Below are 113214 nucleotides of genomic sequence, written 5' to 3'. Positions count from 1 at the left end.
TTGAGAAGTTTGCGTGTCCCCACCATACATTTTCAAGGTCCGAGGTCACATATCGACACAACAGTATATGTCATGCTCTTCTAGCCCATACATTCTTGGTCTCTATACCCTGCAAATTTTTAAAGTAATTCATTGAGATTGTGCCTCTTGATCTCGAATCGGAACAAAGTTCGCTTCGGTTATTCGAAATGATAATATTCTGAGATTCATTTTCCACATCTGTATTAATATTTTGCAATGGGTATGTTTCAATATTAATAATGGGTCCCATAGCAGTTGATCCAATGAAAAAAATTGGATCAACTCTTGAATGTGGATTAAATATTGGAAATTCTCCAATATCAATGGATCCAATCGCAATATCTTCAATATTTTCAATTGGAACAACCTCATCTACTGTAATTTCGACAATTTTATGTTTTGGGAAAAGCTACAGAATTTTGTTACCATTTTCTGAACGAAAGTTCATGCAAAGGCATTTGACCTACATATATTTAAAAAATTAAAAAGAAAATACAATTACTAAATTATATTTGGATAATATTTTGGGGTCAAAGACCCTAATCTACATTACCCGACACGATTTTCCCTCAAGGGAATTCTAGCCACCCATCCCCCCTGTTCAGAACAAATTCGAATGGGCACAATATCATTCAGCGAAACTGCGTTAAAAATCTTTAAGTTTCATTTAATTCTTAGTTTTCACTTAATCACCCATTGGTCAACAGAAGGTTAATCGATCTCGGTCAATGACATATTTACTTGGTTTTAATATTCTGTTTAATATTGCCATCCAACTTAGACTCTCAGCCGTGGAATTACAATTTTCTACGATTTAACAATACATTCGCAACAAGATCGGCCTACTCTTCATTACTCCTTTTATTGGGTTGTTTACAAAAATAACGATTTAGCTGAGAGTTAGTAAATTGACATTAGGTTATTTGGCAATTTGTTGCTGGCCACCCAGTAGTTTGTTCCTTTGTGTACCCTGTTTCCATTATATAATATGGACATTTCGTTTTTAAAGCTGCTCTTAAACATAATAATGGCTTGTTTCTATATTATGCACAATTTGTTAAGATATCTCTCCAAAGCAGATTTACTTGTTTTTTATTGATTAGAGCCAAGGATTTCCATAATATTCTCAATTCGAGGACATCCATCCCTCCAAGGGGATGGAAATGTTGCTTATTCCCCGAAAAATGTTGGGAAACAATGCTGCTTAGTATTCGCAGCATGCTGCTCACTTTTCGCAGCATGTTTTTGGTCCATAAAAATTATGTTGCAAACGGCAAAATACGTAAGTGAGGAAATGGAATTCAACGTAAGTGGGGATGGAATAAATATTCATTGCTGCGATGAAAACTCCCATGTTGTAGAGAGAAATATCCCTTAAAAAGAAAGAGACCATTTTCTACTGAGAAGAGAGAACGTCCTCGAGGGATATTTGAATAACATACGTATGGGAGTTTGGATACCCTATATTATTGAATATACTTTAAAAATTGAATATAATAGGCCGATGAAACTCATTAAATATACCATTATATACCGATTATTTATTTAATCGCTACAGCGATATTAGTTGTTATGTATGTTATGTTGAATATTAGAAAACAAGTATTACTGAAAATTTGTATATATCAAAATATACCGCAAAGTATAAAGTAGGCACAATGAGCCCTACTACAAACACTTCTTAATTGGTGCGCCCTACAGCACATAACAGCAAGCTTTGCGCTGAAAATGTAAAAGGACCCCCTAAAATAGTGTTATGCTGCTGTAAACGTTAACAGTCAAAAACAGTGCACATAACAGTCCCTGCTTTAAAGCACTTTACAGCACCATCCAAGCAATTTCAATGTTGCGCGCGCAATTCCAATGCCCAATTCAAACGGTGCTGCCCTTAACGCTTTTTATTGAGTTTATTTTGCTGCTGCAATTGTCACAAATATACATTTACTTAAACATTTACAAAGTTTTGTCAAGTTTTCTGGTTTTATCTGATTTTTCTGTTTTTTTTTTGTTGCTTTTTGTTTTTCTGTATAGTTTATTATAATTTCTGTTGTAGTTTTTAAACATTTTTTTTTTTTTAATTTATGAATTTGAATCCACTGATAATATGTACTGTATGCATAGTTTACTTTTTACTTGTCTTCTCTTTAACTTTACTTAACTTTGGGTTTCTGCTTATTGCAATTACAAAAAAAAAACTGCATTTACCCATTTGGGCATAATTGGTACATTTAAATGTTTACATATACAGATATAGTTTTTTGTTTGTTTTTTATATGTTGTATGCATATTTATATCGTAATTAGTACATTTATTTATGTCATTTTACTAAGATTGAGTTACGTATGAAATATGTGTGTAATGGTGTGTGTGTTTTGACATTTACCGTTCGATTTTGGGTTTGGGAGATTATGCAATTGTTGTCTCTGTCTTTTCCTGCCTTACGATTACATACATACATACATATAAAAGACGAATTGCTCTATTATTCATACATACATATACATATGTATATTTGTTTTTATATTTATGCTTAATTACTGTAAGTTAGAGTTGAAATATGTTCGGCAAAAGCTTTTAGAATGAGAATAAAGCAGTGCCATCGAGTGGAGAGAGACAGGCAGACAGCTAGCGGCTCTTGGTGCTGCTTGCTCTCTCTCTCTCTCTCTCTCTCTCTCTCACCTGCTTGCTGGCTCTCTTGTTTCTGTTCTCTTGCGGTTGTTTACAGACTGCAGCTTTTGCTTGGCGGCAGGAAGCTTGCCATTTTCAATGTACTCTCAATCACGGTCAAACTTCTCGAATAATAATTCATTTGAAGCAGTTACCATGGTAAATGGCCTCTGCCATTATGTTGGATAACTAACCCCTGTACCCCTCCTCGCATGTACATATAGTATACGTTTTCCATGAAAATTATATTCTGTAATGTTCTAATGTATAATAATATTGATATTTTTGAATACCCACGGTTAAGTTTAGAATCTGAAGCACCTTCCCGCTGTCTGGCCAAATCCCACTTGTATTTACTTGTAGTATAACATTTATCTTAATTCTTGTTGTTTTTTGTATTTGGTTACTGTTTTTTTGTTTTTTTACTTTTTTTGCCTGGGTTCCCCTCTAACATTGACTAGTTATACATTTATAGTTGATCGACCAATCTGCTTAGGAGCTATGGAAATGTATCTTTCTTAATCCTAGGTACATATGTACTACATGCCTATGTACATACATTGTACATACATATGTACATACATTGATAGCTCTGCTTAGGGTCTATGATCTGCGCTGTACCAGCGTACCAGATGCCAACTACAGGGAATAATCCTTGTATCCTTGTATCCTTATATCCTAAACATACAAACATAAAAAAAAAAAAAAATTACACGCATATTACCATTAGTTTCTAGATATTTGACATACTTGAATCCCCCCGGGGACTATGTCTAAGACTATGTCTAGGGACCTGTGTGTCTCTCTCTCTCTGTCTCTCTGTGTCTCTGTGTCTGTCTGTCTGTCTCTATCTCTAAAATACTGCACTTTCTTCTAATACTTTTCATTCTAGATTGGATACGATACGTACATAGATCTAGATCTAGATCTATATCCTATCCGCCTGCGTCTCCTGCAGCTCTATTTCCGTCTCCTCGGTGAGGGTGTAGACGCCTGAGGCGGCTGCCTGCGATGTTGTGGGAGTGTTGAGGACATCCAGCAGGGGACTGTTCAGCGAGGAGTAGCCCAGGGCCGAGTCGCTGCCATGGGCGATGCAGCTGTTGCTGGGCGTTGTCACCTCGCAGGATGTCACTGTGGGCGTGTAGGCGGGTGCTGGCACAGGCCCGGCTGCCAATCGTGGTGCTCCGTTGGGATCCATGGTCAGAATGGGCACCAGCTCGTGATTCACATAGTCCTTCAGCACCAGCGATGTGGGTGTGTCTGCAAAAACAATCAAATTTTATTCAACGATAAGCAATCAAAGTCTCAAGTCGGATCTCACCTGTTACCAGGGTCTCTTCGGTGGGATTGCGCTGATAGAGATGCGCACGCCGCTCATAATGTCAGGAATTGGCCGGCACATAGTACTGTCCGGAGTCATCGGGTCCCAGGTCCATCATGGAGCCACCGCTGCCAGTGCCAGCGACAATGACAGGTCCACCCGTGGGCAGCCCGTTGTTTGAGTTGGCCAAATCGGTTTTCTTGAAGTCAACAACAATGCGTATGCGATGGACAATCTCCTCGTGGATGACATTGAAGCACATGGCCGTCAGCGTCATGCCGGACATAATATACACCGAACAGAACCAGGTGGTGGTGTTCGATTCGCGCCTCAGGCCCGGCAGCATGTCCCCGAAGCCAATGGTCGACAGGCTCATGAAGCAAAAGTAGATGCCATCGACAATGGGCCAGTTCTCCAGGCGGTACAGCACCGCAGCGCCGAACACAATGTAGATGATCATCATCGAGAAGCAGAGGAGGATGGGTGCCATGATGCTCAGGCCGTGCATCGAGCCGCGCGACTCGCTGGCACTCAACGAGTCAATGTCATTCGGCAGAGTTGAGGGTGGAGCCCCAGCGCCAGCGCCAGTGCCAGCGCCAGCGCCAGCGCCACTGATGCCCGACAGTCCGCCCGAGGAGTTGGAGACGGAGGCCACCGTTGCCGCTGGTGGAGCCACACCAGCGGCCTCTGCCTCCGCCTGCTTCTCCGGCGTGGTGTGGTACACATCCCGCACATAGTATGGCTCCTGCATGGCCGCCTGCTGCTTGCGCAGCTCCTCCTGCTGTCGCTTCCGTCGCATGCGTCGCTCCTTCTCGGCCATTCGCTTCTCGTCGTAGCAGCAGTAGCCACAGTTCGAGCACAGGCAGCAGCACAGCGCCTTCGAGAACACTTCGCGGGCGATCTTGGCCAGAATGCTGCCAGTGCTGCTCAAGTAAACCAGGGTCAAGGGAATGCCGAAGAGTGCGTAAACCAAAGTCACGATCCTGCCCAGAGTGGTGCGTGGCGCAATGTTTCCATATCCTGCAATGAAACACAGATGGCAAGTCATTACAAAAATGGCAAAAGCTCATCAAAATTCTCTCGTTCCTCCTCCCTTGAATGTGATTTCGGGGAGGCTCCTGTTTGGTGTTGTCCAAAAGCACTTTTAGGACTTTTTGCAGATCTTTCCTCATATTCGATTAAAGGATTCTTATCGCTCTTTTGAACCACATTCATTTGCCAGAAATGCCAATTTGGATGGCGCCCGTGGGAGCTCTGACTTATTGGCATTACTCTCACCCAAATGAGCCGTAACTCCCGCTCATGTCATTGACTCTTCAGCTACAGCTACAGCTACAGCTACAGCTTCACCCCCCACTGGGATTTCAGATAACAGCAAAGAAAAAAAAATAAAAGAAAAATAATTAAGCTGGCAATGGCAATAAAAATGCTTAACAAGCTTAAGGCAGGAAATTCGGGAAATCGGGAAGGCGCACGGTCTTGGGTTTGTTTTTTTGGGCAGGTGGGCGTGGAGTAGACACACACACGCGCTCACACACGCACACACACATCGTTGGCAGATGCATAAATTTTGAAAAATTTCTCAATTTCATTGTCTTGTATCCACTTTTGGGAGTATTCCCTTCTTTTCGAGGCATAACAACGATGTACTTTGCAGTCAGTTAAAGGACCAACAGATAGGCAAAACGTTTCAGCGGTTTCAGCTTGGAGATTGAGCAAAACTTTCCTCGAAGAAAGTATGCAAATCGTATGACAGTTTTGCACTGGAATTTCTTTTCATTTTTGCACAATTTTTGGGTCGGACTTTTGTCGTTTTTTATGGAGAAAATGCCTGCCAATCGCTAATGCGAAATATGCACTAGCAGGGGCATCAAAGGTCTCGACCCACGCGACCTCCCTGTGCCTATTATTTTGTGAATATTTGTGTGTATTTATTTATTGGTTTCATTGGCTGTGCGTTTCACTTTTTTTTATGGCACAAATGATGCCCCCTGGTGGGTGGGTGCGTGTCCCCCGTGCCACCTCAATGAATCGAATCAATCGAAGGCGGTGTAGGAGGCTCACATGTGGATAAGACACACACACACACGCCTGGAGCTCCTGTCACTCTCACATCCGGCAAATGGAGAGAGAAGATTTGCGGATGATTTGGGGAACACTTTGAGGCGGGGTGGAGCTGGAATGGGAGCTGTAACAGGAAGCGGATTTGGCGAGAGACCCTGGTTACCATGTAATTGCGTTGACAGCAAATTTAAATGAAATCCCAGACCCGTGCGCCCCATTCACACACATAGTCACCCCCCCCGTCAAGTCCACACTCTCCAAAAAGAGAGCCAAAATGTCAATGTGTCACAAAGCAGACAGCAGACAGCAGACAGAAGACAGCTCCAGCCAGCCCCTCAGTTCACCCAGTTGCCCAGCAGGGAGGAGGGGGAATAAATCAAAAGTGGCAAAGATTTTTGGCAACATTTTGCTGATTTATTTGAACCACAGCGCAGGGTTGAGGAGAGCTCCTTCCGTTGCCTTTCCGAGAGGAAGTGTGGCAACAAAAGAGCTTCCCCACAGCCAGCCAACCGAGCATCCATCCGATGCCACCCATGGGTGTGTGTGAGGCTAATAATATTGCCATTGACCCGACTCCCGATGCTCTGAAATTCAGCTGTGGCGCACTGTCAATTTGCCTGCCTCTTAGGGAGCAGACTGCCAGACTGCCAGACTGCCAGAGTGGCAGAGGCAGGGGGTCGTTTGTGTGTGTGGCACAGCATCTACATATTTTATTGAAAGATATTGAAAGATTTCAATATATTGACAGACAGACAGCAGAGGGACAGAGAGCACAGCACACAGCATGGCTGCATGGCTGCATGGCTGTATGGCTGTATGGGTGTGGTTCTGCTTTTTGGGTTGAATGATTTTCGGGTCCGCAGAACCCGCTAATAGCCAAACGCTTTTGCTGCCCCACAAAACCCGGAATGTAGGCCAGCCAGCCAGGATGAGGCATGACCGCTTAGGCTTTGGGCCAAATGCAGTCCGAACGAGTGATTTGTGCTTCGATTGGCAGTGCCCCCCACCATTAGGGGCATTCAGCAAGTGAATTATGTGAATACATATTGAATATATTGCAGCACCAGAGCGGAGAGAGCAGCCCAATTCGAGCTGCAAATTAATGACTTAAATCGTTAAGTAGGTGCAGAATATTTACAAACATTATGCCAAGTTTTGCTTTTAAAGAGGAAGTTTCTTGGTAACTCAGCTGGTTCCCAATGCTCCTTAATGCTCATATAAATACACGTAAATCCACTAATTGATACATTTTTCCATCTTTTATGTTAATTTTCCACATTTTGCATTCATTTTCTTTATGCCCATTGAATTATCTTGCCACTTTTTAGCATCTAAAGAGTCTAATGTGAATGCAGGGCCCATTGCCTCGCTACCACTCCGAGTATTGCAAATCGAATTCCATTTGTTCCCATTATGAATTGAGATGATGCTCCCAGGCACACACACACACACACACACACACACACACACACACAAAGATCAATTTGGGTTACACGGCGATAAGCACCTATCGGATGTGTGTAATGGAAGCCATCGATCGATTAAGTGGAAAATGTGTGTATAAATCGCGGTACGCTCTCCCAACCCACAATAACCATGCGAAGCTAAGCCGATAGGCAAGTGAATTATTTATCGAATATGCGTGCAGGCAGCCCCCAATCCCCTTCTGCCTACATTCCCCCCCCCCAGCCCTCAGCCGCATTAACAACTAGACTTAATCTGCGGCACAGTAGGGTCAGGGTCCTACTGCTACTGCTGCTGCTGCTGCTGTTTCTCCTTGAAGATGGGTAGGAGACTCCCTCCATTTATGCACACACTCGTATCGATATGCCAACCACACACACACACACACCCACACACAGAGAAATGGCAAATGGAGGAGTGGCATAAAACTGAATCGCCTCGGAGATGCTCAATTGATGATAGTGGAAATGTGGGATAGAAATGGAAATGCCTTGGTCTGTCTGTGCCTCTGTGTGTGTGTGTGTGTGTGTGTGTGTGGGAAAATGGAAAATGAAATTTAAAATTATTTTGCAACTAAATTACTTGTCTTATTGCTGTCCAGGGGATTGGCCAACGCCCCGGGTGGGCCTATTTATTGCAGCAGCAGAAGGAGCAGCAACGTCAGCATCAGCATCAGCATCAGCATCAGTGGCTGCCCATAAATTCGCATTTGTGCCCAAGACAATCATAGCAACTCCACGGCTCTAGAAAGTAGTCTGAGCCTAACGCATACACATTTCTGTGGCATTCATTGGATACCCTGGCACAAGAGTTGGTCACTTTTTGCATTGAAAATTGTGCAGCGGGAAGAGAGTTTCTATGCTGGAAAGATGTTTAAAAGATGTTCCTGAAAACCTCATTGAGTGTACCCCACTGATGGTGATTGAAATGTCTGCAAGAGATCAGCTTGAACACTCGATGGCTCTCTCCCTTAATGGGAGACTCTCATCAGGCACTGCCTGTGCAGGGTATTTGCTTATTGGGTATTGGGTGCACTGCAGTGAAGTGGCTTAGTGGTCCTTTGGCCAGAAGCTGGACCAATAATCATAATCATATTGTGTCAGGGAGAAGAACAATGGAGCTCCTCGTGGGCGAAAATATACAAGCCACAGAAAAACAATAATAATAATCATAAGCAAGGACAAGGACAAGGACAAGGACAAGGACGATGAAAAGAAAAAGGAAAAGGAAAAGGCAAACGACTAGGACAAGAGGCAGGCAGGATGTCATGTTAATACAAATGTCCACCCCAACAGTCTGCTGACTAACGCAATTGCAAACTGCCAACCGTCCATAGGACACCCACGACCCATGCATCCCCAAGCACCCACCATTTTCCCCACATTTGCCTACATTGAAGCTTTTTTTTATGCATTCACAGGAGAACAAAAGGAAGTCTACACTAACGGAAACTCGTGCTTGGGATGCCCTTTCAAATGTTTATAAATTGCTCCTAAAATCTAGAAATGTTTCCCACAAAGCAGGAATAAATATTTCCCTTTGTAAGTCCTTTGTAAGACGTTGAGGGACTTGTGAATGGTAAGCTGGAATCTATTGTCTTTCCCAAATACTTCCACAAATCGTAATACCCTTCAGCATTAGAGTAAGTAGAAAACGCAGCAGAAAAGTACATAAATGTGGGAGCAGAGGCTGGGACGGGAGCTGTGGCTGGGGGCTGAAGGCGGACGGCTGACGGCGGGATGGGCCATGGGTAATGATGGTCGCTGGCAATGGACAAGAGGGGGAGCAGTGTGTTGGTGTGCTGGTGGTGGGTGGTGGGTGGTGAAAAGGGAAGGTCCTGGTGAGGTCCTGGAACCTGGAGGACCCTAGTCCTATATTTGCTTTCCGGCCTTTTTCTAGGCCGAGGGGCGGGACGGGGCGGCAGCCATCAACTTTTTTGGCCAAGATCAGCAGAAAATTGTTGCAAATTTTATTTTATATGATTTTCACAAGTGGAAAGTCGTGTCGCTTTATTGTCTCTCTCTCTCTCTCTCTTTCGCTCGTGTGTGTGTGTGTGTGTGTGTGTGTGTGTAGGGGTGGGGCAGGCGCTTGGGGTTTGTGGGCGGGTGGGGGGTCTAAGCAAATAGCTTCGTTTGTTGTTTTTCTCTATCAATATTTGACTTTCGGCTTGGGTTTTCGTTTCTATTTTTATTTTTATTTTTTTTGCATTTCGGGCCTACAGCATTACCGTCCATAACATGAGAGAGGGACAAAAAAAGGCGCACACGACAGCATTCGGAAATGTAAGATGAATATTCCCTGGGAAAATGACAACTGGTTTCCATGGACTGGAGGAGCAGACTGCTAGCAGGAACAAGCTTAAAAGTTTCCTCCTCCACCCGAAATATTTAAAATCAGAATCAGGCAAACGCCCCCAAAGATACAGTGGCGGCGGGGTAGCTGCAGGTGTTCGGGTTCGGGTTTTGGGTTGTGTTTCCAATTGAAAAAAAATTGCGAAAAATTGATACAACAACAATGAAAGAATCTTCCCTCTCGATTGAAGTCTTATCGAATTAGTTTTTGCTCGGGAGCGGGGCCCAACGGGAAAGCAAACGCAGGCAGGCAGCTCGTTTGGTAGCTCGAAAATTGAGTGAGTATCGATTGCAATTTAGGATGCGAAGCTGAACAACGATGCAACAAATTGTGGCAGACAGTAAGTTGTACAGCAGATGGTGAAGGAAGCTGCAGCAGGACGTGGGGCAGCTGGGATGCAGAAACGAGCCCGAAAATGTCCGAATTGAAACCATTAGTTGGGTAATCGATTGGCTGGTGCCTGCAGCTCGATAAATAATCGTTAGGCAGCGAGCGATAACGATAATGCTTGAGGCCGCACCATCAAACCATTAACAAGTGGAGTTCTTTAGGGCCTGAACTACTCCCCAACCGCGCTGAAGGGATGACCAGCCAGCCAGCATCCAGCATCCAGCATCCAGAAGCTCCTACAGCCACACGGACACACACAGAGTGCGGAGTGCATCCCGCAAATGCACTCATGCGATGGTGTCAAAAGGTGTACGTGGGTCATGCCCCCCCCAGCTATGGCCATGAACCCCCCGTGCGTCCCTGCAGTTCACTTTTTTTGGGGCATCCACCCGGTATGGGCTCGTTTTGGGTTCGTTTCGTGCAGCAGGCCACAGGGCAGTTGGGCCATTCGCCATTCGCCATTCAAGGAAAACAAATTTCCGTTGGGATGGAACATCAAATTTATGGCCCAGAGCCAGCGAGCGACAGAGAGAGAGAGAGAGAGGGCCAGAGAAAGGGGGAGAGAGAGAGCATCCCCATTGGCCACCCCTTTGTTTTCAACTCTCTTTCTTAGGTTCGGGCAGCGCTCTCCCCTCTCATCCTTTCCTTCTAGCTAGCGCTGTGTGCATGTGTCTCTGTGTGTGTCTGTGTAGAAGGGCATCATGCAGTGGCCATGCTGGCCATGGTGGCACTTACCAATTGTGGTCAAAACGGTCAGCGAATACAAAAACGCTTTGGCAAAATTCCACTCGTGCGGAGGGCCACCCGTGGCACCGGGCACAACGCCGCCGCCTGCGGCACGATGATGATAAAAGTGGGTGTGAAGTAGAACGGCTTCCGTGGCTGGATTGTTGCCGCTGCCACCGCCACCGCCAACGCCACCGCCAGCGTTGGCCACATCCTCGTGTGATAATTGCAGCATAACATCCTCGTTCAGTCTCTTGATTAATTGGTCCTGAAACTTGGCTATTTCCAGTGCTGCCAATCTGTTGGGAAACACAAGAGAGAAGGAGCAGGCGTGAGAATGTGTGTGCCAAAAAGGATACTCGACTCCTGCTGCTGCCACTTACTTTGTCCAATTCTCCTTGTAGAGTATATTGAGCGATACGGTTATGTCCCAGATATTCTCAATGGTCCGCTGCCGCACGTCATAAGTATCCGGCGAGATGCCCAGTCCAGCGAGTCCCAGTCCAAAGTGCGGCACCTCCTGCATCTCAGCCTCGTCCGGCTCTGCCACATCCAGGCCGCCATAAACAAAGTCATTCGACGATGCACCCTGCGGTGGCATGCCATAGGAGGAGGTGCCACCGTTGCCTGGTCCTGCTCCGAGCATTCCCTGGGCGGCAGCCACTGCTGCCGCCACCGTGTCATTGTCCACAGTGTGTTGTCCTCCTGCACGCTGATGATGTCGTTGTCCTGCCTGCTGCTGCTGCTGCTGCTGCTGCTGCTGCTGCTGTTTCTGCTTCTGTTTGTGGTGCTGCGACTGGGACTGCGACTGCTGCTGGTGCATTTGCGGCGACCTTTGCGACTGATGTGGCGACTGCTGCTGCTGCTGATAAATGCCATTCCCTATGGCACTTCCAATCCCAATCCCCGCCAGATTACGCTTGGTGCTTGCCAGTGTGTGCTGCTGATGCAGCAGTGCCGAGTCCTCGTTCTCGATGGTTAGAAATATGAAGGAGCCTGCAAGCGAAACGAAACCAAACACACAAAAAACATTAGACCCATCATTTTTATCACACATCCCAGTCCCCAGTCCCCGCTCTGGCCTTCAACTGGCAAACAAAAACTATGCGAAATGGCAGCTCATTAATTTCTGTTATGGATTCCACAGCCATGTCCCTCTCTGAGGTGCTCTCTTCTTTTCTTTGGCAAAATCAGGCAAATAAATTGGCAGATAAAGAATTTATTTGAAAAGATTTCATGCAAAATGCACAGAGAATGAATCGAACAGAGACCTCCCCGAGATCCGGGGAAGTGCAAAAAGGATCGTAAAAGCTGGCATGGAAGAGGACTAAAATTGTGCAATTCAAGAAAAGAATCTCAGAATAGTTCTCAGAGCAGTTAAAGAAAAATGAAAAAACTGAAGACTCAGGCACTTCACTCCAAATGTTTCGAGTATTTGCTGGCGTGTGTCCCAGCCGGCAGGACAGGGATCATGGCTGACATGGGTTCTCGTAGTGGCAATCGATGTTCGATTTGTCTGTGCCCCTTCGTGTTGATGCCTGTCACTCATTTAATGTTAATGCATCGCCAACTAATACACACGCATTCATACATCATTCACACTGCTATTCACACACTCACACACTGTGTGGCACACATTTTGTCAAGCTTTGCCTTCTTTTTTTGTGTGTGTTGTACACAAGTTTTTACCCTCCATCCACACACACCATTGAGAAAAGTTTGCGCCTGAAAATGATGTCGTCGGACTGATGACTCCTGACAATGTCCTCGCTGGGCGGCTCTAACACATGTCAAAGTTAAAAACAATACAAGCGAAAAGGACGACTGCAAAAGTGGCTGGGCAATGGACACAGACTCTGCTCTAGCCATATTCTTTGATTTGATTGCTCGACCTACCTAAGGTATTATTCATCGCAAATCTATTATCTGATGTTCTTCTAGCCTCTTCCTTTATCCATCGATAGGTGGGCGGCTCTTGTGTCCCTCTCTACTACTTGTCTACTCCCAGAGGCATTTACTTAAGCATTTCTCCAGCAATGTCCCATCTCTCCTCTAACTTCGGGGTGTTTTGTTCATATTCGCTGAAGCTGGCAAATGGTTTGATGTCAAATTTCTAGTTGGAGCTGAAGATATTGTCTAAAGGCAGAGCATAGAGGCGATGTGTAGAGGGCTGTGGTGTGGGGTGTTGGGAGCAGCTGTCGTATGACGACACCGGGTGGACGCATCTCTCACGCACGGCCTAGCCGAAAGTTGAATAATTGTTTGTGTCATTTTTGATGATTTCCTCTGAACAAGGGACAACTTTTCCCGACCAGCTGTCGCACGCACACACACAACACACACACACAAGACACACACACAAGACACACGCATGAGTGCAAATTTTTCGATTTGTTTAAAGTATTTCCCACACACGGAGTCTGCATATGTTGCCATTTTCCTTGTGTTCTATGCCGCCATTGTCAAGCTCTTGTCAAAGCAGCCGTCACCGTCAGAGAGCATTAGAGAACGGAGAACAGAGAGCGAGAGAGAGAGAGAGAGAGAGAGGAACAGGGCAGAGCAAGCAAAAGTAAAGTCAAAGCCCAAGAAAGGAGCTGCAGATGGAGCAGAACGGCGCGTCGCGTCGCGTCTCGTCTCGTCTCGTCGCCTTTTGGCTTTCTAATAAACATGACAGCGCTCAAAAGTATTCACACACACAGACACACACCGTGCCACACACTGTGCACACACACAACTTGCCACACTCTGGTGACGGGAGACATAAGTTTTTGGCTCTGCGGCCGCCATTTTGACATTTGTTTGTCGTCATCCGGGGAACCGTGGTATTGGGGGCTGTAACAAAATGATTAATTAAATTTATCACGTTGTCGTGTGGCGGTGGCGATGGCAGCTCCGCTCCGCTCCGCTCCTTCTGCTGCTGTTTTTTGGTTAATTTAAACGTCGAACTCTGTGACAAGATACATTAAGCATCCACCATGCGCCGCGGCAGGCTCTACGCCGCTCCTGTAGCTGTAGCTGGTGGCTCAGAGCACTCGTATCTGTAGCAGAAAACACACAAGACGGAGCGAAGCCACCGCTGTGCTGGGGGAGAGAACCGTTAATTACGAAAACAAGGAAATGGCAGGAGGCAACAGACAAACAGACAAACAGACAAACGGACAAGCCCCGAAACGAATGATATTTAATGTGCAGGCTGTGTACGAGAATATATGTATACTAGAAGCTCCAAATATCGAACAGCTTTTGCAGCGGATTCAACACTATGTTCTTAGCCATAGAATCTCCCTTCATCGACTGCTAGCCAGCCTGGAACTTACCCAACAATGTGTAGGCCAGCAGCAGCATGCAAATGCCCAGATTTGTGAGCAACGCGGACCAGACTGTCTGCGATTTGGGTTTGCGCTTCTTCGACTTGGTGGCATAGCCCGGCGGCACTGGCGGCGTTGTTTTCTCCACGGGTCTGGTATTGAGGCCCGACCCAAAGCAGCCGCACCAACCGTGTCGCCTCCGCTGGCGCTGCTGCTGCTGTTGTTGCGCCTGCGCCTGGGCTTGGGCTTGAGCCTGCGCCTGCGCCTGGATCGAGGCTGCTGCTGAGGCTGGGGGCAACGACATTGTGGGTGGATGGTTGGGTGGTGGTCCGGCCGTGGCCATCAGCTGGAGTGGCAGCAGCTTGGCGGTGCTCTTGAGTGTGCCACAGTTGCTGCTGCTCATCTGTGCTGTGCCGGAGGTGGGAGTGCTGGTGGGTGGAAGTGTGTGTGGGTGTGGGTGTGGGTGTGGGTGTGCGTGTGGGAGTGGCATTAGCTCTCCGATATAGTTGACGCTGGGTGGTGGCAGGGGATTTGGATATTTAAGGATTCCCGCGGGTGCCTGCTGCTGCTGCTGCTGCTGCTGCACTAGTGCTTGGCCCTGGCTCTGCGTCTGTGTCTGCATCTGAGTCTGAATCTGGTTGGCCACCTCGATGTCTTCCAGCGACGGCATCGGCAGCAAGGGGGTCGTTTTGAAGGTCGTGGTCGAAGGACTCGTTGTAGGCAGAAGCAATGGCAGCGTCCCGCTCGTGCCTGTCGGTATACTGCCCAACCCTGGCAAGATTCCAATAGAAACGTAGCTGGTGCCGGACGAAGTCGGGATGCCGCCGTACGAGTGAGTGGACGGAGCAGTTGCAAAACTGTCCGCAGTCTGTCCGGCTATAGTATTTTTTTGCGAAGGTAACGGCGGCCCAGACTGCATTTTTACTGGTTGGTCCGGAACCATCTTGCATTTGGTGGCCGCGATTTTAAAACACTTTTGCCGCTCTGGCGATGGCTCTCTCCTGCTCTATCTGTTGAAGAAAAACCAAAAAGAACACACTGAGGCATCAAATACACTGAGCGAAAAGTGAATTTAGCATTTGCGCCTTGGGTACAAAAATTAAATGAAATTAAATGAAATTCACTTTGATTCAAGCATGAATTGTATTCAAAATACTTTTTAATGCACTACGCATTTAATTGTATATTTTTAAAAGATTTCAAAAATAAATATACTTGAAATAAATTGAATTTAAATATGAAATATATTTTTATATTAATCATTTGCACTCTCCGTGCAAATATGAATGGCACAAATGTTTAACCAACAATGAAATTGGTCAGTTCATGGAGTTTTTTAGGCTACAGAAAAGTTGCTGAACCATTCGGAAGTGCTTTGGTTTTTGTTTTTTGTTGCCGTCACAAACATTTTGTGATCGTACCCCAAAAAACCGCTGCACTAACTCTACATTTTGGTTGCATCCATCTAAATGGATTGTATCTACATACAGCATACAAAATTCGATCTTAATTTCTAATTACAATGCTGCAGATGAAAGCTAGTTGAATATGAAACGGAGTTTGAATTTGAATTTGAATTTGAATCTGAAGGCTCAACCATCTGTTTGGCCTTTGAAGTGCCTGAAATTGTGTGGGGGCTGCAAGAGGCACGCTGGGGCTCGGCTCTCTGTGAGCTCTCTGGGTGCTCCATTAGTTTGGCTCATCAAAAGCATTAATTAACAGGCACTAAAACACCGAATGGGGCCTATACATACATAGATACATAATCCTAGCTGGGGTAGCCATGGCTGCCAACTGGCGCTGAGTGCGGAGTGGGTGGGATTCCTCTGTGCACTGCGTGCTTGCTGCTGAAATCAGAATCCTGCCGACATTCGCATTAATTTGCACAATTGAATGCTTTTCATTAAGTTGCAATTACTCGAAATTAATGCCACAAAATTGTAGGACAGCTACAGGAACAGGAACAGAGGTAGGATTAGTTGGGGCAACTGCTAAGGCAGGGGCCATGGCCTCTCCCATGCTTCTTAGACAGAATCTTGCTCGCTTTTGATTGATTGAAGTGCAGGCGAGCATGGAATTTGTTTAGTTTTCATTTGAAATTGGGTCCAGCTGGCTTCTCCAACAATTACGAGAAACTCAAACTGATTATTAGCCCGTTGGGCATGAAAGCATGGCCGAGGCATACACACACAGACAGAAGGAAGGCAGCAATAGAGGCGCAAAGTGGCAGAAAGCTGCTGCAAGAGGCAGGGGGAGAATGTAAGTGAAGCAAGCAGTTGCCAGGAGGCTGGCAAATAGACGAAGGTGTGGCAATTAAGGACGCTCTATGCGAGTGCTGCATATTTTAAAGCGCTCGACTTGTTATTCCTCTGTCTGCCTTTGTATTTCCACCACCATGCCTCCATTCCTCTCTTCCATCCACTTGCACCCGCGTTCACCTGCTGCTTTCTCCACTGTTTGCTTCTGTTGTTTGTTGTGCGTCGAGTCGACAGCGAAGGCGGCCAAAAGGCCGTCACAAGAGCCTTAGAAGCGAAAAATAAAACAAAAGCGAAACAGGCCAGCGAGAAATTCAGTTCAAGTGCAGCGACACACACACACACACACACACACACACAAACATTACGTATGCAGGAGAAGGGCGTGCCTCCCGAAGGTCTCACCTTCAAAATTCCCCTCTGTCATGCCCCGCAGCATCAGCAGCAGTTTAACGCAATGGAATTCCAACAGCCAATTGGCCAACAACAGACTGAAGATGCGTTAGAAAGTGATTTGTATTTGACATCGGTTCCGAAATCGGTTGTGAGGAGAACCTTTTTGCACCAAAGACAAGTGAAGCTATTCGTGTGCTTTGATTCTTTTTTTCATTGTAGATCCATTGAATTTTGAGCAGATCCCATTTCCAACTGATCGAAACTAATCGCGGAACTTTGGAAATTGAGGAGAACATATTTCCAGCTGGAATTCAAATTAATGCCGTGTCAGAGTTGCCGGAGACCAAGCTAAAATGAGTCCTGGCCGAGGGTAAGCAGAGGTTGAGCAGGCTTTCACTTCAGTCTCCCGAAAGACCGAGAGTAAGAAGTCTCACCATAGGCGCAACAGTTCTGAGAATGAGCAAAATGGACAGGAGAAATTCAGCAAAGATTCGAAAATAGATTCGAAACTTGTGAAGGTTTCACAGGTAACCGAAAGCATTATTGAGATTTAATTCTATTTACTTTTATGTTGTTTTCCCTTGAGTAACTTTGTGCTTTTCTTTATAGACCATATGTTGCACTCGAAAAGCCGCTGATGATGTGTCAGAGGAGAAAACGATCCGCTCGAGGCGAGTGAAAAATGCGATCGTCCATAAATGCAAGCTCGCATATCCAGTACGCTTTTTGCTCTCTATTTATCATCCATTAATCGAATTGAATTTACATTTTCGCCCGTAAACGACTTTTTGTCGTTGTTTTGTGACTTTAATTCCATTTTGCACATGATTTTACATGCAACTGAAACAACATGGGGCACAGGAGCTCTATGCCACAAAATCCATGCGGAAAAACCCACTAGCCACGCCGCGCCATGCCATGCCACTCCGTGCCACTCCATGCGACACCATGCCACTCAACGGAATACAGTCCGATCAGAGAGAGAGAGAGGGAAAGGTATGAAAACATCGCGGGGATTAAGAATCATTTCCTGGTGCATGCCCCAGAAGGATAAAAGCTGAACATTAAATGCTCGCTCAAATGAGATGAAAACAGATGAAAGCAACGCGGAGTGTGGCGGAGGCAGTAACAGGACTTGCAGCAGCAACAACCACGCAGCCACAGCAGCAGCAGCAGGAACACAGGGCACAGGGTATCATAGTGGCACGGTGGCATCGATGAGTGGCAGAGAAAGAAAGTCGTTCGGCTTGGATGGGGTCCAATATTTCAAACACGCGTCGAACGCATTTCCCGTCCCCGGAAAACGGTTACAGCGGAAATGCAACTTTGCCCCGTTGTTCGAGCGTAACTGTAGTTTATGTTTGCCCCATGCCACACACACACACACACACACATACACAAACACGCACACAAACACACTCACTGCCACTCCCTCTCGGGACCATCATACGCACATGGATTGTTGCCCCTTGCTTGCTGTCCCTGCGGCCATCACACACATGCCATTCTTTGTAGCAAGAACTATCAACAGAGAGAGAGAGAGAGAGAGAGAGAGTGATAGTGCGAGTGGTGCAACATGAGGTAGCGAGAGAGAGAGAGTGCCACAGTGGCAGAATGGCAGAATGGCAGAGTGGAGACCCGCATAAATTGCTTTTTGTTTGGGATTTTCATTCTTTTTGTTTTGGTTTTTCGGGATGCCCATTCGTTTCTTTTTTTCCACCGCTTTTCCACAGCTTTGTTACGGGCAGTCACAGATACAGTTACAGCTACAGCTACAGCCACGTCCGGCTACGTCCGGGGCCACAGAGTGTCCGCCTAATGTCTGCTGCCTGTTCGTTGTCACCTCTGGCTGCTCTGGCAGGAGTTCTCCTGCCTGCTCCTTGCCCCTTGGCCTTTGCATTCTTTAATTCATTCTATTGCTTTCTTTCTCTCCTGGTGGCGGGTCTCCTGATTTTTACAATTATTCCGCAACGCTAAGGCAAAGCTTTAGCTTCGGTTTCCCGTCATGACTGCGTGCCTTCCAAGGGCATCCGCCAAAGTCCCTTTTGGATGTACCTAGAAAAAGGATGTGCAAGTGTATCCAAAGCTTCGGTTCCTTCACATTTTTGTACGTCCTTCCCTTCTTTCTCATTTGGTGTGTTGTTGTTGTGCCGTTTTTTGCCTGGCTGGCTGGCTGGCTGGCAGACATTCATTTTCTTGTGCTTTGTGTCTCACGCAGTAAATTGAGATGGATGGATGGCCGAAGGAATGAATGAAGTGACGGCAGTGCCAAAGGACTTCCTCCTTTCGGTTGAGCCAATAAGCTGGGCGTGGCAGCATCTTGGATTTAACAGGGAGATAGCAAGAGAGAGACGAGAGAGAGATTCCTTAATTGGTTTGTCGTCGTAAGTGCGTCGCCGACTCTGGCTGGACCTGGCTGGACCCGCAAATTCTTGCTCATTTTTGGTGCCTGATGTGCGGACGGACGAGCCCAAAGAGGTGACCCAAAAAGCCCATACATTTCATTTCGGATTAAGCTGATTTATAGCTGAAAAAAGTAGAAATGGGGCACTTTTCAAATGGCTTTCAAGTGTAGCCTGAAAAGTGTTTTAATTAATGCAAAATGTAGGTCCATCAACAATCAACTGATGGCCAATCCGAAGCTACTGTCAATTGTCATATTGTTCATATTTAATGATTTAGCTTCGGCGAATCCTGGCGCATCCTGGCGAATGCCAGGAGATACATAAATATTTAGAATATAATTGTGTACATCAGTTAACCGCTTCTCCTTGCAATCTTTGGTCCGTTCTTGGTGAAATATTTGTTGGCAATTATTTACCTTTACTTTTGCACTCCCTTTCTGTTTCCCTGATCCTCTTCGCAGATATTTCAAATTATTTTATTTGTCTGCAATTTTGGCCCACTTTAATGCTGATAATTTGAGGCTTAAATGTAATTTATTGCCCCTTTCCTTGCCTTGCCTTTTGGCTCATTTTGTGCCCTTTCGGAGGGCCAAAGTCCCATGATTTTTCACAGATTTTGAACACATTCTTACCGTAAGTAAATATCAAAAGACGAATGACTATATTCAGTAAACTATTTACATATAACTTCAAAGTTATTCTAAAGGTTTCCTGTACTTTTTCGGTGTTTTTCGCCTTTTTTGTTTATTTTCTCATTTGTTTTTTTAGAGTTATTTTTCGCGTAAATCTCGCTCCTATTTGAAGCTTCTATTTCCCACTCTTTTAGCCTAATGGTCTCTATTTTTTACCTCGTCTTGTTTAATGCATTAATTGTGCTGCTGCTGCTGTTGTTTCTGCGGGGTTTGGCAATGCTGCCCAGCAGTGGGCGTGGCAGTGACTATCATTTGTTATATGCGCTCAGTCGCCCTTAGCGATGCGACGACTTTTTATGAGCGGCTCATTTGAGTGGCAGGGTGGCAGGGTCTCGGAATGGGAGCTGACTCTAGCCAGTGGAAGGTGCAGGCATTCAGTTTCCTTTGGCGGGACTATTGCTGGGGGCATTAAATCCGTATAGATGCTGCTCATCGTTAACTCGCGCCTCATAAACGCAAAAAAAAACACACACACAAAAATAAGCAACAAAAGAAACCAAAAGCAAAAGGGAACATTTATCGACCGATTCGATATCCTAGAAATGGAAATATGAGTGAGTATAGAGTTATCCTGAACCAGAGCCACAAAAATGCTCCATCTGTGTGGCTGATTAGACTCGTATTAGACCTGTCGGAATGCTTTCTGCAGACCTCTAGACTGTATCTGGAATATGGCAAGAATCTAAAAGTTAGGAAGCCTTCGGCAGATGTTTTTCCCATCTTGGGAGTTTATTGAAAGTTTCCAGGCTACACCTTCGTGGGGAGAATAACTCTTGAAGGGGAGATAAATAGCTTTGATCGACTAGTTGGTGTCGTGTAATATTATGCCGTAAACGTTGTATATTTTTTGTATTATCTCAAGTCCAAGTTCAAGTACTACACGAATATGTTTGATCCTTTCGATGGTAACTCGTTGTAAAATGTTCCCCTTAATGATTCGTAGCAAAGGAGCACATTTTCGTGAGTATTTCGATGCTCCTTTGTCGAATATACCCCCGAAACTGTGTGCAAAGTTTGGGCTTTGGCTTTGGCTTTTGTTCGTATGTTCGTATGTTGTTTGTTGCCTGTGTGTGTGTGTGTGGGTGGCAGCTTGCAATGGTAAGGGTTGAGTGGGTGGGCGAGAGAGGATACTGTGGCAACGTAACCGTCAAAAGCATCAGACGCTTCCGGGCAACGCAAAATATTTGCTTAATGAAATTGTATGAGCGCGAGAATTTTCGTGTGAATAAAATTAATTTCAAATATGCAGCATGGAGGCCGAGCGAGCGTTTAGGGTGTTGCGGGGTGGGTGTCAACGAGTTTATTCCCGGAGATTAAGATGCCTTCTGGCTTATCAAATAAAATGTGGGGGGTTGTCTCTCTCTCTCTCTCTCTCTCTCTCTCTCTCTGTCTCTGTTTATGGGGAATCATCTTCGGTTTTACGACTACGAGTATATGCTTTTTATTTGAGCCATTTCCAACACGTTTGTTTTTGTTTTTGTTTTTGTTTTTGTTGGGGGGAATGAGATCTGTTATTAGCCCCGACCCTCCACCCCACTTGCAGAGACGATTATGGGAAATCTTTATGGTTAATATGTCTTATATTTCATTATGATTTCCGATGATTTGTGCAACCCGCTTTAGTGCACTAATCTGAACGGCCGAATGGTAATTTGGCTATCTTTTTTTCGCTTGTTTTCGGGCTACATATTTGCATTGAATTTGAATAACAAAACTGTTTACCCGCACGCAATGCAAATGGATTTTAGCTAAATGAATTGCCATTCAATTTCGGGTGTGGCTGCCCCCAGGTGATATTCCCAAGTAAGCATTTGTTTTTTGATGTTGCAAGAGTGCAGCTGTCACTGTGTCGCTCTGTCGCTGTTGCGGTTAGTGCCGTGGTCGTAGGGGCAGGTGTGCGATTTGGCTTTTGTTGTGCGAAAGTAAACCTTTGGGCGGACCATTTTGTTTGCTCTCAACGGCAAAAGTACAAAGAAGGGACCGAGGCTGGGGTAACTTATTATGCCAACCTAATGTGAACTTAAATCAAATACAAAACGAACGGCAAACAAATCAAACAATAGTTTCCATCACTCTTCATGGGAGATTAAATGAGAGCCATTCAATAAATTCGCAATTAAAAAGTTCCATTGAGCAACCGAAAATAATTTACTCGCTGCTGAAAGAACTTCCCAAACTTCCCAGGCACATGATTAAATTCAGCTGAGAGTGTAAAGCACAGAGGTGAGAGAATTTCCCTCCCTAATTGCTGCACTGCTTACCCTGATGAACCTGGGCAATTGTCTGTGCACTCGCACTCGCCCTGCCACTGCCACTGCCACTGTCACTGTCACTGTGTGTGCATTCCATAAGGAAAGTTTTACTTAAATGTGAATAATGTGTGCACATTCCTTCAATCTCAATCTCAATCTGCAACTCAAACTCAAACTCATCCGCAGCCCTTGGCTCAACCTCAACGGCTGCACAGTGTGTGGGGTGGGGCTCTGCCTGCTGCATTTCTATAAAGAAATCTCCTTGGGCAGCAGCAGCAGACTCCGGCTGCCATGGCATGGCTGCTGGTGCACGCCTGAATGCAGCTGTGTAAATGCCGGAAGTAAGAATTACTTTTTAAATTAGTTACAGAGGTAGAGCTACAGCTACAGCTACAGAGTGGCAGTGGCTGGGAGGAGGGAGGAGTGGCACGAGAGGGTTAAAGCTTACGGCCGTTTCATTTAGCCAGAATGCCAGCACAGAATCGCACTGCTTACTCGACACTCCTCTCCCTGGCACTCTCAAGTGTTGCAAAGCGGCAAACTTTTGCCACTAACTGAGTCTGGCTGCTGTTCCACTTGTGCTTGCCACCCCACCCCACCCCGCCTCTAGCCCACGTGCCTTTATTTTTACTTACAAGATGAACGCTCTTCCCCTCCCCGCGCTACCCCCTCTCTGGCCATGTAATTTTTCTATTGTTGCAACCAAGCTCACGTGTGTTGCACTTACACGAAAGCCAAATTGAAACTGAGCATGCCACTGAAGTTTGTGGCAGACGGGGAGCGCAGCCAAGAGGTTGCAGTCTGTTTAAGGGGAGGAGCAGGGGATAGTGGGCAAACAGAATGGGCAGACAAATGTGTTTATACTTTGTTCTCTTGTTTGTTTTTTAGCCAAAAAGGGTATGGGTGATGATGTCATCGAAGATGGAAAAATTAATCCGAATCTAAGCTGCAAGCAGCTGCATTGCTTGAACTGCTTGATGGCACGGTACTGCAAGCTGCTTACAATTGAGGGGAGGGCAAAATCCCTGCTTAAAGCAGTCGACAATTCCCCAACATTACCCCTCCAGCACTGCTTGCGAGTGCTTGCGATCCACATTAATTGCACTGCTTAAGCTGCCAAGTAAATGTGAGCTGCTTGAAGCAGTAAAGCAGTTACCCGTAAACTACTTGTCAAACCCCCCCCCAAACACATACACAGTTTTAAAGCCACAGCTTAAAGCGGGGCTAAGCAGTGCCGTTCATTTCGCTCTCTCTCCCTCTCCCTCTGCCCTGTAAGCCTGGCTTATTTCTGTCAATTTGTTGTCGTTCTCTGCTTTGATTTCAATTGTTAAGCATCGCTCGGAGGGGAGTTACAATAATACTGCCATCAGCATTTCTTTAACTATGATTAGCTTTGTCCACTCCTCGCCGTCACCCAGACGCAGCCTTGCCCCCTGCCCAGTGGCCACCCTTCTGCCTGTCTGTCTGCCATTTGGCTACTTAATTATCAAACCAAAAGTGTGGCAAATGTCGTTGTCTCTGCCCCCAGACTGCGTCAGACTCTTCCACAGAGACTCTTCCCCCCACAGACTCCTACCGCATATTGTTCTCCCTATCCCTGAGACCCTCGCCACTTGCAGACCCTTTTGCGTTTCTCCCGGGACTCTCCTGGAGTGCCGTGTCTGGTCTGCTGTCCGGTCTGCAGACCACAATTATTTCCGTTTTAATGTTGCCTCCGTTCTCGTCTCCTTCTCCGCCGCCTCTCTTCGCGGCATCCTTCGTGGCCATTTGCTCCTTTTTATTTCCCTCTCTCTCTCGCTCTCTTTTTTTGTGCGCTTGTGGGCGTGTCGGATGCTTTTAGCGTTTTAATTAAATTTGATGTTGATTGAACTTATGACTGCCGCGAAAGAGTTTTTCTGAAGTTTACAGAATCTGTTGGTGATGTTGCCTTTGCCGTTGCCGTTGCCGTTGCCGTTGCCACCCCACCATCAGTATTCACTCTTTTGTCTGGCAGGGCTCTGCCCCATGCTGCGGCAGCTTCATTACACCGAAAAGCATACTTTGTGGCTGCATGGAGCTGCTATTAGTGGTTGGTGCAGGGGAGGGGCTTGGCGTTGTCTTAAGCTTAATGCGCGCCACAAAGTATGCAACGAATTTGAATTTCATTTGCAATGCACCGGAAAAGTTATCTCCGCTTTGTGTGCCACCAACAAACCAACCGCAGATACACAAGTGACAGCTGCACACCGCTTGAAAGTGCAAGAAAACATACACACACACACACACACACACACACCACCAAAGGCAGGGAGCCGCCAGATGGGGGGGGGAGCATCTTATGTGTACGTGTCAGTGGAGGCGCCATTGATGTATGCGCGCTCCTTGCCTGCGACTGTTCTTTTCTTTACTTTTCTTTTCTTTTTTAATTTCAAAATGCTGCCACAGAACCAGAAGAAAGTATGGCAAACCCCTGACGTTGCACTTTCACCGGACCGGACACGCCGCTGACACGTTAAGATTGAGGATTCAGGCTCGTGCTTGTGCTCGAGCTCGAGCTCTCTCCCTGGCTGCTGTTGCTTTTTTACACTTCCCTCCCTTTTTTTGGTGTCAAGCCATTGGAATTAGTAGAGCAGTTCTCTTTCGGCAGAGAGCTTTCAGTTGTGCAGTTTTCCCAGCTCTCAACTCAACACTCACCGCACTCGAAGGCGGTCGGTTGTAGCCCAGGCCCAGGCTGCTCTAATGAATTTGCATTTTTTATAAATCCCCATTGATGTGCTCCAGTTGTGGATTCTGGCCAGGCCAGGCCAAGCCCGGCGATTGCACTCTTCCTTCCTGCTGCCTATTGGCACTGCCACCTCGGAGGTAGTTCCATTTAGCTGACAAGTGTGCCGCCAAAAGGGTGTGGCCTGCCCGATCTAAAGGCAACGAACGATCCTTCAGGGCAGATAATTCCAAGCGGAAGAATGTGCTAAAATACTCGAGAATAGATCTGCAATCTATCAGTCGGCAGGGAAGAGTATTTGAAGACTTCATCAAACGTTCAACGTTCGACATTTCACATTTGCATCATGTAGTTTTTCGTTTCGGCGGCTGGCTTGTTGCATTCAATGTGTGTCATGTGGCATGGTGCATGGGGCGTGGCACGTGAACACGCCTAGTCGGGGTATTAGGGCCAACTCAACCATCTCAGCCCTTGACTGATGGACACTGAGTGCTGCCAGCCTTTTGGCTCTGCCTCTGCCTCTGCCTCTGCCTCTTTCTCTCTGAATTTGTTCTCGCTTTTCTGTTGCTGCCCGACATGTTTTGACATGCTTGCAAATGGGGGAAATGTGGAAATTTCGTGCTCAATCAAATCAAAGTCAGTGGCACCTTTGAAACCTTTTGAGAACGAGCAGTTCTGAAGGCTGCTCTGTGCAGCCATGGATGAGTAAGAGGAGTTGCTTCAGCTGCTTTCCAGATGACTCATGAATAAGTTCGTATTGATTATTGAAACTGCAAAACGAGTGGATGAGTGGATGAGTGGATGAGTGTGGGAGTTGTCCAGAGTTAATTGGATGCAATGCCAGTGTCCATTGGCATTGAGAATGGCATTTCCCCAACGGCATCATTAGCCTCTTGCCCCCAAAAGTCTTAAACTCGAATTAAAAAGGGTTCTCCTGCTTCCACTCGCTTTCTTTTTTCTCTGTCTCTATTTCAGTGGGAATTCCCCCAGTGGCACGTTACGCCTGGCTCCTTAGCTTAGCGGCTGTGGCATTAACTACAAGTCGTTATTATTGTCTAGGGCATTCATCGGCGACTCCGACTGCGACTAACCCAAATAGCAATGGCTGCTACCTCTCTCTGTCTCTCTGTCTGTCTGCTACCATTCCCACTCTCTCTCTCTCTCTCTCGCACTCTCTCTGGCTCTTGTTAACCCATCATTCCATCTCTGTCTTGTGTGGCAGAGTCAGAATTCCAATTTGTATTTGGATTTTGGATGGGCGTTAATACGCACTGATGACGACGACCGTCGACCGTCGACCGACGATGACGATGACGATGTTGATGCTGTAGGATAAGGACGAGAATCGTCCACTCATGTGTGATTGCTTCTCCCTATATGCTGGTGTGTGTGTGTGTGTGTGTGTGGACCATCCTTCAGCTTGCTACTATGCTGTTCAGCTGCTTAGCAGCGTTTGATATTGAGCAATTCTACTCGTTTTTCCACTGCCACAGCAGATAATATTCTTCCACTTGTCAGCTTTATTCAGATTCGAATTATATTTCATTTTCAGGCAGCAGCTTTTAGTCACAGAAATTAACTTTTAATCCAAAGAAATGTAAGTTTTTGTATTGAAACTTTTACTGCAGAAATTCCGCTCTGTTGCAGGTTGCTCTTGGATCTAGAATTGTGGCAACACACATATATCTCCGTGTGTGTGTGTGTGTGTGTGTGTAGGTGCATGCCTCCTTCATTTGATTGTGTGCGACATGAACCACTGGGGAAATTAAAGATACATTAAATGCCCGCCAGCCGAAGGCAGCAACGCCCTGGAGCGCCCTGCTCCAGAGCTCATTCTCAGCAATTGCCACGCCCCACCACTTCTAGCGCTGCCCCTAAAGCTACTTTCAAGTCTTTTGGCCAATTTGTTGTGCTTCTTTCTGTGTCCCTCTCTCTCCGCCTCTGGGCATTTATTGTTCGGGCATTTACTCGTGTCCAGCGAGTTCTGGAGGCGGCCCGAATATTCCTCTAATTAAATTATCGACAAGTTTTGTCGCATAAAAGCAAACTGTTGCCCCCGAGTAAACGAGTAGCAGCAGCAGCAGCGGAGAGGGAGAGGGAGAGAAAAAAAGAATTAGATGGAATAAAAGTGGCTGTGGAACAAGTTTAATCAAAGTTTTTGGCCGCTCGATTTTAATGAGCAACTTTTGCACATAAATAGAACTTAATTTTCTATTACTGGACTACCCACCTCTAACCACTGGCACTGGCACTGGCACTGGCACTGCCCCAGGCCCAGCTACAACTCCACTCCAGTCCACACCCCATCCCCCGCTCGATTTCATCATGAAACAAAAGCTCAATGTCATGGCTGGAGGTGGGTGGCTGGGAGGCGCCTGGGGGCCCCACCCCAATGGTCTCCCAAAAATAATGTCGCCAGAACCCGAGACCAAATATATTGCCTGGCAAACTTTTATGTTTTAATATTTAATTAAAATTTTGTGTAACGTTTTGTTAATGAATTCCTATTTGACGCGCCGACGCTCGTTGCACGTGTCGCGTCCCCGGCCGCAGGCTCAACGGCCATCCGGCACGCCCTCTGCGCCTACTAGACCCACATTAATTCACACTTTTTTTCTTGCTCCTGCACGATTTCACTCCACTGTTTATTAGAGATGTGCGCCACAGCAGCCCGCACTTTGAGAGTGTCAAACGGGGAACGAAAAAGTGAATTAACAAAGCAAAAAGCAACAAATTTTTGAAATTTGCTTTCAAATCTGTGGTTGAACTTACGTGGGTTTAAGGACGATTCAAATATCTGAAAATAGAAGTAAAAGTTACTGTTAAATGGCTCTGAATCATAATATAAAGTTACTTGTTTGAAATGAACGTTAAGGCATAAATACTCGTCTGTCACTGCGCTCCCTCCCGAAATGAATTGGATGAGTTTTTGGGCCTCACGTTTCCATCTCTATCCTCCCATTGCGTGTTTGCTTCCGGTCATTTCGGTGTTTTCTTGTTTTTTGTGTGTATTCGTTTATTTTGGCGCACCCAACGGAATGGCAAATTTATGAAATGATTTTAATTAGCTCAACGCTTTTCGTTGTTGATGGCTGCAGGGTCAGTTTGGTCTGCGGTGCTTGGAACCATTTGTATGCCGTTTTCATTTGAGGAATAGGAAAACATACAAGAAAGGGAAAGTTTTCGCCCGTGCGACAGGAAATGTGCCATTGGAAAGCATCAAACATGCAGCGGAAAAAATAAAAACAAAACAAAAAGAGTCTACAAAAAATACTTATAAAAAAAAAACTACTAAAAAGTTTCATTGTGGCAAGCTGTAAAGCGGCAAAATGGTGGCAGCGACACGGGGCAGTGGGTGGACTGCCAGCATAATGAGCAATTAAAGAAACAGCAAACAAGAGCGATAAAAGTTATGACTGCGACAGCGACGACGCTTGTCAAAAGGCTTACCTAAGCCCAAACCCAACGTCAATCCCAGCCGCCCAACTCTATCCATAAAAGTTTTTTTTTTTTTTTTTTTTTTTTTGCATTATTAACTGGTTTTGTGTGCTGAGAGGGGGCGTGGGGGGGTGTAAGATCATTAACCATGGGTATGTTCTGCGGGATGTTCGCACAAACTGAGTTGAAAACTTTGTGCGGGAATGCCAAGCGTTGTCTGGTTTATTTATTTATTAAAATATATTGCCTCAGTGAACTTTAGTTTGTTAGCTCGATGGGACGAGCAGTTGCTGTTATTCAAAGTCAAATATGCAGCAGAAATAATAATAGCAACTCCATTAAGTGCCACCAATAACCCTCATAACTAAATCCTTTTGCCATACACTGGACAGTTCAATATCTAAGATTAACAATGGAAAGTTACTTAAGCAGCAAAGCTCCATCCAAATGCAAGCAGCATTGTCAGGCGTGGAAAATCGCAGCAGCAGTCAAAAATTGCACAGATTTATGTGGCGATAGGGATTAGTTTATGGTAAAATAGTTTTTCCTGCAAACATCAACTGAAACTGACACTAAAACAGCTGTCAGCTGGGGGATCTGCAACAGTTTCACAGCTGTCATGCCGCATCATAGCTGCTAACTGGTAACTGGTGGTAGCTGGTAGCTGCCACTCTGCCTGCCAACCCTGCCACAGCTGTAGGCTCTACGGTACGGTACGGTACGGTCCGGTACGGTCCGGACAGCATTTGAGCGCATTAAAAAGTTAGCAGATTTTTTGTGTGCAAACCCCAAAAACACTGGCCATCGCCATGCGCCCGCCCCCCCCCCATGGAGCAGCTGGACGAAAGGCTTTATGCGAATGATGAAAGTGAAATGTGTAAAACCGCACAAGCCCTCGTTTCGGACTCGACTCGAGGAGAGGGAGCGAGGGAGGGATGCCTGTTTTTGCTGCTGCCAGCTAATTGCATCTAAAAAGCTGCTCATTAAGCCCACAGGACTCTCTCTCTCTCTCTCCGGAATGCTGCTACCCGGAATGGTGCTAAATACAATCAAATTAGTTCTTTCCGCTTCTGAAATTATGCGACTTCCGGTCCGACAAAATGCTTTCACGTGTTAGTGTGAGTATATGTGTCTGTGTGTGTGTGTGAGTGTGTGAGTGTGTGAGTGGTCCTACCTTTTATTATTTTGTTGGTTCTTTTTTTGCGCCTGCTTTTATTTGTATTTTGTTCGTTTCGGTGCCTTCCTCTGCGGCATTGGGCATTGGGAGGGGAAACGTCAGCGGATTGTCAATGGTTTCAAGCTGGGGAACACTTGCCAGCAGAAAGAGAGAGAGAGAGAGAGAGAGAGGAGATGTAGGGGGGAGAGAGCAGTTCGGAGGCACTTTAAGTTAATCCGGTGTGTCGCCGTTGGAGTCTCTCAGGGCAGATAAAAACCGGTCGTTCGGGGGTAGAGGCAAAGCGATTTCGATTAAAGTGCCGCCACACCCACTCAATCCGCTCCCAACAACAAAAAAAGGTGTGCAGGAGCTAGAGAGCCTTGAATGAAACACAGTACATAAATGTATATTCGGGAAATCACAGCTGGAAATTAACTGTGAGCGAGAGAGGCAGAGTAATCGGAGGAGGCAGCTTATGGTGTGCGTTCACCCAGTACTCCAGAGGGAATACTATTGAGAGCTTGAACCAATTATTCAAGTAGATTTAAACCTAGTTTTTTAGAGCATATTTGATGGTTGTTTTCCACCATGGCTGCCAATACCATTTCGGAACAACAACGAATGCCACACTGGACTCTAGTTTGTGTGTGTTTTATTTTCGCTTTGAAATGATTTTCAAATCTCAATCTTGAAATTGCAAGAATATTGCACAATATTTTTGCTACAGATTTTGCAGATGTTTTTTGAGTTTTATTTTCCATTTTTTTTTTTTTTTTGCCTTGCTTTGCTGTGCTCTGCGTGTCCACCTGGTGGGCATATTTTGCATACATACGAGCATGCGATGTGAGTGTGGGAGTGGGAGTGGGAGCCATTTTTCGGTTATCTTTCAGCTGGGAAACGAGCCATGAGGCAGGGCCATGAGGCATGGCATGCGGCAGGAGTACGGGCAGTGGCAAGAGGTGAAAATGAACGTGCCACACAACTTCCTGCCTGCCTGCCAGCCTGCCGCCTGCCTGCCGTTCTTGTTGTTTAGTGTGGCACAAATTTGCTGGGAAGAGCAAGTCACTGGAACAGGAAGAGGAACAGGCATTTGGGGATTTATTTGCATTTTGTTCTTTTGCACTGCTGTTGCAAATAGTTTTGCCGCAATCTGTGTCGTCTCCTCCTCCTCCTCCGCTCTCTCTCTCTCGCCAACTGTTTTGTTTTTCTCACTCTCTGCCTTTATTTCTCTTTCGCTGTGCCTGTGCCTCTCTTGCTTTAGCTCAGCATTTAAACATTTATGAACTTTTCCATACATATATTTTAATTTTTTAGTTTCCTTGCCTTTTATTACACAACGAGTCAACGCACGGGGCACTAAGCGCTTAAAGCGTCCTTCCGTCATCTCTTTCTCGCTTGCTCCCGCTCTCTTTCTGCTGTCCATGATGCATGACTATGTAAATAGACATTTTTACACTATGAACACAGTTTTTGGCATATTACAGAGTCGGAGATTTTATTTTCTACCCTCGCATCGTCCGCTTCTCGTCGTCCAAAATTTGTTTGTGCACTCGTTCGCTTTTTCTTTTATTTTTTGCTCCGATTTGCACTTGTTTTTGTTGTTGCTCCTTTTGCATAATTTTATTTGTTAACTTTTTGAATTGCTCCTACCGCCGAGAGGCCACTCTTCTACCCTCTATCTCTCTTTGCTCTTCTCTCAATTATCATCTGTCTCTATCTCTTTGCATACTTGATGAGCTGTGAAAATATGCCATGTGGGTGCTTTATGGCGGATGGGGGATGGTGGATGGTGGATGGTCCAAAATCATGTATAATTTAGGCTGAAAATTCGTTTTGATGGGGACTCTATTTCGTGTCTGTTGGCGCATGTTCTATCCATTAGCTGGCCTTCAGCCTTTGAGGCTATGTTTGAGATCCTAAATATGAAATCCGCATAGAGAAATGATCGAGCCATGATGACTGGGGTTGGCAGAACGAAATCAGAAAGCCAACGATTTGATTCGTTGACTCATATTTAGCCTGTCTTTATTCGGCCATCAATTAAACCAACCAGATACAATGTCTTGGGTAAGTGGAAGCCACGCTTCGACCGATGAAATTTTCGCTGGATCCGAATAATTCGAAATGCACACGGAATCGGGCAAATCAAATGGAAATTTGTTTCACAGTCGCATGCAAAAGTCCTAAAGCGATGTGACAACTTTATGCTGTGTGCTATGCTTTTTTTTTGTGTACTATTTTATTTGAATGCATTTAGACTTCCCGTCATCCACCTCGTACCCGTGTGAAGTTGTGCGCCAGTTGCCTGTTGATATATTCATGAGAGTGCTCTATGGTGGCTGTACATATGTACAACTGTATATGGTACGTACATATGTACATACTCTAATGGATGGGTGAGTGGCGTGAGTGACAGATGGGGCACTCCGGGAGGGGGGATTTGCGGTCTGGCAAAGCCGACGCTTTGGGGTAGGATAATGACAACAGGCGTGGCCAGTGGCCAGTGGCCAGCCGCATGATTATGCTATGCACCGTATCCACTCCACGCTAAAATTAAATGAAATATCCGCCTAAACATATTTAATCTCTGGCCAAAACTCAAGCCAATTGATTAATCAAATTTAAATGCCTAATTATGAATTAATGCATGAGAATGCCAGCCAGGCTGGCGATAAGCTCAATCCCAATCCCAATCCCAAGCAGTTAACCGGTTAACCGATTGATGGTATACATAATTTATGCACTGTTATCCAACACTGAAATCTGTCGTGATGCAGTGCTTGAAAATATTTATTTTAATAAATTAAATGCAGTTTTTTCTGCATACAAACGAGCGCATCAGGATGCATTTTTCACGTAGAAGAAGGTGGGTGAACCACTCTGCTCCGCCACAACTCTCCTAGTGCCGCCCGCCAACTGCAGCCTGCCTACCACCTCATGCATATAGAAATTATATTGAAAGACGCAAACATAAATTACTTTTATATTTTGTCGCTATATTTATATTGCCAACACTTGTGCGGAAATTGCGCGATGAAACGACGACGCTGGACCCCAAGAGCGGAATGAAACGAAACGGAATGGAATGGAATGGAATGAAATGGCATGGATGGAGCTGGGGTGCTCGTTGCCAGCAGCCTGGAGCATGGTAATATACATACATACCCGGGCAGTTGCACAAGAAAATTGCTCATCCCACCACAGCGGTACGCTGCATTTTGGAGCCAACGGTAATGGTATACCAGGGGTACGAGCACGAGCACCGCACTCAAAAAGGAGAGAGCGGGGTAGAGCGAGGGGCCTTACTCTGTGTGGATAAATTCGCGAGAGAGAGAGAGAGAGAGAGAGATATGCCAGCCACGAATACGCCATATTTCAGCTTGAAACTGCACAGAAAAATGCATGCAAATGCGAGGATACATTTAAAGCACAACAACTACAAAGAATATTTGTCGACTTTGCGACTACAAGGATACCCACTGCTATTAGGGAAAATATATTGCTGAATAATCATTTGACAATCTTCAAATCGAAGAAATTTGCATTGCAAAACGAAGATGCTTATATTGTATATCTTTGAAATGCCCTGGAATGCAATGCTTTCTGCTGTGAGTAGTGCAGCATACCCTCGAGGTTGCCCGGTGCTGCCCTGTGCAAAAAAAACTGCCAGGAAGATGGCAAAAGAGAAAGAAATAGTCGAGAATTAACAAAATTACGAGTGTGTTTCCTTGTGCTTTAAACTGCCGTTGGCCCATTGGGAATTATTATTTTGTAGCTGCGTTGAGTTTTTTACCGTCCTCTCTCTCTTTTTCTGCCTCTCCCTCTCCCACTTCCTCTTCTTCTCTTTCTCGTTCACGCTTTGTCTGGCAGACATTCAATTTATGTTATGCTGATTCCACTTTTGACAAATAAGCTAAAGCCAAAGAAGAAAGTAGCAGAGAAAAGCAAATGGTGAAGATATAACGTAGAACGGAGAGTAGGGGAATGGAAATGGTCTAGGAAATGGTCGATGTGAAATGATTTAGACGGTTAATTTTGGCAAAGGCATAAGCAAGAGCAAAAGCAAAAGCAACTAACACAACTCATACCGGGCATTCCAAAAACAGGAAGTCATTCAGCACAAACAAAGGAGCAGAATAGAAATGGCAAGAAAACAACGAGAACTCAAACAAGAGCTTAGCCAGAGATAAAAGAAGAATCATTCCCTCAATGGATTACATGATTATTCATGAATATTTATGATTACGTAAAGAAAATGGCAAATAATTTCAAATAATCTTTTCCCTTTTCTTTTACGCTTCAAACCTGCTTGAGTTTGAAGCAACATGATCATGGACGATCATGGTTCGAAGCGAACACGCAAGCTAGAATCACACTCGAAACGTTCGAAGCGTTCGAAGCGTTCGAGCCGGTCGAGCCGTTCGAAAAAAACGGAAGGGTTGGGGGCTGGGGCTATGATTGTGGGAGTTCCAAGCAGATTCCTTTGCAGAGCAGAGTTGCAACATTTCGAGCATTCCCTGGCAGGCAAATGAACTCTTCGCTTCCTCCACTTGAATAATCGTCGCTCGCTGGCGAGTTATCTCGCACTTTAAATACGTTGGTGAATTTTAATGAAAACGTCCTTTCAACGCAAGATAAATTATTCAAAAGTTTGCCAATGCCACAGAATGGTCGGAAGGTAGGTAGGTCGGTCGCAGGCAGTGCCAGTGGAAGAAGATTTTCTCTTCTCTCTGCTGTTGTTTGCTTGCCATTCTTATTTTTCACCTTTTGCCGTTTGTGGAGAGCTCTCTGTGTCTCTGTACCCTACCTGCCCTTGCTCGTCGACGCTGTCCGATTTTTGCATTGTTCGCTCCGGCATTTCAGTTGCAGGCATCTACGGACAGCTACCGCTACGTTGGCCAGGGCATGAGAGGTGGGAGGGTTTGAGGATTTGGGGATTGGGGCTTGGCCTGCGTTTGGGGCAAACATCAGTGAAGCAAGTCCACTGCCTGCCACCTGCCACCGGGTGCCACCTACTTTGGCTGGCACCTTCCTCGCTTTAGCTTCCTGTTCATCCTGTGCTTGTTTGCTGGACGTACGTTGGTTCGTTTTTGAGTGCGAAACTCTTGAACAAGATTCAAGTGAATGAATCTTCTTACTTAGCCTCTTCTTACACACTCTCTATCCCTCTTGTCCTCTTTGGTCGGTTGGAGCTTCAGTTTGACAGAAACAGCCTGCAGTTCGGTGTGACTGTACCTTTTTTTTTCTGTTTGTTCCTCGTACCGAGAATTGTTTATCGACAAAGGACGAGATGAAAGCATAACAAAAGTAGCTGAAAACATTTATCACGCTCGAGAGGCTTATCCGCATGTCAATCGATCATCATGGTACGCTTCCGAGCCATGACTTTGAATCCCTCACGAAGGGAAGAACATGTCTAACATGTGTGCCATCAAATATTATTCTGCATAGCGGGAGACACAATTAACACTATGCTGAAATAATTCAAGAACTGTGTTTGGTTTTGATGATAGATGCTAGAACACAAGGAAAACGCCGCGTTCTGCGTTCCAATTGCAGCGTTCCTTCCTGCTTGAGTCTCAGTCGCTGGCCCAGTTGCAGCCTGCGTTCCACTCGGTCCAGTGGCTGCCGTCGTTCCATGATCCCCATGATTGGGGGGCTGCATTAGCAACTCGATTTGGCAGTCACGCAGCATCATGTAGTCGGCTTCATTGACGAGGAAGTCGCTGGGTCGCTGAGTGTGCGCACAGCCTTCAGCTCCAGCTGCCGCTGCCGATGCGACGGTGGCTGTTTGCTGGGCCGTTTGTGCTTTGAAAGCATTTTTGTTCGAAAGTTATGGAATAAATATTGAGTATGAAATATATTCAATGTTCGGTACGAGTGTATTGGAGATGTTTCAACTTCAACAAGCAATTTCGTTGTGCCCCGAAAAGCAGTTCTAGAGAGAGAGAGAGAAAGAGAGGATAACTGACAGGCACAGACAGCATTCATATTGCAGGGCTAACCAACGTGGGAAATTACGAGCATGATCCCAATCGATATACAACTATTCTCCAAAGGGTTTCACCATGAGCAATGGAGGAGTGGAGCACACACACACAGACGTTCCTTCCCCACAGAAATTTTTCATTTCTTCCCTCACATTTCGGCTTTTTTTTGTTTTGTTATTTTGACTCATTCAGAGGAGGAAGGGTACTAGGTCCGCTGTGTGCTGTGTTCGTTATGGCTTCTGGCATTTTGGTATCTCCTTTCGGATCTGGTCGTAGTCGTATTTTTGATTAAGCATTCCCCAGATACGAATTAAATCAATAACGTTTGGCCTGCCAAGCAAATTGAATTCAAAAGTTTTGGCTTCTGGCCGACCAATGGCGGCCATAAAACAAAGCCACAAAATGCCCACTTATGTATGTACGTTGTTCAACACCAATCGACAGTCGAATACCCTTCACAAAGTAGATCCAAGCCAATTGTGCTACGCGAATAAATTGAAATTGATGTTCCCTTGAAGCTGTTCCTTCTGGTTATTCCAGGGTAACCACCACACCCCATTGCAGGGAATGGAAAACGTATTAAAAAGGTTACCTCCTACCCTCCTCAATAAGCGTAATGAAACGTAATTTGAATGGCTCTTAAGTGGCTTTCGGGTCAGGTGTGTGTGTGTGTGTGTGTGTGTGTCCTTGGATCGTTGGCTTCCTGTGTTCATGAATATGGGCAGTTTTCGGGGCAAATCGAGTGAAAATCGAACTGAATGCTGACCAAAATTAACTGCTCCACCGCATTCGGTAGCCAGCGAACAAAAAAAGAGAAGAAAAAAAGGAAGGCAGGCAAGGAAAAGGGGCAAGGGGCAAGCAGGGAGAGAGATAGAGCGGGAGTGCCCATGCCCTTGCCCATGCCCATGCCTGTGTCCGTGTCCGGACCGGTTCGATTTATGGCCCGGATAATGTAGGCGACTTACGGGCGTAAAAATTATGCAGCCACTGCATTAAAAAGCGCTGAAAGTGTTGCACGATGCAAGCCAAAATCCCAAGGCATTAAACGTCGAACAGATGGCATCAATTTGTACCCAAATAAAAAACAAACCAAAGAAATACAAATAAAAGCCCAACGAAAATAATGCGGGAATGGCAAGAAACACGAAAAGAAACGAAAAAAGGAAAGGAAAAAACGTGAAAAATGATGGGGGAAAAACTTGCAAAATCCCGAATGGAATTCTACCATTAAAAAATGTTAAAGATGGCGATATGTGGGTGCATTTGTATATATGTATATTTAGTCGATCTGCTGAATGTTTCTAATGTTTGAAATGATAGCTGAAGGAGGATAATGATGCTGATCAGCGAACTCGTACTCGTCTACCACTCAGCGTGGCATATCCATTACATTTGTTACGAGTACTCGAGTGCACAATGAATAGCCCAAACACACTCACTTGACACTCACACTTGCACTTGCGAATAGAATGGAATGTCGGTGGGAGGGCAAAACAACAATTGACCGAAATGCGAGTAAAATGTGTTGTAGGAAAACGATGCTGGTCTCCCACTTAGTGCCCGAAGGCACTAGAACAGGACCTAGGACCCAGAACCCAGACCCGGACACGGAGACGGACATGGACACGGACATGGGCACGGACCCATTCCTGGTCATGTTGTAATGTAATGTAATGCGCGTGCTGCCAGAAAAAATAAAGAAAATAAGGCGTCAGTCGGTGAAACGGGGTCAGGAGAGTGCAGGAGAGTGCTGGCAGAACGTTGCCAGCACAAAAGCCAAAAAGTGGCATAAAAAAGGAGCAGGGAAACCCTTTCTTCTGCTGGTGCTCCTTTTATTCGGTTCTACTTGGCATGAGGAGCTTCCAAGGAATCGAGTCCCCATCGATGGGTACAAGAGTGTTGGGGAGGTCAGCGGAGTGCACCCCCCATCCCATACCCATCCCATATGAGTGCACTCTGTACATGTACATATGTACACGTATTCTCTACTCGTATCTGCTTGTCTGTCTGTCTGTCTCCCTGTAGGAAAGGGTGTGCCGCCCCTCCCCCCACATGTTCAATATTTTATGGTGTCGCTTACAGGCATCGAAGGAGCCAAACGAAAAACGAGCACAAATGCCAGCAGACGATGGAAAAGCGGCTGTGACTACTGGGCTTTGGGGAAAACGCTTCAAATTACGCAGACTTCGAAATTAATATGGAAAGCGGCTGCTGGCTCGAGTAGAACGACCATTTGGCAGACATATCAGGGGGACACCAGGAGCGGGCACACGCGTTGCACGGGTTATGCAGAGGGGGGCTATTTTAGTAATAACTTTAATCAATTTATTTAATAGTCTGGAAGTGAGTGTCTGCTGTAATTAGACAATTTAAATTGAGTTCTCAATGCCATGCCTTCGGGGCACGCGGCCCTTGCCATTTCATCTCCAACACTGAAACTTTTGGCCACAAATGCTCTCAGACATTTAATGATCAGGTGGTGGAGGAGCAGTCGCTACTGGAGTGTAGGCGGATAGCTAGCCCGTGTCGTGCCTTTGGTCAGTTGAAACGGTTCAAAGACGGTTCTATGCCCTCTCTCTCCTCTTTGCCGTACCGTTTGTTTCGCATACTTCGTGCGGCCCTTGTTCGCATTTCCATCGTTTCGTTTCGTTTCGTTTTGTTCTCTCTTCTTTGCTCCTCTTGTTATATACATATGTACAAATGTATTTTACTCGAAGAGTAAATAGGGTATATTGCATTTGTGCCCTAAAGTTGATGTCTGTAACGCACAGAAGGAAACGTTCCCGACCCCATAAAGTATATATTGTAGCAGGTTATTTGTTTTAAGCATTATATCTTTTGAATCATCGCCGATACATCGAGTGGAGATACCAATATGTTAAGTAGATCACTAAGAACTACCGATAAGCTGGTAATCGGGATTGCGGGAAGAAGGAGACACTTCGATTATACTCATCTGACCGGTCGCAGGCAGAAAGAATTAATAAAAGAACGAAAAATTGAGAGAGAATCCGAGTTTGTGCCTATTTCTTGATTCCCCGAGGACCTCCTACAATATATTCTTGATCATTATTATTAATCGAGTCTATATCTGTCTGTCCGTCTGTCCGTCTTTCAACAACAGCTGTGAAGCTGTTGATGGCTAGAATTAGTTGAAATGGTCTCTGTGGCATAATAAACCGAGTTACACCATGAGTGTTACAGTGCCAGTACTCAAAGTTTGATAAAACGAGAAGGGACGTGTGAGACGCTTCTTACGCGTCACAACTTTATACCCGGCACTCAGTAGTACATCTGCACCCTAGCGGTGTTTTGTCAAATTTAAAATTTTTTCTTCATCTGTCATCTACATCAACAACACTTCTCACACCAACACGCTCCTTTAGCTCGCCGCCCTTCCCTAGATCCACACACTGCAGACTCGCGGCAGAGGCAGCGCCCGCACACAAAAAAAAATAAAAACATGAGCGGGACGGGGTGGGTTAAAAGTCTTTACATGCAACCGTTATTCCCCACAAATACAGTACCCTATTTACTTTACGAGTCCCGGATATAAAAAGCACTGGGGTAGTTGTGACGCGTAAGAAGCGTCTCATACGGCTCTTCTCGTTTTGTTTGGTTTCCCCGTATATATTTTTGGTTTTGTTTTTTATCGACACGGTCATATAAATTTCACTCTGGCAAATGGTTTTTATTGGCAGCAGGACCCCACTGAACTCACTGACCCCCACCAACCAATCGGACACCCTGCCCACACCACTGGTGGGCACCCGGGGCCGAGGCTCAAAAAGGTTAAATTTGGAAAATTGGTACGTGATTGGATTCAAAGCGCAAAATAAGTGCGTCAGATGGTTTGGTTCCCTGGTACCCGGTATCGTACTTCTTTTTCTCCTCTCCTCCATTCCACCTCTTTTTCTACTTATTTCACTTATGGGAATGAAAATAAAACAGACACTGGCCATGGGCATGTGCCATGGGCTGTGGTGGGTATGGACTTTTCTTTTGGCACGCTGCTTTGCTTGCCTCTACTTGTTAAACGAAATGTGTTTTTTCATTTAACGGGAAACTCGTTTAAATCTTTGGGGGATATAGTAGTCAACGACCCAAGCATCAGAGATCTGCAAGTGGAGGAAAGATTATAATTGTCACACTCAAAATATATCTTAGATATCTGCCTGTAAGCGAATCAGCCACGTAGTGGTTGAGTACTCCGGAGTACTCCGTGTTACTCCTAGAAAAGGGTATCCTCTAGTCGTTTGTTGTTTATTTTGTGGTTCAACCCTTTTTGAAAAATTGGAACTATTGGCAGAGCCAGAGCCAGGGCCAGAAGCAGAACCAGAACCAGAAATGAGTGCCCAAGTCCGACCTCAGCGACGACAACACGTTCGAGCACTTGGCATGGACCCAATATAGAATATCCTGTGAGTATGCATATTTGCTGGCTTGCATACATCGGTGTACCAGACAGAGACAGAGCGACAGAGCGACAGAGAGACAGAGTCCATATATCCCTTTTTCCCTTTCATAAGTTTAAGTATTTGTGGCCTTGTGTTTGATTGTTGGCCATAAAAGCGGTCATTTGTCTGTTGGCCAGAAAGCAAGCAGAGAACTCAACTCAATTGCTGGGGGAGTCAGTAGCTAATAAGTGGATATTGGTTTTGGACATCCAACGGGGCAGAAGCAATATTTCGAAGCACAGATCCACGAGCATGTACCTCTCTCAGTCTCTGTTTACTCCCAGTAAATCAATCGAAAACTTGACCGTAAATAGCGAGTGTAATCGCCTTTACTCTGAATATACCTACCTACGTGTCTGTGGCATTAAGTTGTAGCTCAACCAATAAACGGTCTTATACGGGCTATTTGTTCGAAATCAATAAACCAAAAATAACAATAATAACAAAAACAATAATAATAATACCTATATGTACGAGTCCTTTGATTATTCATTTTCGTCTGCCAATCACTGTTTTATTAATTTTAATTAAAAAGTCATCACAAATATTTCTCCACTGGAATTTGCACGGATATGTATGTATGACTGTATGTATGTACGTACATGCATGTACATATGACAATTTACAGATTAATCTGTCAAAATGTCGTGCGATGTTTTCCATTCTGTAACTGTTTGTTGTCATCATAATTAATTGGCATTTATAAAATGGTGGCGCCAGAAAATTATACAAATGGGTGCAACGCCAAATGAATCTCTCACTTCTGTGTCTGTATCTGGATCTGTGTGTTCTTGTGCCCTCTCGTCCGCATCGTTCATAGAATCTGATTGCTTTTAATCACATAATTGCAGCTAATTAAAACCGCAAATGCACACGTTGAATCGCTGACAACATCGATGAGTTGAATGCTGAATGCTGAATGCCGAATGCTCGCAAAATATAAAATAGAAGTGCAGTGGAAGCATATCCTACGCAGCGCTTGGCTGCCTCTCTCTCAATGCAAATGCATTGAACCAAGTATATTAGTATGTGCCTATGTATGTATGATTGGAGTGTGTTCTCAAGGACCTGTGCCCGAGGCCCGGGCACATCATTAAATCACCGCAAAAGTTCACTGCAAAATCGAATAACGTGACTCCCGTTCCCTGCCACACAGCGAGTGCCCTGCCACTCACAACATTACAAATCAACAGAAACGCCATCGGCTGCTGTCAGAAGAGAATCTACCAAACAGACTGACTTCGAGGGGGGCTGGGTTAACATTGTACAAGAGGAACTTTAGCGGAAAAACAAGCGCAATTCGAGTTGAAGCCAAAGATCGAACTATTGGCTACTCAGCAGGGTCGCAATTATCTAAGAATGAACCAAGTAATGAACACACTTCAATGGAGTTGCATAGTTATAACTCTGCCTTGGGCTACTCTCCCAATTAGTCAGAGACAGAATAAAGTACATCAGGTACTCACCTTGGGTTGAATGTTGTCTCGATTCTGGATTTAGTTGTGCCGTTGAGAGCTGCAAGGAAAATGGTAAAACTTCCATGAATAACGTATCAACAGGTGGCACGTCAAACGAAAGTATTTCATTTTAAACTAAATGCATTGTGCTGCACTTAATGTATCCACAATTTAAATTACAAAATGTATTTTGTAATCTGTGGTGCACTTGCTTTGTCTTTTGGTTGAGTAGAATCCCTTTTGTGCCTTCACTCTTTGTTTGACACCGGCCCGGCCCGGCCCCGGCCCCGGCCCCGGCCCCGCTTATGGAAAAGCTTTTTGTGGCAAATTAAATTTTTGGTTTGGTTTTGGTTGGGTTTTCCTTTTGCAAACTCTCTGATTAATTTAAGCTCTCACTCTCTCGCTCTCTAGTAATGCATAAATTAATTTTAAATAATGGTGGGAGCAGCAGCTGGCAGTGTTCACACAGCACAGAGCACACACTGAGGAGTGGCTAACATGGTGCAGCGGTAAGCGAATCTGAGCCGCATCAATATGCCTGTAAAATTATCGGTCACACAGCCTCCCCCCACAGGGAGTGCCCAGAGTCACTGAGCAAAACGAATAAAGTGAACACAGGGAGACGTGGGAGAAGTGCGCCATCTATTTCTCTCAGTGCAGCAGCAGCATCAATTATAATTTCAGGACGACGTGCGAAAAAGGGTTATTTTTCCGCTTCATAGGTCTGATGCAGTCAGCCATTCACTCATTTACTCATTTGCTCATTACGGCACCGCTTCGACATGCACTCCAAACAGACAGGAAGACGGACAGACCGACATACCGACAGACCGACAGAGAGAGAGAGAGAGAGAGAGAGAGAGAAGGGCAGACAGACCGAAGGACAGGCTTGCCCTTTGCCATTTCCCATCATCCATCATGGTGCTACATGGTCTACAATGTCATCTACTGACAATTTGACATTGTTTAGAGACTGACATGGAGACACCACTCGGATGCTGTTCACTCACTCACATCATTCCGAATCAATTCACTTACGGCTTGACACGAAAATGTCGAAAATGTTGCCGCTGTTCTTTCGTTCTTTCGTTCGTTCAATTTACACTGCATAATGAAAATGAAAATAGAAAACGAAATCGAAATCGAAGCATGGTCAAGTGCTTAGAAAATCATTCGATCAAAACTTACAACAACAACTGCCACTTGCACGATAACATCAAGATTTTAAGTGTCCATTTGGTCGGACAATTGACTCCTAATTGGTTTACATTTTTATGTGGATCCAAATACAAATGTTTGGCAAGTCTTTTATTTGAATGGCTTTACATCGGATATCCTTATCGTTTCATCTGCCCCTGTTAATGGCCTAACCCATGACACAATTTCAAATTAAAATCAAATTTTGTGGTATACAAAAAACCTATTTCATATCCTATTTGTGGTCAAATGCAGATCGAATTTGTTCGCCACACTCCACACACAAAAAATACCCGATAGCTGTACCCAAACCCAAGACCAACCTAAAATATTTTCTGTATTCTTTAGCCTGGGTTGCCTGTTGCCTGTTGCTGTTGCTGGTGCGGTTGTTGGTTAGGCCCAATCAATTAAATCTAATGATATGTGATTGCCTGCTGGTACGCGCACTCTTATTGTTGTTTGTTGCATGTTGCTTTCAGTTTTAATTGTTTCTCGTGACACAACTTCCGCCGAGGCTAGCACTGCTGCTCAATTGTTGTGTGTCTGTCGGTTGGCGTTGCCAATATTGTTCTTTGTGGTGGTTTTTTTCGTCTGCTTTTCGTTCTGCTATTTATTTGTCTGTTAGTGTTGGAGCACATTAAGCTTATTAAATTTTGAGTATCATTGTATATGGTACAACTGTTGTTGGTGAAACCAATAGAACGACGTTGGAGTTGGTTGGTGTTGTTGGTGTAACTTATTTGTGTGCTCAACCGTTTTCAATGTTTATTGGAATATTGTTGGTGTAAATCAATCAACTGAATGAAGCTATTGTTAATATCAAATGTGGCTTGGTAAGTCTTCAGGTACATATATCCAGTTGACGTTGTTGAATTGTGTCCACTAATATATATATATATTTTTTTGTGTGTTTAATTGGATTTCCCCAGGCTAAGACTTAAAAAATGTAGCCCCCATGTTGTTGTTTGAATTTTCACTGTCACTGCTGTTGGGTGTCTTTTGGGTTTTTTTCGCCTACTTTTGGCACAATTCGTGGGTGGTGGGTTGGGTGCTGCTGCTAATGATTTGGAAACGGGTCCGGGGACTTGCTGGCTTTTCCAGTTAATGCCACTTAATTAATAACAGCAATGAGAATTGTACTCTTTGTTCCATTTGTTTCTCTCACTGTTTGCTGCCTACAGTTTTTTTGTTGCTGTGGGTACCGCTTGCCGCAACGCTTTCATTTGCCTAATGATTTCTGTTTTAAATTGTAATTTCATTTGTTGTGCCATTAAAGTCTTAAGTGCCAGAGCAAATAAATAACTAAGCATTTACCTCACTACCGCCCAAGCCTGTTTTGCATTCAAGTTTGGCCAGGCGGACAAAGACTGACAGCAGAGTGGGAAATTAAAAGCCAAAGGATATGCGAGGGGTATTCAAAAGGTAATGGCATGCCTCTGCATACTCGTACCATTTATTGTGGAGGCCCGAATTCTTCAATCCAAAAAATTTGCATTGAAAAGGGAACTAAGGGAACTGCCAACATCTCTTTGCTCTCTTCTCTACTCAATTGGTGGGGAAGCCATATCCCATATCCCAAATCCCATATCCCCTTTTTTCTATACTTATGACAATTGCAGCTGTATGGAGACGCAGAACCCATGACCAGGAATACTATTAAATACACGAGGGAAGCTACTTTTAACCCAAATCTGCGGGCACAAAAGTCAGCCAGAGCAGAGCGGGGCACTGGGAGTGGAGTGCCATTGGAGCCACAGGAGCAGGCCACACATGAGCACAAATACATAATGCAGCGATGAAGCTTCACTCCACGGAGCCATGTGGAGCCATGCCAAAGGGGCACGGGACCGGGACTGGGAGCTAGCCTCCCGGTTAGCTGTGGCAGCGACACTTGTCTGCGGCACAGAGGCAGTCTGGCAGGCGTCGTCTAAGCTTCATATCGATATATAAATGCCCCCATCTGGAGCACAGTGGTGCTAAGCCTCAGAGTGGACAAAACAAATCATTTCCAGAGGCACCAAATCCCATTCGAAAATGAGACACCTTGCCCCACTGTTCCCTTGCGGCGGATCTCTGACTGCATTTTGAGGCACTTTGGCGGCAATGCCTGGAGGCAATCGGCAGTCGCATTCACATTCAGCCACCAACTGGAGGATTGCTCGCAGCGTCGTGTTGCAGCGCCGTGATTAAGCCGCAATTTTTATACAATATTTGCATACGTCTGTGGCTACACGTTTGTGTCTTTCTCTGTCTCTATGTCTGTGTCTGCGTCTGCGTCTGTGGCGACCACATAATGACATTCGCCTCTTGCCACACTGTGTTGTAAGCTGGAAGCTGGTTCGAGTGGAGGTTTAGTTGCTGCTGAGCTGCTGGCGACGACTGCTGCTGGTGGTCATATAATACAGACACTACAATATGCGGATTATTAGGCATTATGCATATGTCTCTTTCTCTCTTCATGAGTTTTCCTCTCGTTTTTTGCAAGCCCGTACTCATTCCACTCCCTTCGTGGGGCCACTGTCTGTGGGTCTGAGGGGGTCTGTGCTAACAATTTCTATTCAGAAAAGTGCACGGGGCGTCGGTATGTGCATGTGGCTCCGTGTGTGGCATGCAAATTTATTGTGTACTTTTGCCGCCAAGTTTTGCGGCCCCACCTCCACCACTACAGTCTCCATTTGGGGGCAGCTAAAGTGAGCTTTTGATTTTGGATTTGCATTTGCATAGGGGATGCCAAGAGGGCGGCGGTGTCGGTATTGGTGGGCGCCCAAGGTCTGTGACTGTGTCATTAGCATTGCATTATGTTGCAGCTATTTGCCACAAAACGGCAGTGTGGGTAGTGGCTACTTCATGCGGTTTGTTGCAGGAGGGGTGCTTGAGCAATCCTTCTTCCTCCCTTAACTACTTACCAAAAGTTTTCAAAACAATTTCAGATATTTCTTTGACATTCGTAAACATTTTGAAGAGTTTAGGAGAAACTATAGAAGCCAAATATTTTTGTGCCTAACTTTTCGTACAACATTTTATCTCTCCGCTTAAAATAATTCTGTATTCATTTTGGCAAACTTTGGGACTAAATGTCCAACACTCTTGTGTGCAATTTTCTGAATATTTAAAATCTTATTTATTGGGAATCTCGAGCCACTCGTTTGCCTGCACATTTTTCACTCAATCCCCGATGAATCCTCGAGCCTTAAGCTAATGATTGGCTGCCCCCATTCCCCACTTAGCCATACGTTTTCTTTTCCTCTTTATTTTCATTTTTTTTGTGGGGGCCACGCTGCGTATACGCAATGCGAGTATACACTTTGTTTCAATATGCATGGGTACGGCGCTTCCCCCTCACCACACGCACACAAACACACACGCACACACACACAGCTGCTTGTGCGGGGTGGGGCTCAAAGTCACTTAACCAAATAAATTTTTTTGCCAAAGCAAAAGAAGAGCGAGAGCGAAGAGAGATGGAGCGACAGGCTGTATCTCACACAGCCTGGTGGGGGGATCTCGCTCTACAGTTCGTCCACTGATTGATACCCTTTTGAGAGCAGAGTATGATGATTTGTTGCCATAGAAGATCGAAGATATATCCCCATTATGCCTCAGAAAATAGCAAACTTTGCTGAATATTTTGGAATATTTTTTTGACGAAATAAATATTGATTCGCATAGATTTGAATGTAATAAATTAAAGCACATTTTATGAAGTTTAGAATTTACAACCTCAGCCATGCTCTGCGCTCTATTTCCCTAGAAGTCAGTCATAAAGTCGTGTCTTGCAGCTGTATTTTAAATCCAATTGAATTCAGACTTCAGGGGGTATCTAGCTGATCGACTACCGCTGAGCCTACCACCCTTTCCATTACCATTTCCATTTCTCTTTATTTTGTTTTTTGTTTTTTTTCTTCACTGCTGCTGCTGCTCAAGTATTTATTTTGCTTGAGTGCGCTACAGTTTTTAAGTTTGTTTGCACTGAAAACTCAAGGCACAACTTGCAAATATTCATTACAAACAAACACACACCCACACACACACGGAAAATACACAGGACGTAGCCAGAACGTGGGGTAAGCCTCTGTCCCGCTGTCTCTCTTGCTCCTTTGCTGCTTTCTGCACATCTCTTTGCCGTTCTCTCTCGACAGCGCGAACTTAATGTGATTAAAATTGTATGGCTGTCGCTGTCGCTGTCGCTGGCTATGGCTCCTGGTTTTTCCTTCGCTAAAGGAAAACGAAACAGTTTCAGAAGCTCCGACAGAGGAGCCTGTTCCCCTCCGTCCCTCCGTGCTCTGGCATATCTGGATCCCAGCAAAGAATGTTTGAAAGATCCGCAAAAAAAAAGAGTTCGACGTAAAGATACCCCCCAGTCCGCAATCTCAATTTAAATTGAATATTTAATAATGCTTTTGCCTTAAGCCTTAAGAATAAATATTTCCCTACATTTCTAGGCAGATATCTGTTTGTGATGAATTCTTCTTAAGTTCTTCTTTTGTATTGTCAGCTGATCAAATCTGTCACTCGGCAGATCTGTTAGCTCGGCGCTCTCTCTAACATTTTTGTGTGTAGCGAATAGTGTCTGCTGTCGCATACTTTCCCTGGACATAGTGAGAAACATATGGCTGGTCTGTGCGCTGCACTATAAGGGTACAAAACAAAAGCAAATCGTTAAAAGCAAGCACGTGCAATAAAAACAAAGTGTGGCAACTCTGCCACACCGTCAAAATAGTGACTCCTCAGCACAGGGCACACACAAACGCAGTGAAAGCGCGGGCCTCGGTCAGGAACACGGGATCGGGAACGGGCACGGACACAGGCAGCACGGTGTTGTGGCACATCTTAAAGCATTCAATTTATTTGGCCTTACTTTATTTTGCACAGAGAAAGAGCGACAGAGAGAGAGAGAGAGAGAGAGAGAGTGGAAGAGAGAGAAAGACCTCCAACCTTAATGGATGCTTAAATAAAATTTTAAAGCATTTCAAATTTAGTGTTGAGTTTTAGTGTTTGTCATTAGTGTTTTGGCAGGCGTTAAATATTTAATGGCCGAGACAGCGACACCAACAGCAACAGCAACACCAACAAGCTCGATTGTTGCAACAAAAGTGTGGATAATTAATATGGCAGCGCCATCAACCGGGAGCACCGTCAACCAGCAGCACACTGAGGTTTGCTTCAGCCGATGGAACTTTACAGGCTGAAAGCCAATTATTTGCTGGCATTTTTGGGGGCAGCAGCCACAAGTGGGAGCGCGACTAGCTTTAAAGGCGATAACAGAGTAAGAGTTTAGGATGGCAGCAGCTCAGCTCAGCTCGGGGCAACAGACTGTTAGCACTCCCTGCTATAACAGAATGTTAGCGTTACAAGTACGCAGACTGTTAGCTTGCTGCTATAACAGAATGTTACCGTTACAGCTATGCCGACTGTTAGCGTTACAGCAATGCAATGCGCTCTCTCACTCGCGCTCTGCAGCTAGTACGATCCACACGGCACTCACGCAGCTTTGGCTTGTTCTTCGTTTTCCACCCCCGTGTCTGGCGGGCGGCTCAATGCTGTTTGTATATCGAAGGCTCACCTTTGGGAACCGCAATTCAATGATCCCTACTACGAACAGTTGGATAAGCGTGATGAATATTAGCAATGAATATTAGCAGCCTCAGACGGTTTTCTCACTAGCTACTAACTATTTATTTTATAGTTCCGCTCTCTGTATACCCACATCATGGCATTGATTCATTAATCCAGCTTCCAGTTACTCGTTAAACAGTTTTGGTGTGTTATTCAATCATTTACAGGCATCCAAAGCAAGTACAAGCCCAAGAATCCTAATCCCATACAAAAGTTGACTCTGATTTGCACTTAGCCTCCCCCGCACAATGGATGGGATGGCTCTGCCCCTGTTGTGTCTTTGCTTCATTCTACTCCTCTCTCTTCCTATCTCTTTCGTCTTGAATCTCGCCTAAATTGAAATAAATTCTCTGTTGGCTTTAGAGCTAATTCACACGTGGGATCCGAGCAATTTGTTTCCCTATTGGAAATGTGGTGGGATTTATTTTTTGAAAATTAAATGAGCCTTCAGTTTATGCGGCTGCTGTCCATGCGGCGGAACCAATTGGATGGCTGTCTGTCCGCAGTTTCTGTTGTCTAGCGAATGCTGGGTACCCTCCTTTCCGAGGTAACATTATAAACATTATAAAATAAGTAAAGAAAAGCTGCTCTCCTCCTTTCAGTGCTGATCTACCCGCTGCCGCTGCGGCTACCCTTCAGCCAAGTACTTTGTCTAACAACAGCTGCTGCTGCCACTTGTTCTTTTTCGTGGCCAAAACTTAATTTTCCAAGCAACTTCATCGCCTAAGATGCGACATTTTTCAATGCCTGTACCCTCATTCATTCATTCATTCATTCATTCAGCCCAGCCCTGCCATTCCTCTGGGGCATCACTGATTAGCATTTGAAGGGATGCTGGATGCTGGATGCTCGAATCTGGAAACTGGAGGATATGATGTTGATGTTGCTCTCTGCTCGCTGGTTCTGCCACTAATTAGAATAAATCTAAATTGCTCGTTCTGTGGCAGTCAACGTAATGACTTTTATGCGCATGCTTAAGCTCGCAATTATCCACAGCAGCAGCCAAAGATTAACTAGCGACAGGAGCAGCAACATCAAAACAACAAATTACAAAGAAAATCCCCCGCTTTGGATACTCTAGCAGTTGCACAAAACAGATACATTCCAGATGATCTATATTTATTACTCCTAGAATAAATGCATAAAAAGAAGAGTATTTTCCAGATCTAAAGAGCAAACATCTCTGATAAATCGTCATACCCGCTTCATTGGTTAACCTGACACACAAAAGGGGAAATGTGGCCAAGAAATCCTCTTTTATTGATACGCTTTCTTTACTTTTAAATTGAATCATGGCCAAGAAAAGGCTGTCGCAGCTCTGGTAAAAGGCTGCTGCCTGGATGTGGTGTTGTGTGGCGAAAAGGCTTAAGAACCACAGAAATTACAAAGCACTCAATATGCCACAAAGGGTTGCACGGCTGAGGCCTTGGCTGGTGTGTCGTGGTGTGGCCCGTTGGGACCGTGGGTTCCCTCTCTCGGTGTCTGTGAGGCATAAGAAAATAATTAAAAACACAAAAGAGCAAAGTAAAGTTTAAATGAGGCCCTAAACCGAATCCCAAATTCTCTCTCTCTCTCTCTCACGGTCAGCCTCGTTAAGAAGAAAGCTCCAAGCAAACTCACAGCATAAAATAACGCATACGCCCTGGTAAACATTGAGAGAACACCGAGCTGGGTACGCCCGAAAAAAGAAATGCTTGTTTGCCAGGACAACAAGAGCTCCTCAGTCGGAAGGATAGGGTATGGCTCTGGTTCCGCTTTTGTCAGTGGCAAACAAGAGTCAAAGCCCAAGCCATAGAATATGTTTGTCAGTCACAACAAGCACAAAAAACGGCTTGAAAAATAAAATGGGAAATATGAAAAGGCAAACGCCAAAAGTGAAATGTCAAGCGAAACGAAACGCAGAAGCCAAAGGAAACAAGACCAGGGGCGAAGCAGCAGCAGAAGAGGAGGAAGGCGAAGACGAAGACGAAGGCCATCGCCAAAGCAACAAAAGGCAAAAGAGGACTTCGAGGCAAGTCGAGGCAAGGCAAATCATAAATTTCCAACACAAAACATAGAAAAAATAAAAGGACAGGCAAAGGAGAAGCATCGACAGAGACACTCGAAGCGGACTCGGACTTCTGGGGTTCGAACCCACACGAGGAGCGACCAGAACAACAGAAATATAAAAAAAAACGAAGGAAGCCTCGGCAGTCAAATCATTTTGTCCACTGCATTAAACGAGCGGCCCGAAATGTTAACCTTACCATTGGCATACTTATACCCCCCACAGCCCAGCCGCCCAGCCTCGTCTATGGAAGTTATGGCATCGGGAGAGCCTCAAGGATGTGCCACATATGCAGCCCGAAACGAAAGCAACTCGGAATTAGTGGCAAGAACCCACTCACGGCCTGACACTTGCCACTGACCGGGACTGAAAGTGGGACTGGGACCGACTGCGGGTACAACTGGTCGACAGGGGACCCATGACGATGATGCCGCTGGAGATGCCTATCGGCACATTGTCTAAGCGATTTCATGTCGAATATCTCTTGACCGAAAAACTACACCACATCCAGAGGCTGTCCACTTGGCTGTCTTGGCTGCCCCGAGAACGGAACAAAGGAAACGAGAGCAGGCCTTTTTTTACCCCTCAACCATAGTGAAGTGATGTTGCCTCTTGAACTGCCCGCAGATTGCAACATCCATTGTCTAGGACAGCACATATGGAAGAGAAAGGAGAAGTAGTGGCTGAAGAAGGGATGGCTTGAGTCCTTTTGAGCCTGGAATAAACAGCATTTAAAATATAACTTTGGGCCAGAAACGATTAAAGATATATCTGCGATGCGTCTGTGTTGTATCTGCCTAACCTGCGCAACTTTTTAGAGTAAAATCTCTTTGTGGCGGCAACTCTCTCCACTGCCAATCGAAAAGTGGAGTAAGCGATTTCGCAGCTGATTGAATGTGTGTGGGATGGCTGAATGGCATGCTGTGGTGTGTTTTTTAGGGTATGGGCCTCGCCTGGCTGTTGTTCAGACCGACCACAAATATTGCCAGCCGCATGGCAGCGAAGGCAAATATGTGATGCATTTTACATGTGACCAGAGCGAGTGCAAACGCAAACGCAAACGCAACGCAAACGAATACCCGTGCACTCGTATATTCCCTGAGTGCACCCTGAGTGGGTGGCAAATGGCAGTGGCAGTGACGGGGGCAGTGGGGACACCGAGTGGTAGGGCTGGGCAGGGAAACGGCTGCAACGGCGGCGGCAATCTGTCTATGAAAGACTGTCGGCTGACAGTGGACGGGTGGGGGGCCCAAAGTGGTGGTTGGTGGTGCTGGTTGTGTGAGTGGAAATGCAGGAAAATTATTTGCTATAACGTAATTAACATGATTTATAGACGAGCACACAACAAACAGCCAAAGGAGACAGCAGGGGCAGCAGCAGGAGGATACCACCACGGAGAGTGCTGTAAGTGTGTCTCTCTTTGTCCCGCTGCCTCTCCTCTGTCTTTTGCCATGAAGTTGGCCATGTTTGTGCAATCGTCTGTCATGGCAACGACAACTCCAATCGACAGCATTTTGATGGGCCTGCCTCTATCGGATCGGAGCAGCAGCACCGCCTGGGGCGGACACACTCCAGACACTCGGACAACCCGGACACTTGACCACCGAATATGTTATTGCGCTGCGGGTGTGTGTGCTTCTGTAATTGATTAATTTATACAGTCCGAAGGAGGGGGGCGTGGCTAAGCTAACATACTTCGTACATATTCGTTCATATATTGAACGGAGAATATCTGCTCGAGATATCTGCCAATACAAGACGCAAACACATCGAGAACAGATGATGTACAAACAGCAAGACTGAGTGAATAAATACTGGCAATAAGTGGAACTATAAGTAGGTGCCAAAGAATGGGGACACAGCCCATTCAATCAATCAAGCAATGTGCAAATATCGAAGCAACTGTGTGACCAAGAGATGAATGAAAGCCACAGGAATATGGGAGATCTTCGTAGTGTAATCTTTCCATTAACAAATGCATATGCTTTGGCTTACCGCAGATGAGTGCGAGTACTCCAGAATTTCACACAAATAACCGTACTTCCCGTACATTTCCATGTACAAAATGCAAACTTTTTGCGAGTTTTCGACGCTGTGCATGCGTGTGAGTACACCCGAAAATACACTTCAAATCAGTGGGCGATGGCGATGTCAATGTGTATTTGCAATTCATTAAACAGCACTCGAAACAAATCAATAAACATAACATTAAAGAATGTATCAGCGAACCCGCAGTCGTGGCATATATTGCCGGCATCGAGAGCACATGTCTGGGGACACGGTACACGGTACACGGTACGGTAAACACACAAAACGGGACGTGGGACATGGGACATGGGACATGGGACCCGGGACAGGTACAGTAAACACACATGCAGCGAGTGGATGTGGATGGAGGGATAATGCAAACAACGGTGGAGCCACACGGTGACGAGCGATTCTGCATACAAATTGGGTATTAATTGGATGCACTCACAAACTGCTGAATGCACTCGCTCTCTGCACTGTCTGCGCTGACAACTGCACTGCCCCTCATTCATATTCATATTCATAGAGGTACATGTGTGTGGGCATTATTTACACCATACCATTCATATCCATGGCCGTAAAGATATTTATCCGAATAATAATACTGAGTATTCCGAATTTTCCTTACATAACCCGTTAGAGGAATTAATTAATCCAACTGCTGATGCACGAAATTCATCCATTCAATGTATATGTGTAGCTCCTCCTAGACAATGGCTTGCATTTATCATCTATCATTCACTTCCGGCCATCAGCCATCAGCCATCAGCCATCAACCGGCATTTCGGTTGTCGTCTGTCGGCCATCACTTGTCCGCTGTCGGCCATCATCATGTCAACTTGTCTGAATGAATATCTTTTTTTTGGCCTCTCTCCCTTCACTCTCTTTCTATCCTGCAGGCCCCTCTTCGACAGTACACCAACATAAATATACGCAAAGAAACATTGAAGTAAGTATTCGTATTCTTCATTGCTGAGTCTTTCTAGGGTATCTTGAGCTACGGCCCCTTGCAGTACCCTGTCAGCGTGCTCCGTCTTGAAACCAAAAACCATCACAGAAACCCTTTACTCAGCCTCCATCCATCTACTCGTTCGAGGCAAGTCCCTGCCTAGTTAATTGTTTAACTTTAGCTTCAAAAACTAAAACTTGCCTCTGCTTCTGCTTCTGCCTCTGCCTCTGCCGCTCCTTTATGCCGTTTTTCTCCCTTTTTTATAAGTTTTCCGTGTCTGTTTTTTGCCAACCACTGCAATTAATTTCGAAACAAAAATTTGTTGCTGCTGCTGGCTGGCCGGTGGCTATTTGTTTCCTTGCTTTTTGTTTAACGTACGATTCCCATGTTTCCCAAGCTCTCGTTGCTTTGTTTTTTGTTTTTTATTTTTCTCTCTCTCCCTCTCCCTCGCCCTCTCCCTCTGTTTTTGTTTCATTTATCCACTTTTTTGTTGTATAGTTTTTTACTTGTGTTTTTGGGGTTTCGTTTCGTTTCGTTTTGTTTTTTTGTTGTGCGTTTCTGCTTCGCTTGCTCCAATTTGAAAGCAATTTTTTTCAATATGACACCCCCGAGCGTCATGTGATGTGAAAACTAAAACTAATGCCGAGGCATTCTGTGTGCACACAGACACACAAGGACTCTGCTCCTCTACACTTGCAGCGGGCACAACAATTTTGGGCAAAAGAATGAAACATTTTCGGTGCATTTCTGCGAGCTAAACGGATTGCGAGAGATCAATCATAAATGATGGTAGATGGCAGATTTCCAAAGCATCAAATGTTGCAGTTCAATAATACGAGTACTTCCAGAGATCGTTGCAAAATAATGCGTATTCTTTTATGGAAATATATTTGATGCTTGATAAGATAATTCAACCGAGAAACCCAAGCAACAACATGCCCCACAGCCTGTTATTTCTGTCGTTTGTTGAAGTGGTTGTTGCTGTTGTTGCTGCTGTTGATGGAGTTGTAGTTGCCTTTTTAAGTCGTTTTTATTGCTGGCTGTTCTGTGTTGTTGCTTCACAAATTGCTTAAGCCACATTGTGGCTCCTCGTGTTTGGGTTGAGGGCCCTGCGGTATGCTAAGATTTATAGCTGCAACTGCTGCATTTTGTTGCAGTTGTTGTACTGTGCTTCCAGTTGTTAGCAAAACAATTTTTGGAAACTTTTCATCCATGTGTGAGTGCGTGCGTGTGTGCGTCTGTGCGTCTGTGTGCGTGTTTTGGCAAGAGAGAAAAGTACATAAAATTAAAATTATCCACGTGCTTGCGAGTTGCTTTTTATATCAGAAGAAAAAGACACCAACGGTTACACCAACAAGTAGACAAGGATGCTTCACAGTGCTTGAATGTTGTTGCATGCCACTAGGGCGGGGACGGGGCGTCCCCCGTTTAACTTTCACTGGCAGTTTTCTTTAGCTTTTTTTACCTGCCGCTCCTGCTTGTTTTATTGTTTATTTTGCCACATTTTCCCACATTAATTAAATATAATTCAATTAGTTTTTTGTGTCTGCAATGCCTGTGACAACAATCTGGCGCTGCTTATATATTTCTTTTTTTTTTGCTTTGTGGCATGTGGTAAATGTTAATTCAATTGCAACTTTGTCACTCTGCCATTTTATTATTATTTTGCGACGCCATTCTGACATTCTGCCATTCTGACATTCTGCCATTCAGCCATGGCCACTGCCACTGCCACTGGGGAGTCGCCTCAACATGAATTTTAATGAATTATTTCACGAGGAGCGCACTAATGGAAATTGCTTCTGATTTTGCAGTTATCACATTGTGGCGAGACCAATGAAAGTTCACCAACATCAAAACAAATGCTAAGAAAACTAGCGTGTGCCACATGAAACCCCAATGGCTGCAGCATATGCAACAATTGCTGCCACGAACGAGACACACAAATTGAAACTATTTAAACCTGATCAATGGGCAAACCATCAATCACTGATCCCCCCCCCAATCCCCCCTGCCGAGAGTCGAGTTAGTGCCATCGACATGCAAAGTGAGTTGAAAACAGGGGAAAGAGGAAGGTTGTGTGGTGATGCGATGGGCTTTGGGCTGGCTGCTCATTTGCCAGTGTAACCAGAGTATTAAGAGTATCTTATGCCAACGCCAGAGTAAGTAAAGCAAACTAAAGACTCCTTCCGCCAGGCTAAAAATGCATTAATCTTACGAGGGAGCTGGAGAGAGATGGCGGCAGGGAGACAGAGGACATCGATATACAGACGTGGGCTTCAGCTTAATGTCGTTGTCAGTGTCGCGGATATTGCAATTTGATGGAGTCCTCCATGCCACACTGAAACACACACACACGAAACGACAGGCAGTGATTTCTCGCTGACTCTTACTCTGATTTCCCTACGCCCTATTTAATGGCCTCCTTTTTCGCTCAGTGTAGCTCGTAACTGAAGCAGCCCAACCGCAGTTTCTTGCTTGAGAGCAACAGGATAGGGGGCGAGGGAGCTGCTGGGCGTCCACGGGGTGTGTAAACAAAACCCGACCCGCACTCGAGACCCCACTTCAAGCGACTCTTCTGACGCTGGGCCTGCCCTGGCCTCGCTAACGTTAAACTTTACTTCCCCTATTTTTATTTTTCATTTTATTTTTCTATCTTTTGCGGCTCTTCAGTTGCTTTCAATGTAAACGGATGGGTGGGAGCTGACTGAGTGGTTGCGCTGTGGCTCCGTCGCTAGCTTTAGAATCTGCCACCCCATCCCTGCCCCCGCTGCCCCTCTGCCCCTCTGCCACTCTGCCACTGCCACCGTCATTGTGCAAATAGTTGGAGCACAACGCGGATGCCTCAAGATAAATGCGCAACAAATGCAGTTTGCTGAAGTCAATTATTGTTTAAGTAGCTTAATGCGTGACTCACGATGAAGGGAATGCAATATCCATTCGCCAGCAGGAACTCCCCTGGTAACTCTTGTTATTTAATTAGGAACTGGGCAATGGATATGCAACCAAATCCCAAATGAATGGCATATCCAGACACAGATGCCAGGACTTGCCTCTGGGACGATTGATACCTTTACGAGTGTTCCCATCTAGGCCATGTCTATGCCGTATCCCAATGACAACTCCTCTCATGGTTTATTCTGGACTTAAACTCTTTGCCAAAGTATTTGATGGGTGGGTACAAATCTCTTTCTTGCACTGCCACCACTTTGTGGCACAAACTTCAAACACATGGGCATGCTCTTAAGACTCTAAAGAAATGCACTTTAACTAGAAGTAGAAGTAGAAGTAGAAGTAGAAGCAGAAGTACTTTTGCAGTCGTCACCTACCCAGGGCTATCCCTGCCCCCGTTCCATGTTCCCCGTTCCCCCTGTCTGTGCCAATCTGCCACTGCCACTGGCAATGGTGTTGTGCGTGATCTCAACTCTTGGTTAGTTTTTGTTAGCTAAAAGCAACTCAAGAATGTAAAGAAAAACCAGCTAAAGTACTTAAGAGAACGTGCAACAAAAGTCTTTATGCGTCGGTCTCTTCTTGTTGCAGCTTTAAGTCAAAGTGGGAGTTGGATTTTGAGTGGGAGTTGGAGTCGCTCTCATTAGCGAAACGAAACGAAACGAATTGTCTGTGGGGGAGGGCTGTGGCGGGAGGCCAAAGTATTGATAAAGCCAGAGAAATTAATTCAAATGTCTTTTGGCTGTGGCTCGCATAAATTACGGCAATATTTCGCAGTTAAACGCAGCGAGTGGGGCAATAAATCTATTTATTTATACCTGACATCCATTCCCTCCCTCCCCTCCCGCCACGCAAAACATTTCGACTCTCGTCTATCTGTCTGACTTCGATGAAATATTACACTTCATATGGCGTGCACTTCATTTGCTCGTAATAAACCCTCCACAAAATAAAAAGAAAACGAAAGACGAACCAACAAAAAAAAAAAATGAATAAATAAAAGTGATATAAATGAAGTGCATGTGGGAGATGAGCGCGTGCCTCGTTTCGATAACCGTCCACAGAGATATCATTTTCAACGCAGATTGCTTACATTGCGAAGTAACTCATAGGGAACGATAATCAGGCCACCAGGCGGATGAGTGATTCAAGAATTTCATCGAATATTATACAATGTTGTACGCAGAATTTGGGGTTACGCCTTGAATGGTCTTACCTTTCGGGAGAGTATTTTTCATTGTAATATGTAACTACTATGGGAGTAGCTTTTATGTTTTAATCTCTCATGGGAGCAGCTTTCAGGGGAAGCTTATATCTTAGAAGCATCTTTGAAGGAGAGTTTCAGGAGAGTTTTGAACAGCTACTATCTATCACGGGAGTGTCTGCTAAATGTTGAGTTATCTTCTAGTTGTCTACTCTTCTTCTCTCTATCTACTCGTATAAAACACGCTGGCATCTCTGGTACATATTCAGGCTACCAGTTCTTCCTCCCTTGCAGCCCTTCCAGCCCACACAGCCCACACAGCCAGACGGGCATTTGGGCCCAGGTGGCATACACATATATGTATTTATTTATAGGCAAGTTATGCACATATGTAGTTTTGTGTTCAGTTATATTTCAATTCAGATTTACTTCTATAATTCATCAAGTCGGCAGCTTTTTGCTTTTGCTTTTCCTTCTCTCTCTCTCTCTCTCTCTCTGTCTCTTACTCGCTATCTTTATCTCTTTTTGGGCTATCGTTTTGTTGGGTTTTTTTGAATTATTGATACGGCTAAAAGTATTTCGCAGTGTGAGGCATGGGGCATGGGGCATGGGGCATTGGGCATGAATGTCTTGCATAATTCATTATGTATGTATGAGTATGTATGAGTGTGCATATGTGTGCTAGTGTGATGTGTTTGTGTGTGCTTTGGCCCACTGCGGATGTCTGTTTAGGCTTACAAGTGTACAACAAAAAAACAAACAAATGCGAAAAAACATAATAAATTCGTGCTCAATTTTCGTTAGTGGATTATGCCATATAACACACTTTAGCTCCACAGTTTTTAGCATAATAAAGCAGTCGACTGTGAAAAGCGGTGCCACCGAGAAGGCAAGACAGCGTGGATGGGGAGGCAGGGGGTAGGGTAGATGGATGGGGGCTTTGGTTAGCTGGAATTTGCTGTTTTGTGGCGCTTTGTGCAGCATCGTAGATAAAATTGATGCTGAAATGTTTCGCTGCTCTTTCAGCCAACCCTGCTGCTGTCTGTTTGTGTGCAGATAATAATACAAATACAAATCCAAATACTCATGCATATGCATATGCATATGTACATGTGTAACTTCTATTCCACTGGGACTCGTTGCCATATGCAGATGCTATAATATGATATATGTATGAGCTATGTGCATACTCTTGCGGCAGCTCACATGATGCATGAGAGAGATTCTTGGGAACTTCGCAATTTCAGGATCTCCACGATATTTTGCCGATAAATGAATATTTGATCTATAGTTTTGCATGCATTTGTTTGCTCCTCGAATCTTCTTCAGCTTTGAATAGAAAATAAATCGATAGTTAATCGACCCTCTGCTGCCTTAAGTCCTGTCCAAAACCGATATCCGTTCGTCTCACCCCGATTATCACTGCGATTATTATGCGGTTTGTGGTTGGGTGGTTCTGTGGTTGGGTCATGCCATCCACTGGAGCATAAATCCTAATTGCCCCAAGTGGCAGGTCCTTCTGCTTCTCGGCTGCTGTGGCTGTTGTTGCTTCAGCCAGAAGAAGAAAAAAGTTGTTTACGCAAAAATGTTGCACGCCACGCGGTTGACAAGCGGCAGGGTGGCAGTGTGGCAGTGTGGCAGTTTGGTTGGGGCGGGCCCAGGCCCTCCGTGCACTGTTGGACTCGAATCCAAATCAAAAGCAAATCTTGTTACGACAAATTTCAGCCACTGTGCGGCAGAGTAGAACAAAGGCCGCGGCGAGACGAAGGACGAAGGACGAAGGACGAAGAACGAGACGTGACTGTGTGGCTGGGGACACGGTGGTGGCAGCCGCAGAATGTCTCGCTGCACAAAAAGAAATGCGCTTCGCTAAACACAATGGTTGCTGTTTGCTTGAAGACGGACTCGGGGCCGGACCAGGGCCTGGGCTTGGGCTTGGCCCACTAATTTAGTTAAAGGCAGCCACGGCGGCCTCCAAGCTCAAACTCCAAGCAAATGACATTTAAAGTGCAGCGAAAAGTCGCTAACTAGCACGCGGGCCTGGCACGGCGGACGTAGGACCCACCAGAAGGACTCGACCAGAAATGAAATGCAAATAGTATTTACAAAAGCCAGAGAATAAGTGCCGAACAATGCAGCAAATGGGGTCCGAAGCGTGGCTGCCCTGCGGGTGCCCAAATGCACTGCCAGAAACTGAGATCTTCTATAATAAACTTTGCAACTTCGATGCACGGAAGTTCGTGCGCTCTTGGGTGGATCGAGCCACATGTAACCCTTTCCCAAGACCCCAAAACTAGCCGCGTTTTTCTTGCAGTGCAGCTGTCGACGGTAGCCAGCAAAAGCCACTAACAAAATTTGCTTTGTTGCCGCCTGTCGCTTGCCGAGTGGTTTTGGCTGTTGCTGCCGTCGCCCGTCGCCAGTCGCCAAACGAAAAAAACAAAAAAAAAAAAAGAATAAAACGAAAGCCGGAAAAGCTCACAATCAAATGCCCATCCTTGTCCGCACCTCTGCACACTCCCCTCGGACCACGAGTGTGGATAACTTTCACTCAAAGGCTGCCCCCTTGCTGCTGGAAGAGCCGCAAAATGCGTGCATTCAACTGCATACCGAGGCCGAGGCTCGAGACGAGTTTTTCTTTGGCTTTTTCCTCTATGTTTTGCAACTGGCACACGTTGGGTTATGGTGTGATGTGTGATTTTTGGCCAGATCCTTGAGGTTCTCTGATGATGTTTCTGTTGCTGCTTGTGTTTTGGTTGCGTTTAGCTCGTTGTTGTCGCTTTGCCATCAAAATTCCATGGCAATTGAGTCAATTTCCTTGAATGGCATTCGAAGGAAATCGCTGTCAGTTTTCTTTTTTTGTCTCACAAAATCCGCACATGACTCCCTACCACCCCCTCCTCCCTCTGGGTCTGTGTGCGGGCTTCAAACTAATCAAAAAGAAGTCGAGAAAAAATCACAAAAATCAAAAAATCAAAACTGATTTCGTATTGAATCACATATTATGTTTTTTTGCTTTCTTTTTTCGGGATTAGGGTGGTGAATTCAATTCAACTATTTCCCCCCACCCTGAAACAATTTTATGAGGCAGGAACAAAAAAGTTTCTCCTTACATATACACACACACAACAGCACTTACATGTGTGTGTGTGTGTGTGTGTGTGTGTGTGTGTCTGTGTATTGGGTATACATGTGTGCTTTTGGCATTTAATATCCTTTAGCGTTGATGGCGTTTTTATTTCTTCATCTCTCGTCTGAAGACGTTTTTCCTTTTTTCTTTGAGTTCATTTTTTTCTCTCTTTCCTGCGTGTCTGTATTTTTTGCTCATACATTTTCGTCGCTTCAACTTTTTAATGATCTCTCAAATTGCTTATTTCCTCGAGACACACACGACGACGATGCTGGCGCGCTGCTGGAGCAGCAATTACGTCAAAGCATGTGTTAGAGGCAGGCACTTTTACGCACGGACCAGGACAACGATGTGGATAATGATGAAGTTTCCTCCCGCTACGCTCTTCCTGCCACTCTTTCTTCGCCGATTTTCCGAGGCGGCAGTGTCGCTTTATTTATATTGACATGTAGGCAGAACTTGCACGGAGCGAGGAGCAGCAGGAGAGAATATCTAGCGACACACCCCCAGTCGCGCAACTCTCCAAAAAATTGTATCCCACATGCACTCGAGTGTGTGCCACATAGACAGGAGAATCTGTTCCTGTGTATCTGTGGGCGTGTGTGTATCTTCGCCTTGTGTGTGCGTGCCTGTGTCTCTCGTTTGTCAAAAGGCAGCAAAACTGTTGACATAACAATGATTACACGCCTCATTAGTTACATTTCATTGTAGGGAAATGGCAAGGACTCGGGATAATAAGCCCCACTGCACCCCAACCGATAGAGAGAAGAATGTGCCACATGGGGCCGGGGCAGGTTTCCCTCCTCCACACTAAGCTCTGGCAAATAAGTGCGGAAGTGAAAACTGCATGTTTGCAGGCGACAAAAATGAGCGGCTTTGTACATTTCCCCATTTCCCCATTTTCCACTTGCGTTCAGGCCGAGTTTCCTTTTTAATGAACCAAAAAGACAGAGCTTAGAGCTTAGGAACGATTACAAATTATGAACTTTCGAGATTTCCTGTTGGATTTGTTGTTGCGGGGATTTATTGTTCCACTCTAATTAACAAGGAAGTTAAGGCAAAGAAGCCTGCAGATCTATAGATGGATGCTGTTTGATATTCAATTTTGTGCTTCAGATTTGTGCACCTCCTGGAGTGGACTTCAGTGTGCCAGGCCATACCTTGGAGCGACTTTTTGAGCGAGGTTCATTGAGCGACTGCCTCATCTGTCTGTCCATTGGCCTGCCTTTTCCTATAGCCATGTGACAGGCATTGATGTGTCAGGAAAAGGAGCAGCAAACTGAAGGATGGCTGGCTGGGTCAGAGGGCGAGTTTTCCACGCTTGAATTCATTTAATAATGTGCGACACACACATAAAAAGCAGTTGCCGAAAATCATTGCGCAGCAAACGGAGTGTGGGTGAGGGAGAGGTGGAGGTGGAGACGCAAAGAGGTGTGTGGGGGTGGGTGCTAAGACACAAGAGAAACCTTAAACGAATCGAAGGTGTGTGTGTGCCACGTGCTGTACTTGCGCTCTCTCTCTCTCTCTCTCTCTCTATCTGCCCCTCTGTGTGTTGCCATTGAAACATATTATGCTCGTAAAAATTGAATTTTAGTGGCATTTACATTGTTAATATATGTGTGTGATGGTGTGTGTGTGTGATGGTGTGTGTGTGTGTATTTTGGGCATATATATCCGCACTCTTTACTGTTGCTTATGTGTGCGTGTAAAATTTAATAATAACGACCCTCTTAAACCCTCCGACCATCCGCCTTATCCACCCAAGACTCTCCTCGCCTTCTCCACCTCTCTCTCTCTCTCTCTTTGTCTCGTTCTTTGCGTCTCACCTTCTCTCTTCTCCTTTCATTTCACGCTGTGTTTTCGTCTTGTGTTTGCCGCTTTCTCAGTGTCTCTTTCTTCCATTATTGTTGCTCCCACTGCAAATGCCATTCTGCTCTTGCGTTGACATTTAATGTAATAATTTTTACGATGATGCTCGACGATGGCATTAAAACGAGATTAAACACAAACAAACGAGAGACATACTAGTGGTCGCCACGGTTCATGGCAAAGGGAACCCCAGAATGGAGGCTGGATTTGCGAGGAGGGAGCCAGTATTCCGTTTGATACACTTGACAATAAAAAAAGACACCCCGCAGCAGGCAGTGCTTGGCTCGTTGACGTCAACGTTGACGGGGTTCGAAGTATAAGGTATCCTATGGAACACAGAGGCCACTTCTCCCAGTGTGGCTTAGCCAAGGTTATTCAGGGTGTTCAAAAAATTATCATAGCCGCAGCATGCAGAGGGTATGACGCGTATGGCGTTATAGAGAGCAAAAGATTATGCTGAAAGCTCCAAAGAAAATGATGCATGGCCCCCTCGTTGTTTGAGCTCAACATAAAAGATGATGTAGCACATAATTACACAGGCATAGGCACACAGGCAGACAGCAAGACACACCTACGTTAAGTCATCTATGGCCGTGTGAGTAGGTAATGCCCATCGAGACGATCTGCGGATAAGTTGTTGCCATTGCCATTTTCCATCGAGATTCATTGAGTGGTGAATCATCCTTCGCCTCGTTAAGTGATCAAGTGGCAGGGCGAATCGAAGCGCCCCCAGTGCACTGCACTGTAAATACATAAATAAATACATACATACATACAAAAATACATATGTACGAGCACACCGTAAATAGCCCACGAAATTCCCCTCTTGAGTGTGCAATTATTTTGGTGTATTCTTTTTATTTTTGGCTAAAATCTCTGCAATCTCTCTCTCTCTGTCTCTCTGGTGCACTCGAGAGTATAATAAAAAGTCCTTAATTTATAGCAATTAAGTGGAACATATCTTCGAGTTGAACGCATTTTGAGTGCCATTCATGTTGCATTCAGGTGCGAAAAAGTGCAGATATTTATTTTAATTTAATTCCGAGATATGCAATGGAGTGCCCTCCGTCTTAGCTTTGATTATTAATTTATCAGATAGAGAATGCCAATAAGAATGCGTCTATAATTGAGAGCATTTAATGTCTATCGCTGCGCTTACAGAAATTAAAATTTAATAATAAAATGTTAATTGAAATGAACATCATTTGAGGCCTTGATGGAATTCAATTTGATGAGAAAAATCAATTGTGCAACAATTAAATGCAATTAAAATTAGACTCTGATATTGCAATTCAATTAAAACAAATTTAAGCTTATTCCTAGGAAGAATTTGCAATATTTTATTAAAGTGTGAGAGCAGCAGAGGAGAGAGGAAAAAGAAGAGACCTCGCTCACGATTAATATGATCGCATCCGCGTAACCATTCTCATCAAATTGATCAATTACATCTTCATAAGAGATACTCGCACATATAATTCCATTCACGAAGATGCTCTTCCACTTGAGTTCATCTCAAAAGGAAGCAATTTCGAGGCACTCGCTAGGTCCCGCTGGTATGTAGGCCCATGCCTGCGGCTAGCATATCGAATATCCCTCCGTTCATTCTGTATTTTTTTTTTTCTTTTCTGACTGTAGTTGTTGTAGATAAATGTATACGTATATTTTTATTGTTGTTGCGTTAATTCTATTCTTTTCTGTATATTTTGTTGTTGTTGTGTGTGCGGTTTCCGTTGGCGGGTTATTTATGCATGTAATTCTGGAAAGTTTCGCTTTCGCCTGCAGTTTTGCGGCCGTGGCTCTATTTTGTGGCCAAAAACCTAACAGAATAAACTTATTTCTTGTCGTGTGTCCACGCGTTTGTGTGTGTAATTTGCTTGACTTGCCTCCGCTCCGATTGTTGTAGTTTATTTATTCTTGAGCTCAGTGGCTCAGTTCAGTTCAGTTCAGTTCAACCACAGACACAATGCGCTGTCTCTTGGTTTTGTCTGTTCCTGAAGCGCTGTTTCATGCATGAGCGGAGCCAAGAGAATCGAGCCCCAGGACGGCAGGCGACCCCTTCCAGCAGTGGAAATGGAAACGGTGGAACTTTAGCCCAGAAATGAAAATGAAAGTGAGGAATTGACTTGGAAGTTGCCACATTTTGTCTCTCTCCAGCGTGTGGCACCGCGAGCTTGAAGGGCTGTAAAAAGGGATAAAATCATAAGCCCAAATATATCGCACTCGACAGTCAAGGCACAAATTGAGTGCCCCCCGTCGCCCCCTGTCCCTGTTGTGTGTGTTTGTGTGTGTGTGCAATGGATCAAGTTTATTTATAAGTCTATGCTACTCCTTGGGCTTCTCCTTCTCCTTCGGCTTTTCTTTTATTTTTTGGGGCGAAAAACATGAAAGCAAACAATATTACGCATACGCAGCCTCGGCATGATGAAGTGTTATTTAAATATAAATATATTATCCATCGATATACAGGCTACGGACTAAAGACTACAGGCTATGGACTACCGACCACAGACCAAGGGAAAAGGAGTCTGGATAAATGGAATGGGTTGAAAGGCATTTTGCCACATAAAATCTTTAAATTTGATGGCCATTTTCCTATATTTGCTTTTTTATGAACTCCAGAGGCTAGAGAGAGCGAGTGAGAGTGAGAGAGTGTGTGTGTCTGCGAGTGGCTCTGACTCTGACTCTGACTCTGGGGCTCTTCTGTTCTTGTGTGCGGCTAATAAAGCCATTCGGCCCCATTGGGCATTTCTACAATGGGGCTTGCAGCTCGTTTGATTGAATTATGCCCGAGTTCTGATGCGGCATCTGCCACAGCAATGCAATTTGTGTAGGAAAGTTATGCAATTTTATGGATTTGGTTATTTTATAAATTAATTTGTGGAATTCATTATCTTTGCTTGAGGAATATTTTAGTTTTGTGGTTGATGTGAAGGAAGAGTTTTCGACACCATAAACTGCATACTGGTTTCCGTAAAATATTTCAAGTGCTCTTTGCCATGCTCCAAAATTAAGGACTCGACCCTTGCTGCGTCTCACAACGTTCCTTCTCGTTTGCTCTCCAACTGTGGTAGACTTTTGCATGGAAATCTAAAGGGCTTTAGAATTGCATTATTTGAGACCAAAGCAGAACAACATTGTGGTTATATTTATTACGATTATTCCCGTGGAACATTTGTGAAGGGCAGACTTTTGAAATGCATACAAATATAGTCTCTCCTTGAGTAGAGTTGTTATCGTGGCTGAATAATTCAATAACACTGTTGACTGTTGTTTGTCCCACGCTGTTTTTGTAACGACAATAATATTTGTACCCAATTATTGGCGCATGTTTTTCGGCATGGCATTGGATACACCCACCATCCCAATCAATCCTGCTCCTACGATTTTCCTTTCCACGATTGCTTCGCCCACTGCATTTTTCTTTATTGCATTTTCCTTTCCTCTTGCAATTGCTTTTTGCTGTTTCTCTGCACATAGTAATTGCGTTAATTTGCTGCAATTGTTCAGGGAATCATGTGTACGCCTTGCTGAACATGAAGTGTTATTCAAATTCAATTATTGATCTGCAGCTTGTCCTCTCTAGTCCCCTCAATCGCTCTACATTGTCCGATGCTAACAAATTTGCCATATTACAAACAGCTTCCTCCCATCTACATATCTGGCTCCCTGGCTCCCCGGCTCTCTGGCTTATTCTACAAACAGATGCATGCCTCAGAATGCCTGCAAGAACGAGAACGAGCATCAGTACCACGATGTGACTGCTCTTTTCCCAGAGCACAAACCACACAAAAAGAAGCAGATACTCCTTCTAGTTGTGGGAAGGCACACAAAAAAATTGCTGTTGTTTGGCCCAATAGTCCTTCTGCTGTTCCTGTCCTGGACCTGCCGTTGTGTCCATAGGAACATGGGCAGCATTGAAAAGCTGGCTAAGAAAATATTTTGTAATGGAAAGCTTTCCCCATGTGCCGTTGATTGCCGTAGATACTCGTGCAGGGAGGCAAAAATGAACACATATTTTCCAGTACCGTTCTGTTTGCTTAGTTTCGTCCCCATTTTTTGTACACTGCTGTTCGCCCTTTTTCTCTATTTTTGCTTGTGCTTTAGGGGAAAGGCTTTTGCTATGATACGAGTCTGCAAACTTGTGCATCTCTACTAGGGCTACAAGCGATCTTAGTTGGAATTTTGTGACTTTCAGGAGGCACTTTCAGCCTCCAATAATGAATCAATATTGAAGCGTGCAGTTCTATGTTCTTCAAATCCGCTTAAAACGGAGCAAAGGCATTGAATTCGCTTTTAGAAAAATATATATTTTCATAAATGCCCTGCTGATGGGAAAATATAAATCTTATTATTTGGCTTTGCACAAAAATTTGCATACAAATGCCTGAATTTGTTGTGGCAAAAAAGAAGTGGAGAACTTGTCTGTGGCTCAGAATACAATCCATATATTAATGGCCACATAAATATTTCTTATTGATTACTATTTCTGTTTCTATTTCTTTTTTCTATATTTTCGTGGCCCAAAACAATGCCCAAAACAATGAGGAAAACGCCGTGCAAGGGAGGGATCTGCGCTAACCTTTATATGCCTTATGTATATGGTGGATGGTTGGGTGGGCAGTCCCCATCCATGTTCATGTTTCGTGTTCGTTGAAATGCAAATTAAAATATTTATGCAAATGCGTTTGAGGCAGGCCGAGGCAGGCCACAATAAATTTATGCCAACAAACGGCAGAGGAGCAAAAAAAAAAAAGCGAAAAAAAGGCAGAAAGAAACCAGCGAGACAAATGAAGCAACAAAATAATGTAGAGCAATGGACAGGAATGGAATGAGGGGAGAGGCATGTAGAGTTAGAGGTAGAAGAACAATAACCTGTTACATGTTGCATAATCCGTCGGCCCCAATCTGGTTTTTGTGCCATAAATTGTTGGCGTCTGTCAAAAATGATGGGGAGATGGGAGATGATGGGGCAGCCAAAGGGGGGATAGCTGGGAGTCTAGTTTGTCCCATTTGCCACTTTCTACTTGCCACTTTTGTTCTTATTACGCATACGCGTCGTTAGCCAACCGGCACTTTAAAGCATTTACCAATTAGCCAGATGCTGCAATTCCTGCAACTCGTCGTCCTGCTCCGCTCCTATGACACACCAACAATTAACACGAGCACCACCCAGCTGCAGGAGGAGGAGGAGCAGGCAGCAGAGTCGACACCTTTTAACAGCTGAAAGAATTTAATTAATGCAAGTTTCTCTCTCACTCTCTCTCTCTCGCTCTCTGTCGTTCTCGGGCAAAGCAACCAGAACCCAGACTAGCAGGCAGACTACGGGACACGTTCTGGGCAAATTAAAAATGGCAAAATGAGCTAACGATTAAAAAGAGCAAAATAAAACAAAAAGGTGGAGCAGGGAGAGAGGTGGAGTGAGGATTGAGGGGAATGGAGGCGGCAAGAGACTGCCAAACAAGAGGCTGCCCAAAGGAGTTGCCACTAATATTACGATTCTTTCATCATCTGATCCCACAGAATATAGAGTCTCTTTGAGTAAACTGTGAACAATAAACGACCTATCGACCGCTGTTTAAATCATTCATTCGATGCAATTATTCATTGCAAATCTAATTGAAATTGAGAGCCTGAAATGTAACTCATTTCCAGGCACTAATAGCATCAATTTTGACGAGTTGCAAAACATTTGCAACAATTAAATGCAATTAAAATTGGAAACTGATTAGAAATGTATATCAAAACTAAAGTGAAAATTGCACAAACGAGAAACTTTCGAAACGTTAGAGGCTTAAGCTTCAATTAGTAAATGGAAAAATTAATATTCATTTCGAAAATAAACGAAAATGTGGCTCACATATTTTCACATCTTAAGGATTACTTTGCTGCCGAAAATCCAGCACATTGTTGACTTATTTTTCTCGCTCTCTTTTGCCAACACAGCGGATGGGGTTGGGGATGGGGATGGGGGGGTGGGGGGACGAGGCTGGGACTGCGATTGTGCTCTGTGTAGGTGTCTCAGAAATCCGCCCGTATCCGCTTAGCAGCAATTATCTTCATTACGCGAGCTGCGCACACAAAAGTACGCCCCAGTCGAAGGATCAGCAGCAGTCCTGACAATTAGGACCGGCTACAATGGCTGAGAGCCGTGAGAGTTGTGTAGAGAAAAAACACCTTTAACCTTTTTACTCTCTCTCTCTCTCTCACACACTCTCTGTCTCATACAAATACGCTGCTGATGGATGTGTTTTGAGTGGCGCCAGCAGCCCCACAAGTAGATGGGAGGACTACAGCTCCCGTTCCCACTGCTGCTCCAGCTCTCGCTTCCAAGCTTCCTGTTTTTCGGGCTTCTTTTGACTTGAGTTGTCGCCACTGACTGGGCTGACTGGCTGTTGCTATGAAGAGAAGGGGAGAAAGAGTAGTAGGGGGCGGGAATGTCTAAGCGATTTATAAAAGCCAAGGCACAGGCATAGGCACAAGCAGCGGAGAAGGTGAATGGCACAAAAAGTGTTGCAAGCAATTTGCGCAATGCCAGGAAAAAGAGAGAGAGAGAGATAGTCGAGCCTTTTCTTTGCCCAAATACTCTTCAAGAACTCCACGGCTCCCGCAACCCGCACCCCGCACCCTTTGTAACTTGAGCACAAAAAGCAGGTAAGCCACCTCCCCACACACCCCACACCCCGCTTCCGTTGCTCGTAACCTTACTGAGTGCGTGCGTGGGGCAGGCACACGAAGAACAGCAAAAAGAACTTGCTGCCATTTTGCACGTAACTGACATCAGCGCGCTTATAAATCAACTTGCAAATGTCTTTGCTGCCTGTGTGTGTGCGTGTGTGGGGCTTAACCATTTTTGAGTTCATGATTTTTGTGTGCAAGAAGCAATGATTCCTAAGGCAGTCGGTCTCTGGGAAGGCGCATATGAACTCGTATGATTAGATTAATGCGTTGTCTAATGGCAGTCACAGCGCCACCACACCACGCCCCATCCGCCACCCCACCCTGCCCCATAGCCTTAGCCAGCGCTTCCACTTTTTATAAACATCTTGTTGGAAGCCGGGAAATTCATTTTGTGCCCCACACATAATTCATATGCTCGAGATATACGATTTGGCAGCGGGTCAAAGAGATTTCGATGAGTGATTGCCCCAACCCGACACGAGTGTGGGGCGATAATGGATTACAGGGTACACCTCCGTGTACATTAGTTGTATTTATTATATGCACATATAATGTGTGGAATTAATACTGCGGAATATTTTCATAGCGTTCGAAGTATGTCACTTCAGAGGGTCCCCGTCGACACAGCTTCAGGTCAGTGTCCAGTGATACGCGATGTGCTCCACAAGGCGCAGCATCGCCTGCACACTCGTATCCAACTTATCCAACTTGAAGAAGGAGCCGTGCATAAATTCGATGTGGGTTAAGGGGTGCAGCCCCAACGGGGGACTAGCGAACGCGTTCAGATTGATGACCATGTGGTTGAACAGATGGCAGCTGGTGCAATCGCGCAGTCCGTCCATGTCGATGAGGCCCAGCTGACCGACGGCCATGGTATCGTCCTCGGCCACGCCCGGTGTGGTGCTAACCAGCAGTATAAAGTCGGCGCCCTGCTCCCTGCCGAATGTGTGGACTGCCGACATGGCGCGGCTGATGGTGACCAGCATGGTGATGTCCATCGGGAAGCTGGTGAAGACGAGGCGACGCGACGAGTCTCCGTCGGTGGCCCTCAGCACCTTGAAGTCGCGCAGCAGCAGCTTTCCCATATGCAGCGACTTGGAGTCGAACATGGACTCGATCAGCTTCTGGTAGTCTTGGGCACGCTCCGCCATCTCCATGGGCTTGTTTAGCATGTACGTCTCCAGATAATGGAGCATCTCGAGGTCGCGCAGATCGCGCAGCTTCTGCGGCGGCACCTTCACGAAGTTGACGTTGGCCACGAGCAGCGCGGTGCGCAGCAGATCGTACACCACCTGGCACTCAATCGAGTCTCTTTTGTACAGGGCCGTGATCATGCCGGCGCACGAGCGCATCGGCAGCAGGCTCAAGTCGCGCTTGCAGCCCTCCGGCAGCGGCAAATCGTCCCTGCGGTCCGGACGATAATCAAAAAACTCCACCACGTTACGGTGGAAAACACTGTCGCGGTGGTTGACTGTTATGAACTTGAATTCTTTAAAATAATCACTTCGAATGTCGTCCCGGAAGAGTAGGTGCTGCTTCGCATAAATGTTCCACTTTTCCAGCATGTAGGCCAGCTCCGGCTTGTTGCCATAGTCGCAACGGCGCATATTCAGCACTGGCACATAGTGATCGTAAATCGACTCCTTGTTGCGGTAGCGGTAGTAGCTCAACGCCAAGGTGCTTGCCACCGAATCCACGTCGCAGCTCACATCCGAGAGGCAGACGTACTTGACGACCTTTATACGCTTGGCCACTGGTTTCTAGTTTTAAGGTTGTATGAGAGTATCAATGCCTGTGTGTGTGTGTGTGTGTGTCGTTGCACTAATACTACTACTTACCCAAAATACCATGCGCTGCGAGGCTTTCAAATATCCCAAAAAATCCAAAGTATTATCGCTGCGATGCGGCTTCTTGTCTTGAGACTCTTCCGCTTTATTCTTCATATTAAAGTTGGGTTTTTAACACACAAAAACTCAACACAACACAGGAAAATAAAAGAACGGTGACCTTTGCGTTAGACGAACGAAAGAAGAAGGGAATGCTCTAGAGCCGTATGCACGCTCGATCCTATCGATATCCAAAGTATCGATAGCATTGCCCAAAAAGTGCTGCAAAGCGTGCAAAAGTTCGAAAAAAAGCCCAAGGTGCATGAAACTGTTTGTCTGTTAGAGTGTGGCCAGAATTGGCTGACTTCTGACATTTGACCTGGACACGTAACGCGTGTAGCTGCCAGCACACCGCACCCAAACTAATCTGCCCCATGCCCCTTGGCCCCCCATGCAGCGTGCCACTTTCTGTAGTTTGAGCAAAACGTGTGATTTATGATGCCGCTCGACGTTCGCCTGCCTTCAGCTGTGCTGGTAAATTACTTTAGCCAACACACTGCCCCACACACACACACACACACACACACACACACACACACACACACACACAATCGCACTCGCACACACGCACAAAAGTTGCGAATATTTTGTTGGTTGTTTTTCTGTGGAACGGAAAGTATTCAATCGCTGGCGAAACTTCAAGCGATTTCCGCATTTCACACAAATATGAAGAAAGTAAGGAGCAGCCAGGAAAGCGTTGGGGCAGATCTTGTTGCTTGACTTTTTGAGAATTTGCTCGGGCAGCCACACGCCGCACCCACAGTCGGTGCGGCACCAACCAACACAGATGACCTTCGGTGGGCGGTGTCACTCACTCACAGATACATATACATATACATATGTATACACACACTCGCATTATGTATTTTTCTGTCTCTGACTTTTGGGCCTCTGTCCGTGGCTGTTGTATGCGTGCGAGCGAGCGAGCGAGACTTGTGCGTGGGTCATTTAAATGCTACATTATGTTGAATATTCAATTTAATGTGCCTCATAAATCATGTAGGGTTGCCCTTTCCCCCTGCTGCTGCCCTCGCCTTTTGTGTCACACTTTCTTCAAGGGATTTTTCAGGTTTCAGCCCAACCGTTGATTTCCACGCTCATCAACACTAGTAGGCGGATCAAATAGTGCCAGCCTTTGTGTCTTTTTCAACACTTTCTGTTCAGCAGCTTACGGCGTCAGTGTGTAGAGGGATATTCAATATTCAATATTCAATAGATTTTGTGAGAGCGCAAGCAGAAACGAATAAGTTGTGAAATATTACTAGAAAATGGAAGCAGAACTTCCAAGTTGCTCCAATGTTTCCACCACGCAAATGGCGAGTTCAAAAATTGAAGCAGAAGAACAGAAGGGCCATCAGGCGGGGCATCTCGATGCGATTCCCACTGATTCCATGGGCGATAATCGGCGCTTCCTTAAAATGCCTAAAACAAAGTTGGGTAAGTGAGAGGCGGAGGATAATTGGGAGTATTAGTAGTCAGTAGTCAGTAGCAGCAGCCAGATCTCATTCTTCACTCGCGCTTTTGTAGATTCCGAAGATGTGCAAATTTTGGTGCTTATTTTGGACATCGATTTTGGGCAGGGCTACATACAGCCGGGGAAAATAGACATGGTCTTCAATATGGAGGAAGCTGCCATGGTGCTGGCCAATGGCCATCTGCTGGACCGTCCACGCAACGAAGTGGGGGTCATTGCGTGCTCCCGGAACATGGTGTGAGTAGCGCCCGAGTGCACACCCCCCCTCTGGCCCCACCCCTTTGACAGGCTTCCCCCTCCAGCATGCTGGCACATTCGATTGATATACCATTGACCTCTTACGACTATCAACTCGACACGATCATGACCATGGAGTACAATGTGTTGAAGAAGGTCAAGGAGGAGTTGATGCGCGACTTCTCCAATATCGATGCCGACCAGGTGATTGTGGACAACAAGAAGCCCTCGCTGCTAGCCGAGGCCCTGGAACTGGCTCTTTGCTACATTCAGAAGCGTCGTCGCCAGATACCGGACATATATCCGCGACGTCGCGTCCAGGCACAGATTGTCATGGTCACTGGCTCCGTTCTGCAGCAGGAGGTGCACAAGCGCTACGACAACCTCATCCAGGAGGCGCTGGAGACCAATGTGACCATCAATGTGTGTGGCATCAAGGTGCCCAAGCAGCAGCCACTGCAACGTGCCACCGAGGTCACCGATGGCCTCTACCTCTGCGTCGACGATACACTCACTCTGGTGGGAAGCCTGGTCGACCATTACCTGTACCCCACGTTCCTGGTCAAGGCGGTTAAGCCACACATTATGACGCCCGCCCGCTGTGCCTGTCACGGCTTTGCCAATAAGATTGGCTTCATCTGCACCAAGTGCAAGTTGGGTGAGCATCCATCCAAGGGATTTGCCACTACAGGAACTAATCTATTGCATCCTCCCCTTATAGTGCTCTGCAAATACTCACCCTACTGCGATGACTGTTGGTAATTATTTTGTTGCCTTTCATCTGATTATTCATTGATCTTTTCCCTTATCTTTGAACGCACAGCGAGACCCAAGAGCCCTTGAACGAAGGCGCTATCAAGTGCAAGAACCACAATCCGAAAGGCATTTTTTTTCCGATCGAAAGGGTGGGTAGAGCCGATCAACACAACTCAAGTTAACCAAATGTCTATCGAAACAAACTCCATTTGCAGAATATTGCTCAACGCATGCAATGGAATGACTCGGAGTTACACATCGCTCTTCGCATCCCCTCGATTGTGCGCATCGCCCATGCCTTAAATCTCGACATCAATCTGCCCACGTGTGGATGTTTCTGAGAGTCCACAGACTGTACACCCAATACACCTGTACACCTACTACACCCTTACACTTCTGGTACACCACTGTCACGCTGTTAGGGGACTGGTAAACCACACTTACACCACTGTTACACATCTGTTACACCACAGCAACACCACAGGTACACCCCTGTTACGCCATGTGTGTGCTTTGTGCGTGGGATCTTGTGACAACACCTACAAGTTCATACAAGTTCAGCGCTCAAAAGGTGTCATTCGTAGCTTTAAAAACACAACTTAGAGCATAGACTGAAACCAAAGCATGGTCACATAACTCGATTGTATCGATCGATACAAATACACGAAACACAAAAACATTTCGTTCCAATCGAGTTATGAGCATAGCTAAGCACAGCGTTAAAAAGGTCAATCATCCACATCTTGGCACCTTTTTAACGCTGTAGTACCAAACACTTTCATCTTCAGAGAGTCTCTCTGCATATTATTACATACAGATTCGAGGTCTCGGATGCACGTTAACAGCGCTAAAAGGTTAATGCGCTACCATTGAACCTTTTAGCGCTGCATAAAGAAACACTTCAGGATATTGGCGAACCCCTTTGCTGCCCTGAGAAAACACATTACAGATTCTAATTCGAATTCGAATTCATATTCTATTTTGGGACATCAAATTGCAGTATTAAAATCACTTTGCATCTATGTAAATTGTATGTAAATCGTATATCAATTGTATGCATAAAATCATTGCTTAATGTTAGCAATTCGTTTGTTTAATTGCTGTTGGAAAATTGCACTTGCAAATGGATTATAAATGGATATGGTAAGGGAGGTTAGGGCGGCCTCCACTCCCCCACAGAGGGGGAAACAAACAAAAACTGTGTGCTTGTGTTTACTAACCGTTCGATCGTTCCAGCCAGCAGGCGATTTGGTTGATTTGTTGATTTTCGATGGGTTTGCCTCTCTGGTTACCTCTGGCTTTGGTTTTGGTTTTGTGGTTCTTATGGGGCTATTGCTGCGTATCTACTGCCGCTCAGCTAACACGTTTGCTGTTTTTCTTTATTTACTTTTTTTTTGCTATTTTTTTCACGCTTTGTTGGACAGTTTTTGCATTGAATATTAATCATACGCACTGTGTGTGCGTGTGTTTGTGTGTGTGTGTGTGTGTGATGAGCCGGCAGGGAATCACAGAAAAAAAAAAACAACAAAAAGCAATCGTTTAATATTTCACACTGCACAAAATTGAAACAAATCAGCGGCAGCAGCGCTCGAAAACAATCACGAAACGCGTGGTTTACAAATTCTTGAAGACTAATGACGATAAATAGCGGGGAGACACTTTGACCGACTGTCCGTTCGACTGTATGGATTGTACTTTGGACTTTAGGAATCACCGGAGAGTGAGGAAGGACACACGTCGCGACCTGTCGCTGTGCGGCGATGGCTGTTCGAATGGCTGGCTGACGAGTTTCCTGGTTGACTCTGGCATCGAGTTGGTTGACTGAATGGCTAACTGATTGCTTGACTGAGTCTTTGATCCGTGGCTGGTTGGCGTAAGCAACTTTCAGCAGCAGAGTTCAACGTTAAACTGAATGGCAGCGATTTCAGTGGCCCCAACACTGTGGCAACACGGATGCGCCTCCTCGTTTAGTGGTGAGTTTTTGCCTCGTGCCGTGTGACGAGTCGTATACTGTGTCGTGCCTCATCGCCGCAATGCCCGACGAAGCGTGGTGAGAAGAGAGAGGCCAAGAACGACCTTGGCTCTGGCGCGCTCTTTGCCAGCTGTTGATTTTTCTCTTCGTTTCAAAGGTGCCGCAACATCATCGCTGGCTGCTGGCAGTAACTGCAATTGTCACCGGAAATGGCACTACCGATGGCTGCTACGAATTGTGGCTTGAGTGAAGGGATTAGAAATCATTCAGAAATGGGAAATGCATTTCGCATTTTCCCGCATTCATTCTGAAGCGAGGCTGGCTGTCACGGCACATTAGCACCCAATCCAAAGCAGATCCAAATGATTAATTGCCGCACACGTGACACATCTGAAATAATTACAAGACGTTCGTTAATGTGGGAGCAATTCACCTGAGCAGAAAATGGCATTAACTGGGTTACATTTTTGTCTCCCAACTCCCACAGTTGAAACAACAACTTGAAGTGAATATCGTATTATTTGTGTGGCAATTTAGATACTGTCAGGGATAGTGTTGCGCTGCTGTCTATCTGTTGCATTAGCCAAATAAGCTAAGGGGTAAAGGGGGGCCAAAAGTTGAGACAGCATAGAAAATGATGCTAATTGGACACAGCACAACTTTTGACAGGCAAGAAACTGACACAACACTTTTGGCATTGGCATTGGCATTGGCAATGGCATTAACACAAAGCATCAGCCCAGAGCAGAGCCCAGTCAGAGAGAGCTGGCAAAGTGGATAAGTCATGTGCTACACATCACTTGATTAAGCATTAAATAAATGCTCCGACAAGTTTACACTCAATTACATGAAGTTGGATATCCCTCATACCCACTATCCACCAACCCCCCCATTCGCATGGATAATTTTAGACTGAATTATTCAGTTGGGAAAGTTTAATTGCAGAGTCAGAGTTGGAGTTGAAGTCATTCGGATACTGGAAGCATGTTGCTGGCATATCCAGTTAACTCGATTATAATTCCGAGTGTCTATGGGTTCGGTGCCCAAACAATTTGATGTATTAGCAGCTACAGCCAAGGGTAGCAGCGGGTTGACTAGGCAATCAATATTATTCACAGATCTGCTGATAGATTACTGCTACAGGGTCTCAGCATGCCACATGTAGCTGGCTGCTCCACTGCACCCATATAAATTATGCATTTGAGCCCTGGCTCCATGGCCACTACTACTTGTGGAATATTTGTGTCTTTTTGGCTGGCATTTCTATATCTGTCTGTCAGTCTTTCCGTCCGTCCGTCTTTAAACAACATCTTCAAAGCTGTTGATGAAAGCAGAAAGATGAAAGTAAAAAGATCCGTTGCATCCTACACCGAACAAAATTGGTCGAAGGGCGGAAAAGGATCGAAAAAATGCTGTCCATGCCTTTTACCTGGCAGACCGAGCTGCTCTTCTTACCCTCAGACTTTTGGGCGGAGATAATATGAGAGGAATATGAACCATTAGCTCATTAGCTGCGATCCCACACCAAGAGGTGTGCCGACTCCTGTGGCTAGAATTTGTTGAAATGGTAAGTATCTGTCACATAAAACCAGTAGTTTCAGTACTCAGTTTTCAAAAATTGATAGAAAAAAAAAACCACTTCCTTATGAAAAACACACAAAAATTCCCCATCTAAGTAGGCTCCGACTTGTGAAGTTGTTGAGGTCGTAGGCAAAGCCAGGATTTAGTTCATTCCAATTTTGTAACTCGTCGAGAACAGATCTAAATATTTATTTTGTTTTGCTTTTGGAATTTTTGTGTGTAACTTTTGCTTTATTTTATTCAAAAATATCCACACGTTTCGCTAGTCATTAGTTTTCATTTGAGTCGCGAAGCAAATAAAACAAGAAATCAAGATGAGCAATAAGATCGGGAAAAATAAAGGAAGTCGAGGGCAAGTCGAGGACATTGAGATGGCCGAGCAAGTGGCAACCCAAAGGTAAGAGAAACAAATATCAATCAAATTCCGGAAAGCATATTCAGACAAAATGGAACATTCTAGCAGCACAGACGAGTTCGAACCCCTCGACTACGTGGCACAGCCAAATGGAAGCCTGCAAACACACCAGGATGCAGAGGGAGAGAAAAGGTACAGTTGGTAATTACATTTAAAGAATATATTTCCAAATCCTCCTATTAAATGCAGTAAAAGATTAATCAACATTTGTTGTCTTTGACATTTTGTGCAAAGGCAAACTAGATCGGAATTGTGATATGAAAAGATAACCATGCCAAACAGTTTCTGCACTTAATTTGATTGATATTTCGCGGTGTATCGAGGGAATGCATAAAACATATCCTAAAGATCTTTTCTTACCATTTTACAGCTCTTTGCCAGCAGTTCCATCTGAGATGACCGGACATATTCCAACATCTGAGGAAATCCTTCAGATGGCAAAGAACGTCGAACCGGGTCGGCTAGATCTGGATCGTGCTTGGCCCTTAAACTGCCGCATTCCCGGCCCCACATCCCCTTACAAGAGACCCACAACCCATTNACTAGATCGGAATTGTGATATGAAAAGATAACCATGCCAAACAGTTTCTGCACTTAATTTGATTGATATTTCGCGGTGTATCGAGGGAATGCATAAAACATATCCTAAAGATCTTTTCTTACCATTTTACAGCTCTTTGCCAGCAGTTCCATCTGAGATGACCGGACATATTCCAACATCTGAGGAAATCCTTCAGATGGCAAAGAACGTCGAACCGGGTCGGCTCGATCTGGATCGAGCTTGGCCCTTAAACTGCCGCATTCCCGGCCCCACATCCCCTTACAAGAGACCCACAACCCATTACAAGAGACCCACAACCCCTTACAAGAGACCCACAACACCAAAACACTCCACACAGCCAAAACCGGCACAACCGGATGTGCCGCCTGAAGTAGAACAAGTCAATGCTCTGCAGAATAAATTGCCAGAGACCTTCCAGCAATTGGTTCCATACTCGCAGAAGCTGCCGAAAGAGCAGACAAGAGCAGTTGCAGTTGCCTCGGAGGAGGAGGAGCAGGTCTTGAACGTGGAAGAGCAACGGCAGCCTGAAGACATTGGAGATGTGCAGCCCAAGCCACAAGATGAAGCCGAGTGCCAGCAGTGGCTGCAGCAGACTAGCCAAATCCTGACATCCCAGTACAAGTCTCTGCTGAGGGAAGACCGTTTCGAGGTTGAAATTGAAAAGGAATCGACCTTGCAAGAAAATGGCTGCCAGCGGAGCCACCCCTCAATGCTGGACACTTTCGAGGACATTTGCGAGGAAACCACAAGCGAGCATCGCGATCCGCAGGCCAAAACATTGCGCAGCAAATGGGTTGAGCGATTTGGCGAGGGTTCGCGTCGAAACCTGTGCCGCAAGCTGGACACAAAACTTCCGACGGCCCGCTCACAGTTACTGCTCAGGTTTAATATAATGTCGCAACGGAAAAGGAAGACCTTGGAAACCCTGACCTTTCGGATTGAATTGAAGTATTCCAGACATTTTTGCACGCTGCACTTGAACCAGACAATCGATCTCAAGTCGGCGGCCAGCAAACTGCAACGATTCGGCAGCCTCTACAAGAATCACATCGATGTCCTGCAAAAGTACCAGAATCATCACCAGTACTCGGAGCTATGTCGGATATCGTGGCTCTGGCCAAATGGCACCCTAACTACCATCAATGGCTGTCACGAAGACAAAAGAGATTTGATCGATGTGCAGGAGAAACTACTGGCCCCCATATTGAATGTTCCCCACTTTAAAGCTGCTCCCGGGCACAACGTGCAGTACCTGCGCTTGCGGTCCACGGCCAATTTTGGCTTCAATATCGATCTAAAGAAGTTCGGCGAACGCTATGTGCTGTCCACCCCGACGTGCCGCGATTATGTCTCTTCGCAGTATGTGTATTATGTGACCAGTGAAATACCAGGCGTGGTGGCGAAGCTGCATGACCATGGGCGTGTCTACGTGTATGCCATGACCATCCAGGAGGCGGACAACTTGTTGATAGGACTATACCGCCTGATCTGCAATCACCGCATCATCGAGTGAATGCTGAGCCCACAGAGGACACGTAAAGGGAGAATAGTTGTGGGAACTACCTGGAATTAGCACAACGCTCAATGATCCCACAAGAAGGAAAACACACACAAGGTCCAGCAACACTTAAACAACTTAAATTTGCAACAAACAAAAAAACACAAAATAACACAGATAAATACAGAAACTGATACAGATACAGATAGAAATTCAATCATTTAAAATATATGTATATTCCACGAGTTTATGATATGGTTTAATGTTTGTTTAGCGTTCCAGAATATACATATGTGAATATAGATGAATAAATGTACATACATACATATATGAATTATGAATTATGTGAAATTCTTCTCTTCCCAATAATCCATAATACTGGCATTAATGTCAATTAGCTGCGGACAATAATTGTTAATTTAATTTATGGCTAGATTTTTTCTCTCTTTTTATTTACAATCTGTCTGCCCAATATTATATATAACATTTTTTCAGTTTGTTGGATTTATCTATCTTGGGATCGAGAATGTGGTATCATTTCAGTCTTCTTACTGTTAAGCCATTGTCTAATAGACTTAGAGCTAAATTATTTTCGTGGTTGTGGAGTCTGTCGATGTATTTATTACTAGTTTTATTTATTTCTTATTTAATGGTTGGAATATTAAGATCTTTGTGGATATTTGCATTATATACGTAAAGAGGAGCATTGGCAATGTGTCACAAAGTTTTTGATTGGCAACGCTGAAGTATCTCAATATTTGAGTTGCTAGCAGTGTTTTTTAGTGTTTTAAGTCTAAGTTGTTGACTTTAATCTGCTGGTGTTAATCTGCGGTCGAGATGCAAGCCGAGATACTTCACACAGGTACTTTGTGGAATTGGTGAGCCGTTCAGTGTATCATCAGCATATTTTGCAGCAGTGCAGTTGTTTGTAACTGGCATGTCGGCCAGAATTGTAGAGAATTGGTCCCAAAACGCTTCCTTGTGGGACGCCTGCGGTGATGAGAAGTAGTGATGATGTATCGTTTTTCTGCTGCACGTAAAAGCATCTTTTAGTCAGATATGATTTGATTAATAAATAGTACGGACCAGGTAGCCATTTCTTTATCTTGTACAATAAACCTTTGTGCCAGACTCGATCGAACGCTTGTTGAAATGAAGAAATGCAGCAGTGCAGAATTTTTTGTTTTCAAATGCCGAGACTATATCATTAATAACCTTGTGACATTGCTCAGGGGTCCCGTGACCTCTCCTGAATCCGAATTGGCATTCAGTAATGATGGAAAGTTCGTCCAAAATTGGCAACAGAGAATGTTGAAGTATTTTTTCAAACACTTTCGAGAATATTGTCAACAGTAGTCTGTTGACTAATGGGAAGGTATGATGCCATTTCCGTTTCTATTTTGTTTGGCTTTAGGATCATAATGATCTCTGCACATTTGCATTGACTTGGTGGTAAAATTTTTAGGGGGACCTGGTCAGGCCTTTATCGGGGCCTGGTGCTTTTTTATTGTTCAAGCAGTTGATTTCTGTCACAACTTCTTCATATTTGATGCTTTTAACAGGCAAGCTCATTTGGCAGGGTGACACAAGGAATTTTTATACCCGGTACTCGAAGAGTAAATAGGGTATATTGTATTTGTGCACAATGTATGTAACGCACAGATGGAAACGTTGCCGACGCCATAAAGTATTGAGCCATGTCTGTCTGTCCGTCCGTCTGTCCGTCCGTCTTGTTGAGTGCCTGGATCTCAGAGACCATAAAAGCTAGAGCCACCAAATTTTGCATCCAGACACATCCAGTATGCTTACACTGATTCAAGTGTAATTAAAAAAATGAGCCCCGCAAAAGGGCGAAAAATCTGCGGTATTCAAAATTTTTAAGATAAAAGAAGACTAAAAACGCCATTTCGTAGGGAATGACCATGTCTATCAGATAATTGAATGGGGATCCGATTGGATCATTATTATAGCCAGAATGAAGAAATGAATTTGCAGTGGCTAAACCCACCCCGTCCCGCAAGTTATATTTGTTTTTTGCACATACTCTCATTCACACTCTGGGTAATTTTTGAGTCAAAATAGCTCTGGCAAAGCTCTGCCTGAAAACTGAAATTAAAAAGTTTCTAAAACTATTCTCTAAATATTCGTATATTCTATTATGTTGTATTATTATTTTATTCTATTATATCATATCTAAGGAGCGACTACCAGCTCTTTGCTGGGGGTTGCTGTGTCATTCGGCTTATTAAACACAAATCACCATAGTTCACAGAATGTTAGACACTTGGATGCACAGGCAACATACATGGAAAAGGTAAGGGAAGAGCAGCAGCGGACAGCGTCAACAAAATATTTTGTTGAAATCGTGCATCTCTTTGGTGGATTTGGGACACAGTGTGTGCAGTAATTTACAGTTAATTAATTAATTTGCGACTCAGCTCAGTTGGGGACTCAGCTGTTTAGTTAGTCAGGCAGCATTTAGTGGTCAGTTGGGCAGCGAATGGCTTTTGCGGCATTCAATAAACAAGCGTCAATGCAAGTTGTCAAAGGAATTTCTCCGAAGGTTGGACGGGGGTGGACAAGCCACGGGGCATTGATGATTTTCAGCCAGTGGTCATAAGTCGCACATATGCCTGGCACGGCATGTTCGTTCGTTCTCTTTCGTAGTGACCAGACGTGTTGTTGTTTTGCGCTCCACACTTTCTTTTCTATTTTGGATGCACAACCGGTGTTTATATGAATAATTTCTAAATTTGCATACTGAATGCCTTACAACTTTAACCTGTCCTGATACGCGAGTGCATGCCTGTTATTTGTGTAAAAATATAAAGTTAATCTCTTTATTTTGTGCGTCGTTTAGTCGTGCGTTTGTGCTTTTTATACCCGGTACTCAAAGAGTAAATAGGGTATATTGTATTTGTGCGAATAACGGTTGTATGTAACGCACAGAAGGAAGCGTTTCCGACCTCATAAAGTATATATATTCTTGATCAGCATCAATAGCCGAGTCGATAGAGCCATGTCTGTCTGTCCGTATTGTTTGTCGGCTAGTTCTCAGAGACTATAAGAGCTAGAGCCACCAAATTTTGCATCCAGACTGCTATATGCTCACACTGAAACCAGTGTATTTCAAAATTGAGACACGCCCCCTTCCGCCCCCGCAAAAGGGCGAAAACCTCCCTTCTCGTTGAATATGAAACCACCTATTCCCAGGAAAGCTACCCAGGTCATATGTATCCATATAGTTTACCAAGGTCGAATGGCATTTTCTGCCCTTTGTTTATTGAAGGCTCCTTACTTCATGAACTTCAATTAGTTAAGCCGGTATTTTCACCGGGCCCTGACGGAGCTCCCGGCTGTGTACTCAGGTACTGTGCCGAGTCTCTGTGCGGACCTTTGCTTAAACTATTCACTCTCTTCATCCATTCTTCTAGCTTTCCCCCCATCTGGAAGGAATCCTTTATAATTCCTCTACATAAGAAAGGTAGCAAGTCTGACGCTAAAAACTATAGAGGTATATCTAAGTTATCCGCTATTCCTAAAATGTTCGAGAAACTTTTAACTCCGCACTTGCTCGTAGAGACGTTTAGTGAATATAGAGGTCGAGTCGTGCCTAAATTACGGCGACGATCAACAACCACTAATCTTTTAGAGTTCACCTCCTTTGTAATTAAAGGCTTCCAAAGTAACTTGCAGACGGATGTTATTTACACTGACTTCAGTAAGGCATTCGATTCCGTAAACCATTCTCTTCTTGCACAAAAGCTCGACCTCTCTTTTAATAAATCTTCCATCCTTAGTTAGTCGTAGAAAAATGCTTGGTGTAATTTTTATGCACAACTTGATCAAGGGGGATGTAGACAGCCCTGACTTGCTGAGCCGCATAAACTTTACGATTCCCATTAGACCCACTAGAAACTTTATTCCTTTGTTCCTTCCACTATGTAGATCGAATTGTGTTTCACACGAACCCTTTAGGGTTTTATGCTCGGATTATAATTCTCTCTACCACATTATATACTCAACCCTTCCTCTTCTTAAATCTCTTATACTAGCCTACCTCTCCCGTAGTTAGTTTCATTTTATAGTATAGTTGCTCTAGTTTAGTTGTTTTTAGTTCTAATTTTCCTCATATTAGTCAACATCTATCTTTCCTGCATGCTCGCGACCGGTTCGGTTAATCGCGCCGCGCGTCATGCGGCAGCGCCCCTCGGTCGGTTGGGCGGGAGGAGGGCTTCGTTCTGCTGGGTTCCGCGCGTAACAGGCTTTGGCTTGGTGTCGCATGGGCCACTTGATGGCGCAGTCATTGCATATCAACGTCCAGACGGCACCTGGACAGATCAGTATTGAAGGATCCCCTTGGAAGCCATGTAAGACTGCTTGCAACTTTTTTTCTTTTAGTTGTAGAAATGTTGGACACAATGGCACTGCACGTCAGGGCAGGGATACTGGAAATCTCTCAGCTTCATCCCAATCTTTCATCGAACAACGAAATGGCAATAATTTTTGTATAGCTGAGCAAAGTTTCAGGACATTATTTTTGCATCCTCTTGCCCCACCCTCTGGGCGGTGTGGGGGAGGCAATTAATCTACAGGCAACAGCTGGTTTTTCTCTAATTACTTTTGTAGCTACGCATACCTCCGGCCACACCCCCTGCTTATGTACTCCACTTGCACCTGTCTGGGACAGCCACCACACAGCGTCTACACTTGGGCTGTCAACACTTTTGTTTTTGCTTCACTGAGCTGAAAAATTATGCATAGACCGCCTCCTACTCCTGGCACTAGAGGGACTGCCTGGCCAAGGGCCATTGTGCCTAATGACGAACCGACCGTTGATTTGTGATGTTCATTATTCGACAATGAAGACGGCAACGGCCAATGGGAGATGGGAGATGGGGGATGTCCTTCATAACTCACAAGCTGACAAATGGGACTTGAAATGGGATGGATTGGGGTGCCTCTGGTGGCTCTGACGAACTCTGGAAAACTAATTAAAACACGTGGAAAACACATGTAAGCTCCAATCCCCCCCCCCCACCACCATAAAATACCGGGCCATGTGGCCAACGGGGTCATAAATATTTTAAAAGTCTAGAAACGACCAAGCGACAATGACCGGCAGCTAAAGCACATGGCTTGGGGTTGGGTTTGGGTTGTTGTTTGGGGGCACCATGCCGAATGATTTTGTGAAAAGTTCCATTGTAGGATTGGAGCTAACGATGGCTTAACGATGGAGGAGACGGAATAGACCCAAGAGCCAATTAAATGTAAATATATGTACTTTGAGGAGAGTGTACTTCGGATGTACCCACTCCCAAGGGTTAGGGTATTTTCTTGCTGCAATTGATTCAGGTAGGAAATCTTTGTTTGTCCCTAATTTATGGGACCATCTTCGAGATTTGCCCGCTCTTGACGCTGTTGTGCTTTCACATCATATTTCATATGCAGCTCAGCTTTCGATTGGGGATTGGAATTTGACAGCTGCTGACCAGTGACCAGAGCCTGATGAGGTCCTGTTGCCTGACAGATGACTTGCGCTTTATTCACTCGCCGGAAGTGCAGAGTGCAAAGCGGAAGCTGCTCATATCAACCCACAATGAAACAGAGAAACATAAAAGAAACGACAAAACACACACAAAAAAATACAAAATGTAGCTTCCGCCTTGGATTTCGTTCTCCCAGTCCCACCCGCACACTGCCCTTCGGCCTTCGCCCAGTGCCCTGACGTGCCAATTAAAACGAAGGTCGAGCCAGTTGCCTGTTTTGCTGGCAGCAAAAACAAATGAAATCTAAAATGGGTGAACAAATAAAATTAAAAATATGGCAGACAAACGACTCAGCCAACACGTTTGCAGGGTACAACCCTCGACCGCTGAAACCATGGAACGACCCCAGCGAGTGACCGCCAGAGCGACCGAAATCCAACCGATTCGAGAAATGTAACCAACTTTGGCTCTCAAATGTTCTCAACTTACGATACTCATTGTTTGTCCTGGACCCAGCACACAGGACACTCAGCCGTGGTTGGGTGTGGCCGGCCAGAGAAATGCTCTCACTTTGTTAATTTTTAATCTTTCTTTTGGGAAGACTTTTTCTGCCTGGCATATCTGGTGTTCGAAGATGAACAGATTGCCTTCAAATGCTCTTCCATTCGATTTCCTCACCATCATTTCGCTCTTCCACCTGTCCAAAGAGGAATCTGAGACATCTTGTATGGCATAAAGGTCATCTGGAAGCATGTATGCCATATTCCGCACTTGCACACCCACCACGAAAGCCTTGCTTGTTCACTCTGCTGCCCCCCTCTTCCACTAACCCCACTTTGACCACATCGACCATGGCGATGGCAATGGCAATGGCTATCGCGATGCGCGGTGCATTAAAACGGAAGCGGAAACTAAAAGCAGTTATATTTTTGTGCACTTACATCAGCTATTGTTGTTGCTGTTGCACTTTATTTGCGAGTTTTTCTTTGGCTATTGGCTGGAGGGCAGCGTTTAGTGGAGCTCTGCCAGGGACAGTTCTGCCCCTCTCTGTCTTTTTTTGTATACCCTTTTTCGTGGTTTATCTTAATGATTATGTTGCTCATTTTATTGAAGAAATCGGGAAAATCAAGGGAACATAAGCCGATTATTGGGGTACTCCTTCTTCTCAACACCGAAGCACTGGCGAGTGTGCTTGAGTGTGTTGGTGAAGCATTTAATCAACTGCTTGGCCCTCTCCAGATACTCCAGATCCTGATCCTGCCCCAAGATTGTTGTCTCAATGAATTGCGTCAAATCAACCTGCATGCGGATCATGTGTGTCTCCAGTTCCTCCAGCTGTCTTCCAGCAGAGTGCGTTTCTTAGACCACACAAGGTGAAAGATGCTCCATAGGATAGTCAGACCGAAAAAGTAATAGAGAAGTATCATCGGCATTGCTGGGCAAAATTTACAGAATTTCCTTGAAGTTAGAGTTTGGAAGAGTTTATATTTGTTGCCGCAAGTGTTTTTGTTGCAAGTGTATTTCAAATATAAGCCATGCCCCCTTCCGCCCCCGCAAAAAGGGCGAAAACCTCCCAAATCTAAAATTTTGACGATACAAGAAAAAAAAAACGCCATTCCGTAGGGAATTCCCATATCTATCAGATCTTATTGGGGCAAATAACCAAATGAGAGGTGTGTTCCTTCCATGTTCTTCTTGGTTTGGGTTTCTGGTTTTTGGTTTGTTTGTTTGGCAATTTGTGCAACGAAAAAGTATTCACTTTGAACTTTATCAGTGCGGCATTGGAGTTGGAGTTGCAGTCTGCCAGCCGCAATCACAATGCACAGATAATACGCGTATGCATGCCGCGTCTGTGTGTGTCTGTATCTCTCTCTGGCTGTGTGTGTTTCGTTTTTGTGGTTGACTTGGCGGTTGCAGCAGGAGAGGTGTCCTCGAAAATGTGTTGGTTCCTTTTTTTTTACCATTGCCAGTTGTCGTCTGCTCGTTATCCTCGTTGCTTCTCTCCTCTCTTGTTCTCTCTTTCTATTTCCCTTTCTAGTTTTCATTTCAATTAAGTTTTAGCTTCCTTTTTTTGTCTCGTTGTTTTGCTGGTGGAATTTGTTGCCTTTTTTGTCAATTTTAAATTACATTTTAACAAGTTTTTGTTAACAGCGCATTTTTAATTAAACTTTGATGCCCGATTCGATTGTCAGTCTGTCTGCCTGCCTCTCTCTCTCTCTTGTGGCAAGGGCCATTTTGGTTTTTTAGGCCGCCATATTGAACAGTGACAGCGCCATCTAGCGAGCAATTAATGTGATTTACGATCGCACTTCATTTTGAAAATAAAACTTCCGCCCGAACCCACGGACGTTGCGTGTTTCGAATTTAAAGAATTTCCAACACCCACGAGGACCCAATGTTAAGCCTCGGGGCACCGCCACCTAGCAGCCTGCCTCCCCTTCCCCACATCGCCCTCCGGTGTACACTTACACACATGCAGGCTGCGTTTCTGGGTGTTGTTTACACACCCGATTAATAATGAAGGAAATAAAAATAAAGTATGCACAAAATGACATTCAAAGGCGGCAAAAAAGAGAAAAGAGAACCAGAAACAAAGCGGAAAAAAGCAACACTGAAACAAAGCAAAGCGGGGGAAAATGCGTCACAGAGAGGGGAGAGAGCAGACAGGGAAGGGTTAATGAGGCTATGGATTCATTAAATACCCTGGCGAGCAATCAATCAATCAATCAACTAAATTAATCGTGGGAACTAACTGAAGTTCAATTTTCGTAACACGAATCTACGCCATGCTTATGCCAGACTTCTTTCAGAAGATTCCTGTAAGATATATCTTCAATTGAATGTTGCGATCCAATCTTAAAGTTCTAAAATCTATTCCCTACGAGGTCTATTGCCTTAAGTCCGACTCCTGCAAGAGTATCAAGAGTATCAACCAGGATTCTACATACAGCTATGCAAAATGGGGGGGCTATGAAAAATCCTTTCGTGGCATGGACAGAGCTGCCTAGAGGGCAGCTGAGGGGAAATTAAATATGCGTCTCATGTAGACGCTTTTTTCCGCACCCCCCACTCTCCCGTTCGCTCTTATATTTTGTTGTTGTTCCTTCCCCTCTGGCTGGTATACGAGTATTTATTTATTTTATGTGCGCGGCTGTGCGTGCATTTGCCGGACTGCGGAGCGGCTGTGGGTCAGAGATTGGAGGCGTGGGGTATTCGAAGAAATTAAAAAGAAAGAAAAAGAGGTGAAAGAATGGGGATACGCTTAGGGATACCCATAACCCCTAACCACCTATCCCCCGAGGTAGCATTTGCGGGCCTTTCCAGAATTTTGGCATGAGGTGGCTTGTAGGCTCATAACTCAGCGGTCGCTAAGCGGATCGCAATGTGGAGCGATGGTGTGGAAATTTCATAAAAAATGAGACCAAAAACAATCTCCTCCCCCAGTCAATTGAACATTATTTATTTGCGCGGCATTCGTAAGAGAGAAAACATTCTAGAAGCAATACTTGGCATACAACAAGCATACAACGTACACCAAATACAGCCAAAACATTGTGCAGATTAATTTACGGGTTTAAGTTTTACGAATAAATATATTTTGATATTCCTAAACTCTATTCCCAAGCAAAGTTTTCAATGTGTAAAATAAGTCATTACCCAAGGACACATTTGAAAGGATGTATTTGGTAGGTGTTTGGTTTATAATTACCCCTGCCTTTGGTGTGAAAATTAAGCAGCTTTGAGCATCCGGGTAGCTGCCCCAGGCATCGCCTTCATATTCAACCACAACCTTATAAAAGGTAAGGCGATAACCAGGCAATACCCACTTTAATATATAAGTAAATAAAAATTCAAAAGAAAGTCAGCAACAAATTGGAGAATGAAAATGAATGTAAAAATAATAAAAAAATAAAAATACAAACAAAATGAAAATGCCAAGAAAGAAAACAAATAATAACAAAAAAAAAAAAAAGGGAAAATACCAAAATGGTGGAAAAAAATAAGAGCGCAAACTTGTTAGTGTGTGTGTGTGTGTGTGTGTGGGAGGGTGGGGTTTAATGAGGGAGCAAATGGCATGGCAAGGCAGGTGCGTGTGTGGCGGACGGCTGGGAGTGGCATCAGAGGTGGCAGCACTCAGGTGTGAAATTTTATTGAGTCGAAATACGAAATATATGCAAATTGCGAAATAATTTAATGGCGCGTTTAATTGGGTTTTTAGCGATGAAGAAAAGAAACGAAGAACTCCACGTCCTTCCCGCTACGCCCCACCGCCTCCACTCGAAACTCCTTGCAAGGAATTGGTCTTCAAGAAGGATTGTTTTGTGGCTGATTGGAAAAGTTTTTTTGGCTCCGACTTCGAGCGAATTTTTTGGCCGGGGAGCGGGGCGAATCAATTGAAATTGAGCGCTAATAAGAATTTGATGTGCGGTAAATGGGATGTGGAGGGGCTTGAGGCATGAGGCATGCGGCATGCGGCATGCGGCACGGGCCATGTGGCATGGAGCGGTTAAGTAGGTGCGTCGAGAATAGCTGTGATTTCGTGGCAAAGCGGCAATCAAAGTTTTATCATTATCATTTCTACGTGAAAATCGCCAGAAATTGTGCCCCCAAGGAAGAGGCACCAACAAAAAAAAGAGAAAATAACCAAAATCGCACACCCAAAAATATCCAAATGGAGAGAGCAGAGAGAATGCAGAGAGGGGCAGAAGCATAACTGAGGAAACTGAGATTAATTTCAAATTTCCTTTGAGTGTGATGTGCCCTGCCCCTGCCCCTGCCCCTGTCCTCTGCTGTGCTGTTTCCTGTGTAGTCTCTCACAACATTTGTGCATTTTAATTGAAATTGTGAGGCGAGGGGGTGGCAAGCTTTCATTTCGTTTTCATTAACTTGAAAGGAGATACACGCATACGCACACTCCTCGCACGCATCCTCTCTCAATAGCACACAGCCAGGACGAATACGGAGCCAAGGCCGTCGCCATATTTATAAGCCAAGAACTCCAAAAAACCGCAAAAAGTACAAAGTTGAGGCCATTAAAATTCGTTGATGTGCTGGGAGGGAACACAGCGGAGCAGGTGACAAACTCATCAACGACTGCCAGCAGGACATTGCTGAGAAATGAGAGGGAGATATGAGACAGGCCATGCATGTTGCTCCGACCAAAGATATCTGCCCGGCAAAGTACTCGTTTCCGTACCCGGATACTTTGTATTATTGGGGATGGAGGGATGGCTGGAGGAATTGTGTGGCTGAGACATATCGTCGCTCTCAGCTGTTCAGCTGTGGCTCTCCATCAATCGCCATCCTCTGCTGCCTGGCCAACAACTTGTCGTCAAAGTCGAAGATGGGGGGACTGTTCGGGCTGTTTCCCTCTGGCTGTGGATTCCATTCTCATCCTTCTTCTCTTTTTTTTTTATGATGCGCGCAGCTCGGCCATTATAAATTATTATTCATGAGCGGATGCGGATATTGAAAAGTTTCATTTTGCCGCTGCTCCACCATCGCTGTCGCTGTCGCTGTCACTGTCGCTGTCGCTGTCCCTGCTGCTGCCTCTATCTTTATTTCAATTTTTGTGCCTCATCGTTTGTTGTCGTTCTCATCATTGCGTTGCGTTGCGTTGCGTTGCGCTGCTCCTTGCTGGTGCTCCTTGTGTCGCACTTCTTCTACTTCTTGGTCTTCTCCATTTCGCTTTCTCTGCGGTGGCTGCTGCTGCTTTCTCCTGTCTCCTTTCTCCATTATTACTTCGTTGTTGTGTTTGGCACACAGCGCGTGTTGTTTGGAAATTAGATTTGTGCACGTTTCTTGTTCTGTATTTCCGTTTATCGGCATCCAACTCCGGCTCCTCGTGGTTCTTTCTGGCCATCTTGATGTCTGTACCCTTGCCAACGGAGACATTATAAATTTGGTAAGATGTGCGGCAACGCACAGCAGAACTTTCCCAATTTGTAGGATTTTCTTTTCAATATCAAAGTCAAAAAGGAACTCTTCTTCGTTGGGGCATTTTATAGATTTCCCTTTTTTTTCCAGAGTGGGCAGGAGGGCATCCTCCTCAGCAATTGAAAGATCACAGTTTGGTCTCACAGATCACAGTGGTTTTCCACCTAATTTTATTTCGAACTTCCCAACGTTGAGTGCAGAATGATTCCACTCTGAGACTCTGTTCTCTGCTCACATATTTCTGGTTCTTGGATGTATTTTACGCTTGCACATCCGAAATTGTTCTGAATTTTCGTCAAATACTTACCGCAAGGGTATATCATTTTTGGCATGGATTTTCATGTTTATTTTTTGTTGGTTGTTTTCTTTGGCAGTTCCTTTCTTAGTTGCTGCTTTGTTTCCTCTCATTCTTAGCTTCCCCCCGCCCACTGTTAAAGGCAAAAAAAAAAAACGAAAAGGCGAAAAGGCGAAAAAAAAAAATAAAAGATTTGTTGTTCATGAGTCTTTGATTCCGTTTTGCCCGCTTGGAGCTTTGCTGGCTTCGGTGGTGTGGGGTGTGGGGGTGTCGTGTGGAGAGGAATTGGCAGATTGGGCGATTGGTTGCTGGAGGTTGCTTGTTGGGCAGTTATGATCCAATATTCGTGGTTGTAATTGAATTAGATGAGAGGCAAATAACAATGGCCGTGCCTTGCTGCCAGTCACATTTAAATTGGCGGCTGACAACAATTGGAAGTACGGCATCGAGGCAGCCTGAAAGTGGAACAGGAGAGGAGAGTCTCCTGCCATTCCAGTCTTAGAAGAAGTGGCAAACAAATGAAAGTGAAATTAAGTGCAACCCCAAGAAAACTGCACAGTCACGTAATATTCATTCTTTTACTGTAAATCTGACAGCGGACTGTATGCATTGAAGTTGCTCAATAGACTATGACAGTCTATGGCAGCTTTCAGCTAAAGCCTGCCTCTATCCTCTATTATTTATCCTTTATCCTGTGTCGTGTATGCCACAATGAGAAGCCTCAGGGCATGCGGCAGAGCCGCTTACCAGAGTACGTCTTATGTTCCTCTTTGTATCCTGTATCCCCCAATGCATCAATCCTTTTGGCCAGCTGCCGCTCCCGCTCCCGCTCCCGCTCCCGCACCCGCACCCCACATCGCATTCATATCCAGGACATATACCATATTCCTTTCATGCTATGGCATATCACATTGTACGTGGCTGGGTTGGGGGTATAGGATCCCCTTTTTCATGCTTGTTGTTCGCCTTTTTCAGCTTGCATTTCAATTTCAGTTTTGACTCGGGCTTAGCGTCAAGTTATTGTCATAGACCTGAATACATGGCCATATGTATATGCAGACAGACATAACGGGAGAAAGAGAGCGGGAGAGAGAGTGAGAGAATGGGGAAACCCAAGCTGCTGTTGGGTCTGCTCTAGCTTCATCCCATGGGTGCTCTGGTTCCTGGATCTCTTTCTTTATTCAGGCGGCCCATCGGCTGAGCCACTGTCCCCTGTCCCCTGTCCCCCACTCGCTGTTCATACATTCATTCTACTTACACACAGAACTCATCCGCCGTATCTCTGTCTATTATCTGTATCGGAATCCGCATTTGGATTTGGATTCGGATTCGGATTCGCAACTAACAGGCCCAGGCACATGCACAGGCCTTCCTTCCTTACTTCGTCTTTTCTTGATTTCACTCTCTCGCCCTCGCCCTCGCTCTCCGGATTGGATGTCTGCTTTAAAATTGATATTCCATTGACGTTTTGGCGGCGGCCCACTCCCCGCTCACCACTCTCCGCTCTCCGCTCAGCAGCAACGCTCCGAGCGAGGCAGAAACTCAAGTTATTTATGTGCTCGTTTACAACTTTCCGCTGCCGCTGCCGCTTTCGCTGCCTCCGCCGATTCCGTTCGTTTTGGTTTGGCTTTGCTCTGCCACTCTCTTCTCTTCTCTTCTCTGCTCTGCTCTGCTCTCCCACTGCTGTTCGTCGCTCGCGCTCGCGCTCCGTTGTTTGTTTGTTTGTTGCTGGAAACCACATTGATTGAAACAAACTTTCGCTTTGTGTAGCCAGCACCATCTAACGGTTTCTCTCTCTCGCTCTCTATCGGTGGTGGGCAGCTCATCTCCCTTTCTATCAGCAAGTGAGTGTCTGTCTATCTGTCCATCTGTCTATCTGTCGTTCCGCAGTTTGATTAGCGTCATTGAGTGACGTGAGAACTTTTTAATCAAACTTCTGGATGTCAGGACAGGCCCCGCAGCAATTAAGATATTTTCAGCGCAGACTTAGCCAAGCACTCCGCTCTGCTCTCGGTCTGCTCTCTGCTCTGCTCACTCTCTGGAGAGTCAACTTTGATTGATCTAATTTAAATGAGAAACGTTGCACCTCCGCTCAATCTCCTTCCATATTCAGCATGGGGCTGGCATGAAATATCATGCACAAGCCGGAGAATGGACTTTTTGATGGCATTTCTGTATCTACCCTGGAAAACACGCCGCTCTCGCTTGAAAATGGCAAAGAGTACCACACAAAAGGCGAGCTGCAAAATTGAAATATTTTGATGTGGCCTGCGAGAGAAAGGGAGAAGGAGATGGATATGGAGATGGAGATGGAGATGGGGCTGGACATCCCGCCTGCTCTCCACCCACTCGAAATGCCACACTACAGAGAAACCCCAAAGCACACGCACACATTCGTGTTGAATTATAATAAACCAGAAATGAGGCTCCACAAATACCGGAAATCGCTAGTCGGACAGGACCCGAAATCGTAGCCGGACTCTGGGACTCACACTCAGACCCGTATACGGGACGGGACGGGACGGAACGGGACCCAGACCCAGACCCAGGGCACGTAAAATATACGAGCTCACGTACGGATCTGGGATCCACCGACTGAGAGGTGGATATAGCCGAAAAGGGTGGACTTGGAGGGGTCCCGGGCAGGGATTGGGTTTGGGTTGCGTTTCCCTGCCCCTCCCTGACCTGCCCTGCCCAAACTTGTATTAATATCCATTAGATTTATGTTTTGGCAAATGTAACCACAGAAATTACGCTTTAAAGTCGGACCCAAACCTCTCCCCAAATGAGCTGCAATTTTTCGTCGATATCGAAATGGCCACACAGAGGCAGCAGAGACAGCAGTGGGAGAGGGATACCCCTACATTAGATATGGCCAGCAGAAAGGCGAACGGAGCAGTGAGTAGTGGCGGAGGGGCGAAATGTGGCAGAGAGTTGTTTTAATAGCTAGGGTCGGCCTCATAATTAAACCCCCCGGGTAGCACACCTCCCGCTCCACGCTCTCTGGGGCGCTGCCATTCCATTCCATTTCCGTCCATTCCCGTTCTTTCCGTGTGTCTTTTGGGGGATGCGGGTGGGGGGAAGATGTCTGGGCACGACACGTACTCCGACCATACATAACATGGACAACCATTTGGCTGCTTGGCTCCTCCGTTCGTTGGCCAAAACTTATGGATGGCGCACGGACCTTAACACTTTGGTGCCACATTAAGGCTGCAAATTGTTAAACGTGGCACTGTCCCACTCTGTCCCACTGTCCTCCACCCTCCAACACCTGAGCACTGCTTAAATGGGCGTGGCGTGGCGTGGGGTCCCAGGACTTATTACCCAAGTTCATTAGCATTTCGAGACCAAGAGACTTGGGCCAAGGTTGACTCTGGTAGGTGGCGCATCGAATGTCAGGCAATTGACACTTGACACGGAGCCGCTGACATGGGACCTGGACATGGGACATTGACTGCCTGAAGAGGGTGTAGCGGGTGACAGTACTCAGGCCAGGACTTGTGCTCCTGTACAATGAACTCCACTTAGAGCGCTCACTTCCTGGATATTTCATGATACTCCATCCCTGCCGCTCATCTCCGTCTCTGCTCGTCTCCTTTCTTCTCTTCAATCATCGTTGGATCCTCATCTTCTGTTGTTAAACTGCGTTGTTCCCTTTCCCACACCCACACCCACACCCCATAAAGACTTCTCATGGCCTACTCCTCCCTGTGCCCGTCTGACTGGAGAACTTTCAGTTAAATTCCCCCGCTTAAAGCAAATTTTCCAAGCGCTCTGCCGGCAACTTTTGCACAAGTTTTCCGCATTTTCATGGCAGTCAATTTGCTAAATCAAGAATGCGACAGCAGCAGAAAGGGCAGCACGGAATGAAAGGAGGCGAAAGGAGTCGACGGTGCGGAGCGGTAAAGATAGGAAAATAAATATGCCAGCTTTCAGAATGAATCGGAACTCGATCCCTCATCGCTGCCCGTCTGCCACGTCTGCCCTCCGTTTCCCCTTTTTATCCCATTTTCCTTCGCATTTTCCCCTATTTTTTATATGTATTTCACTTATTGATGAGTGGAAATGCCGTTGACATTATTTGTGTGGTCGCCGCCACTCGGTCGCCCAATGCAATGCAAATTTGTTGACACAAACTCGGGCCACAGCCAGCAGCCAGAGCAGTCAGAAGCAAAGAGCGGACCAAAGACGAACAGCAGAAAGAGAGACCACCGACCGGACCAGTTACCAGAGACATGCATATGTACACATATATATGTATACATCTAAACTACATCTACATCTACATCTACATCTACATCTATATTTATGTATGTATATGTAAGGCCTGAAAGTTGCTCGACTCTTCCAAGCGGCAATCATTTGCCCATGAGAATCAAAGTCTCGATTCTCGTAAAAATGATTCATGATATCGCATTATTTCCGTATCATTTGTAATTTCCAGTTTCCTGCTTATTTTGCACCACCCTCACCCGCCCCCGCCCCCCCACACACACACAGGAGACGGAGGAGGAACTGTTACAATTACTATCTATCTGGCATTTTATAACTTTTGTGCCACCCCCCAGCTCTGGCCCATGCTCATCCGTAGTCGTCCTCGTCGTTGTCGTTGTCGTTGTCGTTGGCTGCCTCCGCTTACCTCGAGTCTTGTACTGATTACAGCACCAAAGTCACAGTCACAGTCATAGTCAGGGATAGAGATACACACACACACACACACAGAGTCATAGCGGACACACAGATACAGCTAGAGAGACAGAGGCAAAGAGAGACAGAGACAGAGAGAGGGAGAGAGAGAGTCAGAGTCAGCGTCGAAGAGCTACAGTTGCAGGCGTTGCCATCATCAAGCTTCTCAACCTAAACCTCAAACTCTTAACCTCATCCTGCTCCTGCTCCTGCTCCTTGTCATTTGTGCTTTGTTCTCTCTTCTCCTGCTTCCTTCTTTCCCGCTTTTATCTGTGTGTCTGCCCAACACTTTTCCTTGTAGTTTTTGATGAACATTTAATTGAATTCTCTTACTACATCGCGCTTTGTCTCCCACCCACACACAGCATCGCTGGAAACACTGAGCAAGCAGCTCGTAGAAAGCATTATCATTCCCCCTTCTAATCATGCTTGCCATCATCCCCGAGAATATCTTGCTGAATGTAGACATGGAGACAGACGTGTGGTACCATATCCTCCTTAGCGTCTATCGTCTTGCCGAGATGCTTTCCCCCTTTCTGCTTGCTTTTCCAGCTTCTCTGACTGATTTTTCTGTGCTTTCTATTTCTTTGTGTTTCATTTTATTTTTATGCTTCTATTCGTTTAGTGTTTCAAGCATCTAATTAAAATTCCAATCGGAATTTGTCCAGCTTTAAGCTGGCAGATACGCAGATACAACGGGTAGTCAATGCACCCTGGAGATCCAACTTTAAATTACAGTAAACCAAAGGAAAACCCTTTCATCTGGGCTCCGTCTGGGGTTGACCTTTAAATGTACTCGCTCGAAGTTGAATGCTCCTTCAGGGGCTCCCAGAGCACAAAGGGGACAATGAGTTAATGTGGTGGTAGCTGGTGGCTGGTGGCTGGTGGGTGCTGGGTGCTGGGATCGATAAGTTCCACATTCCATTGGGCGCATTGAGACTCTGTACACTCGGAATGCCTGGCTGACTGGCTGATTGGCTAATTGAACTAGTTCCAGCTCCCTGCATGAATGCAATCAGCCCCAGAGTGTTGCCCCGAACCCCCCATGGACAAAGCACCAAACAGAACAAGCACCGACAAGGACCGACCGAGTGGAGCATCCTGATGGCGCTGAGGATGCTAATATCAAATGGTAAATAGATAAAAACAACATGACTTAATGAGTGGTATTTACTTTTATGCTAATTACTTTCGAATAAGAAGGGAGGCACAGCGCAGTGCAGCGCAGCGGAGCTCCTTTATGCAGCTCCTTTGATGGTGGCTGGCTCTCCTTCTGGGGGGAAGAGGAGAGGCAAGGCAGCTTCGTCTTCTGGCTGCTGCACCTTAATGACTTGAGGGTTCGGTGGCAATAATGGCACAGAGGAAGCCAGGCCAGGCCTTCTCCTCCTGCTGTGGTGTCGCATGGCAGTTGGAAACGATTGCCATTATGATACAAGTGCCACAGGACGCGAGCACTCGTGCTGAAAGCCGTAAACTGTGCAAAATGAGAGGACACTAAAGGTAGATCCTTGCACCCTACTCACGCTCCCTCGAGTGGGAGGGACTGCCCATGATCCTCCTCTAGTCAGAGCTGCGATAACTTGCGCAGGTTTTAGACACCGTTGGCTGCTCATGGATGATCATTTGGAGGCAAATCTCCTTGCGGCGCGACTCTCCCCTCAGCGCCTGCATGTCCATTTCGGTTAGGTGCAGCGATTTGCAGCGTCGCGGCTTCTCCATGCCATCCACCGTGGGATGAGTAGCATCGCTACCAGTGGCCACACGACGAATGCAGCTGCGCGACTGTGTCAGCTCTCCGTTGAAGGCCGTTATGGTGGCGTACAGTGGCCGACTGCCCGCCGCGCTCTGTGCCCAGATGAAGTACGATCCCTGGGGCGGTGGCACTCTGCCGGACTTGAGCTCTGCCTTCTCCTTCTCGTATCCGTCCTCAAATGTGTGCTGGCCCAGCACCAGCACCGGCAAGTACTCCCTGAACTCCTGCCGCGGACCTGCTTTCCTCTCGAGTGGCGCCCACAGCGGGACCTCTTCGACTCCCTTTTTGTTGCCGCAAAACAGAACCACGCCCAGGCACACAGTGCGGCAGGGCCTCAGCTGTCTGGGCTCGAAGGAAAACACACAGGTCTCCGAGTCGTGGGCATACCTCAGATCCTGTTTGCCCCGCGGCAAGTGCTCCACGAGCACGTGGGCCAGCAGATTGCAGGCGGAGAATGTGTCGTTGCATTCAGCAATGGGGCAGCCGATTGTCTCCTCACCCGCTGCCGCTGAAAGCTGCCCCCAAGAGGCTGAACCTGCAGATTTATCTCGAGCTGGCCTGGACCAGCAAGGCCGAGGCCTAGGCCGAGGGCGACTAACTGTGGCACAACTGTGCTCTTCATCCGAAGATGAAGCTGCAGCCGATGTCCGAGTGCGGGAACTTGCAACCCAAATCTGTGTTGGCACGTGTGAGGTGGCAGACGGTGATGCAAGTGTGGTTGTTGAGGGATTTGCCTCCTCATTTGGGTACTGTTTTCGCAATGCCTCCACGGACGGCGGCATCTCCAGACGCCAATTTGGTGACCAAACCGAAGTGGCTTCCAATGGCTCTTCATCCAAGTCTAAGCCAGAGCCCAAGCTCGATCCAATGGCCGAGGCACGATCTGCCGAGAACGTTAATTGAGGACGAGAAGTGCTTGGCCGCAGGCGGCTGTAGGGAGACGATCCTGTTGAAAATGGAAGCTGATTGCCCGAACTCCTGGCTGCCTCCACTGATGTTGGACCGAGCTGTTGCTTCTCCTCAGCCGATGTCCACATTGAATGCTGGCTGGCGTGCGGGCGTGCCGCTGGTGCCGCTGGTGGCGCTGGTGGCGCTGGTGACTCCAGCGCTGGGCGACGCCTGTGGCACGAAGTCTCCGGACAGGAAGCTACTGGCGCCCACTTTCTGGCAGCAGAAAAAGTCTCCTTCTCGTTGTTGTTGGCCATTTTGAACGCTTCTCTCTCGCTTTTCTCTACACTAACAATTTAACATCTAACTGAAATCTTGGAATTTTTGATTTGTTTAATTTGTGCCAAAAATGTTTGCTGCTCACGAATATTCGTCTAGAACTGAACTGAACTGGCTGGCAGGGGCAGGGGCAGGGGCAGGGACTGGGGCTGCTAAAGCTACTTGGATGAATCATTTTCTTGACTGTTTATTGTCTAGGAGCTGTGTCAGAGCTGATTCTTTCGCTTGCGACCCGGACGCACCGCGTAGACATCGTCGGGCAGCAGCTTGCCGAGTCGCGTGGCAGCGAGGAGGCGCCGCTCGTGCACCTTGCGGTGCTTGGTGAGATGATCGGAGCGGGCGAAGCACTTGGCGCAGTAGTCGCACTTGTAGGGCTTCACGCCGGAGTGGGAGCGGCGGTGGCGGGCGAGCTCGTCGGAGCGGGAGAAGCGCCAGGTGCACTCGGGCCAGCTGCAGGCGTATGGCTTTTCGCCCAGATGCCGCCGCAGGTGGGCCTTGAGGTGGGCGGGCTTGGCGTACAGCTTCTCGCAGTTGCCGAAGGTGCACAGATAGCCCCGCTCGCCCGCTGCATTCTGACCGAGTTGCGGCACGCAGCCAGCATCGGTGGCAGCTGTGACTGTGACTGTGACTGGCGGCGGCGGCGGCGGGGAGACTGCTGCTGTGGCGGCTGGTGCAACGTTCAGGCGCAAGTTGCTGTTGCTCTCCTCGAGAAAGTCCTCGCACATGTCCGTGCAGAGCGGCGTGCGCTCGGGCAGGAAGTCTATCAGCTCGGGTATCTCCACAAAGTTGTCCAGCAGCCGCTGCTCCCACTCGCTGAGCTCCGGCGGCGAGCGCGAGCCAACGGACAGTTCCTGTTCGCTGAAGTCAAACAACAATCCCTGCTCCTCCGCCTGCCCAATGTAGTCGTAGTCGTAGTCGTAGTCGTAGTCGTAGTCGCAGCTGCTCTGATTGTTGTTGCCGTCCAGTGTGATGATGCCGTAGTATTCGGTGTCCACCGCTGGCACCTGCTCCTCCGCCATGGCAGCCGCACAGCCATAGTCCAAGTCGTCCGAGCTGGCAGTCAGTATGAGATCGGAGGAGACTCCGAGAGCGCCGCCCTCGTCGTCCAGCTCGCTGTAGAGCTGCTGAAAGGCACCCGTGGCAAAGAACTCCATGATCACAAATGAACAGAGTCCGGCAAGTGTCCAAATATTTATGGCATTTGATATTCGATATTGATGGCACCGATCCAGCGATCCAGCGATCCACCGATCCACCGATCATGCTTGACTGAAGCCAAGTACTCGTCCCCGATCGTGGTCCAATCGTCGCTGATCCACTGATTTGTGGTGCTCTGTGTGTGTGCGCTCCTTGGGGAATAATTAGCCAGCCAGTCAGCCAGCTTCGGACTTTATCTAATTCGCTGCCGGCGTCATTAGGCTGGAGAGCAGATAGCCAGCCAGTGGATGGACCCCGGACACCAGATGTTTACCATTGATCGTCGTTGTTGTTCTTGTTGTGCAGCAACACACACATGTGTGTGTTTCTGTCAATTGTATATTCTCTGTGGCCAAGTGCCAAGCTGTGTCAGGCGTGGCGCGATAGCTGCGTCATTGATCTGTGGCCAGCTATGGGATAAGACCAGCCACGGCACCTGCTTTCCCTCTCTCTCTCTCTCTCTCTCTCTCCCTCTCCCGCTGTCTGCATTCCCATTTGCATGCTTGAATTTTGTTTTCAGTGTTTAATTGTTTTTGTTTTGGTCTGTGGGCCTATCAGCAAATTTGGCATTAATTAATGAGAATAACAGACAGAACTAGATATGCCCTGGGGGCTATCCCCAGATTCGATTGTTCAGCCACGTGTGTGTGTGTGTGTTTAGAGTGAGAGAGAGAGAGAGAGAGAGAGAGAGAGAGAGCTGGCAGATACACACGAGTTTGTGTACATTTCAGTTCGATTCATCAGCAATTCCGAGTATCCTGACATTTGGTCTCTGGGCGCGCACTTGCAATTTTGTTTGCCAGATTTTGCCACTCATCAAGTGTAATTTTCCATGATGATTGACCGACCCAACAACAGAAAAAACCATCTGGAAGCGGAAGCAATGGAAACACAGCGAAAACCTGCCAGCGAACCCTTTAGGAATTGAGAGACAAAACCGCAAGCAATCTCCAAGTGTAATCTTTTTAAAAACAAGATTCTCTCACTCACTTCTCCAGCTCCAGCTCCAGCTCCACCTCTTTCTCTTTTCCTTAGTTTATCCTGCTGCTCCCTTTTTGTGCTCATCCCTCCCAAAAGCGTATTAAGAGCATTATCTTTATCTGGCTTTCATTTGCGTGGAACAGCTTCATCTTCTTTGACTGCTCACATTCCGCATTTACGCTCATTCCACAGCTCCACCACCGTTGGCAGCCACATCCTAGGGGAATTTCACCCATTTTTGGCTGCGAAAATTAACATAAATTTAACGTGCGGCTGGCGTTTAAATTTACTTTTGCCTAATGAAATAATCAGGAGCTGTAAATCTTTATGGGCCGGGGGCCCGGCTGGGTTGTCTCCTGCAGCGCGCTTCACGCTAATTGATATTGCAAAAATCAAAGGCTGCGGCGCGGCATTAAAAAGGATTTAGGGGATATAAACACAGCGCGACAATGGGTTTTGGTTTGGTTTGGGTTTCGCTTTTCGCTTCTGGCTTCTGGATTTTGGATTTTGGAGCCAGAACCAGAGCCTGGGCCCTGCCTATGTGCCTGCGCCTGAGCCTAAGCCTTTGCCTTTGCCTGGCAATTTGTAATTACGAATATTGAGATTTTGATTTCTCTATATCCCTCCCTCCACCCGGTGTGTGGGTGCTTCATTTGAAGTGGCTGAGAAATCATAAATTAAGTGGGAATATTCTGTCTGCATGCCACTTTATGTATGTAAATATGTAAATATGTAAGTAAATATGTATTTACATTTATGCATCTAACTGTAAATGCAGCTCACACACACACACACACACACACACACAATCACTCTGTCTCTGCGGACCGCAAGTGTCATAACGAAAATGATGCATAAAATTATACTGTAAGTTGCACTTGGCAAAATGTTGTCACCTCGACTCAGGCCGCAGTTAAGCAACCCACACACAGACAGCTGCTCCCCCCCTCCCGGCAATTCCGAGACAGAGAGATTTAAAGCAAAACTGGACAATATCATTCCGAATGTCGTCCTGGCAGCAGTCAAATGAGCTAAGCGGTTGTCAGGATGGATCTCCGGGGCAGGGGAATAGGTCGAATGGGGTGGCAGGGTATAAATCAGTTGCCTAGTTAGTTCAAGTTTCCCCTTATCAATCGCAGCTGAGCTGCTTGTTTTCATTGGATTAGACAAGTTTGTTCTGCTTTCAAGTTCTGTCTGCAATTGTACGGAAGGAGGCAGGCAATACGCAGACTCTCCCACTCAGATGGGGGGGCATGGAGATGGGTCTGTGCAGGGGGGTGTGGGGATAAGGGATAAGGGATAAGGGACAAGCTTGGGCTCTGGCTTGGGCAATGTTATGCGGCTTATTGTTGCGGCGAATTAAATCGTATCTTTCTCTCTTTTACCATCTGCCACTGCCACGCCACTGCCACTGCCACTGTGTGTGTGTTGTGTAGCCGTATCTGTGTGTGTTTCTATTCATTTGATAGTTGTGATTGTGGCAAGTATTTAGGCATTCATCGGAAACATTCCTAATGCCATTATAGTACCAATAAATGCACGAAAAAATACCCGTACATACCCGTACATAAGTACACGTTATGAATTCCATTCTTGGCCACAATTCAAATCGAACATTCTATGCTTCATTTTGGCATAAGAATTCAATGGTTTTACTCTTGCTTTTGCTGTTGTCGGTTTGGTTTGGTTTGGTTTTCTGTGGCTTTTCATTCTGGCCGGGTGTTCGAGCAAAGAGGCTTAAATCAAGCGGTGGATCCATCTGTGCGGCTAAATTGAAACAATTACAAGAGGATTATGCTTGCAGTGGGTTAGAAGAATAAGTTTGCCATGAGATTCCACAAAAAACGAAAGGCTGTCCAATGCATGTCCTGATCGATAAGCAGCAGCGAACATTCCTCAAAAGTCACCAAGGATTCTGGTAGCGAGTCCACTAACTAACTAGCTACCTCCAGGCATTCGCCAATTAATTACCCAATTTAGCCCAAGCGGCGCCTCGCCAGACTCGTGCAAACTTCTGTAACTGTTCCATGGAGAGGCAGAGAGGGCTGCCACTTGCTGCAATATCTGCAGGCTGCAGCCTGCTGCTGGAAAGGGAGAGCAACAGGTCAAAACAGGTTTTGTGCTCTCCGAAAGCTAAGAAGTCTTTTACCCATAAAATAGTTCCACTTTGGGTTTGAGTTGGAGTTGGAGTCTCTTTCGATGTTGGTCAGTGGAAAGTTTTAATAAACTCGCCAAAGACAATATTTTATGTGTGTTTTTAGGGCAGGACGGCTGACCAGAGAACCGAACCAAGACAATAATTTGATTTTGGCCAGCTTTAAGGGAAGTGAAAAGCAATTTGCTGTGTCTCCACACGTTGCCAGGGAGAGACACATTCTGCCAAGGTGGCAAAGGAGTCTTGAGTCCGAGATTAAGTAAAATGCAAACATAATCCAGAGACAAGTGAGTTAACTGCTCTGACCCAATTTAATTAGACACAACGCTCAGGCTCAGGCTCAGGCACAGGCACAGGCACAGTCTTAGGCCGAGTCTTGGTGTTAGTACAATCTTCATGTGGTACAAGTTGCAGTATTAGCATTAGTATTTGCGTTGTTCTCGCCACCACCACCATTGAGGCATCAGCAGGGACACATAGAGGGAGGGGAGATGCATGCCTCATGGCTGATAGCTGATGGCTGATGGCTCATGGCTCATGGCAAGAGCAAAGCTAATACCCGTGTGTGGTGTGGTGTGGTGTGGTGTGTGTCGTGTGTCTGCCCTGCCACTAACCTTACATACATATCTACATATATATAGATGGTAGTACTAGTAAGCTGGATTTACACGCCATGCCACACCCACAGCCCACAGCCCACAACCCACACTCCCACCGACATACACACGTCCGAATACATCCACGAGAACACATGACATTATTGTAGCCAAAAGACAGCAGCAGGAACAGCAGCCAACAATTAGTGTTGACAGACATTGCACTCTGGTAAAAGCCCCAAAGGAATTCGAAGGCTTGTACTACACAACACTAAGGCAAAGGCGTCGCCTAGTTCTACGCCAGCTGCGTATAGCGGGGGGGATTCAGGGGAGGGTGTGGTGTATTAGGGTGTAAGTATTACGTTGCATGGGTGTGTTAGTGTGTACACGCCCGATTCATGTACTTGCATATAATTTGAGTTTTGCTCCAACACTCGTATGCTCTTGTTAAACTGCAATGAAATTTATGTTTTGTGCGGATAGCAGACGGAGCAGAGCACAGCACAGCTCGGAGCATCTGTGGAGCACTGAGAGAGATTTTGCTTCAATAACTCTGCCGGTGACAGGCTGACAGTATAACAGTTGCTATTACACCAAATCGGACACTTGAAATTGATGGATAGAAGAATCCAAAAGGGAATCCACAGCCACTCGAGCAGTCGCAGCGAGTTCGCCTAAACATTTTGGTAACAGATTAAGATGAAGTCGAATTAAATCACTTTGTCTTAACATAATTAGCAAGAGCCAACACAGAGGCAATCACAGAATGGATTGGTGGGCGGTGGGCCATTATGTTGCATGTGCTAAACAATTTGAGGTTACCTTTACTGTGTAGCAGTTGCAGGTGGACCGTCTCCATCAACCTCAGGGGCAGCCAAAGCCAAAGCCACAAACTCCACCCACACACGCACTGCTTGCCACAATGCAAGTATGCCTAATGAGGGGGCACACGGCTGGGTGGATCACTGTTGATGGCCAACAATAACAGCTGCCACAATGGCCGCATCAGCGCTCAACTGGCGGCTGAGCAGCTGCCCTTCAAACAGCGAATGGCCAGTGAAAGGGCAAAGGCAAAGGAAAAGGACAAATAATCGCTCGATACCCACCAAAAGGCATCAACTCGAGCGATTGGCCAATTTGAGCCCAAGTGTGTGCCTGTGTGTGGCTGAGTGTCTGTATGTTAATGAAGTGCCGTGTGGTGGAGTCCAACCCCCAGCCCCCACCCACAGCCACTACATCACATGCATGAGAGCCACTTTGGTGTAGAAGTACAACAAATGCAAGCCACGCGTTGGTGTACAAAGTTTGTTGCATACTTTTCGGCTGCGGCGCAAATACACAATTGAATAGAATGGACAATGGCAATGCCACACACTCAGTGGCACACATCTCTGTTATTGCTGTTACACGAGTCGAGGGCAAGTGGTCTGGTGGGGTGGGGTGTAGGGCTCCCTTGAAAACAAAGTGGCACAAAAATGACATTACACAAAAGGGATTTATTTAGTTTATTTGTAGCATATCAGCAGCCATAACTGTCAAGTGGATGTTGCTGTTGCTGTTGTTTGGCATTGGGGAAGCATGACACAGACACAAATGCGACACACAAGGAGCACGAGTGGGAGCTGGTGTTTGGTGAGAAGTAAGGGGAGCAAGGGGAGAGAGTAAGATCTAGAGCGGCCATCATCATCAATCATTTTGATTTGCGCTAAAAACTATGCTACGCTTTGTTACAACAATCCGGCATTGCATAATACAACAAACAAAAAGACAACACCAACAGCAACAACAACAACAACCATTCGCCAAAATAAACACAAATAGCAACAGCAGCAACAACAACGACAAACACTGGAGACAGACGATAAACTACGACGGCAACCGAAACACAGCAGCACGAACGAACAGCAAGCAGTGGTATGGCCATGGCCAGGGACAGGAACAGGAACAGGGACAGGAACAGGGACAGGGGCAACTGCCAGACAGAATGACAACAACCATTCATGTCGACAAGTTGCGCGCCGGCATTAGTTTCTTTACCCCGCAACCTCTCTCAACCCCTTTGTTTGCTCTTGTACTTTTTTCCCATTTGATGCATTTAGTATTTTGCAGTATTTTTTGCATACGACATTTGCATAGTCCCGCACACACCCACCCACCTACCTACCACCCACCCATATCCACACACATCTATGTACATTCTCGTAAGTATGCACTCTCTATGCATGCATTAGGTTTTAGCTGCTCCACTTAATAGAGAGAGAGAGAGAGAGAGAGAGAGCATACAGCGCCAGCGTTCTCAGAGCACTCTTCTGCTCTTTTTTGTTCTGCTGCTGACGGAGTTTTGAGTATGCGTTTGAGTTTGAGTTTGAGCTGTGTGGAGCGGGAAGGGCTAAAGTATTTTTACGGCTTGCTCGTAAAGCTGCTTGTCAAATATTTTTGCTGCATTTAAACATATCGCTTTCTGGTGCCCAAGCAGTTTTTGGACTGCCATCTTCCAGTTTCCAGCATCCAGCATCCACCATCCACCGAGTACCACTAGCATTCGCTGGCAGAGGGAATATATACGAGAGACATAATGAAATTTTAATTAAGCTCAAGCAGCAAGCAGAATTAAAAGACGAAATGTGCGCCTTTTAATTCAATTTATAATTACACACACAGACACTGAGCGACACTGCTAGGGCGTGGGCGAGGGAGTGGTAGAGAGAGAGAGAGAGAGAGGCAGAGCGCACTCCGAACCTGAACCAGATAACAGATGAGAAGCTTTTAACCGTTAGGTAAGCTAGGTAGGTAGATCTCTCCAGCTTTTGGTTTCATCCCCGTCTCCTTCTCCTTCTCCGTCTTCGTCTCCGTCTCAGTTTTGCTTTCTCGCTCTGTTTCTGTTTCTGTTTGTGCCGGGGCTATGCGTGGCTGTGCGGCTGCTTGGTGGCTTGGCTGCTGCTCTCTTCGTGCTCGCTCGCATCGCTGCGAATCAATTAAAAAGACATTTGCGAAAATGTTGGCACGGCAAATTGAAACTGAAACGACAACACGAATGCTTAACTGAGCGAATAAACGAAGATGAGACGAGGAGTCTGGCAGTGCGGAGAGCAGAGAAGGGAGATGCACTACGATACGATGCGTTGCGTTGCGTTGCGGTGCGAATGAGTGATGATTGTCCTGACGATGATGACGACGATGAAGCAAGTGAGAATGCCACACCGACTCTCATTAATTCCCACTTGCTGGAGTGCTCAATGTGAGGCGCGCTGCTCAAGACGTTGTCCACTGCAATTGCGATTGCCCGCCGCTCCTCCGGCTCTCTGGCACTCCGTCGCTGTGCTAATGTGATTCAACAACCCAGCATCTGGACAGTTGGATATGATTGCTGACTGTTTTTCACGCGCTTCGTAGTTCCATCGATGCTGCTGCGGAGTGCTCTGGAGTGGTGTGCAATTAATGATATCCGAGTGCACAATATTACAGTGAAGAAGTCTTACCTACAGCACGTACATACATACATACATATGTACATACAGTTGTACATACACACGCATATTCAATATGGAATGCACTTCGGAGTGGAGCAGCTGAAAGGCTTTGTAACGCTTTTGCAACTCTTTCTTCGTATCCATCCCATATGTGTGGCGAACATAAATCACAAAACTCGGCGAAACCTTCAAATGTTCAATGGGAGAATGCTGCTCTCTGCTCTCTGCTCTCTGCTCTCTGCTCTCTCTCTCTCTCTCTCTCTCTGTGTGTGCTCTCATTACTCATCATCCCATTTCCCAATTGCCGCTGCCCATTCCGTTCCCCGTTCTTCGTTCCCAATCGTATCCCAATTGAACTAATCTCATGCTATGCAGCATTCCCTTTTTCGCTTTCGCTGAAAACTTTCTAATAATTTCTATTTGAAAGCCCCGCCAAAAGTTTTGCGTGGTGTGCAAAACTGTCATAATTCATAAGTCGCCCCCCACCGACCGACCAGGCAAAAGGCAAACGCCAAAACTGAAACCGAAAATGAAAATGAAACGGAGACAGTGGCAGTGGCAGTGTCAGAGCCAGGAGCCAGGAGCCAGGAGAGCATAAATGCGGGGTTACGGGACTGGGACAGGGACAGGGACAGGGAATAGGGGTTAAAGTTGAGGCTGATGCCGAACCCAAAAGCTGTCTGTGTATAATTACATGGTTCAACTGTCACGACGGAAAACAAATAAATGACTTTACTTCGATGCCAAAAACTTTTGCCATCGAAACTGTTTGGGGAGTGGGGAAGCCCTTCCCTGCCATCTCTCTATGCTGCTGCAGTTTGTGGCCATCGATCCAACCGGCGCATGCATCAGTTTCCCAATCTGTAACGCATTCATTGGCCCTTAAAGTTTTATGAAGCCAACATTTTGGCATCCAGATCAAGTTATGGGACGCAGGCAGGCAGGCAGAGGCATGCAGTCAGGCTGCCACACACACACACACACACACGACTGACCCACTAAAAGTTCTAGGTAGCAAAATCCATGTAAATTCGATGGCAAATCAATAGAAATTCCCAATTTTTTAATAGGAACCCCAGCAGCCAGAGCAGCCCCAGCAGTCCAGTGCAATGGCCACCCGTGGGACTGGCAGTCCTTCGAAATACCTGAAAGCGGAAGCAGAGAGTCCTTGGGATTCAAAATTAATTCAGATTGCAATTCCTTTGAATTATACGCATCACCAAACTATGATTTCTCATGAAATATTAATGCCGGCATGCGACATTTGATATTTGGAGATGCTCCCTCCCTCTCTCCCCACCATGACTCTTCCTCGCATCCCTCTTTTTGTTTTACCCTCTGCACCACCCACTCCCCCCCATTCAACTGTTCGGAGACAGAGAGAGACGGGAGCCAGAGCCAGAGCCATGACCAACTTCGTTATCATTGTCAACATGCCATTGAGTCTCGTGTCTGGAGAGTTTGGTGTGTGCCAGGGTGCCCTTCAGCCCTTCAGCCCTTCAGCCTCTTCGCATAATCAGAGCAATTTCAAAGTTGTGTCTGTCAGAAAGGCACAAAATGTGACCCACGGTCGTCGTCGTCTTCCTTGTCGTCGCTTCACATCCGCACACCCATTGGTGCCTCTGAAATTTTTTGGGCTTCGCTCTGTCTGTCTGTCCATCTGTCTGTCGTTTTTTGTTGGCACTTCCTTTTTGACACCGGCGTTCCGCTACGTTTCACGGCTGCCATTTCACCTGGCTTCACCTTCCACGTCCCACAACTCACGTCCCACATTCATGTTCACGTCCAGTGTCTATCAATGCAGGCGATTGTCCTGCCGCCTGCTGGCGCCCGGCTCTTGCTTGTCAGCCGGAAAATGTGAATTTATCACACGAGCACGTACGCATATCCTCCCCGCACATTGTCCTTTTTTTAGCAGCTCTCACTTTTGGGTGGCTGGATTGGTGCATTGGAAATGGCAATGGCTGGCAGGGATTAGTTAATATTCGCATTTGAATGTGTTTGACTGAGACTGACACTGCGGAACAGAGTCAGGAGGATTCAGTGTCGAGTTCAGGGGTGGTCGGCTCTCAGCGCGTGAATTATAATGTCTTAATTGCATCCTGTTTGCGGCAAAATCACTTTTGCAGCAATTAAGAACCAATTTCTCAGCGTGCGCCTTGGGGTTTCTAATCAACACACCAGGCGGCAGGGCAGCGTGCTGCAGAGTAGAGTAGAGTGGAGCCCTTCCCTTTTGCAGCTTCGCGCCTTTGTGGCCACCACTTCTACTCTCCCACTCTTCCGCTCTCCCGCTCTGTCCTGTATGGTGGTGGCACCTGAATCCTGCTCTCAGATTGATTGGCCCATCAAACGGGTACACGGATGCACACTCTGAGGCTGAGGCTGAGGCCCGAGCCTAAGGCTAGTCGATTTTTTACGCAGACTGTGGACCGTACACTGTGAGGCTTCTCAAGTGGCACTACAAGCTGGCACCATGATTGAGTGGCAAAGCAAGAGAGGATCCCCATGGCTACCAGCAGCAGAACCTGAGCGAGACTAAAAGAGATTTCCCTTATCGGAGTGCCGCGCTTTTATCAGTTATTCCTCAATCGACATGTGGTGCTCGCTGGTGATCAGCAAAGGATCCCGATCCCTGGCAAACTCATCCGTATTGGCGTAGTTCTGGCGTTGGCTCGCGTAGGACACTGCAGCATTCAGGATGCGCGTTACCCGCGGTTGGGCCGGCTCAGTGGGGGCCATGCCAGGGTCCAGCTGCATGCGGCGAGGCACCCAAACGTGGCGACGCGTCAGCAGCACATCCCTCCACTGCATGCGATTGGCGCGACAGAGCCACCCAATGCTGGTGTCATACTTGAGGGCCAGGCTGGTCATGGTGTCCTCCCTGGCCACGGGATGCAGCAGCCAGCACTCAGTGCCGGTCAGCTGGTGGCCGCACATATTGGGTCCACCCCACAGCTGCTGCCGCGTTGCATGCAGCTCACAGGTTATACGACTATTGGCGCGGCCACTCATGACTGACGCAGGCAAACCGATATGAATTTCCGAAAGCTACAAAACAAAAACTGTTACAGAGTCGTATGGAAAAGCCACTCTGACAGCACACAAAACACGCAAAACAGACAGAGAGGGAGGGAGAGGAGAGTCTTCATTATATTTAAATGCCTCAGTAAACCATCGTTATCGTTATTGTTATCGCTGGTCCCCGTTTGTTGTTTGTTGCCCATTGGCAGCATCGTCGTCACCTTCTTTGATCCTTTCTCGAATGTATCTCTCTGTCTTTTTGTCTGTGTGTGGCCCTCTGATTCGCGGCTTATGCAAATTACTTGGCACGCATTCGGATGGGCCCCTGCTCTGTGTGTACATCGCTGCTTGTGTCGTAATCAACTCATGTGAGTACGCGGCGACCAAACGTTGCGTATACGTAATCAACTCAACTCAACTCAACTCACAGCCACAGTCACACTCCCAGAGCTGCTTCATCGTACGTACATCTGCGGAGTTGTGTAAGCGCATAATACGGATGGCTGGCTGGCTGGCTGGCTGGCTGGCTGGATGGATGGCTTGTGCTCGTCTCAGGTCAACCGCAAAGGTGTCTTCACGGGCTCGACGTCCTTGGATGGGCTGCACGGGGCAATCGGCCACGGATAACGATGTTGCCAGCATGGCTGCTGCTTATAATCTCTTCCCTCAGCAGTGCCTGAAAGGGGGAGCAGTGGCAAGTGGCAAGTGGTGAGTGGGGGAGTGGCAGGTTGTGTTATGGGAAGCTGTACGCAGTTTTCGGTGAAAAATGCAAAGTTATTTACGGACTAGTCATGGAGTTCTCTCAGTGTGTGTGTGTGTATAATCCCCGTGCTGTAAGCAGCAGAGAGATGGTAAAGCAGTGCACTGACTGATTCCGAATAAGTGGTCTTTATTTAAGGGGATAAACAGCATTCCGGGCAGCATTCGCAGGATAACAAGGATAACAACAACTGTGCCGCGGGTTCTTTGTTTTTTTCTTGGCCTTCTCATCATTATCTCATGAATGCCACAGTGCAGCACTCACACATACATAAATGCAGACACTTATTACTCGATTTCGATGTGGAAATATTTTTTGCCCCTCAATTATTGTTCACGGTATTAATGGTGCCTCGAGGTGCCATTATTATATTTTCTGTATTTTAATCGATTGGTTTTTTGTGCGAATTACTTCAGAGTTCACGCTGGAATGGGTCTAGTTAGTGCTGCTTCAGCTTCAGTTGCTATTAATTTGAATCTATAATAAATCAAAATAAATACTGCATCGAGTTGAGAGTGCTTTACAGAGAGGGGGGAAGAGGCGGCGGCAGGGTCGCCACTTGGCGGAACAAATTGAATGGCCTGCCAACACCTTCCTTCCTTCGGCACAAATTCAATTTTTGCATCCTTGTTGTTTGCTTTAAATTTCATAATATACACTCGGCTGCTGGCTGCTGGCTGCTGGCTCACTCAATTCAATTCAATTCCTCTGCTCATCGTGGGTTTCCCTTTGCTTGCCATAAAATATTCGAAATTGATATGACAAAATCCTGGAGCAGCAAAAGGGTTTCCCACGGTTTGTTTTGCTCATTCAAAGAAATCGCTGGGTGGGCGGGGGCCTCTGGTTTATGCCTCATGGCTGTCTGCTCGGCGTAATCTAGTGTGAAGGTTGGAATGGATTGGGGGTGTCGATTAAGTCGGCATTTGCTATGCTACAAGGGGACTGTAGCAACTCGTAACTGAGCAACAATTTACCTTTGCCAATACACTCTCACACACACCCTCTCTCTCTCTCTCTCTCTCTCTCTATCTCTCTCTCTGAATCAAACAAATGAATGAAAAGAAAGTAAGGAAAGAAGGAGCGGGAGGCGGCAGACACTCAGCCCAGTAGAATCCAGCAAGACAATCATAGCCATCGTCATCAACATCAACATCAACATCAACATCAGGGAGTGCTGCGGCGAGAGATATGCCACCCGAACAGACTGTGTCGGAAGGAGGCTACCTGAAGGACAGCGATATACCGATGCACCTGAAGAAACGCAACTTTGTCATCTTCATGCTCTTCCTGGGCATGGCCAATGCGTATGTGATGCGCACCAACATGTCCGTGGCGATTGTGGCAATGGTCAATCATTCGGCCATTGGGAGCGATCATCATCACAGCCAGGGCGGAGAGTTTGGGTGGAGCTACAAGACGCAGGGCTACATCCTGTCCAGCTTCTTCTACGGCTACGTTCTCACCCAGATACCCTTTGGCTTTCTCATCAAGTACTACGGCGCCAAGCAGTTTCTCGGCTGGGGCATGATGCTCAATTCGGTGGCAGCCTTCGTGGTGCCTGTCTCGGCCCGCGAAGGTGGCCCCGTGCCCCTCGGCATTGTGCGCTTCATCCAGGGCCTGGGCGAGGGACCCATTGTGCCGTGCACCCACTCCATGCTGGCCCTCTGGATACCGCCCGACGAGCGCTCACGGGCAGGTGCCGCCGTCTATGCGGGCGCCCAGTTTGGGACCATCGTCTCGATGCCGCTGAGCGGTCTGCTGGCCGAGTATGGCTTCGACGGCGGCTGGCCCTCGATCTTCTACGTCTTTGGCATCCTCACCACCGTCTGGTGTGTGCTCTTCCTCTGGCTGGTGCACGAGAGTCCGAAGTCGTGCAAGGGGATCAGCCAGACGGAGTGCAAGTACATCGATGACAGCATCTGGGAGGCCCAGCCAGAGGACACTGGTCGCACCCCGTTCCTGGCCTTCGCCAGGTCGCGCTTCTTCTGGGCCATCATGGTGGCCCATGCCGGGCAGAACTATGGCTACGAGACACTGATGACCATGCTCCCGACCTACATGGACCGCATCCTCGGCGTGGATCTCAA

At 46.0% G+C, this 113214-nt stretch overlaps 9 protein-coding genes across 10 annotated transcripts in view; 4 read left to right on the top strand and 5 right to left on the bottom strand.

The window, feature by feature from the left end:
- Window positions 1–3807: 3807 nt before the first annotated feature.
- Window positions 3808–74932, bottom strand: LOC117591386. Its single transcript, XM_034284629.1, has 8 exons — window positions 74750–74932; window positions 41522–41570; window positions 27787–27811; window positions 14323–15323; window positions 11389–12001; window positions 11015–11304; window positions 4010–5029; window positions 3808–3948 (listed from the first exon to the last, which is right to left on the bottom strand). The coding sequence occupies exons 4-7, from the start codon at window positions 15254–15256 to the stop codon at window positions 4071–4073; spliced, it is 2796 nt and encodes a 931-aa protein (XP_034140520.1). The 5' UTR covers window positions 15257–15323; window positions 27787–27811; window positions 41522–41570; window positions 74750–74932; the 3' UTR covers window positions 3808–3948; window positions 4010–4070.
- Window positions 69757–71168, bottom strand: LOC117591387 (exopolyphosphatase PRUNE1-like). Its single transcript, XM_034284630.1, has 2 exons — window positions 71015–71168; window positions 69757–70936 (listed from the first exon to the last, which is right to left on the bottom strand). The coding sequence occupies exons 1-2, from the start codon at window positions 71117–71119 to the stop codon at window positions 69806–69808; spliced, it is 1236 nt and encodes a 411-aa protein (XP_034140521.1). The 5' UTR covers window positions 71120–71168; the 3' UTR covers window positions 69757–69805.
- LOC117591388 (general transcription factor IIH subunit 3-like) lies at window positions 72244–74521 on the top strand. The gene is made up of 6 exons (XM_034284633.1): window positions 72244–72499; window positions 72590–72773; window positions 72839–73431; window positions 73495–73531; window positions 73597–73678; window positions 73745–74521. The coding sequence occupies exons 1-6, from the start codon at window positions 72331–72333 to the stop codon at window positions 73868–73870; spliced, it is 1191 nt and encodes a 396-aa protein (XP_034140524.1). The 5' UTR covers window positions 72244–72330; the 3' UTR covers window positions 73871–74521.
- Window positions 74933–77372: 2440 nt separating the features above from the next.
- Window positions 77373–78199, top strand: LOC117591381. Its single transcript, XM_034284625.1, has 4 exons — window positions 77373–77479; window positions 77546–77629; window positions 77868–78052; window positions 78171–78199. Exons 1-4 carry the CDS (start codon window positions 77397–77399, stop codon window positions 78197–78199), a joined length of 381 nt encoding a protein of 126 aa, XP_034140516.1. The 5' UTR covers window positions 77373–77396.
- Window positions 78196–79572, top strand: LOC117591380. The gene has a single exon (XM_034284624.1). It carries the CDS (start codon window positions 78196–78198, stop codon window positions 79570–79572), a length of 1377 nt encoding a protein of 458 aa, XP_034140515.1.
- A 17551-nt stretch (window positions 79573–97123) lies between these two features.
- Window positions 97124–99037, bottom strand: LOC117591377. Of its 2 annotated transcripts, none has more exons than XM_034284621.1 (2): window positions 97487–99037; window positions 97124–97427 (listed from the first exon to the last, which is right to left on the bottom strand). In XM_034284621.1, exon 1 carries the CDS (start codon window positions 98923–98925, stop codon window positions 97528–97530), a length of 1398 nt encoding a protein of 465 aa, XP_034140512.1. In that variant the 5' UTR covers window positions 98926–99037; the 3' UTR covers window positions 97124–97427; window positions 97487–97527. The 2 variants fall into 2 exon arrangements, with proteins under 2 accessions (XP_034140512.1, XP_034140510.1); XM_034284619.1 differs by having other exon boundaries at window positions 97491–99037.
- A 42-nt stretch (window positions 99038–99079) lies between these two features.
- Window positions 99080–100165, bottom strand: LOC117591383 (Krueppel-like factor 6). The gene has a single exon (XM_034284627.1). The coding sequence runs from the start codon at window positions 100099–100101 to the stop codon at window positions 99154–99156; it is 948 nt and encodes a 315-aa protein (XP_034140518.1). The 5' UTR covers window positions 100102–100165; the 3' UTR covers window positions 99080–99153.
- A 9732-nt stretch (window positions 100166–109897) lies between these two features.
- On the bottom strand, window positions 109898–110384 carry LOC117591385. Its single transcript, XM_034284628.1, has one exon. The coding sequence runs from the start codon at window positions 110356–110358 to the stop codon at window positions 109924–109926; it is 435 nt and encodes a 144-aa protein (XP_034140519.1). The 5' UTR covers window positions 110359–110384; the 3' UTR covers window positions 109898–109923.
- Window positions 110385–112158: 1774 nt separating this feature from the next.
- Window positions 112159–113214, top strand: part of LOC117591379 (putative inorganic phosphate cotransporter) — a 3806-nt gene continuing 2750 nt past the window's right edge. Inside the window, exon 1 of the mRNA XM_034284623.1 lies at window positions 112159–113203. Coding sequence (XP_034140514.1) covers window positions 112316–113203 — 888 coding nt within the window. The 5' untranslated portion in view covers window positions 112159–112315. The remainder of the gene's footprint in view (window positions 113204–113214) is intronic.

Source organism: Drosophila guanche, unplaced genomic scaffold (assembly GCF_900245975.1).
Source record: "Drosophila guanche unplaced genomic scaffold, DGUA_6, whole genome shotgun sequence".
Taxonomy (NCBI): Eukaryota; Metazoa; Arthropoda; class Insecta; order Diptera; family Drosophilidae; genus Drosophila; species Drosophila guanche.
This window is presented reverse-complemented; position numbering and strand designations above follow the sequence as displayed.

Excerpts from the sequence above, each read along its gene's own strand:
- LOC117591387 (XM_034284630.1), bottom strand. The coding sequence starts at position 71,119 with ATGAAGAATAAAGCGGAAGAGTCTCAAGACAAGAAGCCGCATCGCAGC. Across the intron at positions 70,937-71,014 it reads CGCAGCGCATGGTATTTTGG|AAACCAGTGGCCAAGCGTAT; the intron begins GTAAGTAGTAGT and ends CCTTAAAACTAG.
- LOC117591377 (XM_034284621.1), bottom strand. The coding sequence starts at position 98,925 with ATGGCCAACAACAACGAGAAGGAGACTTTTTCTGCTGCCAGAAAGTGG.
- LOC117591386 (XM_034284629.1), bottom strand. The coding sequence starts at position 15,256 with ATGGTTCCGGACCAACCAGTAAAAATGCAGTCTGGGCCGCCGTTACCT. Across the intron at positions 12,002-14,322 it reads GCTGGCCTACACATTGTTGG|GCTCCTTCATATTTCTAACC; the intron begins GTAAGTTCCAGG and ends TTTCGCTTGCAG. Across the intron at positions 5,030-11,014 it reads GACCGTTTTGACCACAATTG|GATATGGAAACATTGCGCCA; the intron begins GTAAGTGCCACC and ends GTTTCATTGCAG.
- LOC117591388 (XM_034284633.1), top strand. The coding sequence starts at position 72,331 with ATGGAAGCAGAACTTCCAAGTTGCTCCAATGTTTCCACCACGCAAATG. Across the intron at positions 72,774-72,838 it reads GCGTGCTCCCGGAACATGGT|CATGCTGGCACATTCGATTG; the intron begins GTGAGTAGCGCC and ends TTCCCCCTCCAG. Across the intron at positions 73,679-73,744 it reads TTTTTTTTCCGATCGAAAGG|AATATTGCTCAACGCATGCA; the intron begins GTGGGTAGAGCC and ends CTCCATTTGCAG.
- LOC117591385 (XM_034284628.1), bottom strand. The coding sequence starts at position 110,358 with ATGAGTGGCCGCGCCAATAGTCGTATAACCTGTGAGCTGCATGCAACG.
- LOC117591380 (XM_034284624.1), top strand. The coding sequence starts at position 78,196 with ATGACCGGACATATTCCAACATCTGAGGAAATCCTTCAGATGGCAAAG.
- LOC117591383 (XM_034284627.1), bottom strand. The coding sequence starts at position 100,101 with ATGGAGTTCTTTGCCACGGGTGCCTTTCAGCAGCTCTACAGCGAGCTG.